Source organism: Anser anser (assembly GCF_964211835.1).
Source record: "Anser anser genome assembly, chromosome: 4".
NCBI classification, from domain to species: Eukaryota; Metazoa; Chordata; class Aves; order Anseriformes; family Anatidae; genus Anser; species Anser anser.
The window spans coordinates 20,358,731-20,480,626 of record NC_139724.1 but is presented as its reverse complement, the minus strand read 5'-3'; the positions used below and the strand labels follow the sequence as shown (position 1 = coordinate 20,480,626).

The 121,896-nt window shown below is 38.2% G+C and overlaps 3 protein-coding genes and 1 long non-coding RNA gene across 19 annotated transcripts; 3 read left to right on the top strand and 1 right to left on the bottom strand.

Annotated features, from left to right (window-relative positions):
• Positions 1–3,079: 3,079 nt before the first annotated feature.
• On the top strand, positions 3,080–37,279 carry TLR3 (toll like receptor 3). Of its 11 annotated transcripts, XM_083834250.1 has the most exons (10): positions 3,619–3,681; positions 6,621–6,797; positions 26,403–26,601; positions 27,602–27,707; positions 28,379–28,472; positions 29,323–29,495; positions 30,070–30,518; positions 31,342–31,533; positions 33,138–34,963; positions 35,550–37,279. In XM_083834250.1, the coding sequence occupies exons 7-10, from the start codon at positions 30,078–30,080 to the stop codon at positions 35,776–35,778; spliced, it is 2,688 nt and encodes an 895-aa protein (XP_083690376.1). In that variant the 5' UTR covers positions 3,619–3,681; positions 6,621–6,797; positions 26,403–26,601; positions 27,602–27,707; positions 28,379–28,472; positions 29,323–29,495; positions 30,070–30,077; the 3' UTR covers positions 35,779–37,279. The 11 variants fall into 11 exon arrangements, with proteins under 11 accessions (XP_083690374.1, XP_083690381.1, XP_083690380.1 ...); XM_083834248.1 differs by lacking the exons at positions 3,619–3,681; positions 6,621–6,797 and adding an exon at positions 3,080–3,237; XM_083834255.1 differs by lacking the exons at positions 3,619–3,681; positions 6,621–6,797 and adding an exon at positions 3,477–3,602 and having other exon boundaries at positions 27,602–27,655; positions 29,326–29,495.
• LOC310898815 lies at positions 36,509–38,323 on the bottom strand. The gene is made up of 2 exons (XR_014583735.1): positions 38,202–38,323; positions 36,509–38,068 (listed from the first exon to the last, which is right to left on the bottom strand). It is a non-coding gene; the product is annotated as an uncharacterized lncRNA (long non-coding RNA).
• A 173-nt stretch (positions 38,324–38,496) lies between these two features.
• Positions 38,497–62,278, top strand: FAM149A (family with sequence similarity 149 member A). 6 transcript variants are annotated; one of them, XR_014583716.1, is made up of 14 exons: positions 38,497–38,694; positions 49,470–49,580; positions 50,931–51,063; positions 51,459–51,601; positions 52,887–53,012; positions 53,169–53,345; positions 55,192–55,379; positions 56,903–57,060; positions 58,107–58,210; positions 58,427–58,651; positions 58,967–59,087; positions 59,796–59,945; positions 60,330–60,390; positions 60,918–62,278. XR_014583716.1 is itself a non-coding variant. In XM_083834261.1 (14 exons), the coding sequence occupies exons 1-14, from the start codon at positions 38,498–38,500 to the stop codon at positions 60,989–60,991; spliced, it is 1,947 nt and encodes a 648-aa protein (XP_083690387.1). In that variant the 5' UTR covers position 38,497; the 3' UTR covers positions 60,992–62,278. The 6 variants fall into 6 exon arrangements, 5 of the variants coding, with proteins under 5 accessions (XP_083690387.1, XP_083690386.1, XP_083690388.1 ...); XM_083834261.1 differs by having other exon boundaries at positions 59,817–59,945; XM_083834260.1 differs by having other exon boundaries at positions 59,817–59,957.
• Positions 62,279–65,583: 3,305 nt separating this feature from the next.
• Positions 65,584–102,138, top strand: LOC310899682 (coagulation factor XI-like). Its single transcript, XM_083836408.1, has 25 exons — positions 65,584–66,084; positions 67,674–67,786; positions 69,016–69,101; positions 70,828–71,018; positions 71,443–71,512; positions 72,405–72,531; positions 74,390–74,581; positions 76,150–76,252; positions 76,602–76,736; positions 76,939–77,118; positions 86,566–86,611; positions 87,146–87,204; positions 89,253–89,415; positions 90,120–90,226; positions 91,174–91,333; positions 91,904–92,013; positions 94,500–94,659; positions 95,236–95,345; positions 95,434–95,593; positions 95,722–95,837; positions 96,197–96,371; positions 98,218–98,393; positions 98,688–98,783; positions 100,093–100,232; positions 101,789–102,138. Exons 1-25 carry the CDS (start codon positions 65,874–65,876, stop codon positions 101,942–101,944), a joined length of 3,342 nt encoding a protein of 1,113 aa, XP_083692534.1. The 5' UTR covers positions 65,584–65,873; the 3' UTR covers positions 101,945–102,138.
• The last annotated feature ends 19,758 nt before the right edge of the window (positions 102,139–121,896 follow it).

Here is a 121,896-nt window from a genome sequence, read left to right as displayed (position 1 = left end):
TCCTATGACAATTAACTTGGAATTATATATCATACATTTAATCCTCTACCTCCAAACCTAACTCTGGATTGTAACAAGGCAATTTTAACTCAAAGTTTGTACCTCCAAGAAGTGCAAATGAGGCAATTAATTTTGTCACAGCAGTATGACTATCAGTACTCCTCATGAGGAGTCACAGAATCTTCAGTTAAGCCATGTGCACCCAGAAATAGCTAAAAATATATACTTGAAGTGCTACTATAAAGGCTTTTCACTTATCAATTGTTTTTTGAAAGGTCACTTTTATATTTCATGCAGCAGATGTAGTTGTAATCATAGTTTAGCTTGGCATCTAGTTGGTATTTGATTTTTTTTTAATTTGTTTTGGTTTTTGGTACATATACCACACCTCAAAATCTGCACTGAAACAGTTCACTTGTTTCATCAAAGAAGGAAAACATTAAAGATGTAAGACTTACTCCAGAAATTCAAGAACAGCTCTGTACCTCTGCCAAAGTTAATACAGTCTCCATGAAAAGCAAACTCCCCTCCAGCCTTGTGCCAGTAAGACTGTGCAAATAACTCCATCTCATTCTCTACTCCACTAGGATTTAGCCACTTTACAGTAAATGGGCTGAGCTCTAACTCATGTGCCTTGCCTAGCAGCACTAGGCAGAGGAATTATGCTGACATATATCAGGATGACCAACTTCAACTTTAATTTATGAGCCAAGCATAGCTCACACGTTCACTAACTTGCCAGAGTGAAGGAGTTAGCGGTTTGGATATTTCCCCTCACTTTTGTTATAAGCACAAGTATATAAAGCATTCACTCAACAGTCACATGCATTAAGAACACATTACTAGCAGCAATCAACAAAATTTAAAAAACATTTGCTAAAGAACATAGAGCTAGTTCATAAAATGGCAAAGCTAAATGCAGTCTGCAGATACTTTACCTAGCATCAAGCCAACAATAGTTGTTACTACAACTTTTACTATTTTTTCCTCGCTAAGTACAGTGATTTTATCAGTACTATGTTCTCAATAGTATGAAGCTTAATAATTTTGCTCTGTGCAATGTTTTCTCTTCAATATTTGGATTACTGTATTTTGGCAAGGATCCACATAGTGGTGTTTTAGTTGACTCTGCTGTCTTTAACTCAATATCATGAAACCAATAAAACATTTGGAAAAAGACTAGAAAAGACACCGAAGCACTTCTTGTCTTCAGTAGTATGCGCACAAGCCATGCTTGTTTTCAAAAAAGAAATCCCAATTATGGTCTGAAACCAACTCAAAGCTTCTATCACTAATTCAATTAGACTTTGAAATGAAAATTCAGGCAGAAATAATTTCTCAGTGATTAATCTCAATAAAGCATTTGATAATTAAGTAGGCGATATTACCAGGGTAGGTAAAGTGATAACTTAATATTGTGTACTTTCAACTTCCCACTTCTGAAGGCCCTTCTCCTGCTAAGGAAAAACAAGACTGTTCAAGCTCAGCAGCAGCCTAATAAGGAAAGTGCATTAAATACAAAATATAGTCCTAAAAAAAAAAAGTCATAAGCATAACACCAGGAATATATACATCAGAAACAGGGCAGAAATAGGTGTGCCTAATGCACTCCATGGAATTCACTTTTAGCAACAGCAAAAGTTACATTTTTAGTCATACCTACCATTCCATCACAAGGTCCTGAGTTTTTATTGTTCCAGAAGAAGCTCTCATAGTTATTAGTGCCCCAGTACTTTTGCACTGGTTGGCAGATGTTACAGTGAATGGTTGAACTAGTTTCCATAAGGAAGATGCATTGCCAAACTATACACTCTGCCTTACGGTAGACTAGAACAGGTACTCTATTTTCTCTATGTGAAATTTCTCTAGGGGCTGAGATGTTTCACCTTTTCTTAAAGAAACCAGAAATTCACATCCCTCAATTTAGAGAAATTGGTTTGGCCCTTCAAGTCAAATGATAGCTGTACTTATAATGTTATCTTTCTTCATATTTAATTTTCTCATAGTTTTAGCCCCTTCCATCACTACTGATCTCTTAGATCAGAGGTGAAAAATCTAATGCTTTCTAACAGAAGCCTTTAGCCTTGAAATATGACTACTAAATAAACAATCAAAAAGTTGACAAGAGAAAATCCGCGATAAAATAAAGCGGTGTTTGAACCTTTCTATAAAATAAGATACAACACCCTCCAAAGCAAGCATTTAGTGTCTGCCCTGTTTGCTTCACTATAGTTATTATGCTTTGTAATATAACAGCAGCTTAGCAACAGTTATCAAGGAGCTATTCATTCTACTTCGAAGTTCTCAGGCCTGAATTACATTTTAAGGGGGAAGGTGTGACATTAAAAATTAATCATTAGGACCTTGAAAAGAACTGAGAATAGAAAATAGTTTTATCACACCTTGTGCAGCTTGCTGCTAGAGTTATTTTGCAATTGAAAAACAAGAAAAAAATACATATATACGTATACACATACTTCACATTCAAGCAGCTCCTCCGCATCTGCAGCAATTTGGCCTTTAAGGTCACAGACAAAACATTTGAAAAGCATGAAAAATAGCTGTTCACTTGAATCATTTTTCTTTGTTTTTATTGCCATTATTGTAATTTGAATGAGAACTACAAACATGATTAGTTAAGACTTAGGAAGCTATAAGAAGCATCTCTCCAATAACCATAAATATTTATTACAAGAAACAGTGGCCTCCCTTTTGATATGTACAAAAAGCAGATGAGGAGAACAAAAAAAAAAATAAAAAAGCTATTCTTGAATAAAAACACCACAGCCTCCTATACCTTTTATTGCCACACTTATATTAAATAGGAAATAATCCCCACAATTAAGACCTTGCTATTTACAAGTGCAATCTCCCAGAGACTTAGGCAGCCATGAGGAGCACTACCCTTTGCCGTGATGGCAATAGGACCAACAAAGACCAGCAGCAGGATGAGGCAACAACAGCCAGCATATACCCTCTGACAGCCATTTATAAGTCTGGTCTTACCTCACAAGAAGAGAGCCATGGGGACCAGGGCAGGAGGATGTCTGACAGCAGGCCGCAGGATACTGCCCCCTTTCCTATGATGGTGATGGCGGGGTGAGCCGGTGCGATGGGTCTGCATGCTGTGACTGGTGTTCCTGGGCTGGGGACCCTGCCTTCCCCCTCAAAAAACCAGGGAGAGATCCAACTATTGCACAAAGGTGCATGTTTCAGGGAAGAAGTTCAAAGTAGATGGTGAGTATGGTATCTATATGGTGCATACCATGCCCTTGCAAAGGGCTTTGCTGGGGCCTTCAGTCTGGTGTACATGTGGGTTTGCCTGCTTGGGGAGGCTTACTAAGGGGAGCAACATGGAGGTGAAAACATCTGATAGTGTTTGCAACTTGAATACCTCATGTGGAGCAGCTGTCTGGGTGGCTCAGGGCTTCCTGGAAAGGGCCTTGAGTTGTGAGGAGACTTTCACAGGTGCGATAGATGACTTTAAGGGTGTTGCTGGCAGAAGGAGTGTGCAGCAGGGGTGGTCTGCGTGAGCAAAGGTCCTTGTGCTGGGAGGTGTTGATATAGGCCTGTGGTTCTGTGAGAGTCCATCAGTGGCAGAGGTGGGTGAGCACCTGTGCCTGCTGGGGGATTGGGAGGTCTTGCCTGGCTTCAAGAGACACCTTCAGAAAGACTTTTGTAGTAAGACAAAAAGGAGCCAGTTGTGGCAGGGAGCCATGCTCAGGCCTGGTGGTGCCTTGGAACATTCTGGGGTGGAGGCCTGTGGGTGGTCCGGTCCTGCCTGTCAGGAGGGTGTGATGTTGTTCATAAGTGATGGAAACGGTGGGGCTATAGTAATGTGAGAAGGGAATGAAGGAACAGAGCCTTGTCCAGGTGTGGTAGATGTGTGAGTGACACGAGAGGCAGGAGGGTGCAGTGGTAGCAGCAGCCTGTGAAGTGCTGGGGTTGTAGAATGGAAGATGTGGGGTGGGGGAAGTCCCCACAAGCAGTGGCACACACCTGCAAGCAGCTTCCCTATGCTGTGGAAGCTGCAGGATTAATAACATCATAAAACAAGTGCCTCAAGTCTGCTGGGGCATGTAGTTTCATGAGAAGGAACCTGTGGGGGACCAGGGTCTTCCAGAGGAAAAGCAAGTGTCTGATATGCATTTTGTTTGCTGTGGAGGTGGGAGGAGTATCTAAATACTTTTTGTCCAAAAGGGCCTCATAGTATTTTGGAAGAAAAGGAGGCGGGTTGGTGCCTGTCTGCAGCTTCTGTATGCTGTGAAGACAACGTGAGCAGGAGGAGTGTGTGGCAGCAATGACTTGAACTTAACTGCCTTCTCTTTGAGGGGGACTAGGGAAAAGTAATGTGTGATGTGGGAGAAACCTTCTCAAGGATTGGCAGATACTTGTGTGGGCATCTGAGGCAGAAAGTATGTGGTGGTATTTGTAAGAGAAGGCACTATTTTTTTTTGGGCAGGTTTTTGTGGGAGTGGACTGCTAGCAGGGGAGTACAGTGTTGTCCAAGAGTGGTATATGCCTGTGAGCAGTTTCCAGCTGCTGTGGGGCCAGCAGGAGGATGGCTGCAACAGTGCCCAGAGCATGAGTGATGTGTGAGCAGACTTGTGGGTTTGTGGGGATGGTACCTCCTGGAGGATGGCAAGGAAGCTTTGCACAGGAGGAGCAGCCTGCATGCTACTTGTGTTTGTGGAGGTAGCAGGATGTGTGTGGTTGTACTGATGCTCACAAACGATGTGAACAGTGTTCATATGGGCTTGTCTTGTGAAAATGTCCCCTGTAGAAAGGGTTAGCCTCTCCAAGGAGGGGCAGATGCTTGTGTGAGTTTACGTGGTCTGTGAGGGCAGCAGAGCAGGCAGGAATGTGCATTGGTGATGGCATTTACTAGCAAAGTGCCTTGTGTACGAGAGTAATTTGGGTGGGCTTTTGGTCTCTGGAAAAGGGATCTGTAGCAAGGGGGTGGAGGAGATCTTCCCAGACAGAGGAGATGCCTTTCAGGGAGGCATGGTGAAGTGTGCTGCAGCAGCATGTGTTCATGAACAGAGGTATTCAGGCAGGCTTGCTTGCTGTCTTGTGAGAAACACGTGGGGAGAGCAGCCTTCCTTGGGACTGACACATGCATGTGTGCAGCTTCCATATGTTGTGAGGGCGGCGGGGGTGGCAGGAGAGTGCAGTGATATTCATGAGCTGAGTGCCTCATGCTTCAGTGGGCTTGTCTTGCAAGAGGACCTGTTGTTGGGGGTGGTGAGGAGTCTTGCCCCTGAGCAGCAGATGTCAGTGCTTCCGTTTGCTCTGGGGATGTCAGGGGTTTGGCAGCAACATAGGATGAGGGTCTTTGAGGCTTGGTGAAAAGATACCCTTTGGAGTGTGGTGGAGAAGCTTGGCATGGAAGAGGCAGACACCAGGGCATGTCTTCTGTTCCAAGTTTGGGGCAATAGAGGGTATGATGGGGTTTCCAAGCTAAGTTCCTCATGTTTGGGAGGCAGTTGGATAAGCTTGCAGCCTTGCAGGAAGGAAATCGCTCAAAAGGGTGGAGGGGCAGGTATCTCAGAGAGAGGAGAAAGTATGGATCATACAGTGGCAATGGTGCTATGTGTTTCATGCCCAATCGTGTTTGAATTTTGTTTGTGAGAAGGGGGAGAACCTTGTCTAGGTATAAATGCCAGTGCACAGCTTCCATTTGGAAGGGCTGGGCATTTTTCAGGAGTAGCTTTTTCTAGGAGTGGCAGAAGCTTTTGAGGGGAGATGTGGGAGGCAAGAGCTTGCCATGGTGACAACATCATGATCAAGGTGAAGCCTGTCTGGGCAGGCTTGTAGACATGCAAAAAGGCATGTCCTTTGGGGTGAGGAAAGCCTTATCCTGGAGTGACTACTGCCTTTGGTCAGCTTCTGTTTGCTGCTTTCTGTGTTTGTAGGCACTGGCATGTTTGGGGGCAGAGGAGTTTACGAACTCAGTGACTTACACTTGGGGGAGTTCATCTTAAAAATTCCAGCAATGTCTTTTTTCATGTCAAATTGCTATTCCAGCAATGGGGAATGGATGGTGGTGGATGGGCAACTGCCCATGAGTGGCAGATGCCTGTGATGGTGGCATAAGCTGCAGGAGAGGTGCCTCGAATTTCTGTGCTTGAGCTTTTTGCTGAGGGGTGGTTAACTCCCCACCTGCATTTCCCACATTTTAAGTATATTTACAGAAGTAAGAAAAATGAGTAACAATCTTAGAAACAGTTAACCTCTTATATGTTACCTTCTATGGGCTTTTGCAGTGTCACTTTCCTTAGCTTTAAGCAGCTTTTCCCAGCTGTCTCATAGCCTGGGGAAGCTTTCTCAGGAGCCTTCTACCCACCTGAGCCCCTCTTCAAACAGATTTGCAGTAACTGCCCTTCAGGCTTTAGCTTCTATTCTCCTAAACTCCCCTGACTCCCTACTTCACAACACCTGTTTTTAGAACTATCACACTTTGCCCTTTCTCTTCTTTCCTGTTCTCTATTTTATGCCTGGCAGAAGTGCAGGGTCCACATGGCCCAGCTGTGTCACATGCCCTCTTAGGACCCACATGTTTCCAATTTCTTTAACTCATCATGGATTTCTGTTTGCTGGTGCCTTTATGCCACTTCCAGGTGGAACCAGGAAGATGATTTTGAGAAGTTAGGCTTTTACAAGCTGATTTTCTGAAGCTGCAAGTCCTTGTACTGCCTAGAAGACGTTACTGGCGTATAACATCTGGCTGTAATTCCAAGTTTAGAAATCCCAAACTTGATGCTGTCTAATGCTGTCTTTTTAGAATTTGGACTGAGGTTAGTCTGGGTTATAGTTTAACTTGATTGGTATGATACTACTTTCATTCCAAATATTGCCCACTGTGCCAAGCATGCTGTTATACCAGGGGTATCCACAGGCAGGGCAAAGGTCACTGATTAATGTTTGTTTGCTGTAGAGGAAAGAAGTGCTGGGCAAAAGCTGAAATAGAAGGGAAAAAATCTGACATAAGCATTCTTATTAGCTGAGATATGGGTTTCGTCCTTCAGAAAGCCTACTAACATAATAGGGCAGGAAAAACTGCTTGTTACAAAGAATCTTTATGCTAAAGCTGTAATTCTTAAAAAATTGTCAGGATTTATTGTTTTTGAAAACATCCTGCATATGCTGTTATAAGTTACCTTAAAATGTAATATTTTAGTTTATTTAGTGCTTGTCTCTTAAGGAATCTCTTGGAAGTAATGAAAACTCTTGTTACAGAAGTATGCTGCAGAAATAGGTACAGTAGTGACACATCTGCTGTTACAATCACTGGTGGTAAGAAATATTTCAGTGTTCTCATAGTCTTGCAGTACTATTTTGAAGACTTCTCTCAGCCTAACAGATCACTCTTCAGCTATGTTGGCCTTGTAGATCTAGATACCAAATCGCAGATATTGTCTCAGGTTATTGATGTGTAAAACTGTCCTGTGAGGTGCTAAACTTGATTCTGCCTGGTGTTGTGCACTCTCTGGACTGCTGCAGTGTTGGCATGCGCTGCTAATTTTCTGTCCCACCAAAATCAGATCTATCCTCAGATGCCTTAAGGTTTGTTATTAATGACCTAAGATACAAGGCAAGTACTTGAATTTTATATTTCTGTGAGCTGTAATTGCTGCAGTAGTTTTGCTCATATAGTAAGCCTAAGAGTACACCTACACTCCAATCTTCTCTGGCAAGTTCAGTTGCTGCAGAAATAGTTAACGATACAGCAACCAGTAGGAAGATATGCAGAGGTTTTAACTGAAAAAATTTGGATGAGGAAAGCAATCTGCTCCCATAAGAATGTTCACTCCGCTTCTTATCAGATGTAAAACAAAGTAATCTGTCCCCTTTGTTGTACTCTTCATAAGGGTTTCAATGAGTCAGGTACAAAGCTGTGAGCCTTTAACCCTCTTTAAGAGGGTCTGCCCTTGCCTGTTAGGGAAGTAGTAGTCTATGTGAATGACCCAGTTGGAACCACAGCAAAGAGGAGCTTAGAAAAGGAGATATTGCTGCCATCAGTAGTCTTTTCTCAGTGAAAAATTCAGATGTGATGTAAATGGGTAGTGCTGGAGATGCTCAAATGCCTTACCTGTTTCTAATTAGAGATCAGTGACTTGTGACAAATAACCCTTTCCCCTGCCCCAGCCACGAGAATGTAGGATCTTTTACTTTTTTTACTGAGGCTATGATGAAGTACAAGGTGTAGAAGACACCTTTATAAACTTCTTTGAGATAGATAACACAATGCGGTTTAGGTATCCATGCCAATTTTAAAGATGTATTTCCTTCTCAAAGAGGCAGTTTCTATTTTTTCTTGTGCTGATGCTTTCTTTGTATGAAAGTATTCTCTGTTTTGTCTTTCTCTGAGGTTATTTTGGTTTTGTTGATACTAAATAAGATTAAAATAATCCTTTCTGACTTGGGTAATGTAGACATTGAGATTCTTCATATATACAGTAATAGAGCATCTATGAAAAATTGCGTTTGGATGTCTTCTATTTTAACTGAGAAGTCTCTTGTGTTTGGTTCTCTTTAATCTTCTAGCAACGTTTGGATGAAAAGGATGATTGCCCTCAAATGTGTCATGACAGCTTGATCTTCTCATGCTGCAGTTAGTGACCCATCTAGAGAGCAACTGGACTGTATTGCACTGAGACAAAACTTTTCCTGGCTTGACCTTTTGAAGGGTACAATGCCTCATATGCAGAGGATTTTAGTGGAGCCAATACAATCAACACTGAATCAAGACTGAATTTGTTGTTCATACTGAAGTGTTTGTGCTTGATTAAAGATCTTTGCATTGCTATTATTATTTTTGTATGAGTTTTGTAACAGAAAGGAAGGATGCAGATGTGTTATAATGGCAGATACAATTTATGGACTGTGTTCAGTTACAGGTTTTGAAAGAAATGGACTCCTGTCCTAGAATTCCAGAATACTTTTCTTGCCTTTACTAGTAACTGCTACCTATTGTGAGTAGTAATAGGAGAGATGCCAAAGGTACACTAGAGGGAAAGAAGAGAGTAAAAGCGTACTGATATAGCCTTTGTTGCAGGCTCTTTTTACCAGTGCTCCCATAGTTTGTCCATTTCCTTTGAAGGACAGGATGAACAATAAAACAGGCATAATGCTTGCTCAACAGTTGGAGTGTTGTGTTTTGCTGAGGTGTATCTAAAAATGTGGTATTCAGCAACAAGGTTTAAGGGTGTTAGACTACTAATGTCAGTGGCGGCGGCTGCTGCTGTATTTGAAGACAATTGATTTTCCTTACCATGAAAGATAAAGGTGATTTTGCTATGATCAGTACCTCTGTCTCAATAAAACCTTTCTGTTGATGGTGGATTAATGTTGTGAACGGTGGCTCACAAATGTCCTATTAAGGAATAACAGGACAACTTTAGTTCTGCTGTGATGAGATACCTTGTAATTTTACTTCTTGTCCATCTTGACTCAATTTAGCAGCTTTGCTTTCTTCAGAAAACCTAGTGGGGCTTCTACATTTCTGACTCCTTCAGTCCTATAAAGCATGGCTCAATATTGTTTGAGGACAATATCTGAAATTAATATTTTCTATCTAACACACAGCTGGAAGTATTATCCTCAAAAATGTTTTTAGAACAATTTTTGGTGCAGAACAAAACCAGATTGTTTACAGCATGTTACTTCAAAGCTGTATGCATTGACTTTTTCCAACACTTTATCTTATTTGTGAAGATATATTCTCTCCCTAGAGAGAACTGAGATTCATCTCACAAAATGAAATGGTTTTTAGACTTGCTTCTGGATGTATTTAAACACCTGCTTGACACATAAAGTATGCGTGTAAAGATGTGGTAGGATAAGATACCCTGTGTGCATATCTTTGTGCATGAGCAATCTGTTTTCATGAACCTCTATTTGAGCAAGATTTGATCTGACATCAAGCAGTCCGAAATGTAATCACCTTCAAAGATAGGAATAGCAGGTGAGATGGGACAATTCAATCTGGTAATTTTGTGTCCATGTTTTAGATAGGGAAGTCATTTTTATTTGGTCATCTTGTGAAGCTGGGAGCCAGAAAGCAGGGAGCACTAAGCCTCGGGGATGGAAGTGAAATTTAGTCTTGGTGACATCATTCACGTGTTGGAGTGACTGGCTAACTGGTGCATTTTAAAACAAATTTTATCTAGTAACTTGTAATAACATTCTTTGTCATGGTACGGAAGCCTGTGTTTAAAATGTAGAGCATATGGGATTTTCTGGTGAGAATTTTCAGCAGAAAATACTGATCATTATTATATATTTTTTATTTTTTTTTTTAGGAATTGAAAAGCTTTTTCTACAAATTTTGTTTCTTTGGAAGTGTTTCATAGAAAAGTCTGACAGCCAAGATAGAGTTGCAGTCAGACTTAAAAAAAAAAAAAAAAAAAAAAAAAGCTGATGAGGTTATCCATCTAATTTCAAAGTGTATTCAGGGATCTGTGATGTTCAGGGTCAAGGCCTTCCTTGCCAGGAAAGTTCAGAAGACGACATGGAGAGAAAACCAAGCTAAGACAGCCAAGTGTGGTGCATGCGACTGTCCTTTTCTGTGGAATGCACAGGCTGCTGTCCTAGGTGATGCAAAAATCAAAGGAAGATTTTTCTCTTCACTTTCCTGGTTTAAACAACCTCCCCCCCCCACCTCCCCCCACCCCCCCAAGTCTTGGAATATGAAATTAAATAAACACAACCATGAGAGTTGATGTTTGTGACAGTATCCCAAATTACTCTGAGGATTAGCCTGAAAATTTACTCCTATTGAGAACCTCTGCAGTATCATTTGTTAAGTTAAAGTTTGTCGGTTTTCCAAATGTACTTTTCATATCCGCCTGGCTTGTAATAGGGTACTTGAGAGGACATCCTGAAATGTTTGTCAGACTTATTGGGATCTTCATAGTGAATTTAGTTTTAAACCTTGTACAACTGATTTTTTTGTAAACCTTCCTGCATATAGAAAATAAATGATGCAATACGTGCACCACAATGCTGTAATACTATGGTTAGGTTACTGATTTTTTTCTTCTTTGTGCTTAGAAGTGTGTGCACTTCTTCAACGTGTTGTAACTCATCACTATTCTATATTGGTGCAAATTCCTGAAAGTCAAGCAAGCATGTTTTTTAAACAGAATCCTTGGCAACAAGAAGAAAAAAAATCCAAAGGGCTTATTTTTCTAAAGATCAACAGAGGCTACAAGTTGAGAGGTGAATCAAGTAAATTGGATAATTTCCAGAAAGTGAGACTAAGAAGAAAGGAAAGAATCTTACTCAGGACGAAAACGATTCAGTAGTTTTCTAGGACTCAATAGCATAACACCAGTGAGCCTTTTAGTCCTCAGTCTGCAACTGTGTTTGTTATTTCCTTTCTGAGTTAAGTTCAGTTTGCTTTACTTTTCATGCTGTCCTGTAGCAAAAGAATGAGTCACCTCCTGCAAGCAGATCTATGTTCCAGAACAATACAAGTTTTTATACATGAACTGAACAGTTTTCAAAGTCAGAAGAATGCTAAACAAACAGGTTCCTTAGAAAATACTTGAACAGTTGTTGATCATTAAATAGTTGCAGGCAGATCCTTCACTGAGGCAAAAAGGCCTAGCCTCCATTGACTTCAGTAAAGCTGAGTTGGGCCATTACAATACAGGAAGAGACTGGATAGGGAGTTGTTACCACCTTAATTTCAGGTTTTATTTTAAGGGATACTGCAATATTTTCTCTTGAGTGACTCTCATCATCCCTTGCCACAGTTCTTAGATGCTAACTAAATGAAATCATTTTAGTTCTCCTTTGCTCAGTAAGTATTATGAACCTCATCAATACTACTAGTCATTTGAAACCAGGTTCAGCATTTGCTGGAGCAGCCATGAAGTTCTAGAGTACCTGAACAGTGAGAAAAGCTGTATTTCTTTTTCTTTCCTGCATCCAACATACGGAGTCAGTAGTTAACTTCAGCTTGGAAAAGACGGAGCAGGAGATGTCCCAGCTCTAGTACTGAAGAGAAAAAAAATCAGATTTCTCATGCTGGTGTTGGCTGCTTAGTCTTGTGTGGCAAACTCATCAAGAGTAGAACAATTTTTGACGATGATTATGGTTGCCTGTTAATTAGCTACTTTATTTTCTTCAAAAGCAATGAAAACATTTGGAAGTGAAGAGAAGTTTATGGGAAAGACAGTTACTTCTATTAAAACCAGCTGTATAAAGTCCCTTATTTTGGGGTGGGGCTTTGTCAATATACAAAACTTCATTCAGTTGCATATCCTACTTTTCCCTTATTTGCATCATTCAGGATATATAAGGAGTATGTCAAAATCAAAGGTATCACTTGTAATCTACTTTAGAATGCTTTTGCCACCTGACTTTTTTTCAATTTTATTTTCAGATAAGTAGGAAAACTCCAAGAGTCTTCTGTAATGTTGACTTACATATATGAATTTTATGATTATACTATATGTATCAAATTCTTTGTGTTTTCTATGAACGCTAAAATGATGAGAAAAATGACAGTGCAGGAAATCCTCTTGCCCCCACACGTTTCCTAGTATGAAAGCAGTTAAAGCAAGAAAATGACAGCAGTTATTTTCCTTTAGTGATATTAACTTGTATTCTTAAGTATTTAAATGCTTTGAATTTATTTATCAGTGAATTTGAAGACCTCTATACAGTGGAGAGTGTAAGGCAAAGAATGTTAATACATATGGGCATTGTGTAAAAAAAAAAAAAAAAAAAGGCATTTTTCACTGAACCAAAGCTGATTTTAGAGGTCTTTTCCAGCCTAAATGATTCTATGATTGTATGTTCTAAGTAAAATAATTTTGTCTCTGTTCTTGCCACAGAGGGAATGGACAGCAGAAACTGTTGTTTCAGCACCTTGACATCTTTGGCTAAAGAATCTCCAGCACCATCCAACTTATATTTCTAATTCTTCTCTACTTGCAGGCTCTGGGAAGAATTTTTTAATTCTGTGCCACCAGAACAGTGCAATGTAAATGCTGCAAATTACAGCAAAATGCCAGGCTCCTTTGGTGCAGATATTCAGCCTTAACTTCAAAGGAACAATTATATTATTCTTGTTTTTGCTGGAATATGACCAATTGAATTTAAAGTCTGAGCTTGAATATGCAGAGAAAACATGTCTCTCCAGGCACCATTTCTATTTGGTCTGCTGCAGTCTTGCATAGCCCACACTAAATCTGCTTAAAAGTGTAGTTATTGACATAGGGTGTTTCAGCTTCCTGCTAGCACTGTGTAAAGCTCTCCATTTCAGGCTCATGGCTATAACAAAATATTATCACTGTAAATGTTTTCCAGTATCACATGCAAGGCTGTATAACGTAAAGGGAAGCCTGATGCTGGTTTTCATTGTAAGTGATATTTTTAGTGCTTTTCTTTAGTTAGGTTGAGATGTGACCAAGTGAAAACCCATTGAGAGGAAATAGGCTGGCCTGAACTTGCTGAAATAGATTACATGAAGTCTCATTTCTTTGTTGCAAAACCATATAATAGCTGATAGTGGAAGAAGGAACCTTTGGGGAGTTAGTCCAACCCCACTGCACAAAGCAAGGTTACCTAGAGGTGGCTGCTCAGGGCCATCCGTGTCCAGTTTTGAATGTCTCCAAGGACGGATCTTGTGCATCTGAGCAGCCTGTTCCAGTGTTCCATCACCCTTGGAGTAGAGATATTTTTGTTTAAACTATTTCAGTTTCCTATTGCATCATCCTTTCACTGAATAGCACTGAGAAGTCTGGCTCAGTCTCTTTACATCCTCCGATCAGATACTTATCCACACTGAGATCTGCCCTGATTGTTCTCTTCTCAGGCTAAATGATTGTAGTGCTCTCAGCCTCATATGAAAAACACTCCAGTCCCTTAGTTGCTTCCAGTGGACTTGCTCTTGTATGTCTGTCTTGTACCCAGGGAGCACAAACTGTACACCACACTCCAGAGGTGGTCTCAGAAAGGCTGAGAAGAGGGGAATGGTCATCCTCAGCCTGCTGGAAATCCTCTTTCTAATGCAGCCAGGGATGTTTCTGGCTTCTGTGCAACTTCTCCACCAAGACATCCAAGTCCTTTCCTGCCATGCTGCTTTCCATCCAAATGGATCCCTGTGTATATAGATACATGGGGTTATTCCTCAGGTGCAGGACTTAATAATTCCCTTGGGACTTTGCAAATCACATTGGTGTATCGGGATTGGCCTTAAGTACTTCTAGTGAGGTACTTCTGCTGTTCTGTGAATTTGCATTAGGTTTCATAAGGCAACATGGCTTGGGCTTTTGGGAAAGATGCCGAGAATCAGAAAAATGGGTCATAGACTTGCCAACTCTAAAAACTGCAGCCTGAAATTGAAGATCGTAAGTAGAGATGTAAGATGAGTTTGTGTACTTATGAGCAGTCACTTGGTCCTCCTTCTGCCTTGCATTCACCTGTCACTTCCCACAAGATATGTTCATGTGAAGGCTGATAGTTTTTGAAACAAACGTTTCTTACAGATTTTATTTTCTGAAGCCTTACTTGTACAGCGCTGTAAGTGGATGGCATTGTTGGTATGTACTTTTGGATTCTTGCCTTGACCCTGATGAAATCCATTCAAGCAATGGGATTAAGGAAATGATCTTTGACTATGTCTTTCCAACCCATATGATGGACTTACGGCTTCTGCAAAGGTTATGTTAATCTAAACACCAGCATTAAAATGACCCAAGAAAACAAGTCCTTTTTAGGAATTCTAAAATCAGTCTCTGTTTCAGGGTGTTTGCTTCCAAATAGGTTTGAAGAACTAGAAATGCAGAGGTTGAATATACACTAAGAACGCTTCTGTTATGATTGACTACAGAGGCTAGTTCTGTGTGTTATGAAGTTACATAATTTATATGCCTTGTGTAAAAAGTTTCCTCAAACTTTTGTATAATCATGTTTTCTTTCTAAGCTGCTGGTGGAATGTTGTGCTTGGACTTCTTTCCTTAGCTGCCTGTTCCTCATGCAGCTGTTGGTAATGAGCTTAGGCTCTTGCCTCTACTCAGAATTATTTGGAGTGCCACTCTTCTCCCATCTTCACTTTCCATATTTGTTCTTAGGCCTGATGAAAATTGTTCTTGTGTACGTGCATCTGCATAGTTTAGTTTCATCTCTTCTTTGTACAAGGCAGTGTTTCATTTAACCATTGTCAAAAAATCAGAGGTTGCTTTATAGTTTTAAGTGAAAGCATTATTTGCTTTATGTCACTTCAATAGTATCTATTGTATCCAAATGAGTTGAGTCTAAAAACTAGCTAGGTAAGCAGGTCAAATTTGACGAAACATATTTCCAATGATATTACAAAGTAGATGGAGAAGACTTAATATGTTTGCATTGCTATTAAGATATGAGATGGCTGTTCTTATCTCAGAGCCTAAATTCTTTTCAGTGGTAAGCTGTTCAAAAAAAGCATGGAAAACTTAATGACATAAATCAGTCAGCACATTTTTCACATAAATAATTAAAAAAAAAAAAAAAAGAAAAAACAGTGCAGCCCCATGTACTGCAATCCAAAACACCAAAGCACTTTACAGGCTGCACTGAAGTGGATTCTGTTATGTGGCTCTCATCTGCAGGCAAACATGGTCATAACCTTGGTAAAAATATCTTTTCTAGACAATTCTGAAATCAAAAATACTGATTAGCAAGAAAACTGAAGCATTCAAGATGTGTTTTAGATGCAGAGGAAAAAGTGTTTCACGCTTTTAACAAGCTAACGGTTTAATTTACTTCAGTTATAAGCTCGTTTACAGCATAAGGCTTACTATGATAATTTTTCAAAGAGGACTAATTTAAGGATGTTATGCTTTGAAGTTAAGGATGTGTAGTTTCATCCTTCTTGACAATCTGGATCTGTAGCAGTTTGTTGAAACACAAAGTGTTGGTAGTGGGTAGAGGTGATGGCAGGGGTCTCTCTTTAGCAGGTATCAAGAGCTTACTGAAGATGACTGCGTGCATTGTCCTTTATGCTACTGGGTCCTAGAGGAGATGGCTGCTCCTGGTCCTTGGAAGGCCAGTGCAGTGAGGCAGCACAGGATGCCTGCTGGGCCTCTTTAATATAGTTGTACAGCCTGCAGTGTCCTGAACTTTTTCCCTTAAGCGTGCTCAGTTGCCCCTTAGAGAAGCAGCATATCTTCCATTCTCCTTCAAAGGATTCCGCTTTGGTCTGTGTAAGGGATGCAAAAATAATTGCTTGCGCAGTTATGAAACAAGAAATAAACTCTGCTAAAACAAAAACAAACAAACAACAAGCTATAAAATATCAAACTCCGAAGTAAGTTAGGTCAGGATGTGTGCATTGCAGTAAAAATTGGTGACGCGTCTAACAGGGTCTTCTCTAGTGCTTGTTTGCTCATCTTTATTACTTAATCTAAATAGCCACCATATTGCATTATCTTTCTCATTCAATACCATTGGACTTGATCCAGATGAACACTTCTGCCATAATTTATGTACGTTCCTTAAACTAGCATTTAAAAGTAATTTCATATGGATGAGGAATGTAAGTTGATAGCTTAATGACTTCCCATTCTTAAAATAATGAATTTATTATGCAAAGGAGGAATATAATGTGAATAGTGAAGTGTCACAGATAGTTTCTTGTTGTTGTTTTGTTTGGTTTTTGCTCAGTTTGAGTTAGAAGAACAGGGTATGTACTTGCACACTAAATAAATGTGTGCAGGGGAAATGCCCAGGGCTGCCCTCCATTCTGTGCACTGTCATCACTAGTGTTTCTTATTTCAGAGGTACAAAGCTTGCCTTTTATCTTGGCAAATAAACATTTCTGTGGCTAGATTTCTTTATTTATGTTTATCAGACCCCTTATGCTTTTGCATAAATCATTAGGATTAATTTTTAATGTAACCTAGATAAAACAGAATCTCATTGTATGTTGCAAGAAATTTCATGTTTGCTTCCAGTTGCATGAATACCTGTATTCATATGCTACATGAATATAATGCTGCTTGTCACACTCTCGTTTTTCATGTTTTCAAAGACAAGTTTGGAAAGGTATGCATGAGAAACCTATTGCTGAGACCTGGGGTAGCAAGTTTCCCATAGCATTCCTAGAATACCAAAGGAAGAAATATGCAAATCACTTCAAACCCAGACGCTTTGGGCACAGCTTACAAATTAGTCTTTTCGGCATAAATCCTACTTCAATAGCTTAATTATTCAACTGTAGTTTTGCACTCCTCCTACAAAAGCAAGGAATTTCAAGCACATTGTTTGTGAGCTGCTTACAAGCCCTCCCCTATGAACCTTGGACCTTTTTCTTAACTGCTGCAAAGCAGGCTGAGAACATACCACAGAGCAGTATGCTGGAAGAGTTTTTAAATGTTAATGAATAATATGATCACTTTATTAGGGAACTTTTCCGTGATGTGTTTCCAGGCACTCTAGAGGAATGTATTTGTGCACACAATGTTTTATTTGCTTAAGAGAACAAATAACTTTTTTGATATCCTTTGACCTTCTTTTTTCCCCCTTTTTAAATTTCAAAGCTGTTGATGTAAAACTTCTGTGAAAAGGACAGGATAACTCACAGAGAACAGTGTTGTAATGTCTACTGTAAGTGTTTTTAAAGAGCCATGATACGTTCTGTATCCAAATGATTAAGGAGATCTTTTCTGTGCAGCAGCGCTAATCATTCCTTCAATTATTTCCCGAATGGCTTTGAGAGCTCTCCTACCTCATATTTCTTCATCTCATGTTCCATGACAGGAATGAAAATTGTCTGTAATTACATAAAGTGGGCACTACTTCCTTTGTGAGTTCATGACATGTAAAAGCATAATCCTATTTGTATCTGGTATTAAAGCTGGGTAATATTCTCACATATGGGGAGGATACAATGGAGCTGTGATTGGAATTTTTCAGGTGATTTCTCCCTAGAACAAGTTGGCAACTTGGAAAACTATGCTGTAAATTAAAACTGCCCATCCAAGCAGCTGTAAATTGCGTGACCAGCACTTACTCAGCAAATAACTTCCTGTGGACCTCACTGACCTTGTCAGTATTGCGAGGAGCATGGCTTCAGATGGAGAGAAATTGCTTTTGAATAGTTGCTCTGAGAATGTACGAGCAGGCGTCTTTGTAACAGGAGGCATGAGGAAAGTTTAAAAACGAGAAATTATGAAACATAGGAAAAACATTCATTTTTGTGTGTTTGTGGTATTCCTGATTTGTAGCTTTCTTGCTGGTTCCTACTTAGTGTTTAAGGTTACAGCTCTGAGAATCTTTTATTTATTTATTTATTTATTTTCCTGGAACAATCTCAGCTTGCTTGGAGGGCGAGTCCTTGGCTGCCATACTTATGTCAGAGCCATCTGGCCAACACGTTCATTGGATTAACATGCAAAAGTAATAACATGTTCTTATCCCAAAATTTTACTTCTGATATAAGGTCAATTTAAAGCCAAGTTCAGGTTTTCTATGGATCCAAAACATGTTTATGTAATGGTCGCAGTTGGCAATACTATTGAAATGTGCTGTTCTATGGGTGCAGCAGTCTTTCTTCTACTTGTTTAACTTACGAGTAAAAATTACCTATTGAGAAGGCCTTATTTTGAGGTATTTTACTGTTAAATCCCAGATTCCATAAAAAGTCATTATTTTTTTCTGTTAATTATTCATACTTGCAAAAATCATCCAGGTCACAAGAGACAGAAAAGATTTGAGCCCCCCCCCCTCTATTTTTAAAAGCCTGTATAAATAGTTTGCTTCCCTCATTTTTGATTTTTGTAATTCACCTTTTACTTGATCTACAAGGTGGACAAGTTACAGAACTGTCCTGTGGATCATCTTGCTTCTTGATAGAAGTAATTTTATTTGCAACTTATAGGAAAGATACAGAATAAATCCTTTTGGGAAGAAAAAAATATTTTTGTCCTTTGTAGTGGCCTTAGAAGCAGAAATTATAAGGAGGTTAAACAGTGTAGCTCAAAGAAGCACTATTTGCTTCTGACTTTTATGTGTGCTTTTAGGTATGTCCGACCATCCTGAGGTGAACCAGGGCATTGCTCTTGTGTACTTTGAAGTATTCTTGGACTGAGGAAGAGTGGAGCTTGTCTTCTGGTTCTTTCGCATATATTTTTTAACATGTCAAATTTTAATCTTTCAGCTAACACTAACATTGTGGTAATGTCCAAGGTTTAAGGTTGTCAGGTGCTATGAAAATTCATGGATACTAAAATTAATTCACACAATACCCACCTGCCTATAACAGCTATCTGAAAGGAGCAAAAGAATGGAGTAAATTGCAATACAGTAGTGTGTTTAGGGAAGCTGATAAAGCTGTACACTTCATGGTCAGTTCGTTTTCAATACAGGTGACAAAAATCTCGTAGGAAGAACTGAAAAAATAGATTCTTGAGCTGTTGATTCCTGATAGCTATATTTGTGCATCCAAATAATAATGTGGTATTGCAGATGACTGCAGATGCCCTAGTCCTCTGTAAAATGGAAAACAAGTTTCACCAACACCTACAGAATACAAAAAAAATGAGAAAAGGGTTGTAAAATGGCCTGTACAGGTTTACATTGTATAGGAACCTCAAATGATTAAATACCCTCTGACTCACATATTGGCTATTTGCCACACATATGTTGCTCTTATCTTCAGTGGCAATCAAACATGAATCTCCTAGTAAGGTTTTTTTGGGGACAGAAATATTAACCATATTATTCACCACTGCTCCCACAGTACTTGTCCTTAAATACAGAAATCTGTCTTGACATCTAAGTCCAAAAATGTTCTACTAACTATACTTCAAATTCAAAACAAATGATCATTACCATGTGTGAATCAATTTGATAACTAGAGTGTCCTGAAGGTGCTTTGGAAAGCAGTGTAAACGTCCAGATTCAAATAGCCTGCCAACACTGGGGACTTTCTTATTTGCTGTCCGTATTTGCCTGCTTATACAAATGAGCACAACAATTCAGAAAGGACAAACAGGTCGTGGGCATTTTAGGAAGGCGTTTGTCCTCATGGTAGTAAACAAAGTATGCACATAGAGACTTAACTGAATCAGAAGGCGAGAAAATCTCAGATACTTTGTCAGTTTAAAAAAAAAAAAAAAAAGAAGAAGAAAGGCCTTAAGTGCTTGCAGCTCTGTTTTTGCATTTTTTTTATGATTTGTTTCCCAGAAAACTGTTATGATAAATAGTTTGTGGTCAGTCTTGTGGGAGGTTACGGCTTTTATCTTAGGAGTAGTAAGGGATTGTCAGGCATCTCGCCACTGTCATAATGAAGCAAATTTACAACAGCAGTTCCTGTAAAATTCAAAGCTGTTACATACAGTCAGGTCCATATGTTACTCCTTATGTTATTTAGATAAAATCTGGTAAACTCAGCAGCAGCAGGCCTATGAGACTGTTGATGGCAGTACACATCCCAGAGTCTTTAAGGCTGTGGACTTGGCTTTTTTTTCCTAGCTGCAGCTGAATAAGATGATTCATTTTGTGTACATGACATGTTCAGTTATTAGGAGTATGAATGTGGAATTTCTTTAATTCTACCAAATTTGGTTCAACAAATCAAGCTGTGATATACTTGCCAGGGCAAATAACCCTGATGCCCAGCCAGCTGCAAGATCAGTCTTTATGCTAGAAACATTTCCTTTAAGGAGCTTTGGACTTCAGGAGCTACTCTTTAGGTTTACATCTACCAGAAAATAGAAATCAAATGGCTCGTATCTTTTTTTTGGAGAAAGTTAATGCTGACATCTAGTGGTGTTTTTTGCATGTACAAAAAACTGAGATTTGGTGGATTGATCAATAAATGTGACAGCTAACCTGATTCTTTGACGATGTCTTTTCAAAATAATATATTAAAATATGAGACTGTTGTAAAAAGCCTGACTGTGGAAAAAACGTCAGTACTAATGTTAATGCTATGCTTTTCAAAGGGTGTTACTGTCTTGCATAGAAAGGATAAAAAAAAAATTTAGTGTTTTCCCTATCTTTCTTGGAGTTAAAGTACCTGAAATATATTTCCCATATTATCTGTTATTAGCTTTTTTTTTTTTTTTTGCAAGTGCAGAAATATTTTTAAAATACTCTGGATAAATTATTTTTCATTAAACTACATTTGATCTATTACTCATAATAAAGCAGTGATTAATAGTCACAGGTCTCAAAAGCTAAAGGGATTTCAGTGAATATGTTCAGTATTTTACTTCTGTACTTGATCATATAGTACCATATATCATGAAATCTGCTGTATTTGTTGCTTCTGGTTGCTCCAAGTAAAAAAAATATATATATATATATATATATAATGTTTTCAAATGATGTTTTTACGTGCATGTTAACACAGGGAACACAATCAGAAGAGATGCATAGTACCTACTGTTTACAATGTTAGTAAGGAAGATCATTTGCAAAGCAGGTACTTTAGTTGTATAGTTTAGGGGTACGAATATCTAGTTTGAGATGCCTTTTCTGATTCTGCATACACATTCATATATTTTCATTTTATCTACAGATATTAGGCAGATTAAAGGTGCTGAATTTGAAAAGGAATGCATTTGAGTTTATTGTCTTTTTTATGACCGTGGCCATGACCCTCATTTTGCAGAGGGTTTCACAATGTGGTCAGGAATAGCCTGGCACAAAACATTCAAATTGTGGGTTATAATTAAAAGGGAAATTAAATGTAGGTGATTTCTTATGCAGCCCAACACGTGTGCTTTACTTCCCCCAGTATGCATTACACTGTAGACTTGACATAAGCCATCCATGCTGAACTTAGGTAGTTTATTCAGCCAGAGTGAAGTTTCATTTCTCACCCAAATTCCTGGATGTCCAAATGCTGGCTTCCAGTAAAGATAGAGTAGAAAAATGGTGACTTTGTCCTGTGGCATACAGCCTAAACTCTCAATCCTAAATTTTTGAAAGGTTTCAAATGTAGACACAAAATGTGGCTGTATACATTAGTTTTTATATGAAGCTGGAGAATTTGAAATATTTTAAAAATTTAATCGTAAAATAGATTAACCTCTGATCTAGACTATGCTCATTATAGCTCTGCTTGAGGTTTGTGTGATATTAAGAAGAAACAGTAATACAAGTATCAACTCAGAATAAAATGAGTTGCTGGAAATTGTCCTTTGAAGTCAGGATTTTTGCTCACTGAATTTTAATTAAAACTCAGAACTGTTACATAGCAAAGTAGCAGTACTCTATAGAAGGCTGACATGAAAAGGACAATGTTCAAATCAGTTTGCTGCCTTGCTATATACAGATATTATACTATCACCACAAAGTTAACAGCTACTCTGAATACATGCACAGACATATTTTGCTAGGTATGTTAAAATCTGTAATTCTCATGTTAAAAACGGCTTTGGTTTTAGCTCAGAATTTATTTAAAAGCAGCACCTTAATCTCTGTTCTGCTAAGCAACTCAGCAATTCTGATTTCATTCAGTTTTGAAATCTGATGGGTGTAAGCACGCAATGTAACATCCAGACACTAGGAAGGCTATGTTACTCAGAAGTCAGTATCTTGTTCCATGTTGAATTATGTATGTATTATTATGTACTGAGGAATACTGTTCTCCTGATGCCTGGTGACTTTCTGACGTTTTTCATGTAGTTTGTGTTAATTTTCAAGATATGTCAGTGGAATCAATATTACAGCTGAGTAGAAACTTTTTTACTAATTGAATGGTTTTCAAACAGAACTTTAAGCCCTGGTATACGGACTGGTTTTGCAGTGAATCAGGGTGATTGGATTCTTAATGTATTGCATGTTTGTATACTACCAAAAATATTTAGTATGCAAGACTTAAGCTGCTATGAGCTAGGATCACATAACATGCTGCAACAGAGACTAGTTTCCAGCACTTGGGTTCACTGACTTGAAACTTATATTTAAAAACAAATCCACCAAAGCCCCAAACTTCTTCGCTTATGAATGTTTCTACCAGTAAGCTTTAATATTCACTCCAAGTCGATGCAAAAGAACATTGCTCAGGAATCACTAAGAGCTAAGGAATGCGAGTCTTCCTTTCTTCATTTTTTGGGGCCTTAACATCTGTATACTGAACTGACTTCAGGTCGTAGGATCTTAGTTCCCTTTGAGAGGAGTCTTTCAGTCATAACTGAACGCTAGGGCCTCTTTCCATGAATGTTGCATTAGTGATTCCAGGTGTTGGGACAGGATGCACTGCTTGGGTTATGATCAGCTCTCAGCTGGGATATACCATTCATGTGCTCATCAAAGCTAAGCCATGGGCACCAATGCCTATTTGAATTTGCAAACAAGTCTTTCTAAATGTATTTTTCTATGCTCAAAGCATTAAGTGGTAGGCAAAATGAAATAAAAATTAGCCTCGGGGAATGCGTCTTTTGCAATATAGGAAAAAAAAGTCTAATTTTAAGTCATTGAATCAGGTCCAGTACTTTATATTTTGTTTATAAAATGTTTTCCTGACTTCTAACCTTTTGTAGACATAATTAGTGTCTGTAATAGCCATATTTCTAATACTTATACAAAACCAGCCTTGCAAATTAAATGAATTTGGAAATGTGTATTAATCATTAAACCTATTCTTTTTTTAGCTAGTTCTAATAAGACACTTCTCTATTTTTGTGACTTTGTCCTGGCTAGAAGGAATTGAAAGATATTGTTCCACACTTTTATTTATAGCTAAAAGATTTCACAATCTTAATCTTTGAATAGCAACAGATTTTAAACTCTGCAGATGAATTTAGTAAAAATCTAACACACTGATATTGAAATTCAGTCCTCAGATTTTAACCTAACAAAATTATAGTTAAAGGCTGATAGTTCTGATAACAGTTATGATTGATCTTGCTTGGTTTTATTCCCTGTAAATGTTTTCCTAACTGAGCCTTAGCCACTTGTAAAGAGTAGGGGCTACGTAATGGCACTGCTAGAGAAGAGGCTGGAAGGGCTCTGTATCGGGCTCAAATGGTCATTGTGTACATTCCAGTTCAGAATGAAAAAAAAAGATATTTAAAACACTGGTAGAGCAGGAGTTTCATTTCAGCAAAGTTGAATCGTATTACTTCATCCTATGCTTGTATTGAACTTCATCGCTTTTGCTACATTTGTTATATTTAAAATATACGGATCATGTTTACCGTTACTAAAATGAAGTACTAGCATGTCAAAATGGCAATTTCTGCCTCTAAGAACTCTCCACTGATACGATTTGGTATTTTTACTCAAAAGCTTTGTCCAAGTAGTTATTCCCCTAAAACACTTGATTTTATAAAAAAAAAAAAGAGAAAAAAAAAAGTAGCAATTTATTTGGTTATTCTGCTAAGCAACCCAAAGATTATAGCTACTGAAAGCAATATAAAGAATCTTCACTGCATTAAGAAGCATGCTCAGTATCTGTCTGGCACCTTGTAAATGAAGTTAGATGCAGCATCTTGGGTGGAATAAAGGTAAGGAAGTCTGAAGAATGACTTCTTTTATTCCTGAAGCGAGAATGAGAGAAACAACAGTGAATAGGTGTGGTCAACAGATGTAACTGGGGCCATTTTAAAGAAGTTCTTTTGCATCTGAAGTCAGTTACCAACAAAGCAAAATATTTCTTGAGGGTGAGGAGGAAAAGGGTGAACCAAATGGGTGTGTTTGTGTATTCATTCACTTGTGTATTCCTGGCTTGTGCATTTTACTGCTTTGAGCTTTTAGTGAATCTGGGCTTCTAGGGCTTTCAGGACACAGTAATATTGAGGGAAAGGTGCAATTCAAAAAGGTTCTGGATATAACTGAATACAGATTTTATTAAATGGAAAGGTCAAATGCAGCTGTGATTCTTTTAAGTACAGTTTAACTTTAGAAGCTGGAGGTCACATAGCCTTTAAAGGTATAACCTTTAGTAGGGAAATATTTCTGAGTAGTTACACTGTGAACACAAACATGAAAATCTGCCATAAAAAAAGGGGGAACATTGAAAAAGGAAGGGATTCTGAAACCAAACTATTAAATGCTGTGAGAAAATCCTGAGAAATAGAAATTATTGCAAATTAGAAATATTTGATGTGCATGCCTAATTGTTAGAGCTGGATAAGAACAAGATTTTAAGAAGGTTGCCATCTTCGCTGGAGAGTTCTTAGAGCCAGAAATTGCTTTTTTTTTTTTTTTCTACAACATAGGAATGCATACAAATCCCAAGTACAAATCTCTTTAATAGTTAGTATCTAAAAAGCTAAAACATTTCATTGCAAAATATATATACTTTAAAAAAAATCCAGCGGTGCAAACATGAAATATTGATAACTCCTAAAAAAAAAAAAAAAAAAAAAATGTACCAAAGTGAAACATTTTTACCTTTGCTAATCCAGACTAAAATGTTAACCTGGAAGCAACTCCAGGTTTCTCTGGGATTAGGGTTCCCTGGCTGGAAAGTAAAGTGCAGCTTGTCCTGCAGTAAATGTGATTTATTGTGGAGTTGCAGTTGATCTTCAGTCATTGCAGCGCATCAGGGAAGTGTTGTGACTGCTCTTGGAGCTGATGAGCAACTGCTGCAGAGTTTATCTGTGTCCAGTGGTATTTTTCATGTAACTTCCAAGTGATGAATAATTCATCCTGTTTATTGTTGGCTACTGGGTAGCTTAAAACCCAAGCTATGGACTGAGTTCTCAGCCACCTGCCCAGGCAATGTCTTCAGCTAGGGAAAAAGAAAAGATTGTGGAAACATTCTCCTGTCTTTGATAGTACCCAGAAGTTTGGGAATACACTAAAATAAGCATATGGTCTACTTTACCTGCACGTCAGCCCTCAGATATGCTTTTCCACTTCTGCACCCACAAAAAGCTAATGGAAAAAATCAATTTTTACCACCTGTCACCGCTAAATTAACAACGATGAGTGAGCAGCCTTAAAGGAACCATTGCACCCAAAAGGCACCTGACCTATTAGATTCCTCAGCAGCACAACTGAATTTGTCTAAGAACAGTGACAGAAAAACATCTGTTCTTCTGTCCCTAGAGGTAGATAGAAGCTTGCTTTATCTGCCCCACTGTCCTCTCATCAGTTTTCCTCAAAGCTGAAGGATGTCCCTTGTCAAGCCTTGCCTCAGATCTTAACTGTTCAGTTCTCTGCTCTTTCCTGCTTGCTTTCTCCTGGTAGCTTGGCTCGCTTCCAGAACTCTTTCAGTTCTTTCTACACTTCTTTCTATACCCAACCACAATATATGGAGCTTTTACCATGAGCCATGCATAGTGTCTGTGTGTTATTTTGGGTCTTCCCCTGATGCTTGCAGTCTGACTTCAGTTTATGAAAACACTGAAGTCCCACTAGCTGCATGCTACCGTGTTAACACCTGTATGTATTTAAAGACCAGATTAAGATTAGTAAATTTCCTTTTTTCTTTTTTTCTATGCTAGGTTTCGGTGGCATGTTTGTTCTGGGAGTGTTCCATCAGATACCGCACCTATGTCCCCACCCTTCTGTGCCTGGAGTCCAAATAAACTTATACTAGGTCTGTGCAGCAGCTGGCTGCTCTCTGCGGTTAGCTACGAGTGAAATGGCTACATATCCAGATTGTGCCCTGCTGCCTATTGTCACCATTCAGCACCAACTGACGTGAGTTGCTTTCATCACCCACCATATGGGGTCATTGCTTAATTTTGCTCTGCTTTTTCCCTAAAATATTCTTAGGACAGGTGGAGTGCTTGACTTTTTCCTACCCTATGAGTTTACCATGTCCTTTGCAGCTCTTGAAAACACAAGTGCCATTTAATTTACAGTGAAGTTATGGAAACTTGAGAACCTGATATGATTTCACACCACTGAAATAGGCACAGATGTGTCAACTTTTGTCCTCTGCCTCAGAAATCCTGTACTTGGTGAATCTGAACTGTTTGTGTATGCCCTAGAGTCTGCCTTGCACATTGTAAGTTGCTGGTTCTTGCAAATCATGCTGCAAAATGGCTAGAGGTATTGTGCAAGAATCAGTTGAGAGGTGAGATCAAAGAGCAGCTTTCACCTTGCAAAGGTTATGGTGTAGAGGGAAATGGTATGCAAAATACCTGACAGTATTGCTGTGTTAGAACAATGCTCTGCAAAGGTTGTTAGTTATTCTGTTTCTTTGCCACCAATGCAATCCCATCTGTTCCAGAGCAGCAGAGTTTTAAAACACAGAGGGAAAACCCTCCTCAGAGTAATTTAGTGTGACTGCACTTACGATCAAATTATCTCTGCAGAAGCACACAGGGCAATATGGAACAAATTTGTTCTTCCCACAGCAAGCTAAAATGGAAGACAAAAATTTGACTATGAAATGGGAATGAAACAGGCCTTAGAGCCTCTTAGCTGTAAAGGATTGTGGTTCTGGTGTCCATTTTGGTGTCTTAACTCCAAGAGTAAGCAATAGTTTTCACTAGGCAGTTGCTCTGCCTCCCTGTGCTCCCCAACATTGCCAAGCTGCCAGTGGTCCCAGATTTAACAGGATGCAGGATGGTAGCCAGCACAGCCTCCCTCCCCTCCCAGAGCTCCTGGCAGGTGGGGGGTTAACATGTTCCTTCAGGCTGTGATTTCAAACACTTCGAAGGAAGGATTACAGCCCACTTTTACTCTTTTCTAGGCAACTGCTGCAGCTACTGTCTCCACTCGAGGGACAGCGCTACTACCTGATAATGTGAGCTGAACCTATGGCTGGATAAGACCTGCAGAGGTTTCTTGAGTAAGAGGTTTGTGAGCCTCCTGATTTGTGACACACAGGTGCACCAATGCCAATGTAGCCCAAGCAGCAGGACCTTTTGTCACAGCCAGAAGCATGTATTGGACAAGTCCTCTCTCTCCAGAAAAGTGATGGTCAGGTCCCTGGAAAAAGTGAATTCACAAGTGACGTTAAAAGGAAAAAGATCTAAAAGCTGTACCTGAAACTTTTATTTGGACTTCTGAAAACTTTTCCTTATTTTATTACAATAGAAAACATTTGATTAATGTATTATTATAATTAATAATTAATATATTTAATTAACATTATTATTATATATAATATAATATATAATATATGATATTATTACTATAAGGGTGTTATATATAATATATTATTAATATATTATGCTGTCACTTAAGTTCCCTTTTTAAAGAGGCATACTTTATTTGGCTCTGTAGAACCCTTTTGGTGCATTGTTTCCACATAAGAGTAATATCCCTATGCCAGTAACCTGTCAGTAACATATCTGCTTTCGGGATATGTCCTCAGTTTTTTTCAGAGACACGGGAATTAGCCAGGATTGTTACTGGGTTGTGTGATGCTGCTCATCTGTGAAACCCCTGTGCACTCCCAGCAGCAGCTGCCCCGCTGGCACGGAGGCTTGCCCTACTTCACTTTCGCTTTCACTTCTCCTTCCAGCTCCGGGCAGCTTTTTTCCTGATGGTTTTTGTGCACTGAGGAACTTGTGCGGTGCCTGGATGCCCCCAGACTGAAGGAGGTAAAGCCCACGGTGGTAAGTTGATGCTGTTCTTCAGGTATTTGTAATAAATACAGCTATCAGAGAGGCGAAGCTAAAGCACTGCTCAGGAGTTTGGCAGTTTCCCTGGTTGTAGATTTCTCTGAACTTGCACGAAGTCGGTGCCCTTGCTGTTTGCTTAATGAGAGCGTGCTTGGGTGCTTGTGTCTAGCTGTGAGGACCCCAGCTGGCAGGAGGTATTTATGTTAAATTGCAAACATCGCCGGTGGAGAGGGAATATCACTCACTAGAAGATGCTAGAGGCTCCCTTGCTGCAGTTTTCCAATTTTAAGATTCTTCCTAATAATGTTGACAGTTCTGGTTCTGTCTGCTCTCCTTTAAATATTATTCTGTAACCCTGTCTTTCCAATTTGATAGCGGTTGTCTTTACTTCACTGGATTCCTAACCAAAGCATAAAACAGTTAAAGCTGTCTCCAGACTTGCTGCAATGAAAATGGCCAAGCACAAGGAGGCAGCCCTGTTAGCCTCGCTGGAAGTCATCCAAAGAACTGGGTTTATGTTTGTATAGTGTGTTTCTTGCTCCTTTCAAACTTTAAAGATGAACTGCTAATAATTACCGAGGAGCCTGGCAGTTACCTTATCTCTATAAAACAAACCCTCAAACGCATGCAGACTAGAGGCATCAAACAAGCTCCCCCTTTGGTTTCCTCCACTCTTCCAGCTCCTGGGTTGCAGAGGAATGAGGAAGGAAAACTAGTCCTTCATATTCCTCAGCTGGAGGGATAGGGGGCTGTGTTCAGCAGCAGCTTTAGCAGGTCAAGCTGCCTGTAGGACTGCCAGGTTCAGATATTTGCTGTCCCCTCACCTCCCCTGTTTGTTTGCCAGCAGCAGGTGAGCAGAGAGCCAGGCTGAGTGAGCCGCAAAGGACAGGACAGGTCCACGTGCAGTGCCCAGCAAGGAACTGAATTTTTGTTAAGACATTATAAATTATCTTAAAAATGCCTTCAGTCTGTGGACAGCATTTTCTCTACAGTTCTCACTTTTGTTGTTTTGCTTAGGTAGGTATAGATTGCGTTTGTTTGTTCTTTCTCATACACCTTTCTATAGCCTGGTATTCCTTCTTTTATTATAGCTGTAACTAAAGTTAGACAAGCAACAAAACTAATAGATGGTTAGAATTTTGTGAGTGACTTGTAAAACAAAAACTGGCAAGAATTGTAAAATAAAATGGCATTTATATTAGGTATTCTTACTGCATATAACTATAAGTAATTTAAGCGTAGTAAAGCTCAGAGCACAGATAATTAACACTGAAGGGCCTGTGCATAATTTGTCATATTTATTGTACTTTATGCATGTTAAATCAATCCAAAATTAATCAGAAAATGGAAAACAATTGAAAATTTGCACTCATTATAGATAAATTGTTGGTAGATTTTTAAACATAATTATTTTCAGCAGAGTGATTATTAAACATACCTTTTCTATAGGTAAAAAATAATCAGTGTTTGCTCAGTATAAAACTACATGATTTCTTGTGCCTGGCTTGCTTACCCATCGGGTTAAGTTATAATGTATGAATTGTGTAAAAATGACTGTAATTTGTAATGCAAATTCATTTTGCCTTTGCAGATAAAGCCATGGGAAGTGATATTCTTTGTTGGAACAGGTTATCTTTGAGACTGGTGTCTGTCTGCTTGCTGTGTGCATCGGTCGGAAAGCAATGTCAAATCAGAAATACAATGGCAGACTGCAGTCACCTAAAACTGACTCAAATTCCTTCTGATCTCCCAAACAATATAACTGTTTTGGACATTTCTCATAATCAGCTAAAAAAACTATGTCCTGCAAATCTGACCAAGTACAGCAAGCTGGTTTACTTAAACGCAGGATACAACATCATCTCTAAACTGCAACCAGAACTATGCAAAAATTTGCCCCTGTTGCAAATTTTGGTGCTAGAACATAATCAATTGCATGAGCTCCCTGATGGAACATTTGCTTCTTGCACCAACCTGACTGAGCTCAATCTAGGATACAACATAATAGATGTAAAAAATGATCCTTTCAAAACCCTGGAGGTAAGCTAAAAATGCACCTTTTCCTGTAAATAAAGTATATATGTGTGTGTGTACGAAACAGCTGCCTATTTCCATTTGAAGATACCCAGCATATAACCTTTCTTCATCCTTTTTCTAAAGAAAAGGCCTAGCGGCTTCTTGTGTTTGAACACACTGGAGTTGCGGCCATCCTTGTGAGCCAATGCTCTCCTTCCCCTTTCCTCTGCTGCATCCGATTGAGGCATCTCTCCATACAGGATCTGTGCTGAAAGAATAGCAGCAGCAGATGAAGCATAGGGTGGAATGGCTGGTCAGGAGTCTGAGTTGCATGAGGTCTAAAAATGATAGCTAGCCTAAATTCTCAAGGTCAAGGTGTAAACACTCAGACTGATAAGACTGATGCCTAGGCTAAATGTAGTGTCTCCCAGGGCTTCAGGGACTGAGAGAATAAGAAGGTTTTAGCTGCCTTTGTTTTTCCTGCTAGTTCTTATGTGGTTAAATATTCTCTGTAGCATCTATGAGGTTGGCGGTCAAGGAAGGGCCTAAGGACAAAAGAACATAGAGACAATGTGTGGGAACTAATTGTCCTACAGTGCTCTAATGAGCACAGCTGTGGTTTTGGGCAAGGCTGAACATTTCTGGCACACTCAGTATTCCAGTTCAGTTATGTAAAATGCAATTGCTTGCATGACTCTCGACTAAGTGTGAAGGACTACAGCCAGCTTTGGTGTAGTAATATTTGTAGTATTGCAGCCAATTTCTCATGAATTAGACAACTGCAATATTTCAATATCTTTATTACATAAAAAGACTTTTTATAATTTTGTTTGCATCTTCTCTGCAGAACTTGAATATTTTGGATCTAACTCATAATCACTTGAAGTCAGCAAATTTAGGATTGCAACAGCAGCTGCAGAACCTCCGTGAGCTTGTGTTGTGTGGCAATCAAATCACTGAGTTAAAAAAGGAGGACCTCAGTTTTCTTAGCAACACTTCATTGAAAAGTCTTGATTTGTCATCAAATCCCCTGAAAGAGGTAGGAAGTATTTCAACAGAATTCAACTGGTGTAAGTACAAAATGGAACTATCCTGACTTATCCCATATGATTGTATGGCTTATGTTTTATATATATAATTTGAATCCACCAAGATCAAAGTTGAAACCATTCTATTGTATACAGCATTGCTCCTGACCCTCAACAGTAATACACGATTATTTTTCTGACACTGTTATCAGCAAGAGGTGTTCTCATGTAGATCACAAGTCTCAAGCAAGAGCTAGATTGAGTAACTAACAGGGGTTTGAACCTTTGGGGGGTTGGAACCAGATGGTTTTAAGGTCCCTTCCAACCTGAGCCATTCTATGATTCTACCTCTGTGAGCCGTCATCACGTATGTTCTATGCAGGGTTTGTGGGTTTTTTGTATGAACTGAAGGTGAACAGCTGGAAAAATCTTTCTAAGTCAGGGAGAAAGTATGATATTATGCAAGACTAATTAAACAATCTAGGTCTCCCTTTCTATTTATCAGAGAGAAATTTCATTTGTGCATATGGGCTACTCCAGAGAAATAATTATTACAGAAAAGTATATTCACTCTTTACTTAAAAAAAGAAAAGAAAAAAAGGCATTGTTTGCTCTGCCACCTACCTCACTGCTTTCTACCTTGTTCTCTCTGCCCCCCTCAGTGTTAAAACACAATTCATTAAAGAGTAATGTTAAGTGTTGCAGGTCTAAATTGGTTCACCTCTAGGCTTCATGCCTCCCTGTTGCTGATGCAAACTATAATGAGGCTATGGACTGGCTCACTTAGGGAAACTCTACAGATTTCTTTGCTTGGTTATCTTGTAGCTAGGCTAGTTCCCTATCTGGTTCACCATATGACCACATGAATACCCATACTGGCACAAGTGTGCAGCGGGTGGATAAGTGGATGGGACTTTCTTTGGCAGAGCTACTTTATGCTAGTTTAGCTTGCTCTGAATTTACAGTACTGCTATCTGAAAAGCAGCCGTATGCATTTTAATCGCACTGTACTATTAATTATTAAGTATTAATTAAGTAATAATTAAGTAATTATTCCACCGACATCTGAAATCAAGATGAGGGGCCAGCACTATAACAGAAGCCTGCAATTTATATCACGGAAGGAAGTGTGTAGTATCATGGTTCTTGAATATAGATTTTGTTCAGACGAAGAGACTGGTTTTCTTCTTGGTTAACTGAAGGCCTAAATCACTTTTTTTACATCTGTTTTTGCTCTGGTATATTGGTATCCTTAGCAGAAACCAATAAAAGGAAGTTTAAAAGAGATCATCTATATTTCTACGATACTTGCAGCAAAAAGGTTTTCGCTAGTTGGATACGCAATTGTAATCAACTTTCATCTGACTAAGAAACCTTTTATTTATTCTAAAATAGTACCACTCAAAATTATGATAATCATATTAGAATTTTAGAACCACTAGCACGTGAAACAGTAAATCAAGAAGTTTGTCTAAACTCAGGTGTGGAAAAAGTTGGGAGTTTTATTCTGTTTGATGATCTCACTTGAATACGCTTCCCAAATTTAGGCTTCACGGGTCAAATCTCTTCTGTAATCCCCTTGCTTAGACCATTTTTTTTTTTCCTTTTCTTTTAGTTTCACACAGGATGTTTACGTGCAATTGGAAATCTGTTTGGCCTTATATTGAACAATGTTGAACTTGGTGAAAATCGCACAAAGAAACTTTGTACAGAGTTATCAAACACAGCAATTCAGAACCTCTCACTGAGCCATGTGATGCTTTCATACATTAACAAGACAACTTTCCAGGGACTGCAAGGAACAAATCTCACAGTCTTAAACCTTTCCAAAAATTCTCTTTCTGTGATAGAAGACGACTCATTTCAGTGGCTTTCAAATTTAGAGTACTTAAACCTGAAGGATAACATTATTCGTGTATCTTCACGTTCATTTCATGGATTGTCCAGCATCAAACATCTGAATCTGATAAATTCGCTCACTGGGAAAATTGAAGATTTTTCCTTCCATTGGTTATACCACCTGGAGTACCTTTTAATGGATAATAACAATTTTCCACGAATCACTACTAATATGTTCACAGGTCTGAACAACCTTAAATACCTGAGTCTTTCTAACTGCAACATAAACTTACAAAGAATAACTAATACAACATTTTTATCGCTTGCTAATTCCAGCTTGCAGGTTCTCAACCTCACAAAAACAAGAATCTCTACAATAGAAAGTGGGGCATTTTCCTTCTTGGGACACCTGAAAATTCTAGATCTTGGTCTTAATGAAATTAGTCAAGAGCTCACAGGTCATGAGTTTAAAGGTCTCAATAATATACAGTATATTTATCTTTCCTATAACAAAAACTTGACTTTGCGAAGTGAATCGTTCTCTTTTGTTCCAAGCCTTAGAATGCTGATGCTAAGGAAGGTAGGTTGCAGTAATCTGGCAATTTCTCCTTCACCTTTTCATCCTCTACAAAATCTGACTGTCCTGGACGTCAGCAATAACAACATAGCAAACATAAAGGAAGATTTGTTTGATGGACTTCACAAACTTGATATTCTGAATTTGCAGCACAATAATTTAGCTCGGCTTTGGAAACATGCAAATCCAGGAGGCCCTGTTCTTTTTTTAAAAGACCTTCCCAACTTGCATATTCTAAATTTAAAATCAAATGGGTTTGATGAGATTCCAGTTCAGGTTTTCAAGGGTCTGTTTCAGTTAAAATATTTGGATTTAGGATCAAATAATTTGAATCTGCTTCCAGCAACTTTATTTGATGACCAAACCTCTCTGAATTCATTGAACCTTCAGAAAAATCTAATAACCTCAGTTGAAGAAGTGGTGTTTGGCCCAGCTTTCAAGAACTTGAGAAAGCTAGAGATGGATTCCAATCCATTTGATTGCACCTGTGAAAGTATTGCTTGGTTTGCTAGTTGGCTTAATGCGACCCAAGCATATGTACCTGGATTGCAGTCTCAGTACATTTGCAACACTCCTCCTAAGTATCATGGTACTCTGGTGTTGCATTTTGATAGCTCAGCCTGCAAAGACAGCGCTCCATTTAAACTTCTGTTTGTGATCACTACTACAGTAGTGATGCTACTCATTTTCATTGTTCTTCTCATCCATTTTGAAGGGTGGAGAATAGCTTTCTACTGGAACATTTCAGTAAATCGAATACTTGGTTTTAAAGAACTTGATAGACTACAGGAAGAGTATGATTATGATGCTTACATTATTCATGCAAGACACGACAAGAATTGGGTGTTGAAGAATTTCATCTCTCTGGAAAAAAATAAGCAATTTGAAGTTAGGTTTTGTTTAGAAGAACGGGACTTTGAAGCAGGCATATCAGAATTTGAAGCCATAATTAACTGTATAAGAAGGAGCAGGAAGATTATTTTTGTTGTGACTGAGCATCTCTTAAAGGATCCCTGGTGCAAGAAGTGAGTAGAATATAAAACACTGTATGTAAGGGGAAAAAATTCTTAACAGATTTTTAATAAGGTAATCTTTATTTTTGCTATGTAGATTAATTAAAAATGCAATGCAAATTCTACTTTAATATATCATAATTTTTGAACAGTTACAAAATTAATGAACTTAAGTGCTCTACGTGTACACTGGTGGATATCTGAACCTTTGTCAATATCACCTCTGTAAATTGCTTTCCTTAAAATTACACATTTGAAACACAACAAGTTTTGTTGGTGAGATCACTAGCATACAAAGATGATTTTTATTTATCTTTAAACAACTCTTTTCATTACTTCTCTGTAGTGATCTTGAAAGGGAAGGAAAAGACTATACGATTTAGGTTATATTTTTAGAATGTAATTTTTTCTGTAGTTAAAAAGTAACTAATTTAACATAAGTCGTGACACTTTCTTATCACAGAATGTACATTAAAACCCATTTGACTTTATAAAATCAGGGTCTAATGTGCTAATATGTGAGCTGGCAAAAGAACTATTTGTCCTTGCTTTCCCCAACATGAAATAAAATGCATTTTTTGTCTTATTTTTGCTTCAGGTTTAAGGTGTATCATGCTGTTCAGCAAGCTATTGAACAAAGTCGGGACTCCATTATATTGGTCTTTCTTCATGACATCCAAGATTACAAGTTGAATCATGCACTTTGCTTGAGAAGAGGAATGTTCAGATCTCGCTGCATCTTGAAGTGGCCAGCCCAGAAAGAAAGAGTCAATGCATTTCATCAGCAATTAGTGATGGCACTTAAATCTAATAGTAAAGCACGGTGAATGTTGATAGTCAAGCTGTCAGCTTTCTATCATTAGAAAACTAGCAAGCTGTCAGTAAAAAATGAAAAAAAGTTTGTCATGCCGGAAAAATACAAGAGTCACTAATTTAAATTTAGTTGTCTACAGTGCAATTCACCTGCACCAAGGTGGCATTATTTAAAGTGGACTACAATTGATAGTCATTTCAGTCTGTGTATCAAAAAGCAGTTGTGAAATGACTGAATTCTGAAAATTCTGAATGACTGAAGTCCTAGGGAAAATGTCCATCTGATATAATGTGGAAAAGCCATGGGCTCTCCCCTTTAAATGGGTATGTTAAAGAGAATGCAATAGAAAGTAGAATGGACACTATTTGTTTTCAAAACAGAAGGGGTGATTCAGAGAGATTAAACTTGAAAAACTTTCTATATGAAACACAATAAGTAACATGGAAATTATTTCTGTAGTCAAAGCCACTGAAAAGGAACAAACCAGACAGAACTCTGTATTGTAATTTCTTATACATTAATTTGGCTGTTTCTTCCTTCCTTCTTCTGTACTTTTCAGAAGCACAGGGTAGTAGGCAATTGCCTAGTATTAAGATACAGATTTACAGGCTAGTAGCTTGATCTGGAGAGAGCTGAGAATGAGGGAAATGTGCTCTGAAATGATGTTTATCATGTTTGAGACAGTTTGCAATTTTATGGAGTGTTTGAGCACAACTTATTGACTCTACACAGTTATTTGTATATTTCTATTAATGTTTAATTGCTCCTTCAGAGGACCTTTCAAACTTTGTCTTCATCAATTTTTAGTACTTGTTTGGTCCTTCGTTAGCTGAGGAATATTTTTACTGTTTTTTCCCTAGCATTTCTCTCCTCAGCTTCAATACCACCATTATTCCAAGAATGTTGCTTTACTGCTTTAGACAATAGATTTCAGATGGTTCGATAGTTAACATTTTAAGCAGCTTTTCTTATGATTTTTTACATTCATAGATGAAAAACATCGGGTTTTAATAGGTTTCTGTGTCCCATGATGACAGAAAATAAATGAGAAATATTTAATGAAACAGGTTTTGCATGCGCAGGAAGAGTGAAAGGAGTGTTGACTGCCTTCACTTGCTCAGGAAGTCCTGGAGTGAAAACAAAAGGCTTTGTTTACAGATGAAGTGATAGATGATGATTCCCTAATTACAGTAATAGGATTATCCCATTGTGATGCTTTCATCTCATCTTTCTGTCCTTTTCAGGCTAAGTGACAAATTCTCTCTTCATGCATAGGCTGTGAAAGTTGAGGAGGCAAGGCGGTGAGGATGGGGTGCCAGGTATGCACCATGTCAATTGTCCTTTCTTTTATTTAATGATTATCGTGAAAGGGTACCTATGTTTCCTACATCTGTAATGACAAAAAAAGCAGAATTTCTCATTTCAACTCAATTGTTTATATTCGCATGTATATTAAAAATATTGTAACACTGTGGAGAATGCACAAATAAATGCTGAGGTGAAATGCGATACAAGAGGTCAGATTAAATGATCGAATGGTCTTTTCTGGCCATTAAAGTGTTAAAAGACATCACGTCTAATTTCTCAAAAGACACCCTTGTTACTCCAAATGCCCCCCAAATTGGTCTTGGAAAACTGAGTAAATGTGTTATGGATACTTTTGTAATATAGCTAAGAATACAAAGTAAGTGTAACTGCTGATGAATGAAAATCATTTTAAATGATAGAAGTATGACAGTGAGTTCTAAAAAGTTATTTTAGTATTTACATTCAATTTAAAATAATTTACAACAGAAGAAGGCATTATAAAGGGTTGCAGTGAGAATTAAATTAATGTTAAAAAAAAAAAGAGCACAAAAGCATTTAAGCACAAGACCAATGATAAAACATCAATATACTTGACATATATATATATATATGTGTATATATATATATGTTTGTACAAAAATTCTTTGTTTGTCTGGAAGTTTTCTACTTCTGCTCTGCTCCTATACATACGTTTCTCAGTATTACTGAGAGTAAATAAATGGGTTTACTTATGGTGAAGAGTTGTAAGTCCTTTCAGGATTAGCAGTATGTATCTGAGCTGTTTGTTTTCTTGACACTGGGTAGCATCAGACCGTACTATGGTGATTTGCTGAGGAGATGAAAATCAAATAAATGAAAAATAGTATCAAACTTGTAGCATCGAAGATATTACCTTGGACTACAGAGGTGCTGAAAGTAGAATATCTAACGGATTGAAGTGAGGTAGAATGCTGAAGTCTGTAGATTTGGGGTGGAACCCGCCTGTTTCTGTGGTTCTTGCATGACAGAGAGAAATGAACAAGTTAGTGACATTCGGTATCGGTTCTGTGCTAAGTTTTAATGCAGGATATGTTAGGGCTGCAAGCTCCCAAACGGGTGACATGCAGCTAGGACTAACACATTACCCACCTAAGTGCTCAGTGAGGTTGGTTTTTACTATGGTATGGGGAAAGACATTTTGGCAGGGTGACGAATGAACGGAGACCCTGCTGCCTTTAGGGACCTTTTCCCTGGCGTTTACACCATCACCGCCCTACACCACCACGCGGCCATGGGGCGCGTAGGCTCGATGGCGGCCTCCAGGCCTCGCTGCTGGGCGGTGCGTGCCCTGCCGGGCTTTGTTTGGCCTAGCAACGACCCGGGGCCGGGCCAGGACCGGGCCGAAGCCGGCCAGGGCCCCGGCCGCGCCTCCCGGGCTCGCCGCCATGAACCTGGCCCTCACCAAGCCCCGCCGCCCCCCGGCCGGGCCCGGCCCCGCCGCCCCCCGCGCCCCGGGGGACATGGAGCCCGGGGGCCGTGCGGGCGGCCGGGCGCTGCTCATCACCCTGCCCGACATCGGCGAGGAGGCGGCGGCGGAGGAGAGCGACGCCGAGGAGGGATCCCGCAGCCCGCGGAGCCCCCCGTGAGTGCGAGCCGGGGAGGGAGCGGCAGGGGGAGCGCCCCCGGGCCCGGGGGGTGCCCCGGTCCTTCGGTGTGTGCTGGGCGGTGTGGAGGGAAAACGCCCCGTGCCCGGCTTGGAGAGCTCCTGAGTGATGTAGGGGGGTGTGTGCCGGGGGGCTCACTTCGTGGCTGTTTGCTGAACCAAAGCAGAAAGGTTTCCTAGAAAATGTAAAGCAGAATAGCTGCCTAGAATCTGTAGTAGTTACACTGTTGCATTGGAAGTGTATTTTGTACTTCCCCCCTAGAAAAAATACTAATAATGGATGGCTTCCACGTAGCAGAATATTTGTGTTACAGTCCTCAGGGTTTCCCCGGCAGAGAAGCCCTGCTCATCCCCGTGTTCACGGTTGATACAGTAGGTGTGTTAGAAGGTAGGCACCTGTCCAGTGCTTTTGGAAGCAGTTTATGGGCCTGATGTCCGCGAATGCATCTGATTGTGAACCTGCTGATAAGCTTTAGTAACAACAGTCTCTTGAAAGGCACTGTCTGCTCTGTTTTGAGGAGAGGAAAAAAGTGGTTTTTCATATATATATATTATTTTTTTTCTCCTCGTGTCTTTTTTAAACTGATCTCCCACCGATTTCAAGGAATGACTGTAGTGCTTGTGTTGCAAGGTATAAAAATTTGATCATCTTCTGATTTATCTGCCTCTTCTGTGGTTTTGGAAACTTCGAGCACATCATCTCTTAGGCACCCCTCTATGCCTTTAACCATGTTTGTAGCCTTTTTCTTAGTGCTGCCTGTCCTTGAGATGCAGGGACCAGAACTGCACACAGTAGTCTCTTTGGGGAGGCAGGAAGGTTTTACATCACAGCAAAGAGATGCTTTCCATGTCAGTCTCCTTCCTGGTCTGGACCAATGTGTTGTTGGTGGCTTTGGCTGTCACTGCATATTGAGTCTGTGATGACTCCAGGATTGCTTTCTGAACTGTACCTGCTAGTCCCAATGTCAGCATCATGTAAAGGTGATGTAGCCTGTTTTTCTCTGAATAACCATTGCCAATGGCTATTTGTAAATAAACACTTTTCTAAAGGTATTTGTACATTTATTTTAGCAAATAATAAATGAATTGAGATACTGTAATTGCCTGATAGCTAAGCTATGTAACTTGTGAGAATAATACAAGAAGGGTAACATCCTCCCTGCTGTGCTGCTTTTATTTCCTCCTACCTCCATCTAAAGTTGTGGGTTTTATTTCAGAACAAATTGTAAGCTCCTTCAGGCTTAACATTTTTCTGCATTTGTTTAGAATAGTAGCCTTTCTGGAGTAGCGGGATTAATGTGGTTTGAGGTGTATTGACAGAGTTCTGTTTAAAATGTATTTGATGCTTTCTATAAATAATATTAGAACCAAGTCAGTGTTTGTCTGTAATTTCCCACTATTTTATTTTTTATTTAAATACCAAAAATAAAGCTGGGTATAATGCTGTCTGAGCTGGTATTCCTGTTAAAGGGCTGATTTTTTTTTAATTGTTGAAAAAAATAAATAAAGGATGACACTCTTAAACTATTTGCTTGTATTGGGATGAAGAATAAACCTTATTACATTAAAACTGGTTGGTGTGCAGCAAAATGCTTATTCCAGGTTACTACCGAAACACTTCTAACTGATATTCCCTCATTATTCCATAATCGTTATACTTTTGTATGCATGGCGGCATTTCAAATATTTTATTCATAGCAGTCAAGCTTATTCTGATAAAGTATTGTCTGTCTTGAAAAAAAAAACCCACAACAAAAACAAACAAACCAAAAAAAAAACACCACAAAAACCAACCAACCAAAACCACACACACGCACACACAAAATGCAAACCAAACCAGAAGGATGTAGAAGGAATAAGATACATCACTTTGACAAGGAAAGTCTATACCTCCACATTAGCATTTTTTAATTAGATGGTTCCACTTAAGTTTGTAGAAGAAGTATCTCAATTAAATATTGAAAACTTTAGTATTCCTTGCCTACAGTTCAGATTTGAATTTGTGAGTTGCAGAATGCAGTGTTATGTCCTTGATAGTTACATGTAGGAAGTTTCTGCTCACCTGAACAAAATTCCTTCGTGACAAGTTTTATTGGTGTTTAAAACGTTTGAGAAGACATTGTCAATGACTACTGCACTTTCATTAATGGCAATTTAACTAGGAGTGACTGGTTAATAATAATAATAAAAATCCATATTTTACTTTTTTTTTTTTCTTTAGTTGCTGACAAGTCAATAACAATCAAGATGACTGAGAGAGCAAAACAGAGAAAATCTGGCACTGATTTCTTCCTATCTTTCCTGGGTACTCTAAATATTTCAGTCCCTCAATTTTTTCAGCTCTGCAATGACCAAAATTAGTCCTAGTACAGTATAGGGCTAAACCATAGCAGTAGTTTATAGGATTTTGTATTTACTGTTTATTTACATATTGATTTCATATCCTTCTAATCCCATTGAAGGAGCAGTAATAGTTTTTTTTTTTTTTTTTAAAGGAGAAAAGTCCACCTGCACTACTGTTGTTTTGTGAAAAACAAACAAAAAAACAAACAAACAAAAAAGCTATATAAGGTCACATTATCCTTAGGAGGATGATGTGATACCTTATGCTACACTTACCACAGCATGTTGGCGACATCAAGATACATCAATTCCTTTTTAAGAAACGTGATTATTGGTAACCTAAAACATTGTGATAACTATGGGAGATAACAGCTATTAGATGATCTAAAGATAAATCAGACAAGGTTTTAGTTATGTTATTTAGGAATGGGTAATATTTTGTAGAAATTGCTTGAACTGCTGTACATATTTCGGGACAGTTCTAATGCCTGAAGAACATGTCTGTGAATGTGGTACAAGAAGGGTAGCTTTATCTGTGATGTAAAAATGTTGCTGCCTACTGCCAGATTTTTTGTTTCTCAGTAGCTCAAGATTTGGCCTTCAAAATGATGACCTTTGAAAGTACAGGTATAGGCAAGTTGATGAGCTGCAGAAGAAAATGGAAACTCTGCTTCCCTGTCTCCTGTTTTAACCATTAATAGGAATAGATCCCTTTCATGTTGTAATGCATATTAACCTATACAGAGCACTGTAGCATTACTTTGCTTCTCATTGCACTTGTTGTACTGATCTAAAAGTGCAAATGCAATGATGTGGTGTTTTGCCTCGGTCATTTTTTTCATTGCAAATAAGTGTAAAAGAGCTTAGAGGTATTATTTTTACATGATACTACTGGTCAGGATTTCAGCATTCTTCTAGATGGATGGAATTAAAAGTAATTTTTAGTGTTTCCTAGTATTTTATGTAATTATAGTTTCTTGGTAAAGTCTCCTGCAGTTTCCAGCAAGTAGCTAGTCAGAGAATAAATGCCAAAAATGCTAAAAACAAAGAATGCCAGTTTTCTTCAAAGTGTTTTTATTGCTTTCAGATGCCCAGAACCTACCTATTACCTTTAATAATAGGCTGTGTTGTTTAGGAGAGACTAGTGTTATGCTTACAAACGTGCTCCATTTCTGAGCCAGCACTCCGTGAGTGGGATCACAACTGTCAGTGATGGAAAGCAAAAGAGGAAGAGCCCAGGGTTATTACTATTATTTACTGGCAGCACTCCTGCAATGTCAGGTGGGAGGTGCTGCTGAAGTGTGTGGAAGCTGGGATCAACAGGAAGGGAGTGACGTTGGATGGCACGGAGAGTAGGCTGATTTGGGAAACTGAAAAACTTTGTTGTTTCTAAGTGTTTGGCTGTAGCAGGTTTGACAATTTTCTTTGGTGTTTTTAGCTCACTGGTGGTCAAGGTGCATTTTTACTTTACAGAAAGTGACTGTGTGCACGAGGGATTTCTCATAGATATACAGCAGGAGACTATCCATCATCAGTATGTAATCCCTCTCCTCTGGCCAATAGACCTCTATTTCAGCATATATACATAATGAGCAGTTGTGTTTTAAAATGAATCAAATGTCCTTTTTAATGCTTCCTGATATGAAAGAAATGGAGTCTTTGGTCCCAGAGGAAAGAGAAAGGTGCTTTGTATACCTTAGCATATACAGACTAAGGTCTCCACGTGCTTGCATTGCTTGCATACCGCTGTGTACTGTAGAGCTGTTTCCATGATCTTCTTTCGTCTGCATAAGTCTGTTATAAGAAAAAACATCAACCGAGTTTTCAAATGTACACGAGTAATGAGAAGACATGGGGGAAGCCTTGTGGACCACTTCCAAGTGTTTTGTTAGGCTGCTACTCTCTCCCTGTCTCTGTTTGCAGACACTTGATCCTTCAGCAGTAAATGCCTCCTATCAGATCTAAAGAAATAAAACACCTTCTCTAAGATGCTAATTAGCATTCTTTATTATTGTAGTTAATTAAGATGATAGTATTTTTCTTAATGTTAATTCATAATTTATATTAAAAAGTCAGATTTACTTCCATAAATAAAAGCAGTACTTAATATGCATATTTTGCTCTCAGAAATTGTTTATTTTCTGGAACCAAGTATTATACTTGTGTTTTCATTTTCACAGTGAACCAATATTAGAAATATAAAATATATGTATTTATAAAATACTCACCAAGCTCATGCCATGTTAAAGGCTTTATAATTTTGAAATGCATTCAAAATTTGTAGAAGAATAAAATGAGTGTAGTGTATGCAGATAGTCTTAAGAACTAAGCCTAGCTTTAAAATCAGAAGAGCATGTTGTTTCTCTATCTTATAAAGACAGGAGCAGGGTGCAACAAAGGTCATGGTTGCAAGAGCCTTAAATCTATTTCAGGTTTCAGTATGAAAATGCCTAATACTAAGCATTCCACCTAGGTGGATGTAGTACTGCTGTCCACTTAAGACAGTGTTGTACGTACAGCATGCTATTCTTATTAGGGTATTAAAAATGATGTCCAGTTTTACCTTATTCCACCTCTTTAGAAGTAGCCCTGAAGGATGATACTACATGTATGCTACTGTTTGTGTTGTCTGTGGTTTTAAAGAGGTTACATTCTCTTCTATTCACTCCAGATACAATGTCAAATGACGACTGTATCCATAGGGCGAGTAGGTCTTGGGTAAAACAGGTGCAACTACTGAATGCTGTGTGTAGGAGGCTGTTGTGGAGGGCGAACAGCTTACAGATGGTCATGCTGGAAAGCCCCGAGGAACCTCTGTGCTTTGGGATTCGGGTTCTGAGAGAACCTTCTGCCACCTGCAAGCAGAGAGGAAGGGTGATTTGGAGCCGCAGGGGGGCTCTTAACATGCTGCTGGACAAGACTTTTTTTTTTTTTTTTTTTTCTTAAACTCCCTCATAGCTGTTATGCAGCTCCCCAAAGCTGAGACATAAAATCTCATCATTGCCTTCTTGGAAGCCATTTGCCTACTTAGACCATCACCATTGCAAGCCATTGCAGAATCACATCCTGGTTAGGATGTGTATTGATTAGCTGTGTCACACTGATGAGTGATGATATTCCTTTGGCAAAATCTTTCAAGATACCTCATCTTTGGAGATGAAGGCAGTATATTCCAAAGCTATCTTCCTTTTGAATCAGGCGTGAATTTCATGATTATTTAGGAAAAGATTTTTAGCTTCATATGAAGGTAATTTGCATTGGGGCAAATTATACTAATTTGGTCTGGTCGAAAAGATTGTCACCTGAAAAATCACTAAAAGTTCAATTGTTGGAACATTCCTGGAGAAGTCTAATTATCAAAGCATCAGTAATTCATATATAGGTTCAAAGATACTAAGTGCCATTTCTGCAAAATTGGGTGGTATGATAAAAGGCTATCAGAAGGAAAAATTCTGATAAAGATCCTAATTTTCAAACTTCAAATAAAGTCAGTACTTCCTTGAACAAAGAGCAAGATAACTGAAAGTACAGAAATGCTCATTAATAGATAAGAGAGCAAAATAAACATCATCTCTGGGTCTGGAGTGATGCTCATCAACCTACACATGCTGTCACTTTTCATGCTGCATTTTGCTAGCTGTCAAGTCTTCACAGGCTCCAGCATTTTCAGTAATAATAACGATAAAGATACTGTGTTGCTGGAAGCTTAGAAGGTAAATATTTGCTATACCTCATTCCAAGGTAGATTTTTTCCCCATTATTAAGCCATGTCATCTCTAAGCAAAGAGGCAAGACAGATATTATAGCTGTCTTAAAACAATTTTCTGTGGTTGGCTAGATGAAAGATCTACTAAATTTCTTATGATTCTGCCTCTTTCTCTGTGCATCCATTGAAGTTACCTCAACTGAACTATTTCAAGAATGACTTTTCAAGAATTGCTGCAATTGTCTTATCTTTGATTAAGCTGAAGAGTAAGGAGTATAAGCAGAACAGGCACGGTTGTCACATACCTTCATTTCCTTTCCATTACTCCAGTAAATAACTAAAAGCTGAACCAAACTGAGTGTTTCAGCAATTCTCAGGGTCACGGGGTCTGTCTCATAAAAATGTCCAGACTGCTGAAGGAAGAATTTGGCACTGTCATAAAGTGTCCTGAGCCCTGACTGCTGTTGCTACTGAGCACTCTTCAGACACACCTCCTCTAGGATCTGCTAATGATGTTCAATATTGTCTGTTGTACTGGGCAGTTTGTGGTCACTGAACTTGTTACAAGAGGGTAAAAATGCTCTTCTGAAAGGTCCTTTGAGTCTATTTAAAAACAAACGGCAACAAAAACCCCAATTAAATCTGTCTTGTCAAGCAGCACAGGAGAAGTGTGCCATGGTCAAGTGCAACCAAGTTAGATGGATGGCTGCCTCACCTAGAGGGAGAAGGGTGCGTGTATTTCCAATGAACTTTGTACCTCCTGTGGTATAAATGTTCAACTCAGTTGCTGCATTGCATGCCTGGAATATCATTCATCGTTCAGAAGGAAGCCAGGTCATGTTTGTTTCTTCCCTGCTCCACAGGTGGAGCAACGTTAGCTGGGGGAGATGCAGGAGGGCCCGTTTGTGCAGTGACGATGAAGCAGTGTGCTGTTTGTAATGAATTTTGTGCATTCTACTCTGTGAACATGACAGTGACCATGAGTGGTCTATTCACTTCCAGGAAGCTGCTCCTTGAAGGGGCTCTGTGTTGTCAGTAACCCTTTAGACAGGAATATTTAAGCAGGCTGGTTTTATGGAGTAGCAAGTACAGCTTCCGTTTATTATTTCACTTCAAAGAAAGGGGAGAAATAGGCTCCAGTGGTGATTGACCCAAATCAGTGTAAGAAAGGATGGTGTGATTCCAAAATCACTTCATTCCAATAGATATACTTATGTTAAAGGGAGCTTGTATTTTGATTTTTATAGTCTCATGTCGATGTTTTCTATAAATCTGTCATACACCTAATAGTTATCTCTTGGTTATACAAACTGTGTGTGGGATGGAGCAACAGTCAGAAAGTGAAAATATGAATGAAATGAATTGTATCAGGTAATAAGAGGAAGCACATGATGTTGTGAGAGTATGATGGATTTAGTATGTTTACATTTGTTACAAATCACACTTGCAAAATAGAAAGGAGCATGTAAGGGAGATGGGGGATCTGAGAAAATCAATTCTTTAAGACAACGAGGTGGCATGTTTATTAGAGATATTATATGCTGTCCAAAATGTGATCATGTATAGTAAATACTTCCATCAGAGGTTGAAGCTAAAAAATAGGATGTTACCCATCTGATAGAGAGATCTGATGAGCATGCATGATAGTAAAATTAGTAAATTTTTTCTCTGTTCATTGATTTCTCTAAACTCTGTTTGAATACTTTTTGGCATCTCCTTTTGTAACGCTCTCTGCTTCCAAATTAAGGTAGTAATAATAATGTACTCCTCAATTTCTTATCTATACATTTATCATTGTCTTGGTGGGGAGGGAGAAAGAAAAGGCTTGGCTTAGAGAAATGCAGTTGGTATTGTGTTTTTTCCTATTAACTTTTTTGGTATAAATTGGTGGAACAGGGTGGAAAGCGTCCTTTCACTGCAACGCGCTACACCTTGAGCAATTGGGCACAGCTCTGGCTTCACGTCTGAGGGAAGGCAGCGGGGCAGTGACTGCCAGATTTCTGTGCTTCCCTGAAAAATTATGTTCTGCTGCCACTGTCACGCAGACCAGTGGAGCAACCGGAATTTTACCTAGTGGGGCGTTTCCAGGCCCTCTTCAGCCCAAGTAGTAGGGGGGGAGGCGAGGCGAGGCAGCGCGGGGCGGGCCGGGGGGCGGCGCGAAGGCCTGGCGGGGGCTGGTGCCGAGCCGGTCAGTGCCTTGCCGTGCTAAGCTGTGCCAAGCCGTGCCGAGCCCCATGAGCAGGGCCAGGGACGCTGACCCGCGGGGGCTCCTCGTCGTGGGGTGAGTGAAGGGGCCGTGGGGGGGCTGGGTTTTGCAGCTGGGAGATGGACGCCGCTGCCTGCTGAGGCGGAGGCTTCCCGGGGTGCGTGCGGCTGCAGGGACATCGGGGAGGGCCGGGGAGCTGTCAGGAGCCGGCTGCTGCTGGTCCCAGAGCTGGGGAAGGGTGCTGTGAGGGGGTTTGGGGGCTTTCTGCAGTCAGTTCGTGGCCCGGCTTCTGGTGTCATGTGCTCCCCGGGGTAACACGGGTGCGTGCAGCGCAGTGATGCAGCAGGAAGGCTTTCTTGCTACATCTTACGCACCGCGCTATGCCATCTATATGCGTCTTTTCACAGGGATGTTATTGGTGGTATTTCTTGTTTTGTGCATCTGTAGCTTCAGGTTGCCTTTGAAGCCACCAGAAAAGCATTTGAGATTCTGTGAAGAATCAGGATATAGATCCTTATAGATCCAGCCGATGTGGTCAGTGGGGCTCCTAAAAGACTTGCCAGTAAATGAAGCAGCCAGGATGCAAGAGGGAAGGTTTCTTGCCTGGGCAGGTCACTACAGTAGGAAGCACATAGCTCCTTCCTCCAGTGGTGTTTCATAGAGGTCTGCACTGGGTCCTGGGCAATTCAAGCTAGTTGACCGGGTAAGGGGGTGAGCAGTGACGTGAAAAGGCTTCGTGGTGATACTAAGCTGTGGAAAGGCACTAAAGGCAAGAGTCAGCTATGAAAAAATTAAGAAAGACCTTGGAAAACTGCCTGGGCAATAATGTGGCAAATGAAATGGCAGAGATGGATGCACAAGGGCGGGGGAACCAGCTTCCCACGTGGCAAGGTGGGCTGTGGGCTCACCATTACTGCCGGCGTGGTAGGGCTTGGTGTCAGGAAACATGAAGTTTTCATGGGGCTGGGCTCTGCCACTCTCCGTGGGGCCCCTTGGTTCTGACAGTGGCCCAAAGCAGATGTGCAGGGATGAGGGAGGAAGGTCAGAGCAAGCACACAGAGATGCTTTCCATTGCTGTCGTCCCAGCCTCCAAGGATTTGCAAGTCAAGGTGTTTATTCCCTGATGAGAAGTTCAAACGTGTGGTGGGTTTTTGGAGGCTTATTAGCCAAGACATAGGAGTAGGATGATGTGTGACATGATTTGTTTGAGTAGGCAGTTGGATTTTGAGGTCTGTATCTTTGTAGTCTGTGTAGATGCAAGGCAAATACAAGGGATAGGAGGAAGGCTGAGGAATCCCAACTGTTGCAGGGCCAGTGCATAGTTCTTGGTTAAAGAAATCGAGAGAACTCGTAAACTGTGAGCTGTTTCCTTACAGTTACTCATTCACAAATGTACTTTGATGCAATCATGCTGCTATTCATGGTTACGACTTAAGGATTTTATGGAATGAAAATAGGTAGTTTCACAGGTGAAGTAATCTGTTACTCTAAAAGTGTTTCTGAGCAACATTTTGACACATCTGTATATATTCTGAAGAGGTGGATTTAGTTTGTTTAGGACGGAATTTAGTGGAATTACAGAAGTGTATAACTATTAACAGTGTCAGCTAAAAGTCTTTTCCTCTCTTAAAAGGTATTCAATTAAGACTAGTAATAAAGATGGAGATACTCCTGCTCCTTACTGCATTTTATTACTCATCAGTGTGGTTTGAAAGATATGGTTTCAAAATTTGAACAAGTGTTCAGGTATTGGGAGAACCAAAAAAGTCAGGTTCTAGAATTTATCATTATTATTATTATTATTATTATTATTATTTTATGCTTCAAAGGCATAATAATAGAAAGCCTTTGGCTTGGTTTTATATTGAGCCCATTTGTATATGCCCATGTTTCTTGATGCTATACTAACCTCTCAGTTCACTTAAACAGAACAGCCACGCTGAGTGTTCATAGTCTTAGTTAAGACCATTGTTTGCTTGGCGCCATATATATAACTTTTTATGCAGATGTACATCTGAGAAAACTGGCTTTGGGTTAATGGTCAAACAGAAACACAGTTAAGTAATTACTGTATGGACAATTGCTATTTTGTGCCTTTGCTCTGTTCTGGGAGTAGTGAGGTGCTGCTGCTTCATTGCAAATGAAGCATTTGCATGTGCTTCATAGCAAAATTTAAAGTGCAAAACTGAAGTAGAATGCATGTGAAGTAAAATAAGTCTCAAATTACATGTAAATAAGGTAAAATAAAAGCTATTTTAAAACACGATAGTTTCAAGCAAATGTTTATCTACGATGAATAGGATTGTCACCTGGACATGGCCCTGAGCAAATGGTACGAGGTACCTACATGGTCTCCAGAGGTCCCTTCCCACCTCAACAATTCTGTGATTGAAAAATTCAAAGAGTTGCTGTTGTCTTTTTCCAGTGGAGGTGTGAGTTTATTTAATTTTATGAAATTATGTCTTTTTTTCTTTCTTTCTTTCATTTTTTTTTTTTTAGGAAGGGACTGTTCAGAGGTTCCACAAATCAGTGTCTCTCAGGAAAGAGTGGAGAATCTCTTCCAGCAGTTTTTGAAAGAAATGTGCAGGAAGCCATCAATAACTACACTTGGTATGCATTAACTTCTGAATAAGTACTTCATTAATGGAATCTTGGCTTAAATATTTACTTCAAGATTGGTATTAATTTTCACCAGTCATGCTTTTACTCATTCTCATGGATGACAGTTAAGAAGTAAGGAATTTGATTTCTGAAATTATTTGAATTTGCAAGTAAAACAGCAGTTTAATCAGCTGAGATAGCTTTGTTCAGGATTCTAAATATTAGTCATGTTTATTTTTATTTATTTATTTATTTATTTTATTTATTTATTTATTTTTATTTATATTTATTTATATTTATTTATTTTTTATTTTTTATTTAAGAGTAAGAAAATGTCTGTTTACCTTTGCTTTCCATAAATTACTTAATATTTTGTATATTTCCTGCTTAGAATATGTTGCTTTGTTTTCTCTTTCTGCTTCTGCCCTCTGAGTAATTCCTCTTAATGTATAGAAATGTGCAGATCACACAGAATTTAGGGTATTAATTGACCTAAACCATTATTTAGTGGGCTTGGATTTTACTTGTGGTTTGTGTTACGGGCTTGCATATTTTTAGAGGATAATGAAGGGCAGAAATTAAGCCTGGATGGGAACTCAGACTTCATGGTTAAATGCAAATGATGCAAACCAGCTTTGCAGGTCAGTTAACTTTCAAGAAATTTCATTCCAGTTGACATTGGTTAGGATTTGCCAGGCCCACGTGTCTGACTGCCCTGGCTTTCGCTGCATTCCAGGGTTGGTGGTGGCTCGCAGGAACCAACCTGAGCTTTCTGAGAAGCTGCAATCCCAGACCTCACGTTTTAAAGTCTACCAGGTCTAACAGAATAAAAGCCACTTTGTATGGATATGTAGCTCCATGCTAATTGAAACATTTGTAGAGACTTAATGCTTGGTTTTACATCATTTTCTTGTGATAGCTTCTAATGGAGTTAAAGAGGGCTTATGTTATCTTTAACAGGTAGTTTTTGTGTGTCCATTAACTGTACTGGAGAAAACAAAATAATTGTTAGAGGTGGAAATGTAGGTACATCTATGTGTCTGTATGCATGTATTGGAATATCTGTGCATGTTCTAGAGTGTCATTATGGTTACAATGGTATACATAAATACAAATGCATAATACAGTAGAAGAAATTGCCTTTAAGGCACTAACTGGTACCAATAGAAGCATGTACCCATTGCACTGTACTTAAAAGCATACACTTAAAACTCTTTACATCAGCTCTAATAGCATGTCCTGAAAGTCATGCACCCAACAGGAATATGTATCACTGTCCATTTATGGGATCAGTTGCTTTATTTTTAAAATGTTTATATAGAAAACCATTTAATTTTTCATTTTGTCTTCTTTTCACAGTGAAACGCTTTCATCGCTTTCATCCAGTGGTCATACAACACCCACAGACTTGAATAATTCTTGGTCTGGAATAAAAAGCTGTACTACAGGGTTATCTACTGAAAGAAGTTCTGTTTACTCCTGGAGGGATGATGTACGTCACAGAAGCTTTTACAGTTTACTTTAAATATTCTGGAAAAGATTATTATTTTTTTTTTTCAGAAAATGGACATGCAGCACATGTCCTATTAGAAGAGTTAATTGCTTTCAACCATAACAGCCTTCTGATTAAGAATATCAATTGAATATTAAAAAAGTTTTGTTTGCAAATTGATAATCAGTGCAGTTGATATGTTTAAAAAAAAAAGAAGAGGTTATGCCACCTACCTCTTCTTTTTGTACTGCAGCATATGAACTATGTCCGAAGCAGGTGGTCTGAAGATCCATTTTGAGATGCCTAGCCAAGTCTAAGTTGTCCTGTTCTTCAAATATTGTTTTTTAATATCAATATGTGTGCTTGCTGGCAACTATTATTTTTATTATCTATAGGAATTTGATAAAGCCAACACACAGAGAGTGCAACAGCTATTTTGGGATATTGATGAAATGCTGTTTGAAGGAAAAGTGACCTCCCAAACTCAGAGCCTGCAGGCAGAATGTGCAGACTGGGTTGAGCAGTCTCTTCATTTAAGGTAAGGAAATTTCTTGCTGGTACTTGTTTTAACCAGTTATCACTCTAATTTGAATTTTTGGGCTATCCTCATATGAACTGCTCTTGATGTATTGTATCAGTAACACTTCTGCAATCAAATGTGGATCTCAGGGACTGAGCCGTGCCATTGTTAAACAGTAATTCTGGGGGGTGGTGCACTAAGCAGTCAATGTTCTTTATTCTGATTAATACAATGATTGCAAACAAAGATATTTTAGCAGGATGTAAAGAGAAGATGATAATGCACCATTTTCATAATGACTTTTTCTAGTCAAAGAATACATCTTATAAAGAAACATTTGTTTTTACTGTAAGTGAAGGCATACTGTGAAATCCCAAGAAATTTAGTGCTAATTCTTTTACTGATTCTTCCAAAAAGAAATAAAAAATGAAGGCAACCACATGCTTCAAATATGCTGCATGTAGGCTATGTACATCAGTGTAAAACACTGTATGATATTAGCCCAGCAACACCTAGTGAACAGATACAAGGATGCATATATGATTAATGAGAATTGTTTTACATAGAAGTGAAAAATGTCCAGGTAGGGCAATGACTGCTTCTTACAGCACAGAGGACAGAAGTCAGTGTGGAACTGCTGTGGACTGTTCCTGCCTTCATAAATGATGGCATGTCATTCTTAGTGAGGTGTGGTGTCTCTTGGCTGTTGTAGACATAGACCTTCATGTGCCTATATTCTAGTTAATAATTTTTTAACACCATTAAAATGAATTTGTCAATAACAGTGATGTTTTTAATGCTTTTATATGTATTTACTAGTCATAAGCCTCTGCAAATTAAACTGAAATCTACTAAGAAAGCTTGTCATACTTTCTTAGGAATAAGAGAAACTTATCAAGTGAATCTCAGGCAATTTTCACTAGCGTTAATCCATGTTTTCCCATTTATAGATGCTGTAAAAGTGAATAAACATTCATAAAGTGTAATTATGAATAAACATCCATAAAATGGAGAATGATTTTTTTACTTCATCTACCTTTATAGCAATCTGATAAGCTTGACTTTATTTGCTCTTAAAAGCTGTACGCTAGCGTCTTGTCTTCATAAACGAGCTTAACTTTAATGACTTAAATACTGGGCAGTGTATTGTATGGCTGCTCCATACTGTGCTTATTCAAAGCAATTTTAATTAAGTTATGCTTTTACATTGCCTACTGTTTACAGATATTTGTATTTTTGATACTTGCACCTGCAGTGGATTTCCATCTAAGATCTCTCTCTCTCACTCTTCTTTTCTCCCCAGGGTTATAGGAAAGCAGCTCCTGTTGCCAAAGGACGAAGGCTTTCAGCATTTTGAGAGCCCAAGTGATAGCTCTGTGAACGCTAAGTGTTTACCTGGCCTCCGTGAATGTACTATCAATATAAAAGAGTATGTTATTTTTTTTTTGAGTTTCATTTTGATCTTCTCTTTTCAGAAATTTGTACAAATATTACTTGTATATTACTGAAACATTTCAGTATAATTAAATATGCGCTTTCTTCTTTCCTTGAGTATTTAATTATCATTTCGTTGATATTTTTTCAGGCTCTGCATTTCAGGCTCTAAACTGATTCCAACAGCACCTCCAGTACATAAATCACTAGATTTAGTTTCCACTATGACTTCTGCCTCTGACTCATCCATGTATTCATTCCTGGAAGAAGAAATCTATGATGTGGATGGAAAAATAGAAGAATACCTTGCCTTTGACAACAGAGAGCTGTAAATAACAGATATATGTATTTCTGAATATCATGAAAAATTCTCATTAAGTCTGGTCAGGGTTCATAAAATGGGTTTCTCTTCTGTAAAATATGGTTCCTTCTCTACTTGTATTCAGTAGCAGAATGGTCAAAGCACTCACTGGGCATGTGGAAGATAAGCTATGTTGTCTTTCTAGAGGTTTAAAACTCACATCTCCCCTGTCAGAGGAATATGCCTTAACCACTAGTTGTTTTGAGGTATTTTGTACATGGAGATTAAATAAAGTGACTAATTTTGAGACAGGGAGTAGAATGAAGGAATCCCCTTTCTGCAGGTGAGTGCCTTGACCACCAGGTTGCTTAGGGTCTTTGCACTGGATGTGTTTTCAGTCTGCCCTAATGAATCTTAAATCCTTTTTTGTGGAGCATAGAACATCTTTACAAGAAGAGGCACAGGATACAGCCAGCATTTAGAGCATTCTCTTGAGTGATGAGTAATGCAAGTGTCTTCTCAAAAATGCAACCAAGTTTTCCCGTGGCCTGCCCAGTTGAATTTTCAAGCAAGAAGGCAAATGGGCAGAAGAAAGACTGTAACAGTCTGTTTTCTAAAAGACCTCTGTGAGGGGGAACCTTTAGTAGAGCACAAAGCATAACTTTTTGTGCTCAAGCTCGAGGCACTTATAGGAAAATACATGGTTGTTCTGAAAAACTGAGGAACCAGGCAAAGGGAGATCCAGATAGACTCTTTTAATCCTGTTTTTGAAAGAAAGGGTGTGGGCACCTGCCTTTTTGGAAGCTGAAAGGATTGAAAGTCCTCCTAGAAGTGATGTATCACTTTGTTTTACTGAGTAAGCAAAAAGCTTGGGAGAGGGACTCAGATGAAGGTGTGTTTCTCTACTCTGTGCCTCCTGTTATCATATTTCTTGTTTTGTTGTTGTGATTCAATCCTGAAATATTTTTATTCTTCCTAACTAAAACATTAGGCATTACAAAGTCTACTATGAAAATAACTTGGTCATTTTGTGAGTTGGACCATACAGACAAGTCTCAGAACTCAGTCTTCAAATTGCAGTCCAGTTTGAGGAAGAAGTGACTGAAAATAGGAAGGGAGGTAGTAGAAACCATTATGAATTTAGGATCATCCTTGTAATCTCAGAAAAAAATGCATTTCCTTAAAAGGAAATATGATAGCATAATATATATATATGTGTGTATATATATATATATATATATATATATATAGGTTAAATCTTTCTTCCTAGGAAATGCATTAGAAGACCAAATTAGGAAGTGTTGCTACACCATAATTCCATATGTAGATAGGAAGAAAAAAAAGTAACTGTCCACACGGTAGGGGAAAGGAAAGAGGTCATGGGCTCTGGTATTCATGTGAGGCAGCAGGAATCCTTTAAAGTTGTTTGGTTTTGATCACTAGTGGAGTGCTGTAGATATATACAGGTACACAGGACCTGATGTAAAAGAAATATTTTGTGTGACGGTCCTCCTGCCAAATGCAACAGACAATAGTTCCTTTATGGTAAAAGGCATAGGATTTAGTCTCAAATGACTAAGTGCCTTCCTTCTAGAGTTGTTTCTTCTAGAGCTGCATTTCTTTCTGTTGTAATACCTTGACTTTTTTTATATATTATTATTCACTTGCAAGCAAAAGAAATAGAAAGCATGGTATATATTCGATTGGCACTGTTTGCATAGCTGATTGGTACGTTTGATTTTCTAATTTTTTTTTGTGATCTACATCTGACTATTTTCTTCCATATGTATGTTTCTATTTATTGAGTATGTTAGAAAGAAAAGAAAATAGTCAAAATCCTTGGTAATTTGTTTCAATTGGCTTCATTTATTAGTGATGAGAGTTTGGAACAAAAGAGTACACATCTTGCTGAGAAGAGGAGTAAGCATGGCATTCCCCCTGTTTCTCCCAATGCCTGTATCAAAGATATTGTGGCTTCTGAAGTATTTGATCATATCTGGAGCAACGTTATTGGAATACTGGAAGAACTGATTAAAAAAAATTGGGAAACCAATATCACAGGTATATGATATTTTTAGATATGCTGTTGATACAATTTAACTTGACAAAAATATTTTTTCCCTTAAATAAAGCTTGGGAAATCTGAGTATTTTAAGATAGCTGTGTTTGTAGTACAGCATTATAATGTATGTAATGCTTTACTAGAAGCCACCCCACAAATGCACCTGACAAAATAATAATTAAAAAAAACTACTATTTTTCAGTGAATTTTGCTTTAGAAGTGTTTTTTAAAAAAGGCACAATATTGACCAAAATAACTCCATTTCTGGAGACCATTTTTTGTTGTTGTTGTTGTTGTTGTTTGGTTGGTTTTAAATCATAATCACCAATTGGCACTGTTAGAAGGGGATCACTGACAACATGGTCTGAATCTGGGACCTAAGAATCAAAGTCTTCTAATCCTCAGTGTTTGACCTTTGTTAATAAAAGGAATCCTTAGGTAGTCAGATTGTTACAGAGAGAGACAGCCTTGCTGACAGTGCAGGAGTTCAAGAGTTTTATGTGGGATGAAGAAATGGTGATGCGCATATATATATTTATATATAAAATTTATATTATAATATATATGTATATCCTTTGGAGTGCTAACAGACTGTGGTCAAGAAAAGCAAAAGCTAGGAAAACTTAGTAGAAGTGAAACTATTCCTCGGTGTGCATACGTTATCGTTAGAGGCTGAGGGAGAGTTTAGTTCTTCTTTCAATATTTTTTAAAAGGACAATAGCAGAAGAATATCTGGGTGTAAGCACTGGAAATTACACTCGGCCTCAAATTTAAGTCTAAAAAAAATAAGAAATGGCAGAATTTCTCAGAATACTTTCAGCACCTGAACTTAATGTTTCATGTGTTACCAAAGTAGAAAACGGTTTTTCACACCACAAGTGTGTTTTTTAGGTTAATGTTATAATTTGGAGAGGACAGCTTAGTTCCTTTATCTTTATGAAGGGCATCACCTTGTGACAAATCTATAGCTTCCCAAATACCAGAGGGGTTGGAATAGATGATCTCTGGAGATCCCTTCCAACCTCAGCCATTCTGTGATTCTGTGATTTGAGTTTATAATAGAAATAAGATGATGATGTATACCCCCCTCCTGAAAAAAAAGGTATTTAGCTGCTGACAGAAAAGTATAGATGCAATAAACTATTCTTTTTCTGTCAGTAATTTTTTTTCCGCTTAAAAAATTCTTTGGGAATTTTAAAATAAAATTCTAAGAATCTTTATAAGTACTTTTTAAAAATAACAACAACAATAAAAAAAAAACAAACTTTATCCTTATAGATCAGCTTGTTCCTCATTGTCAGAGAAATCATAAACAAATAGGAAATGTTTTCAAAAAAAACCATCATTTATGGTAGATTTTTAAATATCATGGCAACTTAAATATTATGGAAACTTAATAAGAAATTATTTACCGTGAAGTTTCATATTGCTAGGATCAGCACATTCTGTCTGTTAGGATATAAAATGGCTCTTATTCCCTCTGTTTTGTTTTTTTTTTTTCTTTTTTTTTTCTGTTGTACAGAGAAGGACAAACAGGTGGAGAAACTGAAAGCTGTTACATGTAAACTGCCACTTTTGCCTGTTGGTCGAGTTACAGCAGATGCTGGCAGTGTCCCCCTTTCCAGAGGCTCTGAAGCACGAAGTGTATCTTTTGGATCTCATTCTGTTTCATCACTGCAGGTAAAAATAACCTCAAGCAGCATTCTGGGAAGTTCATTAAAGTACTTCTCTCCCATTATTGCTTGTTCCTATTTTGTGGTTCCTAAGGGCACCATTACCACTAAGATATTGCTGAAGTTGATTTGGAATTATTGTTTTATTTATTTTTCTTTTCAAATTGTATTTTGTAAAAGTCTGTATTCCCTCCTGAGAAAACAATTCTGCTTTTATTGTGGTTGAGTCTTATGCTCTTCGTAGAATTAAAATAACAAATTCAATTTCCTCCCTGGACTGCAGGGATGTGAAACCGCAACTTCAGTTGCTGTACTCAAAACCCTGTGTGTTTCAGACTCACTCCTTTTCTTTTCCTTTGCTTCTTTCAAATGAGGACTTTGCAGTACACCACAGTGTTGGCGTTAGAGCATACCTGTCTTCATGGAAGCTTGTATTTGTATTGGTAAAATACTTTTGTTGTTGTTATTCTGCTTGCTGCCTCCTGCCTTGTCCATTTGCTCCTGTTTTGCACATTTTTGTTCTTTTCCAACTGCTATTTCTGTGGCTTTTTTTTTCTTTTTCTTTCTGTCTGTGCATTCAGTGCAAGCAACTTCATTCTATTCCATCTGATCTTTTTCAACACTTGTTAGGTAACAAGATAAGAAACACAGAAGAGATTGCACAGCACATGCCCCATTGGCATGCTTGGCTCTGTAGTGGTCCCAGCAGCCAAAAGAAGTAAAATGCTCAGATAAGTAATGCTCAGACTCAGTGCCCCAGAGTTGGACTGTGCTGAGGGAAAATGGAAAGTCTGAGAACTGAATTCCAGTTTCAGCCGAAGCTTACATTGCAAATTAAATTTCAATTCAATAACTAATTTCCCCAACTTCTGTTTGTGTGATTTTTTGAAATAAGCAAAACAACGTATTTGCTTCACCTGCTACTTGAATTCTATCAAACCTTCTTAACAGAAGCTTCTCTAAATAAACAAGTAAAATATCTTTTAAGTATGCGCTTCTTGCAATCTTCCCTCAGAAAAAGAAAATTTAATGCATATTTGTTGCTTTTACTAGGTTCACCGTTTCTCCAGCAATTTCTGTAGTGATTTGAATGGTGTGATGACAATTCAAGCAAAACCACTCCAACAGAGGCACATTGCCACAGCAGAAAAAATACAGTAAGTGTTGGTATGAAAATATCTAAAATGCAGCATAATTCAAATAACATGAAAGATGTTTTGCAGTTCTAAAAAGGCATCCATCTTTGTGTGCATCACCAGTGTGACAATGTTTAGATTTGCAGAGGGTTACAATGATACTCAAGAAATATAAGAAACACTTTTACCTTTTTCTCCCATCTTTCCATATCTCATTCTCCTTTCTTTTTTTGCTAGGAATGAGCAAGACAAACCACACAAGAATGGCTCCAGTGCTCCAAATTCAGTGCGCACTAGACTGGGGAGAATTGCTGATAACTGTGTTCTCTCATCATCTCGGGTACTGCTGGCATCTTCTAGGAAGCTACCAAGCCATCGTAGGTTACCTTCTCTCACTTCTGACCAACCCTCCTCAAAAGCTCCTAATATGTACAATGATGAAATCCTTAGGGGGACTAAATTGTGAGTTTTTTCATTTTATTTTTTGCTTTCCTCAGAACTTTACTGAACCTTCACCAGTGAAGGATTTAGCAAAAACCTTGAGAGCTAGCACAAGATTTTTTATTGATACTAGAATTCAGAGAGAAAAATATAGCACGCAGAACTGTGTTTTTTGAGGAGGGGCACTTCTTTATTTTTTTGTTTCTGTGTTAAGTGCTGTTAATTTCTGTAGCTGAGCTCTATTAAGAAATGAACTGCTTAATAATTTCACATTACTACAGTGAAGAAGCTTTAAATGTGAATTTTCCTAAAAGAGAATCCCTTAAAATTCTGTAGGGTTGCTGGCTTGGATCATTTATCTTCTGGTGGTGCACATACAGCCCGAAACAAGTTACCACCAATAAACTCAGAGGCTGCTGAACAGTATCTTTCAGTCCCTCGATTACAACAGAGCTATGTAAGTAGTGTTCGTTTTGTACTTGTAAAGAACTTCAGGCTGTTTGAAAATAAGCAAATTGTTCTGCATCACTGGTTGAAATGAGCAATTCTACAGTTCATGCTGGTTATTACTTAATACCTGGTCTTAATGTGCTAATGTGTAGTACATTGGGGTACATTTAAATGCAAGAGACACCAGTTTAAAGGCTCAGGTTAAAAAAAAAATCATAGTAAAAACTTTTCTCTGAAAACGGAGTAAAAAAACTAAACAAATAGCCAAACAACCAGATTTGTATTTCTATGCATCCGGATTTAAATAGCTCTTTTCAGTATTTTGTTCTTTTTGTTAGTGTGTGAGAACTAGAAGATAATACTGTCTGGAAATAATGTAAATCAAATTGATTCTGGCCTACTTATGAAGAATAGAAAAAATAATAAGTAACAAGAACAGAAGTAAATTGGCATTATGATATTATTTCACTTCTGAATACTGTTTTGAATTGAGACACAAGTACAGTTGTTTTTTTCTAATATAAGCCTTCAGGGTTTATAGACTGGTATATAGGTAAAGGCTCAAATCTGTATGAAAAACATGAGTAGGTTTAAATGACTTTAATTCAGTGCTCTTGGTGAGTGAGAACATATTTTTCTTTTCTTTTTCTTTTGTGCCTTTTTGTATGGCAATGAAAACATTATTTTAACCAATTCAATCGCTGCGTTCTCTCAGAGCTCTCTTTAATTCTCTCAGCATCGAGGACAATATGCTTATAGCAGAGTATCAAGCGCAGTGCCTGGCAGTACAGAACAGCAGCCGCTCAGAGAACGAACTGTTGTTATTGATCAATTTTCAAGGCCCAACACAACTCATACATTCAGGGTATGTTACAGTGTAAGTACAGGCATGGAAAAGTGAAGAAGTGTCCATTTGATTTATGCCCATTGTTGGTCTATAGAAGGTCTCATTAACTGGGTGTCTCCTGATTTCCAGTGTACGTGGATTCCTGCTCCCTCTACACAGCAGGATGTTAAAAGGCTTTGGGAGAATATGAACATAAAGCAAGGCCAGCGTATGAGGAAGAGATTTCCTCGGGTCTAATGTCTTAAACAGATCCTTTCAGGCAATCTGCATGGAAGTGTGCAGTTTTTAGTACTGCTTGGTTGGGCTGACTGTGCTGGACTAGACCGTAAAAAATAGATTGTCAAACCATTTCAGCAGGTAAGGATACCATACCATCTAATAGTATTTCTTTCCTTTTTACAGACAGACACACCTCAGAAAAGATCACTGACTCCCATGGATTTTGCTAACCGTAGAGGGACAGGTAAGGATTTTTAATAGGTAGGCAAAGTAAAAATCACTTGGAAGGTGAAAGGTCAATAAAACCTACTAACTCATTCTACAGTGGAGAAATAAAGTGCTCAGGGAGAGCACTCATCTCATTATAAAAGAATGGGTGTACTTGGCAGGATCTGTTGTGCCTTGTTTTGAAGTTCATTTTCACTGCTTGGTCTGAGATGGCCCAAGCTGACTGCTAAGAACCCTGAAAAGCATCTTTGGTTGTTATGCCATGGGAGAAAATGATGTCCCACTCCTCTTATACACTGAAATCTCAATAAAAATATTTACAATTATGACAAGGTTATTTAAGTGCTTGTAGGTAACCATTTTTGTTTGGAAGTTCCTTGAGTTTAAATAATTATCTGGTTGTAATAATTATATAAAAGGTGCTGTGAGAATAAAGATGGATCAGCAAATACTGATCAGAGCAGGCTGATGGTAGTAACTCATATATTGTATGGGAGTGTCTTTCAGATTCTACCACAATTAACAGAGTTTTATATTTTTTAGGCTCACAGCATTACTACAAATCCTTTCAGAGAAATCCTCCAACCTCACGCAAGAGATTTCAGATTGCTTCTTAACGTAGCTTAGAAAGAAACAGAAGCCTTCAGCACTGAATGGAAGATTAAAGTGCTTAATTTGCCAACTAGTATCTTGTGTGACAAAAAACATGCAGTTTCTGCGGAGCCTTGTGATCCTCCAGAATGCCTGTATTGACTTGTTCTAAAGTTGTCTGACCAGAGATTAGATTAAAAATTAGAGCAAAATGAAATAAATGGTTGAGATCCCAGAGTTTCAGGTGACTGCTCTTTTTGTAGTCAAGATGCTGCTTCTGCACTTTCTTCTCAGGCATTCCTTCTCTTTCTGCCTTTCCTTAAGGAATTGTTATTCTACGTATAGAAGCAAATAAGTTATGTTCAGGCCATGAAGTCCTGTTCACATTTTTTCATATTTTCTCAGTGTTAAAGATGTTCCGGTCCACCCAGACATCAGTCATATATAAAACTTATACTTTTAAGCAGGAGTTTGACGCATCTCCTATTTAACTCCTATTTTTAACATTTCTGCATTTTTAGTCTGTCTGCTTATTATAGTTGCTCTCTTGTAAATATTGTCTGTCCCTAATTTCTACGTTTCCTTTAATTCTTTTGATATGAAATTAATTCACTGTTTCTTAAACAATTCTATGTGTCATTTACTGGAGAACTGCTAGGATAAACTGTGTTTACAGGAAGCAGTGTTTTCCCTGTCAGGCCAAACATATTTGTAGATCCTGAATAATTGAACCTGCATGGTGACAATTACTTCTTAATATTTTTTATGAAATATTGTCTGCTACTTTACAAATTAGACTTTTTTTTTTTTTTTAAATCCAAGCCTTCACCTTCAAAGTTTTAACACAAAGATATGTGCTTATTAATGAAAGCGTTATTTCATACTTCTTTGTGTAGGCCCAAATGGGAAGGTCAGAGAGGAGGTTGGAACTGTGTTCTGCCCAGAGATCACAGCCTTGATCATGTCCCTGGGTATTAGTACTGTGTGCATGCACAGTGAGTGATTCATCCTTCCATCAGAGCCAGCAGTTTAAGTGGATGTGGTAGAAGAGCTGTTGAAAACAAGGATGAGAAAAATTTAGTTATTTGCCCAAATCATGCAGTTAGAAATAGAATCGTTTTTTTCCAGCTGGAAACTAATGCTATTTCTCATCACATTTTTTTTTTTTTAAATAAATGTTCAAGTATTGGTAATCCAAGGAAAAACATTTTGTAATATATATATTTTATATCTGTACTTTTATGAGATTTCTGGTTTGTATAAATGGTCATCAAATGCTGTATTCTTTTGAGTAAATGAAAGCGTTTTTCAATTACTTTCCTGGTTTAGTGCTTTTTCCTTTGGCTACACAATTTATTCACTGCTGGTATTATGGTATAGTATCTGAGAAAGCAGAATGCTTTCGCTTTGGAGCTGCACATCAATGTGATTCAGTTTGTTCAAAAATCTCAGGTCTAAGATTCCATATAAGTTCAAAATTCAGTATTCTCTACAGATGTGTCTGAAATGTAATTTTGCTCTTGTGAGTGCTCTTTCCTGTGTATAAACATGCACAAGACTATGTAAATGATGGTAAAACGTGTCCTTTACCATCATGTGGCACTTAATGGCAACCCAGAGTTTAGGTTGTGGAATAAATGAAAAGAGGAGTATGTCTCTGTTTGGTTCTATGATGGCAGAAGTGGGAGCTGCCTCAGTGGAGAGATCATCTGGCACTTTGTGAAAGAGTGAAGGTTGCTGACCTCTGCAAAGCCTTGGAATAAGTTACCATAGTAAATTGATAATCAGGCCCTAAAATTCCTCTCCAAGGATGGGGGGATTCCTGAGCCGTTCAGCATTGACTGTGTGTTTTCAAATGAAGGCATTGTGGTATCTTATTTGAGCAGGTGAAGGCTGGTGTGTACTACACTATGACTTTTGTTCGACGTGAATACCTTCTACTCAGCTTTAGTTCTGTTGTAATCATGTGCATGTTGAGAAAGAGTGGAGACCTTCCTAAGAAAAACTGTTCTCTATTGCAAATGCTTTGTAGTGATTGCTAAGTGAGCAACCAATTTGTCTTTCTTACCCTGACTGCTGTGTGTTTTTTGTTTGTTTGTTTGTTTGTTTTTCTCCAAAGAGATGTCAAAAATCTGGTATGCCTTGGCTGCAGTAAAGAACTAATGTAAAGAACATGGAACATACCACAGTTTTTCAGAACACGTTGTGTACTTTTCTTTTGACGTTCTGTCATATCAGATCCACTTTATCCTTGCTTTGCTTTAGGTTTTTGGTTTTTATTTTTGGTCTGTAATGATAATTTCATTGATTTCTTTATCTACTAGAGACCAGCAGAAGCCTGTGTGACATTAGTGCCTGCAGATTGCTGCATTTGCTTGACAGGATGCATGCCTTCTGTCAACTCAGGCAAATAGACTTTCACTTAAGTGAGAGGCTGAGTGAAAGCAGATTTGCACTATTATGTACATTTATGAAAGCAAAACTTCAGGAATTCGTAGAGTGTCTGCTGAAGCACAACACTGAGCAAATAGCTCTCTGGGTGAAAAAAAGTATAGCTGCACGTGCTAACTGTAATCCTGTAGAAAAATCTGTTAAGTGTGTGCCTTTCCTGCAGATCATCCTCCTTTGAAACTTATAGCAAAGGTTCATGACGACTGCAAATCTCAGCAACATAGTCAGGCCTTAGGGATGCCAGATTTCTCATTTCTTCTTTCTGGGTAAATCTTCTACATCTTGTTCCGTCTGCTGCCTTTTGTTTGTTGCAGCATCGCCACTGCCAGCTGCTGGCAGCTACTTGCAAAGTTTGCTCTGCTGTGTTCCCTACTGCTTCTCCTGTGGCTTTTCACTCTACCCTTGCTATTTCACTGTTTTTTTGTTTGTTTTTGTTTTCCTGCACAAGAAATTATCAGCACTTAGAAACACAGGTTGTTGACTCAGAAATAATGATTTGCCACTTCATCTTATTATCAGCTCCACAAGAATAAACAAAAAAATATAAGGTTTTCATAAAGAAAATAATATAATTACCCAGCTGATCACATAGGCAGAAGGTGAGCCGCTTAGTCCTGCACGCTTCCATACTTCATGAGATGTCATCTGAAGACAACAGGATACTGTTGGCAGTGTAGCTTGCTTTTAGTGTTTACAAGGTAGGCTATTTATCTGCTTTTTTTTTTTTTTTTTTTTTTTTGGTCATGCAATAGTAGCAAAGTTCATTTCCAGCTGTTTACTGTGAAGAAAAATGCATCAGTCAGCTCTTATGATAAAGTGCTGGCTGGGAGACAGTAGAAACAAAGTGCTAAAACTTACTCAATTCTGCTACCAAAGGTCATCAGCTTCCTTAGCTTCTGATGATTTTCCTCTATTTGTGTTTCTCCTCTGAGTTGCTAATATCTTCCAAAGGTAGGAAATGTGGCAGGGATTATCATTGTAGAGTCATAGAACCATAGTATGGTTTGGGTTGGAAGGTGCCTTAAAGACATCTAGATCCAACCCCACCTCCCATGGGCAGGGACACCTCCCACCAGACCAAGTTGCCCAAGGCCCCATCCAACCAGACCTTGAGCACCTCCAGGGATGGGGCATCCACAGCTTCTCTGGGCAACCTGTGCCAGTGCCTCACCACCCTCTGAGTAAAGAATTTCCTCCTTTTATCTAATCTAAATCTCCCCTCTTTCAGTTTAAAGGTATTGCCCCTTGTCATATCACTATGCACCCTGGTAAAGAGTCCCTCCTGATCTTTCTTATAGGCCCTCTTTATGTATTGAAAGACTGCAATATGGTCTACGTGGAGCCTTCTCTTCTCCAGGCTGAGCATCCCCAGCTCTCTCAGCCTGTCTCCATAAGAGATGTGCACCATCCCTCTGATCATCCTCATGGCCCTCCTCTGGACCTGTTCCAGCAGGTCCATGTCTTCTTGGGCTGGGGGCCCCACAGCTGAATGCAGGGCTCCAGGTGGGGTATCATGAGAGCGGAGCAGAGGGGGAGAATCACCTCCCTTGACCTGCTGGCTCTGCTTCTTTTCATGATGTGTATAACACCACTTCTATCCAAGCACTGAGCAAGTTGCTTGCTGGCCTGATTTCAGCTCTCCCCCTAGGTTCACTTAGACTCTCAGCACGCAGAGAAGAGCTGTGGAGGAACAACCTAGCCCCTGCTGTTGGGTGCCTGCACTGCCACCAGCTCAGCATGCCTGTGACACAGGTGCTGGTGCTGCCAGTTGTGTCACTGGCACCCTTCAGCTGGTGGCTGAGCATTCAGTAGAGAGATCAGCAAAAGCCATTTGAGTGGAGAAGCATGTGTATGCTTTGCAGGGCTCTTCTGGATCGTGCGTCTGTACAGGCTCTGATTTGTCTAACCCCTTTGGGCCGCCTACCCGTGGAAGATGCTCCCCATCTTAAGCACTTCACAGCCTTCAGGCATTGTGCTGCAGAGCACTGGAGCGGTTCTGCTCGGCAAAACTGTGTTCCCTGAACATCTGAAAAAAACATGGAGAAAGGCACTCTTGAAAACATTTGTCCTCCCCAAATCAGGGCAGAGATTTTTTTCTTGACAGCTATTTGTCCTTTTCCTTCTGAGAAACTGTGTGGGGCATCTGAAAGCTCCTGTGACTCTTCAGCTGAGGGCATGGAAACGGCGCTGTTCCCTTTGGCTGCTCTGCTGTCGTGAGCTGCTGGCAGGCAGCCTCTCCGTGCGGTTGCTTATCACGTCATCGTTTATTTCCTTCTCTCCAAGCTGTGCCTCTGGGCTCTGGGCCCTGTCTATCAGCTCCGCCTCCCGCTCTTAGGGCCTGGATCCAGGCTCTCTGCTCACTGCAAAGCGGCTGCGAGCAGCGCCGGCTGGGCCTGACGCAGGGTCCTGAGTGTGCCAGCGGGGAGCAAGGCTCGGAGCAGGAGCTGCGAGGCAGCCATGGAGGTCGTGCTGGGAACCGCGGGGGGCACCCAGCTGCTGCCCTGGGTGGCTGGGTCCATCACCTTGCTCTTGACGGTTGTCATCATGTGCTCCCTGCCCTCCCTGCTGGACTTCTGGTGGCGGTGGCGGGTGATGAAGCCCATCCCGGGTATCAGCCCCTGCTATCCCGTGCTGGGAAATGCTCTGCTGTTGGAGCGGAAGGGAGAAGGTAGGGGCAGCTTACCTCCCAGCTGTGGGGTCCTGGTGCTGTGAGGGGCTTTGGTGCAGGAGGTGCTGGGGTGGGTGAGCGAGTTGTAGGGTGTGCCATTGCCTATAGGTCACCCTGGGGCTGTGGGCGACCTACAGAGGAGAACTGGGCGAGAAGCCAGCCCTGTGGGAGAGAGGAGAGGAACTGTATAAATGTGGCATTTATTAATACTCAAAGACTAGTTGATAGTGGTTTCCAGCCACTGATGCTTGTCTGGGGCCCCTTTTCAGGTTGTTAGTGACATGGAGGGGGAATGCTGTGGTCTGTATTTCTGCAAGAAGGAGGAGCGCTGGGCTGCCTTCACAGGAAGTACTGTTTACTAACACTGAGCACTGTATTGTAAAACTGAGCACAGCTATTAGCTGTAATCCAAACAGAGCTTTTCACTTGGGAGGAAAAAGGACTTTAACAATATTCTTCACCCAATGAGTGTGCAACGGAATTTTAGCATGCTGAGCTGTTAGGTCATTTTCAGAATTAGCTGTGCCTTCAGTCTTTGATAGCACCTTCCACGCTTTCTGTGTAGCTAAACTGGCAAGATATGGACTAGGTGAGAGGATAAATTGGTGGGTCAAGAACTGGCTGGACTGTCAGTCTCACCCCTATGAAGTCCAACTGGTGACTGTGCAATAGTGGTATCTCTCAGATGATTCAGGCATAAATGATCCTATGAACCTTTGTGCCCTTAGAGATAGGGACATTTACATTGCTAAATCCATGATGGCCTTGTAAACAGTCACTTATCCTTCAGTAAGGTTTCTTAAAGGTGAGGGTGGTGTTTAGTCCTGCAACAGCCAGCTGTTAAAAAGGCCTCTGCTAGAATGGCAAACCGTCACTGATAATTAGGGCTGAGAGAGAGTAAGAAGATTTAAGCACACAGGAATAAAAAAAAAAATAATAATTTATCATTATTATTTTTTTTTTCAGGCAAACAATAACAGTGTAAGGGTTCCAGAGATTTTCTTCAGGAGTCCAGCTATCAGAAACTAGACATTTCAAGTGATACTTGTCCCTGCACAGTGCTTTGTCATTACTGTGGTCTATGTTGCTTGTCTGTGCATCACAAGTGTAGTATCTGTGAACCAAGTCTTAGATGGGAAAAGGCTTGATGCTGTACTTGGAAAGTAAAGAAATGTCTTGATGTATTATTTTGGATAGTGTCAGGAAAACCAAAATATAAGCATAGTCTTGACAAAGTTTAATTTGGTTCAAGTTATGACAAAGAGCGTTGTATTGCAACAGGCCCATGCTGCAGGGCTCTGGGAGAGCTTAAATCAAACTGCCTTGTCTAGAGTGTGGTGGGGATTCTCTAGAATACAGCACCTTCAAGAGCACAGCCATAAATAAATGCTCCTGCAGCACAGCTAATTGACAGGTGCAAAATACGCTGCTTTGTCATGGTAGCAAGATAAAACTAAAGCAAAAATATATTATAATGCATATTATAAAAAAGTCCATTGCAGAAGTCTTGCTTATTCAGAACAACATTTTTTAAAAATTCTAACCTGCTTTTTTTTTTTTTATTATTATTATTATTTTTATTATTCCAGGCTTTTTTAAACAACTACAAAATTTTGCTGAAGATTTCAGGAAACAACCGCTGTTCAAAATTTGGTTAGGACCATTGCCTATCACTGTTTTGTATCATCCTGATAGTGTGGAGGTGAGTGTGCTTGTCTCCTTTCTATCTAGATCACTCTCAGGCAGAGCAGTGCCCAATCTGTTAGTTTCTATTCTATCAATGTAAGTTTTGCGAAAAAGGGCTTGAACTGATTTTACTTGAGGTTATCCTCTGACCCAATGCCAAAGAAAGGCTGAAAGTGTAAAAATAAAAAAGCTTTATCTTGGAAAAAATCAATACTGAAGATGAGCCAGCAAATGAAAGCATCGAGTAAGTATGTTTTGTACAGTGAAGCATCTCCTTTAGCTTTGTTTTGAATTGTTGAACCTTCTGTTCCAAACCAGAACGAAAAAGGCAATAGAAGGGTATCTGGACCATTGGAATAGAGGTAGAACATTACAAAATGCTGTTTGCAGTGCTTGTGCCTGTTTGAATTTTGCATGAGAACTTGATGGGTCTGTCTTGATGCCATGAAATGGTGTTAGTTTAGCTCTGGACAGTGATTGGTCATGAACTGGGAAGATAGAGCTGTTTCCTTGTTATGGTATACAGTGAGTATTGAACACTGGCTGGTGATATGACATTGAAATCAATGGGCAGAAGTGTAGGGCAAGGTTGAGAACAAAGATTTGGTGTGCAAAAGATGACTCGGAGGAAAAAATCCAGGATGTACCCCTTGTACCAGTTTGTGCTAAAAAGCTAGTCATTTTATGAGGCAGTAAGTGCAGAGTTTCACCCTGTTGCCTGCTGGCATTGTGTAGTGCTGTTTTGTTTATGTGAGAAAATAATGCAAGGTGTATGCCTGTTTAGGGGCTGCAGGTTGTTGAGCTGGTTGTTCCAGGTTTTCAGTGTGGTGTTATCAGGGAAGATGAGCTTGGATTCCCTTCTTACTAAGAAAGGCCCTTGCAGACAGCCAATTTTTCTGCAAATGTTGATGAAAGAGATGGTACTTCTTGAGAATTTTGTTATGGCTGAAAACCATTGGGTTTTCTCTGAGCTCTGCTGGTAATGCAGATTTTTTTAAGGAAGATAAGGGAATTGGTAGTAGTAGTTTCTGATTATTTCTTTGTTTTTCAGGATTGGGACAGTTACAGAAAGACTTGAGGGTGTAGACTGTATGTTTCCACTGTGTACCAGCTTGTGTGTTTACATTTTTCTGAGGTTCAGGACATTTTCTTGAGGAAATTGAGGTTGTGTGAAGTAATCTCAGCTGAAGGTATCTCTCTCCATCTAACAAGCGGTTTTTTTCCCCTCCTTTCATTTTCTGACAGGTTATTCTGAGTAGTTCAAAGCATATTGAAAAATCATTCCTGTACAAATTTCTGCATCCATGGTTGGGGACTGGACTTCTGACAAGGTATAGTAAAATGCAGGTGTATTGCTGTCTTCTTAAAATTTGCAGAGCATATGATGAGAGAGTGCTTGGTGGGAAGAATGTTGTGTGCATCTCTGGGCAAAGATGTGGATGATAGCTCTAGAAATCTTATTCCTTGTGATAGTCTTTGTTATTCTTTAGTAGCTAGTGCCCAATAAAAATATAATGGTGTTATCTATTTCTTGTAAAATTTTACCATTAACACATTTTTTGCCCAGAGACTTGGGAAGAATCTGATTTTTTGAGAAGTTGTATCCCGTGGCAAGTGGTGTCTTCTAGTCTGCGATGCTACCTGCTGGATGTTTTGACTGTTGTGTGGAGTAATGTGACTGTGGCAGAACTGTGACTGTGTTGCTTATTTCAGCTGATGAAGTTGCAAATCAGGATGGGCCTGAGGTTGCGTTGGGGAAAGATGGGAGAGTATCTGTACCCTGTTCTTTATTTCCCTCATGAAGTGGAGATTGATAAGAAATGAGCATGGAAAGGAGTGCAAGGAAGGAGTGGAGAGAGGGAAAAGCAGTGGTGCAAGGCTTTGGTGTCCTCCAGTCTTCATAGGGTTGAGGAAATTTTTTGGTCTGGATGATGCAGATATTCAAGAGTTGGAACAAGGCAAATATAGAGTGTCTCTGGTGCCTTTGTGCCTCTTCTCTGTGTGTCGAGGTCCCCCTGTTTGCAGTTTGTTGCCTGTTTGGAGCTCTCAGAAGTGCCATTCTCGTGCTTTTTGATGGGACCGTGGTGTTGGAAAAGCCAGCTGTGATCATGGTGTGGAAGGTGCAAGTATATGTGGGAGGATAAGGAATGCCTCTTTACCTGTGTTTTATTTGTGCCCCTCAAGCAAGAGGGACAGTAATCAGTAACAAAGTGCAGAGCTGAGGTCCCTGGGTGTCAGGTGTGGTGTATGCTTCCTGCTAGTGTTCCTTCCTTACTATTTTTTTTTCTCCAGGTAGACTTTTAGAGATGTTTTGACTTCCTTGTGCTTGCAAAAACATAATGAGAGGAGAATGTTCCTGTCTTTGCTGATTAAGGCCAGTAGTAGAAGACAACTGATAAGCTAGCCCAATGGCAGAGAAGTGATGCGAGGATTTGCTCTGTAAGCAGAGAAGCCAGCTGTGTGCTTATGGGGCACCTGGTTCAGGAAAACAAACAAGAACCCCTGGAAGCCGGTGGCATCAGCTGTGGTTCCATGCTCGTTCACTGACATGTGGGAGGTTGTTGCCTGCCTCTGAGGAAACTTCATAGTCAGACCTTGAGGTAGTCATTGGCATAGTGTCCCTGGACCCTAGTTCTCCTCAGTCCTAATTTTCTAGATAGTCAGTGGATAGGCAAGCACAGGTTGTGATTCACAGACATGGTGTGGTGAGTCGAGACCTTGATGGTGAAGAGCTGGTTTGTCCTATAGATGGCTTCTGTTCACTCCCTCAGCCTGTGCACCAAGTGACCATGGGACTGTCTGAAGACTCGCTGGCAACTTCTTTTGTTGACAGCAGATGTAGAAATGGTGGCTCGTGCTTCAGAGAGCTGGAACAATAAATACTTCCAATTTGCTCCTTCTGAGGAGTGCTGTGGAGATGTTGAAGAGTCAGCCACAGCATGCCCATTTGTGAAGGTGCTCCAGTTGGCAGTTCTTACTGTGTGCTTTCTGTGATGGGGAGGGTTTTATTTTTGAGTTGGAGTTTTAACCCTTCCCTCTCCCCTGTCAATTTTGCAGCACTGGAGACAAGTGGCGGTCACGGAGGAAGATGATAACTCCCACATTCCACTTTGCAATCTTAAACGACTTTCTCGAGGTTATGAATGAGCAAGGGGGTATTTTGTTGGAGAAACTTGAGAAGCATGTTGACAAGGAACCGTTTGATATCTTTCTGGACGTCACTCTGTGTGCACTTGATATCATCTGTGGTAAGTCCTCCTTAGTTATTGTGGTGAGGCTGTGAGTGGTGCAGAGGCTCATGAGTACAGCTGTGCCATGTTGTGTGAGGAGATATGGGAATATCTCTGCTTACTGTGTGAATGCATTGCTAACCTCCCAAGGCTATCCTTTCTCTTAGGGTCTCACGTGCCTCTGATTAGGTGAGTGGTGAGCTTAGTTTGTGGCATGAGCACGACAGAGGTAGGAGTCTGAAGAGAGGTTTTCTTGAGGAGCAGGGCTCCTGTACCTGGAAAGGAAAAGCAAAATTTTCATCTGGAAAGGGTTGTGCATATTTATGCATCAAACTGACAGTGTGGTGACAATCAAAGTCTGGGAGCAATACTAACTTACTGTATACAGGGACTCTGCATTTCATTTTGCAGTTGTGAAATGCTGATGATTTCCTTCTCCTAGAAACGGCGATGGGAAGGAATGTGGGTGCTCAGGAGAATAAGGATTCTGAGTATGTTCGTGCTATCTACAGGTAAATGGAGGTTTTTCCTTGGCTACTTTGTAGTTGGGTTGGAGTTGTTGCTGCCAGCGTCAGTTCATCTGCTTTGTGAGCTGGGGTGGAGGTGGGGGTGACACAGGTAGATATAGAAAGCCAAGAAGGTAAGGAAAATTCTCGAAGTTTTTTAAGACATCTTCTGTTGTGAGAATATGCAATGGGAGGTTAAGGCTGTAAAAAGGTGTCAGCTGCTATTCAGTTAATCCATTGGTACTGGAGGTAATAATTCCTCCTCTGAGTCTCTTTCTGCTGCCAAATGCATGTACAAGAGCTGAACAGCAATGACAATCAGCCCTTTCACGTGTACTCCAGATGTCTGAGTGTCATTGAAGCCATATATTGCGACTGATTCTTTATTGCCAATACTTTTCATGTGATGTCTGGCATATATAGCATCTGGACAGTCAAGTAGAAATGTAATGTTTTCAGATGGCTGTTGAGGTCACAGGACAGATATTTGGAGACCTAGCACAAGTTGTATGTCTTTTCAAGATATGTGGTCAATGCTTTACTGACGTGGGGTGGGAATGGACTGGGTGACTGAATATACCTGCTTCAAGAGGATCGCCACTAAAAGGACATATGCTCTCCTTTTCAAAGATCAGTGCCTAAAGATAGATGTCATAGTGATGAGATAGATGTCATAGTGATGCTGAATGCTGGGGTGGATGACAGATTTTGAGATCAGAAAACAAAGAATAGCAGTTTTACCTTCAGATGAATGTGTTTAAACCCATACAACATGTTTATCTCTGTTTCATAGAGAGAGGTAGAGGGAGGCACAACTTCTTTTTTGGTTCTTGAAATTGTGCTGTGAATTTACTTTTTGTCAAGAAATGTTACGTGACATAATTTTTTGTTCCCCTAGGATGAGTGATCTAATCCAGCAGCGACAGAAGAGCCCTTGGCTTTGGCATGATCTTGTATATATTCTGTTTAAGGAAGGAAGAGAGCATGAGAGGAATCTTAAGATCCTTCACAATTTTACAGATACAGTATGGCCTTTTTTATTATTATTTATTATTTTTTTGTATATATATTTTTTTATTTATGCCACGTTCTAGTTGATGGAGAGTTTTGCACTTAGTAGCTAGCTTCCAAATTGCAGATGAGAATCAGCACTCTTACTGTGCATCTATTAAAAGAACTATCCTTTGGGATGCGTGGAGTCCCCTAAAAAGAAGTCAATACATGTCTTCTCTGTAAGGCGGTCTCATTTTTAAGCAGGGGAGTGTATTACTCCAAGGGAATAACAGGACTCATTGGTCCTGGACAACTGAAATAAACAACAGATGTTCACCAAATTCTTGTTCTGTCCATCTTAATTGCCTGTAACAGTTCTCAGCCGAGTTTGTATCAGTAAAACAAATACACTGGTAATGCCACTTGGTCCAGTCCTCAGATATAGAAGCCCGTGTTTGTTTTCCTTCATTTGGAGAAGAATTGCTGAGATGACTAAACACGCACGGGTCCCCACATGAAAAACAGAACACTTTGGTATGGAAACCATTAAATATACGTCACTGACTTTGCATAAAATGCAGTCTTCTCTTACTATTTTAGACTGTGAAAGGAACACCCTTTTTTCTCAGTAAGTAGCCCCTGTGCTGTTCTTGCCAATGGCTGCCCTCCCAAGCTTACTGTTAAGATGTTACCAGGAGGCTGTTTTCCTGGAAATGTTTATGTACCCTACAGTGCCTTTGCCCACAGCAAAAGAAATAGTCCCTGAACTTTCAGTACATATAATGAGTCATATTGACCATGCACTCCTGCAGTGTATAGAGAAATGGGCATCTCTATCGTGCTGTATTCTGTCAGAGTAAAATTCTCATTGGAGTTGTTTTTAAGTAGCTTAGGTTATATTTTGCTTCCTCTTGTTGGAAATTGCAGCAGTGAAGCATGAGAAAGAGCCTTAAGGTAATACTGCTGCTGTCCTTCCATGCTGGGCTGGTGCACTGGATATAAGACACCAAATCTCAGATGATGATAAAGGAACACTAAATAATCTCACCTAGCATAGGTGCTGGCAGAAAGAAGAGATGTGGTTCTGCATGTGTTATTATAAGTGTATATTTGAAACAACGTGTGTGCATAATTATATTTTCCCCATTCAGTGCTTCTTCTGAACTGAATCAAGTATTACACAACCTTTAGAAAAATGTTGAGAGTGATACTGGCCAGTTTACTGAAGAGCTTCATTGTGCTGTTACAGCAATGATGGTGATGGCAGGAACTTCCCATCTGTCACTGGGGCTGTGCTTTGACCTAAAAAGAGGAAGGTCAACCACTGCTCTGATACCAAAGAAAAGCTGTGAGGCTTCAGTGTAGTGGTTCCAGCCATGCTATGTATATTCCTGATGTAGGTTTTTGGGATGCCCTGGTGTATTTCTCTTCATTCCCCTGAGTTCCCCAGAGGTTGGAAACATGTTCCTTTCCTTATTTATTGGGTTGGGTAGATTTCTTCTTGGTGATTGGTCTGCTCAGATTGTGGTGATGTTTTCTGACTTGCTGTTGCCATTGCTGGCATTAACAATAAGCTCGTTCCAGATATTCTTGATGTGTTCACACTTTTTGATGGTCAACACATTGAACAGTTTGACTGTTTTCTTGAACACACAAAATCTTTTCAAGGTTAATTCTATTGTTTGGGACAAGATGTTGGTCATATTTCATCTACTAAAACAAAAAGTTGATTAAGATCACAAGCCAATGCTAACAGCTATGCTAACTAGGCCTACCTCATGTAGACTGCTATAGATGGATATTTTTGTTTTAACAAGTTAGGATGAACCTGTGTGATTTATGCAGCACATACACTGCATGCAGCATCTAATATACTGGTTTTAATCTCAGGTCATTGCAGAAAAAGCTGCAGAACTTGAAAACACCAAACGAATGAAACGTGATACTGATGTGAACAGTGGAGAAAGTGGTTCCAAAAAGAGAGAAGCTTTCCTGGACATGCTGCTGAATGCAACAGATGATGAAGGGAACAAATTGAGCTACAAGGACATTCGTGAAGAAGTAGATACTTTCATGTTTGAGGTACCAAAGGCCGCCAATGGTTTGGGGTTTTTTGTTTGTATTTATTTGTGTTTGCATTTTTTTTTCTAGTATAAAGTTATTTTATCCCTGGAAGCCTAAGAGGAAACTCCTGTAGGAGACAAACTCCTGTAGGAGACAAACTCCCTCCTGTAGGAGAAAAAACTATTGATCTAGAATTGTATGCCCTGACAAAATATTGGGCAATACATGTGGCAGGCCCTGCCTATGTGAGCAGGTTTTACTCATACAAGCAGATGTGTAATAACAGTTTGATGGTTGATATGGCATCTCAGCTTCTGCTACAAACCTCATTCATGCCATTGAGAACTCTAAATGGTTTCAATGCTTTGTTCTCACATTTTACCCCTTTCCATGTTGGCTGTAACCTCGTGGTTCTGTCATGATTGTGCTTTGGTAGTGTGTTCTTGGTACCATCTCCTGATGTGTGGTTCCCTCTCCAGTGAAGGATCTAAATAAGACTGTTTTCCACACACTTCCATTAGGTGGACCTGAAATCTGTCTCAGAACTTAGTTCAGAGATGTATTAATGTTGCTCTAATCTAGAGAAACTCTTGCTATTTTACCATTCCTAAGTGACTCCATAGCATTTTTAACTTCATAAGTGGCCATTTTAAGTATCAAAATAATTTGATGGTCAGTTTTTCCCTTTTATGTTCCCCTCTGTTTTTTTTGTTCCCTTTTCCTTTTCTTTTCCTTTCCTTGCTCTTATGCAGTTCTGAGAACAGTGATAGCTGATTCGCTACTTATAGGAAGCCAAGTAGTATTCCCCTCTATGGCTACTCTACTGTGTGTCATTAGACCCTATTTGAGATAATGTCCCTTGTACATCTACTGTGGTAGTCATTGGCACCCAAGTTCTTATGTTACTGACTGGACAGTAAACAAAAGATGACTATACATCCATTTCATTGTGTAGACATACTGGGATACTGCTATGATACACCTCTCCGAACAAATTATCTGACACTTTGCAAGAAGGGGAAAAATAGTGAGAGCTGCTGACCTATGTAGAGCTATAGTAGTCAGTCACTGTATTCCTGAAAAGGAGAGATAAGCAAGCAGCAAGTTTCACCATCTGAGACAAAATACAAGGAAAACAAAAACAAACAAACAAACAAAAAACAACAACAACAATTAAAAAAACAACAAAAAAAAAGGTAGTTTATGCAGTTTTCTGGAGGTGAAGTAGTAAAAAAAAAAAAAAGGATCTTTGGGTTATTTCAATGCTTTTTCCCTTTTGGTCAGTTTTCATGCACCTGACAGAATCATGGATCATCTTAAATCCTGGTAATCAGTGTGGTATAGAGTTCAACACTTGATTTTTATTTTTTATTTTTTATTTTTTATTTTTTTATTTTTATTTTTTATTTTTTTATTCTTTAGTTTTTAGTTTTTAGTTTTTTTTCTTCTCCTTGTGGTTCTTGGAGTAGTGAGTTTATCTCACTTTCCCTACTAGCTGTACACCTAAGTATTTATATAGCATACCTAAACGTGCCACATTGATGTATAGTGTTGAAGTGAATGTCTTTGTAAATCTGGACCTCTAGGGCCATGATACAACAGCAGCTTCTATGAACTGGGTACTGTACTTGCTTGGATGTAATCCTGAAGTCCAGAAGAAGGTTCACAGAGAACTGGATGAGGTGTTTGGTACGTTTCCATTACTCCTTCGTTGGGGTTGTGGTGGTGTTTGTATGTGGGTGGTACTGTTATAGATACATTATAAGCCTAGAGGTAGAAGGGGATGTAGGAACAGACCTTGTGGTCATGCTGAAGCTTTCAGTTGTTAGGGGTGATGGGGAGAGGTACTGGAAGGGTGTGTAGGAGACTACAGCCAACCTTACATCCTTGTGACAAAGCATGTATTCAATATCTGTGTAACACAGTGTGTGGTCTTGGTGCATGATGGTCCCAACTCCTGGAGGGAGTCAAGATGTGTTTGTTTAAACAAAAATGAGGTGTGTCCATCATGTTCACCCCCCTATCCGTGTTTGGCCAGGCAACACGGAGCGTCCTGTTACAGTGGATGATTTGAAGAAGCTTCGATACCTTGAGTGTGTTGTGAAAGAAGCCCTGCGACTCTTCCCTTCAGTTCCCATGTTTGCCCGTTCCTTGGCAGAGGATTGCTATATTAGTAAGTGGGATCCTGTTCTGCTGGTGCTTGCCGCTTCCATTCCTGCCAGCATCTCAGTGGAGGTGTTTTCCAAGTAAAGAGCAGGGCTTTCTTTTTTGTATATTTTACTGTGAGTCTGTCTATAGGAAGTCAATTTTTTTGCTGTTAAGTTGCCCAGCTGTGTTTTTGTTATTTTTTTCCTCCTTTCCCTGTTTTCTTTCAGGAGGATATAAGATACCAAAAGGCACAAATGTCGTTGTCATAACTTATGTGCTGCACAGAGATCCTGATATCTTCCCTGAGCCAGAGGAATTCAGACCTGAGCGCTTCTTCCCTGAAAATAGTAAGGGAAGACACCCATATGCTTACGTGCCCTTCTCAGCTGGTCCCAGGAACTGTATTGGTACGTAACTGAAGCTTTCATGATGTACCAGTGCTGCTTTTGGTGTGGTGACCATAGCAGCAATAAGAGTATCAGAAACTGGAGTCTTGACACACCTTTTGATGGCACCCCAGACTTCTGGGTGCTGTCTCTCCTGTCAGGCTCGAGCTGCAACATTTTGTTTCTTCCCAAGGGTTTCCTTTCTTCCCAAGGCCCAGTGCATGTCAACCTGGTGTTTCCTCCTTGTTGCCTGTGCTGCATGGCAGCATGTGAATGGGCTCCTGTGTCAGGGCAGGATTGCTTACAGACCTCTGATCTGTGTTCTGTGGGACACTGTGGAGTGAGAGAAGGCAAACGTCCTGCACTTGCTTTGCTCTGGAAATGTGTCATCTGTCTATCTGATCATCTCAGCTGGGTGTCCCAAACATGCAGTCTGCAAAGGATGTATTCTTTCTCTTTTTCTGACACCATTGTTGCTTTGGTGTTTTTGCTGTCTTCCCAGAACTTCTTAGTTCTTCAGGTACCACTGAGACACCTGGTATTTGTCAGTGCACAGAACAGAGGCACCATTGTTTATATTATAGAACATGTGGAAAGGCTGTTCCCTGCACTGATCTTAAGTGGAGAAAGTGAACATTCAACAATTGTCATGGCGTTTGCAAGAATGGGAAATACATGTTCTGTTTTCATTTTATTTTTGGAGTTTGTCTCAATGGGAATAGATGATCTTCCTAGAAGAACAGTGGACCAGGTCCTCACATGCTCCAAAGAGGAAATCTGATTTAGTATTATGTGACTAGCTAGTTCCTAGATATACAGGAGTGTGTACAGCAGGAGAGTGCATGGTAGGTGGTTTATTAATATCATTGCAGAAGTTCAGCACAGAGTACATGTGTATAGACATCCATCTGTACAGATTGTACAAAGAAGAGCACAGAAAATATTTAGAGCACTGGGGTTTTGTGTCCTGTTGCTATTTTCAATTTAGTTTGAGTGAACTGCTTGGACTGTGATGCTTAGTTGGGTTTCCCTCTTACTTCTCTGTTCTCCCCTTTCCTTCTCCACCTTTCTATAAAATCTAAATTGAATTTTGGCTTCTATGCTAGCAAATCATCAGTGTGTGTGATGCACAGTGTTTGAAAGTCTGTCTCTGGTTCTGTTGCACTTTTATCTCCTTTTCTCCTCTTTGCATATGTGGAACAGTGGGATTTATCTCTTCCTGCTGTCTTTGTGTTGCATCTTCTGCTGCCCTCGTCTGTCGTCCGTTCTTCCCTGCCTAGTCCGCCCAAGACACATGACAAGGCTGTGTTTTGTATTAAGGCCATGTAAACTGTTGAATATCTCCCCTTCGATGTTTGAGTACTGTGTACTATGGGAAGAAAAATGTGCTATAGGTTGGCCCAGGAAGGCCAGATGCATCATGCAAAGAAAAGTGCTAGTTTCTTTAGTATCCACCATATATGACCTCGATTTTTGGCCCACTCAATTCTGTTCCCAAGGCAGGCACATGGTCCTTGCTGCCCTGTGTTCCTGGGGGGTATCACCATGAACACACAAGTGCAACAGCTGTTGCTGCAACGTGACAATAACACCTTTTTTGCTGCACTGTAATCCATAGGTCAGCGCTTTGCACAAATGGAAGAGAAAACTCTTCTAGCCCTCATCCTGCGGCGCTTTTGGGTGGAATCCTGTCAAAAGCAAGAAGAGCTTGGTCTGGCAGGAGACCTAATTCTTCGTCCAAATAATGGCATCTGGGTTAAGCTGAAGAGGAGGCCAAACACCATACCAGAATGAAAGGAAATTCAACATTTCATTTTTCCCAAAGCTTTCAAGCTAATTTGGCTGAGATATGTTTTAAAATCAGATGATCTGGTAGCAGTCCAGCAATTGTTGGAGTTAAAGTTTTTACTGGTTGTTTAATCAAAGAAGATGTTGCAACATCCATAAATTGTTCTACTTTTCTAGTACATGAGAGCTTCTTGTTCATCTTTGAAGTGCAAGTCCTTCAACATCAAATCTTAGTGCCTTATCTACTCACATGAAGCTGTTCTATTGCAACAGTGTAAAAACTCTGAAATGATGGTACTGACAACAGTATTATTTCTGATGGAGATAGATGATTTTATTTCATAGCATCCATGAAATAACTGATGGTCTCAAAGCTTCGTATATTTTTAAGGTTTATTTGTCTTCAAAAGGTACAAGCGAACATGTCTTCCATTGGCACAACTTTTTTTCTGTTTTGATGATGACTACATCTATGAAGACAAAGCAAAAATCTCTCATAATTTTTACTCCTCCTTTGTAAGCATTTACATTAGTTCTTAAGTGGCAAGTACTCTGAAATATTTTTTAGCAAATTATACGGTATATATCAACCTGTATAAATCGCACCATGAATGAGATAGTGTGCAATTTACACACAGGATTTCATAATGACAGAAACAATGTATTACAGGTTTGGAGAATAAACTTCTACTGTGCCTCAGAATGAAATGAAATCGTATCTGTAAAAATTAAATGTCTGGTAAATTACTGATGAATAATTATATAATGATTTATCAGTCCCCTGTGGGGTGATGCATCATTGAGATTTTACCATGTTAGTCAAAGCTCAAAGAAGGAGCCAGTCTGTTCGTGCCTTCTGGGGTCATAAAATCAACATGAAGAATTTCTTGCTAACCAATGTTAAAAAGGAATTACAGTAATGGAATGAAGTGCCTGCGGAAATTTCTGAGTGTTCTTTAAAGACTCTCAGAAACAAAAAGCAGTCAAGCAGCTCTCAGAGGTGTTAACGATGACAGAAGAGCCTAGAACCTCTATAGAGAGCAGAGCAGCAAGTATATTCAGTTATGTAGCTGGAAAATTTCTCAAGCATTTTTGTTAACAACTTCTACAACAATCTCAGTGATTTTCATAGAAATTCTATTTTTTTCTTTTTCTTTTTTTTCTTTTTTTTCTTTTTTTTTTTTCTTTTTCTTTTATCTACCTGAATATGTTTGAGGAACTCAGAGAGAATTGTCTAGCCTGAAGGAATCCGTTTGATCCTTCTTTCCTTCAAGATCAAGGGAAATGTATGATTTGTTGACTCATTCAATGGTATTACAGTTTCATAACCATCCTCAACTTGGAATTCATAGTTGTATCCAGAGGTGTCCCTCAGAGATTCAAGGAACTTAAATTTCTTCCTTTCCTTCTTCCACAAGACATTATTGACAAATAATTTATTGTAGTTGCTACCTTTCTTTTACCATAAAGAAAATGTAAGTCATGTAAGAATAATAACATGGTTACATTTTCAGCCTTCATTTTCAAAGACAGGTTTCACTGCTAGATAATAACAAGAATTTAAATTTACCAGGCTGATTGTAAGAACTGTTTTCTTTATAATGAGATAACTTTCAGAGACTGTCTTCTTACATTAATACACATAAAACAAATGAGACCTCATGTTTTCTAATGAGACTCTAATTTAAGGAATTATTTAACACTTTTCGATACTTGGCAACATGAGCTTTGCAGGTATACAAGATTTGCATCATTTGCTCAGGACATTCAATATATAGCTGAAAATGAGAGAGGTACTTCGTTTTTTGTCAAACCATTTCCTTAACTGAGGACTTTCAAGACGAATAAAAATAATATTATTTCCTTTTCTTCTGTGAGATCTATTTTGTAGATGCAGTCTTTAAAAATTATCAAACTGTAACAATTGTCTCAATAAGGAAATAATAGTTGTGACATCTATCTACAACAAACATTACTTTTGCTTGTACTTTATTTTTGTTTCATACTTTTCTGATATAAGGGGATCTCAGATAAACTGTAATTTCTCTATAGCCTCTGATGGGAACAAGAAAAATAATTGAGATAAAAAATGAATAAAACAGTAGTGAAGAACTCTTTATCTGAAGTGCACAAGTTCAAATTCTGGTGCAAGGTTACCACAGAGGAAAATCAATACTTAACAATGCACATACATTCTTTGTCAAGATGAACACTAATGTAATTCTGTATTCTTTGTATTCAGAGCCACTCTGAAAAGGCAGTGACCTCTCATCTTTTGTTGTGGAAACTGATTCTGAAGCAAGCTGAGACTCTTAAGGAAATAAACATTGACAAAATCAATGCTGAAAGGACAGGAACTTTCTACTGGCAGGGTAGATGTTGGATACTCGGCAGTGGAGTGTGTGCTCTTTTCAACCTGAGTCATGTGGTATATAGTTGTTGGTTATGGCTATTCTTTAAAACAAACAATCAAAAACCCCAAACCAAACAACAATAACAACAAAACCCTTTAAGACTTAGGAATGCAATGCAGCTATGCCAGGCTTCCTGATAAAGTAAATGAACAATAAAATATTGACATTTACGTAGATGTATGTGATTTTTTTCTGATGGCTAGGTATCTGCTGATGCTTAGATCTGAAGGTAGTGGCTGAATTCTAAACCCCAATGTTACTCCTGAGTAATGGTTCGTAAAGTTTAGCATCACTGAGGTTAATGACGGGATGGTGCTGCCTCCATTTCTGAAGTATAACTGCCTTGCTGTTAGAAGCCTTGACTCATACAAAAAGCTCTTTCATCTGTTGACAGAAAGGGCCTAACTTTGTGCTGGGATGACTGAAAAAGAGTGTGTGTGTATGTTCCTGGGTCATCATCTGTAGCTGTTATGAAGAAAACTGACGACAAACCCTCTGTGTGACTTAGGTAGTGCTGCTTCTAAGTTCCTCCAAGGCTGTCTCAGAGGCACTGGGGGTTTCCAACCTTGACACAAACTGCTTTTTGGGCTCCTGACAATTAGATATTTGGGACACATACAGGAGGGGAACTAGTGGTGGCTATCTAGACACTTTCCTGAATTTAATCGTCATGTAGCAAAGGACAAACACCCATGTATATAAGAAGTTAGTACCCTTCTGCATGCAGATCCTCTTGCCTTATGTGATTTAACATGGCATCTCATTGATGCTTCTGCCAGCAGGTAAAAGACTCAAAGAGCCTTGGGAGACTCCTACAGTATTTTCCTTTCTAAAAGCAGTATTGATGCCACTCCTTCACAAACCTCCCAACATAATACCTGAGTATATAGGTAGGTATATTTGGAAGATGATCTTGGTTTGCATGGATTAAAAGCTAAATTAACCCACTTTTCTAACAAAATTTTAGATTCTTCTAAAATGGAGTTTTCTGCAAAGTATAACTCCATCTTCTAGATGAATGGTTTTTTCTGATCCATGCCTGGAGTGTAGCAAAGTGTTCATTGGAAATGCAGAGTATTTTGAGAGAAGAGAGGTAATCAGTTATTCAGTAAAAAAAAAAAAAATGTATGCCCAAACCTGTAGACCTCATCCCAGGCTAGTAGTTTAGGGAAACACATAATTTGCTCAAGAGTTACTGTTTGATGATTGTCATTGGCCAAGATTTACAGGGCCTGGTCAAGTCACTGGGACCCTTCAGTAGGTGAAATGGTGTCCCTTTCTTCTCTAATGCCTAACACTGTCCAGCATATGTTTTTTTAGCAGCAAGAGGCAAGGAGTTGGGCAGTTATGTATTTTTCTATTTATAAGAAAAAATCAAATTTATTTATAGGAAAAAAAGAAACAAAAAGCATTTTGCAAAACAAACCTGGTAGTGTTTTGTTATTTAGTATTCGTTGCTGTCTTCTGTTTTTTTCTATGACCCTTATTTTAATCTGCATTGATTTCTTTTTTTGACATCTGATGTGCAATTATTTCTAGGCTGTATTTCTAGGAAGACTATTGTTGACATGTAATCTCAGAATATGGAACTACCATGCTGCTTTTATTTTGAGATAAATTGCAGTCCAATACTTTCCATAAATGGAAGATTAAGTTTTTCTAGCCATTGTTTTGCAGCCCTTTTGTATGGAATCAAGCCAAACATGAGAAGACTTTGGCCTAGTAAGAAAGCTGGTTCTTCACTCAGATAATGTCTTTTGGACACAGATGAAAATGCTCCAGATTTTTTCATTGTAAAAAGGAAAGTTTGAGTTTGTAGAACCTGTTTTAACAGCACTTGGTATTACACTCTGGCCTGTTTTGTATATGTAATTATAACTCACAGAGTTAAAGATACAGAGAGAGTATTTCAGAATTTTCAGTTGTGTTTTTCTGCTGCAGCATTCAGAACCATATTCGTGATACTGATGTAGCACCCTTATTCAGCTGGGAGGATGTCCACAAAGCCATACAGAAATGTGACCTTGCACTGTTACTGTTTTGCTGGTTTCTTCCTTCATTTCCTCTGAGATGCTCTTGTTCCAGGTCATGACTCGGGGGTGTCTTATCACAGAGGCTAGATACTCACAGATCTCTGAAGTATTTCCTCTCCCATGTTGAAGCTGCTTTTTGAATAGGATTGCTGTAAGAAATGTGAGCTTTTGTTTTGGCAGGCAGAATTAGACCTAAGTCAGACTAAGAGCAGTATGCAGTTATTAATTTCCAGAGATGCACAACTTAACAATTTCTGACACCCAGCAGAAGTGAATTTTCCTGCCACTATTGCTAATGAACAAGATTTTGCATAAATCATGGTTGGAATCAGAAGAAAAAAATATCAAATTAGTAGGCAATTGCACAACAAGGGAGATTTCATTTTAACGAACTTGCTGCCAGTTTAGGCTGAAGCAGCGTTTCTTTAGTACCAAGTCATAATGAGACAGGAGAGTCAAAACAGACACAAGCACTCCATTTTGTTTCAGATGATTCATCTGAAATTTGCACTTGTATCGTCGAAAATGTTTCAATTTTATCAAAATATTTTGATGAGCTCTTCTTTTAAACCCTGTCATCTGAATTGCTAACTCTTAATTACAATAGCCTGGTTAGTTACCAGAATATTATTGGTGGATAAATGAGCACAATGAGGGAATTCAGGCAGCTCTAATATTACAGGAATCCTTTACAAGCCTAAGGAGTATGAGATGTTTTTAGAATTGCACTTTGAATTTCTACCTCCTTTCTTAACATAAGACATGAAATCTCTTTGGATTTCAGAGAAGCTCCATAATCTGGTACCAGCTAAGAATTTGTCTCAGCATATTTCATAATTTGTCCTGTTATAAACATGCCCTATAATGTAACGAACAAAAATTCATTCAGGAACAAGCAGTTCGTAGCACATTGTTTTCTCTGTACAGAGGTACAACTCTGCTGATTTGAGTAACAGTGCCCCAAAGTAAATTAGGCAACGTTGGTCACATGAGTAGGAATAGGTCCCCTGAAAGAAAATGTTTTTATTTTCCAAAGTGAATGTGCTCGTTGTGATTCTCTTCAAATAGCCTTGTTGCCTCAGTTTTTAGTTTTACCATCACATCCAATTGATGCACACATAGATGTACTTAAAATGGTATATGCTTTTGGAAGGAATGTGATAAATAAATTTGAGAAGTGCTGCTTTAAGAGAGTCTTTTTTTTTTTTTTTTTTTTCCCTCACTAGTTTGCTTATGAAACAACCAAGATTCCTTCTCCTTAGACAAATTTCTAAAATACAGATAATGGATTATGGAAACAAAATCTTACAGAAGCTTCTGATGAGTTTATTTGATTGCATATTGATATTGTATGACGAGAAGCAAGGTCTTGGTGAAATTTGTTATCAATCTTCCCTGTTTTTTCTGCCCATTTGAACTATATGACTTATTTTTCCAAAAGTATTTGGGTTTTCTTTTTCTTCTTCTCTCTCTCTCTCTCTATCTTTCAATGAACTGGTAATGAACTGAAATAACACTGCACAATATCTGAGTTGGAAAACCCAGCTGAGAAATGAAATGAAGAAATTAAAAGCCCTTGAAGAGAAGTTTTAAAACCTTTGTGCCACCAAGTTAAATGCACCCAAATAACCACAAAATGTTGATAGAATACTAATGTAGGTTGAGTAACACAAAAGCTTGTTTTGGCTGTAAATATTCAGATACATGATATTGTTTGTGATTTCATTCAGGAATATGAGAATTCTGTAGCTGAAAGGTGATAATTTTTCCAGAAGTGTAAGGGATTATCATCCTTTTTGAGCTGAGGAAAGAGAAACTAATTAGATAGAGAGCTGGTGGTGGTATTTGCTGGGGACAGTGCAGCGTCCTTTCCCAAAACTGTTATCCCACAGTACCTCTGCACCCTGTGGCCAAATCTGTGGAAAATCTGTTCTGAGCTGAAGAATGTCAGAGCTGTTCAGGCATCGTAGTCTCAAAACACCTCATCTTGCAGGAATAAACTATCAGTGTGTTTTGCCGTAAAGCCTTCCAGCACTCTCCCTTGTCATTGTGGCACACTTAAAACAGTAAATAGCACTTTAAAATGCGGGCTGTTGTGTTTGAGCCCTCTTCTGCAAGCATATGATGGCAAAGGGAGCTGATACATGGGAGGGTACAAAGGCTCTTTGGGACAGTTCTTCCACTGTAAGCAGGAGGACTTGGAAGCCTCACTGATACATCAGTCATAAGAAAATCATTTCAACCATCAGCATGCTCAAAACGATCACAGTTGGCTGAAATGTTTTGATCTGGACTCTTTTTGACTCGAACATATTTATCTGTCTTGCTAGCATATTCAGTCTAAAAGAAAAGAGGAAAAACATGGAAAAGGTTTTCCCTTTGGCAATTTCACTTTGAAATGATACATGTATTTTATTTATTTTTTAATTTGAAATTTATTTCCCTTTGTCACACAAGTTAAAAAGAATGCTGGAAATCAAAACCAGTGGTTTAGATCAGCTTTAAATTGAGTTTGACTTCTTGTTGGTGGACTTACATTTCATACCTATGCAAGCAGTGTTTTTTGTTTTTTTTTTTTCTGGCTTCTGGCAAACTGAAGATATTGTGAGCTGCATCTAACAACAAAAGAGAAAAGGAGTGTAGCAAAGGCCACAGTAAAACTATCTGGAAGATGCATACAGAATAATTTCTGCAGAGGAATAAGAACATGAAATGATGTTAGGGAAAACAGCACAGAATACATAGCTAAAGGATATGCTGTTTGCCAAGGGAATGCCTGATGAAAATGGTATAGTAGTAAGAAAACACAGATGATGAGTCTCCCCTTGGTTTCATTAGTTTCCTAATGGTGTCATTTACACGGACCTGAGATGCCATTCGTACTGATCTCACACCAATATTCCCTGTTAGCTCAGGATTTACTCTTGAGATTAATACTGATATAAGCATGAATCTCATTTCCTTTTTTTATGTTGGTTCTTGTGGTAATAGCAGAGGCTGGCTGTTCCAAACCTTTTATTTTAAAATGTCATCAAGAGGCAAAGGCTTAGATGGTGTTAACCCTGCACTTTGATTTCAGTGCAGTGCTGTTATACGCACTCTGAAAATGCAGCCCAAGGTCAGTAACAATATTGACAGAATGAGCACCCATTCAAAGTTCAACATTAAAGAGAAGTTAGTATTGCAGGCACAGTAATATTTAACACAAACTGTTTTTTTTTTTTTTTCCCCAGCGGAACATAAACCTTATCCGTTCATCCAGACCTACCGTATATTCAGGTATGTAACACCTGCAATTGATATTCATTGAAAGGTTTCCGTAACAACAATGCAGTGTATATTGATCTATTTGTGGATTATGTTGTGTGGCTGATTTGAGTCTTTCTCAGTTTATGTTTAGCATGTAAAAAAAAGAATATAGAAATAAATTTAAAATTCCTATAACATGTGCCAGAAGTGGTGAGTGTGAGTCATTTGTTTATTGCATTGATAATAATATCCATTTAACTACCAGGACAGAGTCAGGATTAATGATATTCTGATGGAATATTGCTCTCGGTCTAAGTAAGAATAAATATGCTGATGTGAAACAAAGCAGAAATTCTCCAAGCACTTATAAGCTTTAGTGTTTCTTGCAACCATAAGTAAAGGACTAAACCTTTGTTGCTCTTGTGTGACTGCATTTATGCTGTAACTGCATATAATTTTGAATCAATAGCATAAGATTACACATGATATGCATTGGGGTACTTTATAAAGCTAAATATGTGCCATCTATTAAAAATATCCTAAGAATAATTTTGTGTTTTTTAGGATGATTTGGATTTATCAGACTTTTTATTTCATTTTCTTACTTGCTTCAGTTTACGGTGGTAAGTCAATATATAATTCCTAAGACAGGTACACAGAGTAATGTAGCTCATCTGGAAGGGGAGATTAAAAAGAGTAATATTCAAATGGCCTAAACATTTTTATGCAGAGTGAGTAGAGCTACAGAGCAACATGATTTTGGTGGGAGGACACACAGTCCTAAGTGCAGCCTGGTCCTGAGAGAGTGGGGTTGCACTCAATTAATTTTTGGGTAACTCACAGAGGATGGAAGTTTCTAATTAATTTTTCCATCCCTGTGATAGGGATTGAAGTTTCTAATGGGCTTTACTGACATTTTTCTTCCAACCCCCCCAATGATTTCACCTTGTCCAGTGCACCTGGGACCATACTACAGGCAGTTTTCTGTCAGACCATGGCTGTATCCAGCTCTTCTCTGTGAAACCAATACGATCTTCAGAAAGTGCTGTGCACCCAACAGCAAAGCTAACAACATGGGCAGCCAATTAGGAAGGGAGCTGCTTCCTCCCTGCACAAATTAGTGCCCTGTAAAGCTGGCAGTGATTTGTGTTGGTGCTGGGGTGCATGACGACTCTGTGTGTTTTTCAATGTGTTAATGATTTACTTTGGTTAGCAAAAGTCAAACTACAAAAATTGCTTTGCACTTCCCTGAAGTTCCCTGTGCTGATAAATTATAACTAAGGCCTAACACAGATTTACATTCAGTAATGCACTAGCTGTTTTCTCAGAGGACAATGAGGTAATGCAGCTTTTTAGCAAAATCTCTTTGACAAATGTACTATTATTTCAGAAATATTTTACCCGGATTAAAATCTCAGTAGAACTGAAATCTTGGAACATTTCTGAGGCTCAGGAAATAAATATCTTTATTAAACTAAGGTATTCAGAGCTGGTATAGTTTTATGTAGTATTAAAAGTCAAACATAATATTAAATTCCATGATTTATTTTTTTTTAATTTTTTTATTTTATTTTTTAGGGCGTACTAGTTTACATTAATAGTTGGTAAATAAGAGCCAAAATGTCTGATACAACAGATAATTGCAATAGTCTTTTCATTTTACTTCATAAATAATTTAAAGTTATCTGAGTAATAGAAAATGCTTTTCTGTTAGTGGCAAAGTTGGGCAAAGAAATTCTATAATAATAATAATAATAAATACCAGTTTTTAAAGAGAATAATAAATACCAGTTTTTAAATAAAGGTCATGGAAAGATCTACACCAGAAAATTCTGGATATTTATTTATTTATTTTTTATTCTGGATATTTTAACAAGGAGATCTGACAAATTCCTTAATTTGGAAAGATGGGAAGGGGTTGCCACTTAGGTACTTTCATTCCAGTCACATGGCTGTGCAGCGTGAGTGGATTTCATTAGAGAATTCAATATGGGATTGATGAATTCCTGAAGATCTGAGGTGGTAATCCAGTTTATTTGTATTCTAGGAGATTCTTGAGATATTGCTCCTGGATCACTACTTTTGTTGTTGTTGTTAAGAAGCAAGTCAGATTGGGTTTGAGGCAGATTGTAAGGAAGCTGGAAGTATCTAAAACACTGTGAGCCATTGAAGATAAACACAGTGGCACTGACTGTGAATCTGGCCTCAGAGCATCATTCAGCAATAGGACAATCTTCACATACAAGTTTCTAACTCTCTTTGGGCTCTGTACATCCTCCTGGTTTTCCTTTTAATGGTTCTTTATACTGAACTCCCTTGGAAGATGCTTCTACTGCTCCTGAGATCTGCCATGAGTGGCACTTACCTCATGGCCTCATGGCTGACCCTGCTGCTAGGGCTTCTGTCACTGCTCAAGCTGCCCTGCTCCAGCCTTGGGTGTGGGGTAAGAGAGAGGACAGAGAGACCCCAGAGAGTTTTATTTCTACCAGGCTGGAGAGCAAGGATGAGACTCTCAGAGGAATGGTTCTACTCGCCCCCCTTGCCCTCTTCTCCTGCCAAAGGAGTCAAAAGCATGGTCAATGTCAAGAAGGGGCAGTGGCTTCACCCTCTCCTGATTAAATGTCCATACTCCTATCTCTAATAATTTACATGTTTTGTTATTCTATATCAGAATGTGTGACTCAGATCTATGAAAATACATACTTCCAAGGAGGAGACCTCTCCACAGTTTTCACACCAAGTGCCAATTACTGTCAAATAGTGTGTACTTACCATCCTACCTGTCTGCTCTTCACATACTTGCCAGTGACATGGACTAAAGATCCTGCAAAGAGGTAAAATGCTCATATTCTTGTGGATTTTGCTGGTGTCCTGTGACAATGTTAGACGCTCAGTAACATTTTGACAGAACACAGGCATGCAGAGAAGGCTACAAGGTTGCCACGGAAGACAATACCATGCATCTTTAAAAATTATAATCTAGAAGAGTATTTGCTGAACTTTGAAAGATTAAATTTGACAACAGCTAATCTTTCACACTCACATACCAGTCCTTCCAAGGAAATAGCACCAGCAGTGCACTCCTTCCTCTGTGCCACTTATTTATTGCTGAGGGACAATATGACCAATTTTATGTCTCCAGTGATCCCCTCTATTGTACCCCTCTCCCCCATCCATTCTCTTTAGAATATTTTTCTCTTGATTTAGTGTCAATACCCTGAGATGAGGCTGCCTTCCCTCTCTGTGCCCAGTGTGTTTCTTTCCTCGTAACCCAGTTACAAGTGGTGGAACAGGGCTGTGCTTCTTGCTTGTAGGAGACCTTTTGGAGCTTCCATATATACCACATATTTTCATCTGCCACCAAGCATGACAGTGCCAACAGAGCAGCTGCAGTTCTACCCTGTCTTTCTCTAAATTGCATTTATTGTCTTCATTTTCATGTTGAGGAACAATGTTCAACCTGCATTTCACCTGAGAAACTTTTAGGAAGGACTGTGTTATACTGCAAAACTGTGAATTGCTGCATTTTAAAACACAGGTTTTCCTGCTACTTAAAAGACAGTGATACTGAAATGTTGCCAAAAGCGGATATGGAAGGAGCTGTTTCTGGACATTCTTTAAAACAATGTAACATCAAAATTAGTGGTAAGATATAGCTATTCACATGTATGAATTTTATCATGTAGCAGATATGTTAGAAATTTAGCATTTTGAAAACAGGAACTGAGTTAGGAAGCAACCAAGCAGTGACTGCTATGTCTTTTGCTTTGTCTCTTTCATACATGACTTAAAAATCTTCCACTGTTTTCAGCTATGCACTGCTAAGGCTCCACAGAAAGGGGGAGCGGGAGCTCCTGCTGTCATGGTTTCATTTCCTAGAGGCAGATATATGACTGATACCTCCAGTCGTAAAGATTAATTTAAAGAGCTAAATGGGTCCTACTTGATGCAAGTTCGCCATTGCAGCTTATTGATAGGTCAGTTGTGTTTGCTTCTGACTGGAACGTGCCTTTCAGAGCATTCAGGACTTTTAAAAGCCCTTTCGTGCCCCATCCTGTTTAAAAACCCCACTAGGGTATGCCTTACTCATGTGTTCTGTGAAAAGACCCTACTGACCCAGCGGTGAAACCTGCATCCTGTGGGGGCAAAAGCTATGTCAAACTCCATGGTCAAAATTAGTGTAAATTGAATCTTTTGGCTCAAATGGGAGATGGCTGTTGCTTATGAGGATATATTTGAAGTTTTGAACTGCCATATAAATTTGGAAATAGAAAAGTATGTGTTTTAGTATTAATCCTGAGTTCTTGCATGATTAACTTCATCATGATCTTGGTGTAGGTAGAGGCGGTGTCAAAGTCTGTCAGTTTTTCCTCTGCCATGTGGTGCTCTGTTATGCCTACACTTCTGATTTTGTTACTAGAAGCATATATGAAGTGTGATGTAGCTGAAGTGAGCACAGGAAGTGACATTAGGATTACAAGGTCTTTGCCATATGAACTGCTATCTTTTGGGCAGTTTGGAAAAAAAAAAAAGAAAAAAAGAGAGAGAGTAGAAGAATGCTTTCAGAACTTTGTCTCTTTCTTTTTCCACAGCTTGCAGCCCAGATGTCCACATAGGTCTGGATATGGAAGGGGAAAATTATGATGTTACTGTGGCTGAGAGCTATCAACAGTGTCAAAAAAGATGCACCAATGATGACCACTGTCATTTTTTTACATATGCCTCAAAAATATTTCACAATGCAAGCTTTCGGTAAATACAGGTTTGATCCCTTTTCTTGGCCAGTGCTGTGCTTTAGTCAACAAAATGTCAACAACAATATCAGAGCAATCTAGGGTGAATTTATTCAAGGAAATATATTTTTTTTCTTTGACTGCTAATCCTTGTAATGTTTAATCAAACTTACAGGTAGGAAAATATCTGCAGTAAGTTAGCTTTCATCTGTCCATTGATGAGAAAGACAAACTTGATTATCATAGCACTGAAAAAAAGTAAATCCCTGGAGATATTCAAATATGAACTATATTAGTAGGCGTGCAGCATTATTACTCAGTTAAATCTTGCTCTGCTTACTGCTTACTGAAAATAGCATCATCAGTGCAACCAGAGACATTCATTTGTACTTGGACTATTTTTGAGCTGTTAGCCTGCTCAGTTTTACAAGTTAAACATTGTTCAGTTGGATCTGTTCCTCATTTGAAGGTTTTTATGGATACTGGAGGTTGCTCTGGCCCATGGTAGGAATTATGGAACCAGAAGATTGATGTAGACTAAGGAAGATGATCTGTTGTCTTACTTCTTTCTTTATTCTTTATCACTCAGTGAAAAATGCTTCTTGAAACATACCAGGTTAGGAACTCCAACCAGCATAAGGGTGCTTGATGAGGTTGTGTCTGGATTCTCCTTAAAGCCATGTCAGCTTTCTGAAATAGGTAACTAAAAATCTCTATTGATTCAGTTTAGATTCAAGTGTTATGGATAATGAGGTGCAGTCTATCTCTGATATGATCAACGTTTCATTTCATAAAAGAATTACAATATTAACTTATTCTTGGAGTTACAGTTAGTACTCTCAGGCAAAAAAGAGTTTTTAAAAAATTATTTTTATTTCCATTTTATTATTATGCATTGCAAAAACAGTTGTCTGCTTTGGAGATTGAAGAATTCTTTCACTAGATTAGCCTGATGAAACTGCATTTTATCTTTGCATCATAGATACAAAAATGAAAGATAAAATCCCATCAAAGTCAAGAACAAGAGGAATATAAATCCTTCTAAATTCTGTTGGTATACCATATATGTGCTTAGAATTTTCTAATGAAGACTTGCAGTTTTCTCATACAACTGCCTAATATGAAGGAACACTGTGTTCTGCAGGTGGTTTTGATAAAAGCACTGTTTGTGCTACTTCTTGTAATCATTACTCAGGCAAAACTCTTAGGAGTACAAGATCAGACTGTATGAATTATATCTTCTTATTCTTAATCAAAACATCTTTGGTTCATTTTGTTCGTTTTAATTCTACCTCCACCTTATCCTACTGTCTGGTATTTTCCCTTCTGAACAATGATGACATTATACTTCCATGTAGCCTTATTTTAGTTCACAGTTAATGTAGTTTTCCCATACAAATCACTTTTTGTATTTCCTAGACTTGCTGAATCTTTCTTTCTATATCAACATGTTTTATTCAGACTCTTTCAGTCCTACTGGAGGAATAATCTTTGGAAATTATTGAAAAAGTAGTTGATTCAGATCTTAAGAATGAGTGCACTTACAGAAAAATGAAGTGTGAAGAATATAAAAGGAAGAAAAAGGTTTGTAAAGAGAAGAAAATTTGGCTATTCTCTCTCTCTCTCTCTAAGAAAGGATGGAAGGAAGATTATTTTACAAATTGCTCCATTAAGAGAAACTAGGGAGATAGATTCATTGTTAGGAGAAAAATCACAGTACTCTGGAGGGTCCTGCTGATAGACTTTGAGAAGAATCAGAGGACTGTAGCATATGGACAAACAATATGATATTAAGATAAAGTCAACAGACACTTGAGACTTCATCAAGAATATTTATGGTTTATGACAGTAGTGACATGACATTAATGATCTATCATAAATGAAATTAGAATTTCTGAATGCATGTGAAGTTCAGCCTCGTTTCTACCTGTCTTTTCTTGCTTTTTCTGTCTTGCAAGAAAGGCAAGAGGAAGGGAGAGAGAAGAAATAAATCATGAGATCATAGAAGCCTAGACAGTACTGTTGGATAACAAGGTCATCTAAAGAGGTCATTTGTCCTAATCCAAGACAGATCAATTCTACCTGTTCAGATAGAGGTTTGTCAAATATATTTGTAAATTTCAGTGTCATCTTCTGTCTTGTGTTGTAAATATCTGAAATGGATTTACTTGAATATTTGTTCTACCTTTTCATTACTATTTAGGCTGACTAATCCTACATTGTTTATGTTCCAGCTTCATCATTTTAAATACAGATGCTGTACTTTCCCTTTCAAAGCGTTGGGAATCACAGCTATCCTCTGTGAATACCAAAAACTAAATTCTACCAAGAAACTTTGAGATTCCTTCAATCAGATTCTAAGAACACTGAAATCATCATTATTGTGGGATTTCTCTATTTCCTGTTCTACCATGTCCTCTTCCCTCTGTTCAGTAATGCTAATGTTGTTGACCATCTAACTGCAGTTTGTTTCCATGAAGAGAGAGGCAGTTCTTAAGCTTTTCTTGTGTCTTCTGTCATTAACTTTACTTCTTCCCTGAGCAGAACCCCAGCTCCTTTCCTAATGCTAATTGTTTGGAACTGAATAAATATTTTTCTTTTGAGAATTTGTTCCTTGCTGCTTGGCCTTTCATCTTGTGCCTTTGCCTTTCTGATTTTGTCCTTATGCACTCATGCTATTACTTGTCCATAGTAATTTGTCTTACATTCTGCTTTTTGCAAAGTGCCTTCTTTGAGGCCATTGAAGGTTCATGGGTTTGTGTCCCTAAAATCCATATTTCTACTTTGAATATCATTTCTTCAAAAAGTTATTTGCTCTCCTGAACTCTATTTAGTTTTTAACAGGGGGTCTTACCTACTAATTATCAGAATTTATTAACCCTTATTTTCTACTCCCTTTTTTTTTTGTGTTGTTGTTGTTGTTTTGTGTGTTTCTATTGTGTAATTAATGTCCTGTATTTTTTATGTAAATTTTTTTTTTTTAAACTTATCAAAGATCAGGAGTCACATTAAGATCTGCCTCTCGCTTTTACTGTTTTTTTTTTTTCTTTTTCACTTCTTTTCATTTTATCAGTCACAAAGGAGGGAAACTGTGAATAAAAATACAAATGAATGATCTGTAAACCTTAATATTCTGATGACAGAAAATCATTGGAATTTTGATACTCTGTTCTTCTTTTGTACAGATTGTAAAATGGACCTTTTTGAACATCAAGAATTTTCAGGAATGAATGTTACAAGTTTTTTTACTCCCGATACCTCCGTCTGCCAGACTATTTGTACTTATTTTCCAAACTGCCTGTTCTTTACATTTTTCACCAAGGAATGGCAAATAGCATCCCAAAGGTGAATATGAGAACTTTTAATTCTCTAAGTAAATATTAAAAACAACCACCACCACAACAACAAAAAAACAAGAACAAAACCATGAAAAAAACAACAACCCTCACCCTTTTATAACCAACATTTTATTGTATTTATGGAAATTCTTGTTAAGGGGTTACTTTCAGTAAAACACAGCTTTTTTATGTGTTGTATTCATACATTTATAGTTTCCTGTCAGCATTTCATCTGTTCTCCAGTGTGACCGGGGATCTTGTACTATAGCTGCATATCTGGGATTGCTTTAATGACTTAAAGCTGAGTTTTACGAAATTGTAAAGAGGCATCTGGTTTTTCAGTATTAAGTCATTTACTTGAAAAGATGATGGATGAAATTAACAGTTTTGAAAGTGTTTCTTTTTACAGATTGAAATTCCTACTTTCGTATCCAGTAGTGAGAGGAATTAAAAAACTACAGTCAACAGAAATCAGAGGTGGAAAGCACATTTAAGAAAGAACCATCCCTTACCTCAACCTAAAATATCAATTTTAGGATGTGAGAACAGATTCAGCTATTTTAATTTTTTTTTTTCATTTCAGAAATCTTTGCCTTCTGATGACCTCAACAAGTGGAACACCAGAGGCACTTACGTTACGAGAAAATGCAATATCGGGCTTTGGTCTCCTAAATTGCAGAAGATACTTTCCTGGTAAATAATAAATTGCATTAAGAGTATGAATTTTGAATTAATGAAATTAATAGACCTACTGATGTTTGGAACACACTCATTTTTACAGCCTGCAATTCTCGCACTTATGTGCATATGAATTTTCTGGGAGATGAACTCAATGTCACTTATACAAAAGGACACAAAGCCTGTCAGCAGGTTTGCACAGACATGATCCGCTGCCAATTTTTTACCTACTTTCCCCTCAAAGATTCATGCAATGAGGAAAGGTAAGATACATTTAAAAAAATGTTTAAAGATTTCTGAAAGAATCCTTCCACAAACTTAGGGAAGGGATATAATGTGTGTGTTCTGTGCAAGAGGTACAAACTGAATCTTTGCATTAATTTATTGTCAGAAAGTGCGAGTGTCATCTAAGAATGTCCTCACATGGATCTCCAGTGGAAATACAACACGGGCCAGGAAGGATCTCTGGATACTCACTAAGATTATGTAAAAAAAAGGCCAGTACTGGTAAGTAAAGCTCTCATTTAAGAGAGACATTGTTTAACTGATTTTTGTGCAGAAAGCCTAAGCCTCCATATTTTATTTTTCTTTCTGAAAATTGGTTGAATTGAAACGTTAATGAGACACCTCATGAAGTTAAAGAGCGTTCTGAAAAAGTTAATTATGCCCAGCCTGCACACTGTAAACACAGACAGTGGCATTGTGAACTTGGTTAAATTGGACTTTATGATCAAAAATTGTAAAGGGATTAGAATGTCTTATGTATCACCTTCGCAGATCAGTCCCTATTCGCAGGTCAGCAATAGTCTCATCTTCATGGGCAAGTGAAAATTATCCTTAAGGACAGTTTCCAATTATTTCTGTAGTATGCATGCAGCATTCTGCAAGAACTATTAGGATAGTTGGAGGGACAGACGCTTCCCCTGGTGAATGGCCGTGGCAAGTAAGCTTGCATGTGAAATTGTTTCGTCGGAGACATCACTGTGGGGGCTCTATCATCAGTAACCAGTGGATTCTTACAGCTGCTCACTGTTTCATGAGGTGAGTCCTAAATGTAAATTTGAAAATGAAAATTTCATCCAGAATGTGAGATAAATTGAGATCCACCTTTCAGAAAAATAAATCTGTATGACAAAAATGACTAGAATAGAATAAAGTATTTTGATGTAACCAAAATATGAACTTTTAAGGTAAACAATTCATATTCCTAACATAATTGGTACACCACACTTCACCCTTCATAACATAGTATTGTGCTACTAATGCTAAATTGTTTTAATGCATCTAGGAGATGGAGTTCTAAACAGACACCAGATACCTACAGTAGCATAGACATTTTCATGCTTTATAAACTTTTTCTTACTGTAATATCATATCACCAAGGAAAATCTGTTGTTAAGTATTCCATTTCACATACTTGAAATAATTATCTCAGAGATTTCTCTGTGGCACATAGGGAATAGTACCAATCTGATACCTTCAGCAGCAGGGTGCTCAGCAAAGACCAGGACACACGTTAACCTCTAGGGGTCCACTTATGTTGCTTCTAGTACAAGTGCTACCTTTCTCTGAAGCATCCAAATACTAATTGTGCTGGTTTTGGTTAATTTTCTCTTTTCTATTTTTATCAATCAGTTAATCAACACTCTGATTTTAGTAGAGATTTCACCTGTAAGGAAAATATTTAGAGCATTGAATACTTAGAGGATAAAGGCTAATTTGCACAGACACATATAGTATGTGTTGTTCGTGACCACAAAATTGCCATCACATTTGGGTCATGAAACCACTTGTGTTGTGAAGAGCTGATTTAATCACTGTTTCCCTTGTTAGATGTTCACCACCTGTAAAGCAGGTTGTCCTGTCATTTACAGAGTGAAAGTTGTAAGGCTGGCTGTATATTGATTCTGTGTGATGGGAAAAAAGGCACAGGTAACAGATAAAATGCTTCAAATAAGAGAGTAATGTTGCCAACATTTGGCTTCCGGTGAAAAACCTTATAAAAGTGGTTAAGTGGCCTAAAGACTCTGAAAAACCCTGTATGTAGAATATCATTCTCTACCTGCTATCGAATGTTGTAGAAGCTACGAGTACTACAAAAGGCAAGGGGAAAAGTTACATTTTAAAATTAAAAATATGGACTGTGTTCATTAGAAACTATTAAAGCCAACTGATATTTAAGAATAAATACATGAAATCTTCAAAAATTTTGAAAAATTCATTTAAGACAGGTTTTTCATTTTCTTCAAAGCATGTACCAAAATTTTTATGTTGCCTTAATGAGAGAATATCACAATGAAATATCCCTTAAATGTACTCAAAGTAAAGTTGAAGTCATAAAGATTAACTGGAACTTTTCATATAGGTCTATGGTATTACATTTTCTAATCTCTATTTACATTCATTGCAGTGTCTGACTAGACTCTACTTGAATTTGTATTTACAATTCTATTTTGGTTACTACAAAAGCTGTTGTACTGGAATGAATGGAAAGAATCTCATTTTCTTCTTCAGGGCTTGCATTAGGCCCTTGAAGGTAAAAATAATAAGAGGAGAAGAAAAGAGAAAATGAAAGAAAGCAAAAGGGGAAGGAGTGTGAAAAAGAATCAGGACACTGAGATTCCGAACATAAAAGAGAGGGGAGACTGATGTTGGGATGAAAATATAACTAGAAAGTGGAACAAAAGCAATGAGAAGTGGAAGGAATGGAAGTGGAAGACAAACCTCTTTTTTAGGTTAGAGAGTGTGAAAATTCAAACGGGAAAAGTGACCTCAGTGCTGTTCACTTTATACTTGGGAGGGACAGAGGATGTTGGCACCTGCACACAAACTCTGAATAAGTGTAAATCTTTGTGCCACAGACTGACTGTTTGCCTTTTTTCCTTAGTCGTCAGAATCCCAACATTTGGCGTGTTTATGCTGGTATTTTAAAACAATCAGAAATAAAAGAAGATACACCTTTCTTCAAAGTGGAAGAGATTATTATTCACCCTCAGTATACATATGCACAGACTGGATATGACATTGCTTTACTAAAACTTGACAAGCCTATGAATTTTACTGGTATGTAGAGTATTTCAGAGGTATTCTGAAAATGTGCAGGATGATATAGGCTGGTTTTGGTGTGGCAGTTCATGAAAACTGGGATTGTTTCCCTTAATATGCAATTACTGGGTTTCATTCTGTTGGAGTTGAAAAGAAAATGTGTGGCTTTTATTCACATGACTGGGGAGATATCTACTATAAGGTACAAAGCATAACATGTAGGTTATCTTCATAGGCTATGTAGATACCTATAAAACCTTAATATTGTAGCTGTCTCTACTAGCCAAACTAATATTTTAAATTATATTTTAGATCTTCAACTACCTATTTGCCTGCCATCGAAAGAGGAAGCTAACATGCTTTATACTGACTGTTGGGTAATTGGATGGGGTTACAGAAAGGAAAGAGGTACAGATAAATATTTAAAGTGTGCTCTTTTATTTGAAAAATTCATTGTGTTTAAACAAACAAACAAACAAACAAAACCACACCTCCCAAAATACGCTCTTGAGTCTTGAAACCAGGAATTGTGATCACAAGCTACACAAAGAACATGCATTTGCTCACGGCTTTGTTTATATGAATCCATAACAGTCATCAGAGTCAACGAACATGAATATAACTACTCCTATAGTTTGATTCTCTACATTGTGTTCTCAGGCTTTCCTGTGGTAGATAGATGAGCACTGCAAGTTAGCTAGTTTTGCATCACCTTTTATGCTTACAAAGATACTTCAAGTTATGAGGTGAGATAGAGATAATAGTATAAAATAATAATATAGATAATTCACATACTGAGATATAGATAATAGATTTAATGGTGAACTGTGGGATCTTGAATTACAGTCTGCACATAACTCATGCTTGTATTTGATGTGACTTTATTCGTATGACTTCACTTCAACAATCAGAGATAGAAGTATGTTACTTTTATGATTCTGAAGGTTGTTTATGGACAATGACAATGACCTTTGTGTTTTGATAGTATTTGATAGTAGATATGGTTGAATACTCTGACCTTACCTGGAGGTTGGCCAAATAGCTGTTAGTTATCAAAGTCTGTTATTACATATATAGATAAACCTACTTAAACTGAGTTCCCTCTTTTCCACGCCTTCCTGTTTGAGTGTTAGATTTCAATGTGAAATTGTAAAAAAAAATTGGCAGATATTGTCTGGGCTAATTTCTTCTGTTAATTTGTAAAAAAAGGCTGCTCTCAAATACTTTTATTTGCTCTACATGGAAATTCCTTCATCCTGTAGACTCCTAGGATATGGAGCAGCACAGATTTGGAAATTGGGAGGTATTACAATCTTATTGTATTGCAACCCGATTGTTATACATTACTAAGAAATAATTATCAATAGTACAAAGCAATGTCTTTAATAGGAATACAGGCTCCAAGACTCAAAGTTCTGAAAAAGATACAGGGATTCACAGCAAATCACACAAGACTTTTGAGCCTTTCCTGGTCGTAAGTCATACTCAGGTAACATGGTGTTTTAAAAACATTCCAAAAACAAAAACAGACAGTCAACATTGTTTACTAACACACACACAAAAAAAGGGAAAACATCATCATGACTGCCTAATTGCACACTAAAAACAATTGACCTCTGACTTTGCAATGTCACTGTATGGAGATTTCTAGAGTTTAATTTTAACTTTTACTTTGCTAGAACTGGACACTTGTCTGATCATGCCACCTATTGCACAGGTCTTGTAGAAGATATTCTTCAGAAAGTTACTGTTCCCCTAATGTCAAAAGAGGAATGCCAGGCAAGATACCGGAAGCGCAGAATAGATGACAATGTGATCTGTGCTGGCTATGATGAAGGTGGAAGGGATGCTTGCAAGGTAATGGAAAGAAGTCATATATAGTCATGTATTCCAAACATATGTTCAAGTATATAATTGAATACCATAATAACATGTTTAATTTTCATAACAAAAATATATTTATAAATAGAGCTGTTTAACATATCACTTTCGCTTGCTGAAAGCACTGATAATCAAGTTACGTGGAGAATGCTTCTTATGTGACATCGAAATCCTCAGGGATAGACTTTATGTGGCTCCAGATAAAAAAACTCTGAGTGTACATGTATATATAGAGAAAGCACTCCTTCTCTAGTGTCTCCTACAAAGAGCACTCCTTCTCTAGTGTCTCCTACAAAGGGAACAAAGTTAACTTCCCACTTTGTGTTTCAAGTTAAGTATTGAGGCAAAATTCATTAGTTTTCTAAGAATTATATCACTTTTCCTTGAAAAATAATAATGGTGAAGAGCAAATAAAGGAGAGAATAAAGTACAAATTCTCACTCTCATCCAATTAGGGAACAAAACAGTATTCCTTTAAAATGTGGGAAATCCATAGAGAGCAAGTATAATATTTCAAAACATTTCTCCAGTAACATAGATTTCCTATGTGATGTTTTTATTTCTTGATATGAAGCTTATTTTAAAGCATCCACTATCCATAATAATCCAGAAAGGAGGGTGCTGGAAAAGGGGAATGGAAGGCTAAAGACAGCTTGAACAGACTGGTCTGTTCATTATAAGAATTGAAAATGTCACAGCAGTGTGAGGTCAGTGAGCCAAATTCTCTGCTTGAGAGTAAACTCATGCAATTCTATTAACTTAAATATTTTGAGTTAATTATGATAAAAATAAATTTTGTCTGACTAGTAGGGTATATTTTCAATTTAAGCATTTAACAGTTGTGTTCTATATTTATGCACTGTTGTTATTATCAGTATTGAGTATTCAGGAATAATAATTCTTGAGCTGGGAAGTAATTCTTCCTTAATGACAATTAATCTTTCTTTATCTGATACAGCATAACAGAACACGGAGGTGATGTTATAAGAAAATAACATGCTTGTTGTCCCAACAGTTCATAACAGCTATACTAAAGAATCCAGTGTTCAGAAAGATCAATTTGAAATAGGAAAAGAAAACAAATATGTTTTATCCCAGGGAGGACAGAATCAGTCAAACAAGATAACACGTACAGAACTGAGATTTACATACCAAAAACAAAGTTATAAGAAAAAGCATTGGCAAATTTACTATTTTTCTCATTTGTTGATGTAGTCTTTGTTGGGTGTTAAATCAGTGAATGTAGATAAATCAAAAACAAACAAACAAACAAAACCGCAACAGTTTTGAACCTTAAAGGAAAGTGGAAATAATTTGCAATGATTGGAACATATTTAGAAGTAATTTTACTAGATAAACAGAAAAACGTCAACACTCTCTGAAGCAGCTGTAAGTGAAAGTAATTGAACTCTAGGCAGTTATGCTGGTGTTAACACTGAATGATACTGATTTTTATCAAGGCTTTCTTTGAGAGAGAAGTACTGATGAGAGCTGTACCTTGTGTACTCTTGTCTTTTTCTCCTGTGACACAGGGAGACTCGGGAGGACCACTGTCATGCAAGCATGAGGAGGTGTGGTATCTCGTGGGCATCACCAGCTGGGGTGAAGGGTGCGCTCGTCCCAGGCAACCGGGTGTCTATACAAAAGTTGTTGACTATTTAGACTGGATTCTAGAAAAAACTACATAGTGTGAGTGTAATCTACTGGCTCGAAGTGATGTCATGGAATAACAACTCCAGGACCAACGTGATGACGTGTATTAACGTTTTTTAAATGGTGTTTCCTGTTAGCTTGAAACATAAAAGACTTGATTAAAGAAGTAGAAAAGCAAGAATAAAGGAACTTTACAGTTACTAAATAAAAAACAGTAGTAAAAAAAAAATTTTGGTCATTGATTTGGCTGAAAAAAAAGAATAGACCTGAACCATTAATTTCTTTTGTCCTTGATAGCACATAATATTCTGTGGGACTTGTTCAGTGAGGCCAGGGTTTTACAGTTTAATTCAGTGATGGCAGGAACTTCTGCTCTTATGCAAAAATAACTTACATTAAAGTTGATTAAGATAAATTATTAAAAGGCAAGGAAAATCTGACCTGGCATTACTAGTCAAAAGGTTCAGTGATAACTGAAGAAACTCCCTTAGTAACAGAATAATTTTCTTTGTTTCACCTTAAAAACATCAAGACAGCTCTCTCCTGTTTCTTTTTCTCTCCTTTTTTTTTTTTCCTTATTTTTAGTCAAGTAACAAATATGTTTCATGGCCCAAATTAACACTAATATGAGGAACAGCAGTCAAAAAATTATTATTATTATTTTTTAATTGTAAGAAGCAGTATTTCACACTGGATCATAAAGAAAGGTACATTTGTCTTTTGCTTTTGTCTTTGGTGAACTTCATGACCTTGCTTTCTAATCATATACATTACCTTAATTGCTGAAAATATATTGTAAATCTCTATTCATGATTGCCGCACAACCACAGTGAGTGTGTTGTGGAGGTCAACAGCAGCAGAGTCTTTAGGAATAAATGATGTTATGAAATTCAGAATGTTAAATTAATAGAAAAATAGTCATCAAGCTGCTGTAAATGAGTTCAGCATTTCATTTTTTGATGTTTTATTTGCAACTAACACTGAACAAAAATGAAAACAGGTACAAAAAATTGTACCTAACTGTACAATGAGCCCCTGCGGCCAGAGTGGTTCCTGGGACATGCAGTGCCACAGCTGTATTCAGAAGGTGTTGGGCTTTTTTTGTTGTTGTTCATTTTTAAAACACGCATTCAAAGCAGGGATGAAAACAATCTAGATATAACAAGAGGCTAGAGGGAATGGTGGTGCTGCAGGCACATCTAAGGAAAGAAGAGTGTTGCCTTCCCTTCTCCTCGTAGTGGACTCCCAGGGACTTGGTCTTGAATAATCAGTGGTGCACAGTGCTGGAGGCCTCCTGCTTTTGGAGCCCCCATGCTGGCTGTAGGTATTCAGGGGGCCAAAAGACAAAGTCTGGCATGCAATAGGAGAAACAGATCAAGGGGGAGAGAGAAGGCATTCATCAACATGCAGAGGTAGAATGGGAGATAAAGGTGGGGGCTAAAACTGTCTTCATGCTCTGTTTAATCCAAGCCTGGTTTGAAAGGTCAGCAATCCTCAGACATGTTGTCAAAAACTCAGAGACTTAAATAAGGGACTGGGAATGAGTAGGAAAAGAATTGAAAGCATAAATGCAGCCAAAACAAACACACAAAAAACCACATTTCTGGCATTCAAGTGTGGTTCTGTCCTCATGGGGAAGCAGTGAAAGCTGCTAGAAAAGATCTGCTGAAGAAACAAAGGAAATGCTTCAGTGTGCCAACAGAGACTGAAACTCTCAATTAAAGATCCATCGGGAGACCCTCTGAAATCCTCATCTTAGCTCATTGAGCTAAATTTGTTTTTGCTAGAGTACATGCAATGTCAAACTGATAACCTTTAATGCATTCTTATAATGATGTTGTCAACAGCTTCTTTTCCAAATGTGCACAAAATGCAAGTCTGTAAGTTTGCTTTTTTTTTTTGCTTTGTTTTGTTTATTTTTTTTTCTTTTCTTTCATTTTGTTTTGTTTGTTTGTTTTCTGCTGTGAGATTTTCCAGCCATTGGAGTAATGAAGAGGAATAGCACTAGCTGTGCTCTGCAGTGCTCTGGAGCTCCATATTTTGTTTCTTAGAGATGGACCTCGTGACAGCAAATTGCCAAAGGAAACTTAGCTCTTCCTGTGGAAGGGATAAGGGGTCTCAGTGACAGCAGGTATACTTCATGGCTAGCTTTTGACCAGATAAAATATCTTACTGTGATATATTTTAATCTAGAGCAGATATTCTTCAATGAAATTTTGCATCAGTTTTCTGTTCATCCACAGCAAATTCCTGATAGCTAAAAGTAAGTAACAGGGACAGGTTTTATGTGGAGAATGAGTGAGTTTGTGATAGCCATATGTAGTCCTTATGACTTCATTTAAGAGGAACTTCATAAGGTAACATGTGACCTTTCTGCATTTATTCACCAGTGTAATATGTAATTAAATGAGAACTTTATACTCATAGAAATGTATCAGTGTTAATAAGTGCTATCTTGCTTAGGCTTTCTGATACCAATAGGTAGCTTGCCATAAATAAGAGGCAGTTCATCACCTTTATTTCATCTCCCTTCTCCCCTTCTCATCTCTGTCCTTAGGGAAAAAAACAAACAAACAAACAAACAAAAAAACCCACAGAACCTCTCTCAGTCTCATTAAAGAAAAAATTGGCCTTCTACTTTAAATCTGCCCCTGTTTATGCACTTTAGTTACTTTAGTTGTTATTTAGATTAGAGGTGAGTATCTCTTGCAGAGTCTTATATTCAGCTATTTAGTTATAGTGAAAATCAATGCAGATCATAATCTCACAACAGATAGGCAGAAATCTTGCAAGGGGCAAGCACCACTGATGATGTGCTGAATGGCAGCATTAGTCTGCCCTGAGACTGTAAAAATAAGGTCCCTCATTTTAGAAATTCATAGTCTCATTCAGGCACAGATGAAACACTTTATACAAGTAGAGATAGTCTGGAGGGCAATTTGTTCATCGTAAAATAAGGCAGGCTGCTAAAGTGGACTCTTCAGCTTGTAATAGCCTTCTTTGTAGTCATTTTAATAAGATTGTAAACCAGACAAAACTGTTTCCCATTAAATTGGTGTTGCATTGTGTTTTCAGTCATTGCTGTTGCTTTGCCTTATGTCTGAGACTGAAACACGTCTTGGAAGTGACCTGAGCTAGTTTCTAGGAAGAAGACATGATGCCTCTCATGGCTTCTGCACAGAGAAATTAAAAATTCTTAATGGTGAAGATGTACAGAGACCAACAAGATCTGTGCTTCCACAGAAGGGCAAAAGGGAATAATTTGTTACAAACTTTTAGTATAAGCTTTATTTATTTTGTGAAAAAGGATTATTTGGCTGTGCTGAAAAATGCATCTCAGATGCTGAAAACTAAGGAACCAAAAAGAATGAATGTAATTCATGGCAGCAGTCTCTATAGTAGGAAAACTCACTCAGTTAAATTAAAATGTGGATTCTTAATCCCTGCCTAATTTCCAGTGTGTATGGAGTTTTCTTTGGAAAATTGTTGTTAGATCATATAATTTGTGAAATATTTGCATTATAATATATTAAAATGCTTTTCCATGTCAAATAGAGGGCAACATCAATTTTGCTCTTTGAACAATAATAGCAGACATGAAATATTGACTATTCCTAGTCAAGCATTTTCTGGAGTAGTAAATTATTAATTTTTCCTGTGTTTTTTGTATTGTAAATTGTTACAGATATTTATAGATGTATTAAATATATTTACGTATATATTATAGTTACTGAGAAGTATTGTATGGTATAATGAGTTGTTTAGTAAGAGTTGTGCAGTGAAGATGTAAAACTTGTTTTGTATCTTCTTACCGTTTTTTAATTCTCACAGTATTCTAGAAAAGAGCAGGAACTATTCTTGAGAAATTAACAAGCAAAGTAAGAATCAACGCAAGATGATGAAAGACCAACCCAAATTTGTTCATACTGGGAACCTGAAACAGAAAACATGGTGGAGCACCTAGACATCCCTTCCTGCTCCTCATGGCCATACCTCAGGACTTAAAGATTAATGAGATATAGTGCAGAAATGTGCTTAATTAATGCTTAATTAGTGCTGCACTAATGTGCAGAAATGATCTTGAGATGGTGAGGTGCAGTGGCTTCCCATGGAGGACAGAGAGAGGGAGTAGAAGCAGAAAGACTAACATGTGTCAGCTTACAGCTGCTTCTCTCTTCTGGACTTTCTAGGATCTGTCTGTTTTGGCAGATGTCTTGAAGCCATAAAGCTGTGGCCGACAATGGAATTCAGCTACTTTTCTGAACTATCTTTTTGTGAGAAATGTAGTGAACAGTGAATCAATCTGGTACAAAGTGCATATCGGATGAATTTATATAGGCCAAAACTTTGGATTTCAGAGAGGACAAAACTTTAAGATGGGCAGAATGGGATGGTGGGAGCAACTGAAACAACTATAAATATGAAAAAGAAATTAAATAAAGAAAGAGGATGTATACCTCTTTCCAGTAAAGGTATCCTGCATAACTACAGAAAGATTAGTATGGCTCTGAGCAAGCTTGTTTTCTTCACAGCATGTTCAGCTAAAATTTCAGGGAAAAAGAGAAATGTTTTGATGTATTCTAAAACGTTTCAAGGGTTTTGTCACTAGGTGGCACTTTTGCTCTAATTTGTCTTATGTTCAGTCACCATGGTGAGAAAAGGAACTTGGTTTAGTATATCTTTTATCAGAGTATGTTCAATAGATCTAAAAAATATATTTTAATTCATATATCTACAGCTGAGAAATAATAGTAAATGATTAAATTAGCATCTTCATTTGTAGATCTCAGAGAGTTCACAGTCAGTGGATATGTTTAGCTCCACTTTTCCATGTAGCACATGGGAAACTGGAATGGAAGCACTATTTCATATTCTAATAAATATTCAACAAAACCATTGAAAGACACTGGAAAGTTGCTGAGCATTTTGTCTCAGTCTTGGAGGGTTTGACTCAAAGCCAGCTTGGGCACAGTGCAGTTATCTGCAAGAGTTACAGCAAGAGAATGAAGCAGTTGGTAGGGGACAGTCAAGGGTATAATGGAACTTCCCTCACTGGAAACATTTAGGGCTAGGTTACATCATGATGTAAGTGGCCCTGCCTTCTGCAGGGAAGATGGACTGCATAATCTTTCTTCTGGCTGCTGGTGCTGATCAACATCAGCAATACAAGATCATGGGTTTGTTGTTTTCTGCAATATACGTTGTATTTCGAACTTGAAATATCATAATGAGATTAATTTTGTTCTATTTTCTGTCCTGTTCTATAGATGGTTCAGTCCTTCCATTCTGCCGCAAGTACTAGAAATTTATATGATGAACTTACTTTACTTTACTGGGGTTGTGTTTGTTTAGAAAGCTCAAGTCCAATTAAAATAATAATAATAATAAAAAAAAAAGATAAGAAGACTAAATAGAGCATAAATTTAAAGCATAAATTTAGTTGTGCTTGCCCAGTAAGTGTGATTTTTTTGCCATTACCAGGAGAAGTTAACACACTCTGCCCTAACCTGGCAGTGCAGGGTCTCACCACTTGTCAGTGCCTTGGTCCGAGCTGGCTGCAGCTTGGTTTAACAGCTGGGCAGGGGGCAGTGAATGAGCCCTAGGAATACCTCTGGTGGTAAAGAACCTAGGGAACCACTGCACAATTATTTTTTTTTTTCTTTCTGTAGTATTTGGCTGTGGATGTGGTTTACCTTGACCTCAGTAAGGCTTTTGACACAGTTCCCCACAACATTCTCCTCAAGAAACTGGCTGCTCGGGGCTTGGACTGGCGTACGCTTTGCTGGGTTAGAAACTGGCTGGATGGCCGGGCCCAGAGAGTTGTGGTGAATGGAGTCAAATCTGGTTGGAGGCCGGTCACTAGTGGTGTCCCCCAGGGCTCGGTACTGGGGCCGGTCCTCTTTAATATCTTTATCGATGATCTGGATGAGGGCGTCCAGTGCACCCTCAGTAAGTTTGCAGATGACACCAAGCTAAGTGCGTGTGTCGATCTGCTCGAGGGCAGGAAGGCTCTGCAGGAGGATCTGGATAGGCTGGAGCGATGGGCTGAGGTCAACTGTATGAAATTCAACAAGGCCAAGTGCCGGGTCCTGCACCTGGGGCGCAACAACCCCAAGCAGAGCTACAGGCTGGGAGATGAGTGGCTGGAAAGCTGCCTGGCCGAGAGGGACCTGGGAGTATTGGTTGATAGTCGGCTGAATATGAGCCAGCAGTGTGCCCAGGTGGCCAAGAAGGCCAACAGCATCCTGGCCTGCATAAGAAGCAGTGTGGCCAGCAGGTCTAGGGAAGTGATTGTGCCCCTGTACTCGGCTCAGGTGAGGCCGCACCTCGAGTACTGTGTTCAGTTTTGGGCCCCTCGCTACAGGAAGGACATGGACGTGCTCGAGCGAGTCCAGAGAAGGGCGACCAAGCTGGTGAGGGGTCTGGAGAACAAGTCTTACGAGGAGCGGCTGAGGGAGCTGGGCTTGTTCAGCCTGGAGAAGAGGAGGCTCAGGGGCGACCTTATCGCTCTCTACAGTTACCTTAAAGGAGGCTGTAAAGAGGTGGGGGTTGGTCTGTTCTCCTACGTGCCTGGTGACAGGACGAGGGGGAATGGGCGTAAGTTGCGACAGGGGAGTTTTAGGTTGGATGTTAGGAAGTACTTCTTTACCGAAAGGGTTATTAAGCATTGGAACGGGCTGCCCAGGGAGGTGGTGGAGTCACCATCCCTGGAGGTCTTTAAAAGACGTTTAGATGTAGAGCTTAGCGATATGGTTTAGTGGAGTACTTAGTGTTAGGTCGGAGGTTGGACTCGATGATCTTGAGGTCTCTTCCAACCTAGAAATCTGTGATACTGTGATATTAATTAAGCTTTTATGTGTTAATTAGACAGTGTGGATCATTAAACTGTTAAAACACTATCTGGGCTAGCAATAGATTTTGAATGCTTGTGTGGTGTTCCCTTTTATCCATAACAAGGATTTCAGTGTGACATTAATTAAATGTAGATTCACTTTGGTTACAGATCCCTGCAAGGAAAAAGTAGAAAACAATCCCAAGGTGGTAGCAGAACTTCAGTTTGGAGTATTGTCAGCCACTGAGTGAAAACAAGAAACAGACTCCTTTTGAAACTCTTTTAATTGCTTCTGAGCTCTTATATTATTCCATAATACAATGGAAACTCATCTCAGTTTGTTTCCAGGTGCTACATAATGAAAAAACATTGGTAAAATAGATAACCCATAGTGTCCTCATAAATGTGGTTGATATCAACATAAAAAAATCATACTTGTTTTGTATTGATTATTTTTTAATTTTTATACAGAATATTCTGTATTTGATATTTCTCTTAGAGCTGCAGCTGCAGATTCATAGGAGTGGGTAGGAAGGTCACCTTTACACATAAAAAGTACATTTTTCTGTCTCTTGTGGTTGCAGGAAAAAAAGCTGAAAAACATGACCTATGGCCATCCTACAGGTTTACAAGCTACCATTAGTATTTGTAAGCAGTTTTTCTGAAAAATCCTCCTGATATTAAAGCTTTTTTCATTATTTCAAGTGATCTGACTCACAGCTGTCACATGTGTGGCACTGACAATACTATGAAACCTTCAGACAAGATGAAGGGTAAATCTGTTGAACTAAAAATATAGGCCAAGCGTTCAACCAGAACTTAAATTCATCAAATCTGACCTGAACTTCTTGCATTCCCTTTTATCTATAAAAAGGAATTCTTAAAATGATTTAAGTAATCGACACTGGTTTCTCAAACATAAATGTGCACTGCTGAAATGCTCCAAAATTATAGCAGCTTCAATAGATGGCTCAATGGCCACAGACGGTATGCCAGGATTTGGTGTTGCTTTTCCATTCCAGAAGTGATCTTTCTGCATCAACATTATCCAGACCTACAGAAAAAGAGGTAGGGTAATCTTATAATTGAAACTGGGATTTGAAAGAGGTGGCTGTTTGGAGCACATCACTTATTCTTTTCTTGCTTGAGGACTATAGCTTGTGATGCTCCTCTGCACTTCTTTGCTCTGGCCTGCCTGGGGGAAATCTGTGAAGTAAATCATAGTAATAATAATGTTATATCATTAGGAAATTATATAAATGTTTTTGGATGCTGTTTCTGTGCTCTCAATGATGGAGAGAATTCCAGTTGCAGTATTTCATGGGTACACTTACAACATTGTGATGACCATCTACAGTATTTTAGAGTAGACAAGATTAGAGAGAGTGAACTCATGCTTCTTAAATGCATTGTCTGAACACAAGGGGAACCCATGGTGGGATGATTCATGCCTGCCTGGTAAGCAAGACACATTTTTCAATGAATTTCTTTAACAACCTTATTACCTGAAGTTATTTGTCTCATTAAAACAGCCTATTAACTGTTGTATGCTTTGATGCAATGCAAAAGGTTGCTTTATCACGAATCTAGCACATGCCATTGGATTTATTAAACCAAAATCTATATTATGCCCTGGGAATTTAATGTAAAGGATTTAGTATGCTTTTAAGAATGTGCTCTCTGGGTAGTACTACAGTATAGCCAGCCATTATGAATGGACTAAGCTTAACTCGGAATGGTCCTCATATATGAGACATTCCCCCATCTCTGATAAACTAAAAACTCTAGACATGGACCTGACTTGGATACTGCATGAGCAGAGATCATTTTTCTAACTCTCTCTCTTTCATTCTTGTTTTGTTCATCTCTTGTTACAGTACTGCAACGTATTTTAAGGAGGCCAGCTGGATGGGCAGTGCAGGGTGTTGATGAGGTAAGAATGATGTTTCAGATAGAGATATATTTCCATAAGCTAGACTGCAGAAACAAAAGAAACAAATAACATTTCTAGAATATCATATAATAAGTGATTCCACAGTGAAATGAATTATTTCTGTGTAGATGAAAGGAAAGTGACAGATGAATATAGAGGTTAAATGAATAGGTTTTTCATATGCATGTGTTGGTTTCTTTGTCAGAAAGTAAAAAAGTGGTCTGTATATTTATTGTTTAGCAAATAAGAACATAAGTAGGCTATCAATATTAAAATCAGCTGTTGGCAGTTTACTGAAGCATAATGCTGAAATGGATTGTGGACTTGCATTTTAGATTATAAGATCAGTTTATAGATTATAGGTTTGCCATTCTGTACAGCGTTACATATGCATCTTCTTTGTAATATGCAGTCATCGGGTATTTTTGACTGGTTGGGATCATTTCATATCCATTCTGTTAACATTTATTGTATGAAATATTCCCCATGAATCAAAAGGTTTTCAAAGCATGGTAGACAGCAAAATGGATTGTGGAAATTTGTAAAAAGAATGCATTGTCCTGCCAATTTTATAACAACTATGGACCAATTTTGCTTTGAAAGAATACCTGTTAAATTTATAAGCATATGAGAAATAATAATAATTAAATTCTGTAAGTAAACAATAAGTATCCAGAGAGATGTTAGTCAAATTAATGTACTTGATAACCCTTTTAGATGTAGCACTGTAAGAGCTTTTGCCCTTGTGTTCTGCAATTGTGCTAGCAAGGCAGAAAGTAAACAAACATAAAGTGAATTTTCTGAGTGCAAAAAGTTAGTTTTATTGGCATTTGACCTCAGTTTATTTCAAGAAGTTTTAATTCTTAAGGTCACCAGACAAATTAAAACATTGAAAAAAATCTATTTTTTGACTAAATTATTTTTGAAAGTTTTAATGGCATTCATTAATTTATATTGATTAAATGCAGATCAATTTCTACAAAAACTCTATTTTTAAACAAAAAGAAACTGGAAAGTTCTGATTCATAGATGCCAAAAATATTCTTAAAAAACTTTTACTTTTTTTTTTTTTGGCTGGGGCAAATTGAGAAATTAGACACTCCCACTCCTGTTAAAAATAAAGAAAGAAAGAAAAGAAAAGAAGCACCTGACTGCATTTTCCAATGTAGAAAATATTTGACATTTGGAAAATGTCATCCAAATCTTGTTTTGAATCCACCTTGGCAAATTTCCATTTTTAATCAGATGTTTATTTTTCTGATTGTATCCATAAGTCTCAAGTGAACATATCTGTCATACATGTGATCACGCTAAAGGGTAACAAGAAACCCTGAATTTTCAATCACAATATGGCTGTTATAAACACCATAAGTTTCTGAATGCTGATTATGATGATTATTGATATTAATTATTATAATTATTACTGTCCTTTTTCTTAAATAAAGTATTCTGTTGGAACTGGCTTCCGAAGTACATCCTCTGTTCAGTAATGGACATATAGTGTACGTACATGCCTGCCTATCAGTGGCTGTGGGCCTCTCACTCTTTGGTTATCTTGCAGCCTGCTAGAGAACAGCTCACACCTGAGGCACACAAGACAGAAGGTGCAGACAGTGATGCTATTGACAGCTGACTTCTGGCAAAAGAAATAACAGAATGCACATCTGGGTAATGTATGTGGAAAGTCAGATTCTCTGTGTCTCTGTGTTTATTATTTTTACTTCATAAACAGGATTCTTAAGCCATAGCAGTCTCTGATAAACTTGTCCTTCACACTATTCAGTTTTAAGAACACAAGTTAACCAAATTAAATAATATTTCAATCTTCTATGCTTTTATTTATCATCACTTTGACTCTTAGCACCGTCACCCTCACCTCAACGACCATTTTTTGTGTTATCAGAAAAGTTTATATCAGAAAGGTAAAGTTGATTTTTCCCTACCATATGAGTTTACAAAGAAAGTAAACAGTGTAGTTTGTATCTTTGTGCAAGAAGATTAAATACTTTGGGAATAATTATTTGTTAAAGATAAAATGTGAAGTTGGAAGACCTCTGGCATCAGGGAAGGAGTTAGAAGAAACTGGAGCTAAGCAGTACACATAGAAGGACTGGCCATTTCACTGCAATTTTAAAATACAGAAAAGATTAAAATTTATGACTCAAGGGAAGACTGATGAAAGAGCTTACACAAAAAAATTACTGATGAGAAAGAGAAAGGGGATAGACTGAGAGAGCTTAATATACTTTGGCAGTTGAAGCATGCAAATGTCTAATAATTCAACCAATGAGAAGAAAATGAAGTAATGCTGACTTTTGGACTTTTAACTATTCCATAAATATGAGAAAAAGCAATACTTTAAAATGAGAGGAAATACAAAGTCCTGGTTCTGTCCATCAGTGCTGGTAGTATATATAAATATGTAATTGAGATAAAATAAAATAGTATTCATACAGTTTATACTTTGTTGATAGATATTCAGAGTACAATAAGGAGCACTGCCATTTGACTCTGATACTTTTTCAAAGTATACCAGATACCAGCTTGAACTGACCCAGCTATATATCAGCCAGGGCAATATTTACACTCTCCTCATCTGAAGAATAACTTTCCTTTTCTTTCCTGTCTGAAAAGCAGCCTTGAAATATTGCAAGAATGAAATGAATGTGACTGCCTTTTGACCCCGAGGGTTAGAGCACTTCAGATGCAGCTAAAATGATCCATACACATTAAAGAAAAAAAATGCAGCCAGCAGTAAAGTCTTATGACTGTAAAAGCAGCTGATGCTTACATGGACAGTTTGGGATTCACTACAATGAAAGGGAAACTCTGGCCCTCCTCAAGTCAGTGGGTAGTCCACCTTTCTCTTTAGCAAGGCCAGATTTTCTCTCTGTGGGATATCATCCTGTATCTTCTTTGTGCTGTACCTTCAGGGCTGAAAAGTGACATCAACAGAATGATTTATTGAAGCTCTCCTGTACTGCAGTAGAGGGCTGTGGGCTGCCTCCTGTAACACATTCCTGAGACAGCTCTGTGTAAGCACGTCTATATGGAGCCACGGCCTGCAGAGCATGCTACAAGGGCCCACCTTGTGGCTCAATGCTCTCCCAAGGCTCTGTTGAATGGGTTGAATGGTGAGGGTAATTAGTCTGGATTCAGCACAGTCCTAATGCAATAGTTTTTGTGGTTGTTGTTGTTGTCGTTGTTGTTGTTGTTTGTTTGTTTGTTTTGCTTTGGAGCTTGTTCAGAGCTTTGGTGCTTCTTCGTGGTGCTAAATTGCACTGTATGAGCATGCCTACACTGCATCCTCTGCCCAGAGTTGCTGTTGCTCTTCATTTCTCAGTGGTTTCATCAATTGTCTTTCTCTATTCACAAACTTTCAGTATTACTTATTCAGGCAGAGCTTCAGTCTTTCATTTGACTTTCATTCTGTGCTGGCTGAGGATTCTGGGTGTTCGTTTAGCTGAATGAGCATTCATTAGCTGTTAACAGTACATTTAAGTGCAAGAAACATTTGGTGAATTCAGAGAGGCATGAATAAAAGTTGTTCCATGAGTGATACAGCATGTGTCTGCAGATACAAATGTGTTGTATCTTCTGTCCTTAATAGCCTAACTCTGCTGGAAATTAAGAAATTTATGTTGGTGGCCAAGTACCTGACTATAGAAGATGAGCTCTGTTTTACAAGGGATTGATTAACAGAACTATAAAGTAAGCTTTATAATTATGTGCTAAAGTAAACGTTGAGTGACCATCCCATTTCCACTGTCAACAATTATAGAGATCAAACATACTGTCAACAATTATAGAGATCAAACGTACAAGGAACTGTTTTTTATTTCCTTTTATTATTATTATTATTATTATTAATAATAATAATAATTGTTGTTGTTGTTGTTGTTGTTGTTGTTATTATATTTCTCCAGCCTGTCTTGATTTCTTTGTTCTTTCTGGAGTCTGTTTTAGCTTGAAAGCACCAAATTTCCTGGAAACATTCTTGGGGATATAGGAAGTCCTTAAATATTAGAACATAAGGTAGAAAATTTACACTTGGATAAGTATGATTTTCAAGGCAACCACTCAATATAGTGTTCTTTGAATAATCCTGTAGAGTGACAGATTAGGGCAGGCTGAAAATAGGGCAAATTATTTTTATATTTCTCTATTCAAAGCAAAAGTAACACCAGAATATGGAGGTTGGTTTTAAAATCAAACACTACTCTTTTTTCATTTTGAATTTGGTTAATATGTAATCTTTTTCATTTTCATGTTTATATGTTTGCCTGGTAACTATAAATGTTAGGCTGTGAGAACTGTGGATCTTTTCAATATCTGTTTTCTCAGTGGAAAATCATGGAGAGCAGCCTATGCATATGTGTAAGAGCTGTGTGTGTGTAAAGCAGTTCATTGTCGCACACATGATTAGCAGAGTTCTCAATTATTCCATGTTTTCCCACAGCTGGCAGACAAGGTGGATTCATTCATTTTGCAAGTGTCTGAAAAATGTTTTTAGGCTGTCAGTTTTGTCATTAGAGACCAAAGGAAAGAGACCAGAGGAAGGAACCAGAAACTCAATAGTGAACATTTATTCCTATTCAAAGTGACTTGGTTGGCTCATGCCCTAAAGAATGATGGTTTGTATTAGATAACAATAATTGGTTATAACAGGTCATTGTTTTTTTTTTTTTAAATAAATATATTTTCTTGCCAGAAAGAAGCATCCAATATATCCTAGTTTGACAGTAGACCTCAAAACAAAGCATGGCCAAATTAAGTTTTATGCTTTCAAAATTTATTTTATGGGATTCTCAAGCTAAAGATTTTATTTTTTTTTCTCTTAAATGAAAATGTGTATCAGGCCATAATTGTTCATAACTCTTGACAGGTAGAATTTAGCCCCCAAATCAGAAATGTGTATCACAGACAGGCTGGATGTTTCACAAACCTATCATGATGTTGGTTGCAGCATTCAGTCTTTATGTTCAGATGTCGTTATGAAACAGCTCTATATTTTGAGAAATTACTAATGGTGGGTGTACTTTGGTCTCAGTTTTCTATCAAAAATATAGGATAGTGAGAATGACACCTGGGTAGGAGATTGTTACAGCTGAAATAATCCTTCTCATTTCTGTTCATGTTCAAAGTAGCAATAATCCTTACCCGCACCATTTGTTGGTGCAGGCATGCATGTGAACCTTGGTTCCTTTCCCATAATCTGATCAGCTAAGTGTGGGTTGTTTACTATTTTAATATTATTATATTCTAATAATGCCTGTCAAGATGCTGTAATGTGTTTTAATGGAGTGTTTGTTTTGTTGTTGTTGTTTTTTAAATGGAAACCAGAGCATACAATCTGGTAGGGCTGTAGAGAAGATTGCTCAGGACTGCTCAGCAGTTTGGACATTATTATTTGAAGACATTATTTTATTTCACTCATCTTCAAGGTATGGACAGCACTCATAATTAGAAAATTATAGTTGGACATTGTCATTTCAATTATGATTCATTTATAGTTGTATAATTACAAAGTAAAATAAAATTGAAAGTTTATTTAATTCACTGTAACTAGCTTTTTAATGGGAAATATATTGAAACTATTCTTTGTTCAGAACTGAACAAACAAAACAAGGGAACTCTGACACCATGGGCAAGACCTTAAACTGATGATACATTTGATAAATGTAAATGATGAAAAGTTGCCATACAAAGAAATCTAAGGGATTTCTAAAATGTCAGTTATTGTCTAGTGCTGAAAAGTTCTTCGGGTTTCTTTTTTGTAGGGACCCCAAAAAATTCTCATGTGTTTTTATCAAAGAAAAAGCAGAATTAATTCTTAAAGTTTCCATTAATTTTAAAATACTTGCAAAGTATGCAAAATCTGCAGTGTTCTTTTTTTTTTTTTTTTCTGGAAAAAAAAAGTACCACATGCAAGATGGAATTTTAATTGATTTTTTGATTTTTTTTTTCTTTTACACATTTTTAGTAACGCAAGTCACTTGAGGAAAAAACTTAACTATAATGTACATCTTTCACAGACTCTGAACAAGCAGAGCATAATGAATGATTAAATGTGAGAGCTCACTCCTGTGGAGGAAAATTGAACAAACCAAATGTTATAAATGGTCCTCTTATTTTTGCAGATTAATAATGAATAAATTAAAACAGTTAGCCAAATATTCCTCAAGGACAGAAAGCCCTTATGGGTTCTTGATACATGGGAGAAAAACAGAATTCATGATTTCAAGTCTGTTTGAAGTCCAACAAACTCCGGGGAATGTGTTAGTAGCATTGGTAGCCCAAAATACCTTTAAGCTGATCTATTTGCTGACAACTTGAGGAACGTGAAGCCTTTTGTCACCGACGGTCTCTAACACCTAAACAGACTTGGCAGTGAGTTTTGATACTGGTGTAGCAGGGATGCATGCACAGAAGAACCACCTGAATATACCTACAGTTTCAAAAGAAAACACTGCTCGTGGTGCTATTTAAGAAATCTGGCCAGTGAAATCATTGCAGTGATTGTCATTGAAATCATTGTAAGAAGATTCTCTAGGGAGGCTGGACAAGACACCTGTATCTCATAGCTGAAGGCGCCTGGAGCAGAACTGCAGGAGCCAACCCTCCTCTTTATTTTAAATTGGTGACAATTATTCTGTTTTGTTCAGAAATCAATATATATATATATATATATTTATTTTAAAAAGAACTTATAATGAATTCCATTGCTACTGTGTGATTTTTTTTCTGCTTTACTTCCAGAAAGAGATAATATATGATAACATTTCCAGTCATTCAAATATATCTTCTTTACCAGGGATGACCACGGACTTTAATTACAATGGTTTTATTACTTTTAATTTTCTCTGAATTTCAGTTATTACAGTTGGATGTCTTCTACTTAGTAGCACATAGTTTTATGTTTAGACTAGGATTAAACATCCTAGATTGGTTTCTGAAGATAATGTTTAACTTTTTTTTTTTTTTAAATTTTACATTGTGGCATATAGTTTAACTGTCCAGTCTTCATTCATAGTCAACAACATTGTCTCTACAGTCTTAGGAATATTTTATTTTTGAAAGTATCTAGAGGTTTTTTCTTTTGACCATCTCTCTACCACTGCTTACTCAAATCACTGTAGCTGAGGTCATTTTACATGTCTTGTCTGAGGTTCTCAAATTTATTTTCAGCCTTGTCAAGTTCAGCCTTTGCTTTTTCTCTCTGTGCTAAGGGGACATTTAGTGTAAGTGTGCTTCTGTTGGCATTTCTTCTTCTGTCCCCCTTTTGACATATTGCGTTTTGTGCCATTTATTGCTCTGTGACTGCTCCTGGTTTATTTTAAAATACAAACTATTTTCTTTCTCTTCTTCATTGTCTCTCTCACAACCTCTATTGCAACCTTAAGACCCCCTTACAGCAAAGCAGATATTCATGGTATTTGGTTTACTATTTTTGTTTCAAATGAAATGAAATCAGAAATCTGATCATAATACCTTGAAAAGAAAATTATGCAATCCTGCTTCAGGATTTGGGAAAAGTTTTGTAACATCTCTGAATGCCTTTTTAATCTCCAGTTACTCCTATATTTAAAACAAAAACAAAACAACATCAACAACAAACAAACAAACAAAAACAAACAAACAAAAAAAACCCAAATCTCTGAGGAAAAAAAATCCTGTTCTCTTAAGAATTACAGCTGGGATACTTAACCAAATCAACACTTCCTGCAATAAGATGTATAAATGCATAATTTTTCAAGTTTTTGATCAAAATGCTTGTATTATGCCTTTTCTGCTTGTCAGCTGCAGATAGCCTGAACTAAACTTAAATATAGCACACTTAAAGTGGTTAATTGTTATTTTTTCCTATACTGTGGATCTGAAATAAGGTTGGGGCCAAGTACCCAATGTAATTGCAATGGATGGCTAGCACTCAGTCCTGTGTGGTACTTGGCAGTTTTTTAGGTAGTCCGTAGGGAGACAAGGTGATTGCAGTCATGTAACTATAACTTGTAACTGGTCAGAGAGTATTTGGGTTACTCTTTGCTTTGGGGGATTTCCCAGGCATTACTTCCAGGACATGTGAAAATTGGCTTTATTCTTTCTTTTGCTACTAGCAGAAAGGAACATGGGTAGGATGGTGCTCTCAGATAGATGAACCTCAACCCTAATTCCTCTTTTGCCTCAGAGAACTGAAGTCTACTGCCTCACATTCCTTAAATGTATTTGGAGTGTTCAGGTTCACCACTGGGGAAGCTGTCCCCCAAAATGTGCTTGTGCATTGTCTGTGAGCATTGTTATGGGCCAACATTATGTCAGAGAGTACAATAATGATTAGAGAATATGGATAATTGATGATGACTCTTGAAAAACAAAAGCCAAACACAGTATCTAGGTAATATGAAATCTAAATATTTTCAAGAGATATGCTATGGGATGGAGAACAGACAAATCCACCTTGAAAAACCTGGAAGTACATCTATCATTTTAGGAGATCCTGAAACTACCTGAGGGTGAGGGAAGTTTAAAATGCGGGGCATCTACATTGATGTAAAACCAGACCTAATGGCTCTGAATCTCGTTGTTCACTTACATTTGAGTGAATAAAGCTTTGGGAGCTTTAGGATGCAAGTTCATTACCCATTCATCCCATAACTTACTTGAATTTGTAACTTAATTATAGTCATATGTGTGTTCTCTCACTGATAAAAAACTCATGATTCTCTTTTGTCAGAAGAGAAAATATTTTGGGGACTCACTACCTGGAGTTAAACTGTTATGGATAGAATCAATGCTATTTTACCTTTCTAGACCGTAAAATTTAAAATTTATTTATAAAAATAACCAATGAAATAAATAATTTAAAAAATGACCTATAATTAAAAAGGTTGTAAAGTAGCACATCAGTAGGACTAAATGGGAATTGTAGAAATTTGTTTCACAGATTCAGTGGTGTCAGTCTGCACAAAGCTTTTAAAACAATGTCCTATTGGCAATTTCATATTTTAATTAGAGAATGAATAAAGGAACTGTGATTTCATTCTGAAGTCATACTCTGTTTGCTGAACAGAAACAGGATCCAAGAAATTGGACCCAAAATATTTCCTTGTTTTTTGTGTGAACTCTATGATGTCATGCCTGCAGCACAACTTAAAGATCGACGCATGGTTAATTTATAACAACATTTATTTATTTGAATTTATTTATTTATTTACATTACTAAACAAACTCTCTAAGGTATTACTGAAATCACAGTGTTGATTATAATAATCACTTAGCTACACCATTGTAAACAGCTTCCTTTCCATCTGTTTACATACACATCCACAAATTGATCTAAAGTGTAAAGTAACAGTCCAGTGCTTGCTTGTTTCTGTGAAGGTATTGATTTCTTGTGTATTCACTGGAAAGCCCCTAGCGCACCTGTAGTTTTAAAAACACACAGTGAATATGGTGGTAATGAGTGAAGCAATACTCACTCGCCTAGGTTTCTGCCAGACACAGAGACTCAGATCACTAAAATTAAGAGTAATTTCTGTCAGACAAAGCTAATGACAGCTTTTTTCTGTTATATGAGCTGGCAGCAAACATGACTGATTTGGAGCATCAAATCCACAAGTCTTTCCTTCCTACTGGCAAAACCCAACATGCTGATGAAAATTAGCTAGGTTGGCCTATCCCTTGGAGGAGGAAAGACCTAAGTTGAATATCTTCCATTTCTGAAGGGACTAAGTATTTTTCACATTGTTCTGTGGGGAAAACAATCCATTGGTATTCACAGGACAATCTGTAATCATTAGAGAGTATTTCAACAGTGACTTTACACATCAGTTAAATGTAGCAATGACTTTTTTTCATGGTGAGGAGAATTGGGTGAAGGAATAATAATTTAAGCATACTCTTGGAATTTCTCAATCTATTTAAATATCTTGTTTTTTCTTTTTTTAAATAAAATTCAGGACATTTATAAACGTAGCACATTTCAGGTGCATTCTGGCAGTATTTCTTAGTGAAGAATGCAGCAAAATACACAGGGGTAGTATTACGTCAGAATCTTTGCATTATCTAGATACAACTTTATCAACTTAATGCTTTCAAATTTTTTTTTTTTTTTTTTTTGGTGAATTAGTGTTAAAACAGAATTTCCTGGCTAATAAACAGAACTAACTCCTGTATTATAACCTGTGTTAACTTTACTACAGAATTTTTTAATCTGGGCACAGAATGAGGCACAATGGAGTTTGATAATTAGACTGATTAGCTCACTTTCAAAGCCTATGAGATCAAACACTAATTAGAGTATTATGATGATCTTTGATGTTGGATCAAATTAAATCTAGTGGTGGAGTGATGTTTCATTTTCTCCAGCTTATGACCTTTCATGTTTTTTCTGCTTTGCTTATCTGAAGGTTGGATCTTTGGCTAAATGCAGTAAATTAAAATTGCAGTGGTACATTCTGAAGTGGATTAAATCAATCAGGATAATAATAATAATAATAATAATAATAGTAGTAATAATAATAATAATAATAATAATAAACCAAATAAACTATTCTACATAATATTCTATATCCATACCTTCCACTGAATCATACTCCTAAATTTTAAACTTAGATGGTTGTAGTTTTATAACTTGGATGGTATAACTCATCCTGGAGTTTAGGTGTAAGAAACATGTTCTTATTACCAAAAACTTGAAAGAGACCATTTTTTATTCTGATCAAACCTCACTTTTTTTTTTTTTCTTGGTAGTATTTTGTTCAAAACCCCTCAATGTCTGAAAAATGGAATAGTGACATGAACAGCTCTCATCAATTGCTTGTCTCCTCTACAAAATCTGGACTACAGGGTTTACCAGCCTTTCAGAAGGCATTGTAAGTAAACAGTTATTCTCATAAAGTGAGAATATTCTTGTCCTATTCTCAGCTTCATCACAATGAAGCTTCCATGAATGCTTTGCGCTGTGAAACCATCACTAGCTTTTCTAGTACTGAGCGCAGTGAGTGCTGAAACATGTAACTGGGTAGTCCAAAAACTAGCACAGACAATTTTCAATGAGAAATTCATACAATTAAATAATGTTTTTAAAACCTGAACATAAAACATCTATCATTTGAATAGTTGAATGATATAAAAAATAGTTTTTTTCTGGACAAATTAATCATTTATATTCTCATGCCATGCTTGGAATGTTGACATTATTAATATGTTACGCAGACACACGG

What these genes read in the sequence shown, in the direction of transcription:
- LOC310899682 (XM_083836408.1), top strand. Translation starts at nt 65,874, where the DNA reads ATGGAGGTCGTGCTGGGAACCGCGGGGGGCACCCAGCTGCTGCCCTGG. An exon ending in TATGTTCGTGCTATCTACAG is followed by an intron (nt 71,513 to 72,404) that starts GTAAATGGAGGT and finishes TTGTTCCCCTAG; the next exon opens with GATGAGTGATCTAATCCAGC. An exon ending in GATTCATGCAATGAGGAAAG is followed by an intron (nt 95,594 to 95,721) that starts GTAAGATACATT and finishes ATTTATTGTCAG; the next exon opens with AAAGTGCGAGTGTCATCTAA.
- TLR3 (XM_083834248.1), top strand. Translation starts at nt 30,078, where the DNA reads ATGGGAAGTGATATTCTTTGTTGGAACAGGTTATCTTTGAGACTGGTG. An exon ending in ATCCTTTCAAAACCCTGGAG is followed by an intron (nt 30,519 to 31,341) that starts GTAAGCTAAAAA and finishes TCTTCTCTGCAG; the next exon opens with AACTTGAATATTTTGGATCT. An exon ending in CATCAAATCCCCTGAAAGAG is followed by an intron (nt 31,534 to 33,137) that starts GTAGGAAGTATT and finishes CTTTTCTTTTAG; the next exon opens with TTTCACACAGGATGTTTACG.
- FAM149A (XM_083834260.1), top strand. Translation starts at nt 38,498, where the DNA reads ATGAACCTGGCCCTCACCAAGCCCCGCCGCCCCCCGGCCGGGCCCGGC. An exon ending in TTTACTCCTGGAGGGATGAT is followed by an intron (nt 51,064 to 51,458) that starts GTACGTCACAGA and finishes TATTATCTATAG; the next exon opens with GAATTTGATAAAGCCAACAC. An exon ending in ATTCTGTTTCATCACTGCAG is followed by an intron (nt 57,061 to 58,106) that starts GTAAAAATAACC and finishes TGCTTTTACTAG; the next exon opens with GTTCACCGTTTCTCCAGCAA.